The 144,179-nt window shown below is 37.6% G+C and overlaps 4 protein-coding genes and 1 pseudogene across 6 annotated transcripts; 3 read left to right on the plus strand and 2 right to left on the minus strand.

The window, feature by feature from the left end:
• Positions 1-26,160: 26,160 nt before the first annotated feature.
• Samd13 (sterile alpha motif domain containing 13) lies at positions 26,161-75,215 on the plus strand. 3 transcript variants are annotated; one of them, XM_027935198.3, is made up of 4 exons: positions 26,161-26,223; positions 30,859-30,943; positions 58,531-58,642; positions 74,046-75,215. In XM_027935198.3, the coding sequence occupies exons 2-4, from the start codon at positions 30,891-30,893 to the stop codon at positions 74,187-74,189; spliced, it is 309 nt and encodes a 102-aa protein (XP_027790999.1). In that variant the 5' UTR covers positions 26,161-26,223; positions 30,859-30,890; the 3' UTR covers positions 74,190-75,215. The 3 variants fall into 3 exon arrangements, with proteins under 3 accessions (XP_027790999.1, XP_034492408.1, XP_071474857.1); XM_071618756.1 differs by lacking the exon at positions 26,161-26,223 and adding an exon at positions 29,283-29,396; XM_034636517.2 differs by lacking the exon at positions 30,859-30,943 and having other exon boundaries at positions 26,167-26,223.
• Positions 34,695-37,354, minus strand: LOC114092627 (elongation factor 1-beta-like; annotated as a pseudogene).
• LOC139707326 (dnaJ homolog subfamily B member 6-like) lies at positions 69,246-69,887 on the plus strand. Its single transcript, XM_071618529.1, has one exon. It carries the CDS (start codon positions 69,246-69,248, stop codon positions 69,885-69,887), a length of 642 nt encoding a protein of 213 aa, XP_071474630.1.
• Positions 75,216-90,159: 14,944 nt separating the features above from the next.
• On the minus strand, positions 90,160-111,303 carry LOC114092556 (uricase). Its single transcript, XM_027935102.1, has 8 exons — positions 111,189-111,303; positions 108,120-108,373; positions 106,306-106,422; positions 106,129-106,207; positions 95,815-96,001; positions 94,234-94,357; positions 92,267-92,350; positions 90,160-90,234 (listed from the first exon to the last, which is right to left on the minus strand). The coding sequence occupies exons 1-8, from the start codon at positions 111,301-111,303 to the stop codon at positions 90,160-90,162; spliced, it is 1,035 nt and encodes a 344-aa protein (XP_027790903.1).
• A 10,335-nt stretch (positions 111,304-121,638) lies between these two features.
• Positions 121,639-134,477, plus strand: Dnase2b (deoxyribonuclease 2 beta). The gene is made up of 6 exons (XM_027935267.2): positions 121,639-121,751; positions 123,621-123,798; positions 127,222-127,303; positions 130,527-130,688; positions 131,957-132,154; positions 134,137-134,477. The coding sequence occupies exons 1-6, from the start codon at positions 121,639-121,641 to the stop codon at positions 134,475-134,477; spliced, it is 1,074 nt and encodes a 357-aa protein (XP_027791068.1).
• The last annotated feature ends 9,702 nt before the right edge of the window (positions 134,478-144,179 follow it).

The raw sequence follows: 144,179 nt of genomic DNA on the forward strand, positions 1-144,179 counted from the left end.
TTATACCTGGAGTAAGAATGTTGGCAGTCACCTCCGTGTGGCTAAGGAGTAGATCTTTCTTTCCTGAAGTGCAAAGCTTAAAAGAGGCATGAAAATGTGAGCAGAGTCCAATAAAGAAATACAAATACATGTAAAGTAGTGGGATCATGTAAGTGGCATCTCAACATGTGGTCAGTAGCATCTGATCACACTGAGGGTGTGTCCACTTCACTCCTACCTCACTGGGAGACCCTGAAAAAGCCACACTCCTCAGTTTCCTCACCTGCAGACTCAAGTGGTTGATGAAGATTCGTTCCAGTATTACATTCAACAAATATTTACTGAGTATCTACTACATTATAGGTTAAGTTGTAGATGGTGGGAGCACAGCTTTAAACAAAACTTGCCCTTATGGATTCTAGAGGGGAAGTTTTATTATAAACAAAATAAATTAGAAAAATAAACAGCATGTATGGTGACAAGTTCTACAAAGAAAAACAAAATTGAGAGAGGAATCAGTGAATACATAAATTGAAGTGAGTGAGGAATTTGGTCTTTAGTGGAGTTTCCAGAAAGTCTTCATTGAGTAGATGAAGTCAGAATAAAATCTGGGAAGATGAAGGAGCACTCAATAATTGGGAGGAATTTTTCAAGACTGAAAACAGCAGGTATAAAACCCCTGAGTCAAGAGAACACACTGTATGTTTGTATGCTTGAGGAATAGCAAGAAAGCAAAGACAGAAGTGAACGGCTGGGGTATAGCTCAATGGTGGAATGCTTGCCTAGCATGTGTGTGTGTGTGTGTGTGTGTGTGTGTGTGTGTGTGTGTGTCCCCAGCAAAGAGAGAGACAAGAGAGGAGAAAAGAGGAGAAGTGAAGAGAGGAGAGGAGAGGGGAGGAAAGGAGAGGAGAAAAGAGAAAAGAATAGAAGCAAGAAGGAAACAAGAGAGACGGTCAGAAGAGGTTTTAGGAAGGGACTAGATATTATAGACCAGCTCTGACCAATAGGAATATAATTCATGCTACAAATATGAATGACATATGTAATTTAAAATTTTCTAGTTTTCAGAAAAGCAAAAAGGTGGCATAGATTTAATAGCATTTCATTTATCCAAAATATTATAATTTCAATATACAATTGATACAAAACAGTTAACAAGCTATTTAACATTCTTATTTTCAAACTACGCCTTTAAAATCCAGTGTGTATTTTACATCTCAATTCTGGTTTACTACATTTCAAATGATCTATTCCACATGGCCAGTGATTACCACTTGGACAGTATAAGGGTAGAGCTGTATGGACTTTTGTAAGACCTTTGGCTTTTATTGTGGAGGAAACAGAGCGTTAGGGGGTTTTGAGCAAAGGAGTGACATAACCTATAACCTGTACGAAAGAACCACTCTGGTACTGTGTTGAGATAGACTACAGGGTGAGGCAAGAAGTAGAGCAAGTGGGGAGCTATGGAGATGCAGCTAAAAGGTGGCAGAGGCCCCAACCCCAGAGCAGCAGTGGAGATGGGAGAGGTGGCTGAATTGAGAGCATATTTGGAAGGTGGAGCCAACAATGTTTCCAGAGAGGAAGAAGGGACATCCAGAATGAAGCCAATGGAAAAACATGGGTGGTTTCTCAGGTTTTAATCACTTGGTTACAGCACTTAACACAATTAAATTTAAGGAAGAGAAACCTCAAGTACAGAAACCCTAAGGCAAGAATGAGCCAGATCTGTTGAGGACAAACACGGAGACCAGTGTAGCCATACCAGTGGCAGGAGATGAGTGAGGTTAGAGTTGGAAGATGGGTTAAAGGAACCAGACTACTCTTTGTACAACTGCAGGGAACATTGAGGATGATGAATACCCTCACCAACAAAGCTATGTTATTGATTGTGGTTAAAAAATAAGCTTCAGACTCTTCTAGGCAAGATACCGGTTAAAACAAAGCCAGATACTGTTTAAAACACCAAAACAGATTTTATTCAGTAACTACGGAAGGTGAGGGAGAGGCCTTTAATTGATCCCGATTTGCACAGAGGTGACTGGGTGTTTAAAAGGGAGATTGGAGTAACAGGGAGGGGCTGGGTGAGTGCTCAGTAGGATCCAGGAAGAGAAAAATTATAGTGTCCCTCAATGTAAATATGATTAAGACAACTGTGCCTGCCATTTGGCAATTACTGAAGTTAGAATTCTCTCCTCCCACAGGTGGAGGGACAGGTCCTTCCTGGTGATTAAATTTCAAAGGAATGGCTTTCAGTTCCTTGAGACACACAATCCTGAGCTGTAAGAGATACATGTCTATCTTGAAGAAACAGAGGAAGAATAGGCAATTGCTGACCCTTTACAGCAAATGCTCTAAGGAAGCAAGATTAGGGCTGAGCATTTTCAGACAAGAACTCAAAAGGGGTCTGGGATCTTTCCAGGGATGAGGCTCAGGCTGCTTGCTGGAAGCCATGCTAAAGTACGGTCCAGTCTCTAACACAGGGGCTTGAATGACATGTTCTTGCTGAGTGTTTGCATTTCTCAACAAAACAAACTATTTCTGTGTGGGTTTTTGTGTGGGTTTTTGTTTTTACTTCCACAAATTCCATTTATCTAATAAATGTAGAAGGTGTAGACAATTTGAGAAACAGAGTTAGTCTGAATTGTTCTAACATAAGAAAGTTGTACTGACGCACATAATCTGCCACAAAAATAAGGAAAAAGCTTTAGGATTCTTTATTTGCAAGGGTTTCTTTCCTTAGTTTTGAATTAATACTTGATTTTATTTTCCTTTAAGAAGGAATTCCCCAAATTGTAAAAGATTCAGGAGTAATAAAACCTAGAAGTCCCTTTATGTAGGAAGAACACATTTTAAACCTATCCTAAGAATAAAATTGACTGACGTAAATAAAAATATGGGAGAGGCTTTGCCACACCTTTGTGTTAAGCACCTGACTGGAGCTAGTCATCTCTGCAGCAGGAAAAGGAACCAACACCCCCCCAGCTGCTGCTCTTTAGAAAAGTGAAGTTCAACAAAGAGGATTGTACCAGTAGATTTATATGTTTGTCCTTCCCAACCTGGCTGCTCATAAAATCAGGTGTTGACTTTTTTTTTTAATTGACTTTATTTTTTAGAGCAAATTTTAGATTTATAGTAAAATTGAGTTAAAACAGAGATTTCCTGTAAATTCTCTGCCCTCAAATATGCATGTTCAATATCCCCCACCAGAATGGTATGACTGTTACAGCTGATTAAAAGCACATTAACGAAAGTTAGAGTTTACATTAGGGTCACACTTGGTGTTGTAATTTCTATGGGTTTGGACAAATTCATAATGACATGGATCCATTACTATGGTATCATACTAAGTAGTTTGTATGATACTGCCTTGAAATCCTCTGTACTCCATCTATTCATTCCTCTCTGCCTCCTAAACCCTGGCAACCCCTGATCTTTTAAGATTTTTCTGTAGTTTTCCTTTCCCAGAGTGTCACATAGTTGGGTGATTCAGTGTGCAGCCTTTTCAGATTGGCCTCTTTCACTTAGTAATATGCATGGAAATTTCCTCCATGTCTTTTTGTGGCTTGATAACTCATTTATTTTTAGCACTGAATGATATCCTATTGTCTGGCTGTATCACAGTTTATTTATCTGCTCACCTTCTGAAGAATATCCTGGTTGTTTCAAAGTCTGGGCGATTTTGAATAAAGCTGCTAGAAACATCCATGTACATATTTTTGTGATGACATAAGTTTTCAACTCCTTTGGGTAAATGCCAGGGAAGTGTGATTGCAGAATTGTATTATAAGTATGTTTACCAAGCTGTCTTCCAAGTGGCAGTACTGTTTTGCATTCCCACCAGCAATGAATGAGAGTTCATGTTGCTCCACATTTTTGTTACCATTTGTTGCTAGTGTTCCAGATTTTGGCCATTCTAATATATGTAATAAAGGTATCTTATTGTTGTTTTAATTCACATTTCTCTGATAATAAATTCTATTTTAATCTTTGATCTATTTATATGTTATTATTATTATTTTATTTTTATCAATACTAACCTGTCTTGCTTGCTGTAGTTTTAGAGTAAGTCTCTTCATATGTTTATTTGTCATCTCTGTATCTTACTAAGTGAATGTTTGTTGGGTCTTGGGCCAACATTTTAATTGGGTTGTTTGTTTCCTTGTTGAATTTTAAGAATTCTTCGGATAATAGTACATTATAAGATGTATCTTTTGTAAATAGTTTCTCAGTCTCTGAGATACCTTTTCATTCTAATTGTCTTTTGCAGAAAAAAAGTTTTAATTTTAACAAAGTCCACATTATCAATTCTTTATTTCATGCTTATGAAGTTGAACCTAAAAAAAAAAAAACCATAACCATACACAAAGTCATCTGGATTTTCTCCTACATTATCCTCTAGGAGTTTTGTGGTTTTATGTTTTAAATTGAGTTCTGTGATCCATGGCAAGTTCAGTTTTTAGAAAGGAATAGGTCTCTGTCTAGATTTTTTTTTCATGTGGATGTCCAGTTTTTCCAGGATCATTTGTTGAAAAGATTATCTTCACTCATTGTTCTGCCTTTGTTCCTTTGTCAAAGATCAGTTGATTATATTTATGTAGACCTGATCCTGGGCATTCTATTTTAATCCTTTGATCTATTTATATGTTATGTTGTTTTTTTTTAACCAATACCACCCTGTCTTGCTTGCTGTAGTTTTAGAGTAAGTCTTGAAGCCAAGCAGTGTCATTCTTTCAAATTTGTTATTATCCCTAAATATTATGTTGGCTATTGTAGGTCTTTGGCTTGTGGATTTAAACTTTACAATCAGTTTGTTGATATCCTCAAATAGTGTAATAGCATGTTGAAATTTGTATTTGTATTAGGAACAGAACCAACAGGAGCATATATGTGTATATATGACATAAATAGAGATATAGAGTCATATATACACATATATGCTACATGCTATATCTATATCTATGTCATATATATATATGAATGATTATAAAAAGGGGATTTATGCCAGGCGCGGTGGCACATGCCTGTAATCCCAGCTGCTTGGGAGGTCGAGGCAGGAGAAGCACGAGTTCAAAACCAACCTCAGCAAAAGCGAGGCACTGAGCAACTCAGTGAGACCCTGTCTCTAACTAAAATACAAAAGAGTGCTGGGGATGTGGCTCAATCATTGAGTGCCCCTGAGTTTAATCCCTGGTACCTTCCAGCAAAATAAAAAGAGGATTTATGAAGTTGGCTTACATAACCAGAAGTTGGATAGGTCCACAAAGGCTGTCTGCAGGCTGGATAATAGGGGAACCAGCAGCTGCTCAGTTCCAGAAGCTGCAGCTGCAGAGCAAGAGGGATCAATGATGCAGCCCTGGTCCCAGACAAAAGGCCTGAAAACTCCCTGGAGAGTCACTGGGCATAATTCACTTTGGAAGAGTGAAGGAGTTGTATCTCATGTCCTCAAGTGATTGCAGCAGCAATCAAAAACCTGTTCAAGAAGAGTCAAGCTTGTCACTGTTGCTGATTCCTTATTCTTCCAATTTTTTGTTCCATCCAAGCCTCAACCTATTGAATGGTGCTGCCCACACTTAGAGTGAGTCTCTGTTTCAGTTTGCTGTCCCACATGACAATCATTCTAGAAACACCTTCCTTGAGACACCCAGAAGCCTCTTAATCTTAGGTACCTCATCATCCAATCAATTTAACAGTTCAGATTAGCCATCACAGAATTTTATTTGGAATTGCACTGAATATACAGATCAAGCTTTGAAGAGCTGACGTTATGACAATATTGATTCTTCCTATCCATGAACTTGGAATATATATTTATTTAGTTAGTTCTTTGATTTCTCTTATAATATTCTTATAGTTTTTCTCATAGATCTTATGCTTATTTTGTTGCATTTAAACTTAAGTATCCATTTTTCTGAGTGCTAATAAATATGGCATTGTATTTTTAATTTCAAATTCCACTTCTTAATTGATGGCATATAGGAAAGCAATCGAATTTGTATGTTAACCTTGTATCCTGAAACTTTGCTACAACTACTTATTAGTTACATTTTTGACAATTCATTCAAAATTGTTGCATAAGTAATCATGTCATCTGAAAACATATTAAAATTTTTATTATTTCCTTCCCAGTCTGTATGTCTTTTTATTTCCTTTTTTGTCTTATGGCATTATCTAGGACTTTTCACACAGTTGAAAAACCATAGAGAGGGAAAATCTTGCCTCATTCCTGATCTTTTGGGAAACCTCTGAGTTTATCACCATTAAATATAATGTTAGTTGTAAGTTTTGTAGATATCCTTTATTAAAATTGAAGAAACTTCCTTATATTTCTAGCTTATTAAGAATTTTTATCACGAATGGGTGATAAATTTTGTCAAATTCTTTTAGATCCACATCTATTGATAAAATCGTGTGATTTTTCTTCTTTAGTCAGTTGATATAATGGATTACATTAATTAATCATTGAATTAACCTTTCATTCCTGGAATAAATCTCACTTAGTCTTGGTATATAATTCTTTTTATACAATGTTGGCCTAATTTTGCTAATATTTTGTTGAGAATTTTCCTCCTATAGGAGATATTTGTGTGTGATTTTTCTTGTCCTGCAATGTCTTTTTCTGGTTTTAGTACTAGAGTAATACTGGCCAGATTAAATTAGGTTTGGAAATATTCTCTGTGCTTTATCCTCTTAGAAGAAATTAGTAGAGAAATGGGTCCAATTTCTTTCATAACTATTTAGCAGAATATGACAGTAAACTCATCTTGGCCTTGTGCTTTCTATTTTGGTAGATTTTTCATTATTGAATTAGGTAGAAGGGAGTGAAGGGAGGGGAAGTGTATGAGGTAGAAAGGATAGTAGAATGAATCTGACATTATTACACTATGTACATATATGACTATATGACCTGTGTGGTTTTACATAATGTACTATCAGAAGAATGAGAAATTATACTCCATTTATGTATGCTGTGTCAAAATGCATCCTACTGTATATGTATAACTAATTAGAACAAATTAAAAAATGTAAAAAAAAAAATCTTAAATGAGCCAGGCATGGTGGTGCATGTCCATTATCCCAGCAGCTCAGGAGGCTGAGGCAGGAGGATTGTGAGTTCAATGCCAGCCTTAGCAACAGTGAGGATCTAAGCAACTCAGTGAGACCCTGTCTCTAAATAAAATACAAAATTGGGCTGGGGATATGGCTCAGTGGTCAAGTGCCCCTGAGTTCAACCCCCAGAGACCTCCCCAAAACAATTCATAAATAGATATAGACCTACTCAGATTTCTTTTCTTGAGTGAGTTTTTAACACATTATGTCTTTCAAGGAATTGATCAGTTTCATCTAGATTATCAAATTTATTTGATAGGTATAGGTTTGTTAATAGTAATTATTTGTTAACCTTTTAATTATTAAGGATTTGCAGTGATGTGTCTCTCATTTCTGAAAGTAATGATTTGTGTCCTCTTTATCATTATTATTATTTTTTTGTAATTAGCTTGATCAGAAATTTATTGATTTAACAATCCTTTAAAAGAATCAGCATTTAGTTTGGCTGATTTTCTCTATTAACTTCTGTTTTTAATTTCATTGATTTCTTCTTTAACTTGTTATTTTTTTCTTTATCTTATTTTGGGCTTAAAGTGTTCTTTTTTCTAGTTTTATAACTGGAAGCTTATACAGGATTGACTTTTAATTTTTTCTTCTCTTTAAACATATGCATTCAATGTTATGCAAGTTCCCGTGGTTCTTCTCAAAAGAGTTTTCATTTTATAGCCTTGAGCCTTTGATGATTCTTGAGATGCCTTACATCTTCACTATTTTCTCTGCACAAAATACTTAGCTTCTCTTTAGTGGCAGTAATCTCTTCAACTTCTTTGGGCCCAATATACACGTGCTTCTTCTCTGGCCAAACTACAGTTTTTTTTTCAAATCTTACCACTTTGCTTTCTGGGCTTCTGGTAAACTTGGCTAAAAACTGCCAACAAAACCCATGCCACCACTTGAATATTGTGCTCCTTTCAAATTTCCTCTGCTAGATTAATTAGTACATCACCTTTAAATTTGACTTCACACAAAGTCCCAGTACATGGGCAAATTGTAGATAAATTATTTGCAAGAATGTAACAGAAATGGCCTCTATTCCAATTCCCAAACCAGTCTCAGTTCCTTTCTGAAACCTCATGAGCACATGAGAGAAGGGCTGTGTCTTCCATCCCTACCATGACATCCACTAAAGATGGGATCCAAATTGGAGATTGCTCCCTAAGACTGTAGGCTAACTAAATCTCCACATGTACATTTCTTGCCCTTTGTAATTTCCCTGCCTCTTCTCCTTTAAAATTTCTGCCATTTTTTTTTTTTTAGGGATTCCAGAGACAGAAATTTTGAAACAATTGAATTTCTTCTATCTTCTTCAAATCTGACTTTGAATAAAACCTATTTTCCTACAAAGAAACAAACAATAACAACAAAGACAAAACCTCATAAGCACAATCTTTTCTATCCACATTGCTATAGGCATTCTGATTCTCTGAGATTTCCATCAGAATCACCCATTAAGCTCTGCTTACACATTCTCAGGCTTCCCTAGTCTACCTGTCCAAATTTTTCAAAACTTCTTACACAGCCTAGTTCCAAAGGCTTCTGAACCACATGGTCTGGTTAGTCACAGCAGTAACCTCACTTCTCGGTACAAATCTGTGTGTTAGTCAGCTTTTCCCTGCTGTGATCAAAATACTTGACTTAGAGGAGGAAAACTTATTTGGGCTCATATTTCAGAGGTTCAGTCCATGTCTGGCCAGCCCCATTGTTCTGGGGCTGAGGTGAGGCAGAATATCATGGCAGAAGGGCATGATGAAGGAAAGATGATCAACTTGTGACAGATAGGAAGCAGAAAGAGAATAGAAGGAGCCAGAACAAAATATACAATCCCCAAAGTGTGTTGCCTGTAGCTTATTTCCTCAAGCTGTGCCATACCTGCCTATAGTGGCCACCCAATAATCCATTCAAATTATCAATCTATCAAATGAATTGATTCACTACTCAGGTTATAGATCTTATAATAGTTTCACCTCTCTTATTAATACGTGAGCTTTTTAGAGGGACCCCTATATTCAAACCATTACACCCTCTAAACACTGCTTTCACTGCATCTTACAAAAGTTGACATTGTGTTTTCATTCTCAGTCAGTTCAGAATATAGTGTTTAAAGTTATTCTTGAGATGACCTGTTTATTATCAATAATACTCATGTGTTATTCATAACTTTTTTTCTGCTACATTTTAATGATTGAGTTCTAATTTAATTTCCTTGTGGTTGAGAACAGAAATTTATGATTTCCTTTAAATTTGTTAAGGTGTTTTTGGTGGCTCAGGATATGATCTATCTTGGTAAATGTCTCATGTAAGCTTGAGAAAAATGTATATTCTGCTGTGATTGGATAAAGTGGTCTATAAATGTCCATTATATCCAGTTGATGGGAGGTGGTATTGAGTTCAACTATGTCCTTACTGGTTTTTTTTCCTGCTAATTCTGCCTATTTCTGATAGGGGATATTGAAATTTCCAGCTATAGTATTGGGTTCATCCATTTCTCCTTGCAGCTCCATTGGTTTTTGCCTCAGGTATTATGATGATATGTGGTTAGGGTTGTTATGTCTTCATTATATAATGTCCCTTTTATCCCTATTATTTTCTCTTGCTGTAAATTCTGCTTTGTCTAAAATTAACATAGCTGCTTCCAATTTTTTTGGATTAATATTAGCATGGTATATCTTTTTATGTCCATTTATTTAATTTTTATTTATACAATGTACATGTGTCTTCATAGTTAATGTTGGATTCATGTAAACAACATATAATTAGGTTTTGTTTTTGATTCACTCTGGAAATCTTTGCCTTTTAATTGGTACACTTAAATCACTGATGTTCAAAATACTTATTGAAGGAGTTGGATTAATATTTACCATAGTTATTATTATTTTCTGTTTATTTCCTTTGTTCTTTTTTCCCTATTTTTGTCTCCCACTCTTTTTATGTCTTTGTTGTTTAAATGGGATATTTTATAGGATGTCATTTTCTATACTTTCTTAGAATATTAGTTGAGTTACTTTCTTTTTAACCTGGTGATTGCACTACAGTTTGCAATATGCATTTATAATTAATTCAAGTTCACTTTCAAATAACACTATGCCACTTAATTGGAAGTGCAAGAACCTTAAAAAACAAAATAATCTTAATTCCTTTTTCTTATGCTTATATCATTGCTATTATTCATTCCATTTATACACAAGAATACATGAGTATGTGCCCATATAATCAAATCAATTGTTGTTATTATTTTGAACAAATGTTATCTGCTAGTTCAATAAAGAACAGAAAAAATAAATTTTATCTTTATTTATTCCTTTTCTGATATTCTTATTTTCTTTACATATATTCAGGTGTTTTGCTTTTCCATTACTGCAACCAAAAGGCCCAACATGAACAATTTTAGAGGAAAAGTTTATTTAGGGGAATCACAGTTTCAGAGGTCTCAGTCGATAGATGGTCAACTCTTGCTCTGGGCTGGAAGGGAGACAGAACATCACAGCAGAAGAGTGGGGTAGAGGAAAGAGGCTCAGGACATAGTGCCAGGAAGCAGAGAGAATGAGCTCTGTTCAACCAGGACAAAAGGTGAACCCCAAAGACACACCCTCAGAGACCCGTCCCTATCAGTGGCTTAACCCACTGATTAGATTAAACTCTTATAACCTAATCATCTCACCTCTAAACTTTATTTAATTGTCTCACACATGAGTTTTTGGGGGACACCTAATACCTAAATCATAGCACCAGTTTCTGACCTATGTTATTTTTCTTCTTTCTAAAGAAGTTTTTAAAATATTTCTTTCAAGGAATGACTACTGGCAACAATTTTCCTCCATTTTTGTTTCTCTGGGAAAGTCTCTATTTCTGTTTCACTTTTGAAAGATAATTTCACAGGATACAAAATTTTAGGTGGATTTTTTTCTCTTAACTTTTCTCTTAACTGTTAAAATATGTCATTCCACTCTCACCCAGCTTGCATGCTTTTTGTAGAGAAATTGGATATAATTCTTATATCTCTGTATAGTTAAATTCCTTTGGTTTTTTTTCAGGAATTTTTTCATCTAACTTTGATTTTCTGTGATTTGATAATATTTCTAGGTATGTTTTTCTGGCATTTATCAGCCTAGTATTATCTTAAATCCCCAAGGCCAGGCATAGGCAAGAGGAGATGGATCTTGAGATGCTGCCCTCAAGGTGGCCTTTGACATGTTACATGAGCTAGTGCTCTCTCTCTCTCTCTCTCTCTTTCCTTTTCTCTCTCTCTCTCTCTGTCTCTCTTTTAGAAATACTGCCTTTTGTACCTATACAAAAGTAATTAAAGTAATTGGTAACTTTGTTTCCTGGACTTCTGATTTCCACACCTGACATGATTCTGGTTGGATAACAGGAAGAAACTGGGGAAAGTAAGCCCCAAACACTTCCTAGTATGACTAGTATGATAGAGTTGCAGTTAGACTGGTGAAGAAATTAGTTTAGGGTTATATAACCAGTATACTGTTAAGTCTGGAATCATGTAAGAGAAGATATCAGCAGGAGTGACCCTTCATGTTCCTATCACATGGAATAAGTTTGCTTTCTTCTAGAAAAGGAGACTAATCATATCAGTGCTGGGAAATTGAAAAACATTCCCCACAGTACCACAGGGTACCTGGACCCAGTTCTTTCCAAGGACAGTCCCACTTCTCTTCTCCCCAGTCTTATGAACCAGTAAGTTCTGTTTTTAGCCTGAGATATTGTGAGTTGAGTTGTTTTAACTTGCACCAGAACATTGTAAGTAATAATAGTATTCTGTGAGTATTAAAAGAAAACAATATACAACCATAGAAAATGTTCACAATGATTATTAAATGAAAAAAGGTCAGTTGCAGAATAGACCGTTAGTAGTAATACATGATATATATTATTTATATTGCATACATACTATATATGTATGCAATATATATCACATATATTTTATACATATTTTATATGTACACAAAATATACTATATGTAGTATATTTTGTGTGATTTTTATTTTATGTCATTTCATTTCCTCTGACTTCACTTTTAGTAAATGCCTAGAGAATAACTGAAAGAATATCACCACACTGTTAGCAGGAGATGGGGCTGGGAAATTATCCCAGTTCTGGACTATTTACTGATGAGGAGGAAGTAGTATTTTCATAATAAAAACACTAACTATAAAAAAAGGAAGAAAAGAAAATTAGTCACTGTATGTGTCAGATACCTGCCTACTCCCACCTCCCTGATTTTCTTGTCAGAGAGTAAAGGGAATCAGAGGCAGAAAACAGAATAGGATCCATTGTTGAGCCAACCAACACTATATTGACTGAGATGGTAAGTCAGTGAGAAACATACTTATGTACAAATGAAAGAATTTGTATCATGGTAAACTAAATGCCCAAAGCCTAAACATTTAGTAAAATTCTGAAAACAGCTTAAAAGCAATAGTGTTTGAACATCATGGTTTGGGAGTGGTGGGATGAGAGGTGCAAAATCCTACTCAGGGCTTCTCTACAGAGGAGAATGGAGGTGTGGTGCTCAGAACAACTTGCAGCATTACCACTTTCAGTTCAATGGGTTGCAGAAAACCTCCATTAAACTGTCACTTAAAAGGAAGCTATTAAAGGAAAGGGGCTCCTGGAGAGGGGAAAAGTGGTCAGCAAGTCATGGCAAGTTAAAAAGACTAACACAGAGGCAGACCATCACTCTCTAACTTCCAACTTCTGGGAGTTAATTAAAAAAATTAAATTTCTTGGTGATAACTTGCAAATTTAAATTTTTGCAAAATATTGGCATGTAGCAAGCAATCCAAGATGGGCTTATTGTTAAAATGGACTGAGTCAGAGACAATATGAGGTTCAGGTTCAGACATGAACTAAAAGGCAGGCAGTGTACACACATTGGCCCCAAGACCAAACCCCCACATCAATCTCTTTGGTCATAGCTGCACACAGAGATAACAAATCACTATCTTCCCATCTGAGGAACTAAGATAAAAATTGCATGACAACTATAGTTCTTCTACCAAGAAAATTTGTACCAACAAGCATCTGGCCCTTTCTGTCCTCTCTGTTGATCCAAAGCTTCTAGTGACAAAATCTTCTTCCTCTCAGAAAACCCACCTGCCATAATAATCACCTCTGGAAATGTGTAGCTCTCCTACCCTTCACAGCTGTTGGAGGGATAGGCAAAACTCAAGGATAAGTCTACTTGTTATGACTTCAAATTTGGCCTTTTTCCCTTTTCTTTAAAACTAGGATTTATTTCAACTCAAGTCATCCATCCATCCCTGTCTGTCTGACCAGGAGAGTATCATTCACTGTTTCAGGCTGGGGAGACAGAGTCAAAGACATAATAGAGCCAGTTGTGAATGTGATACTGCCATTGTGATGATATGACCATGGATACATTATCTCACTCTCTGAGTCTCAACTTCAAAATGCAGCTCAAAATAACTATCTTTTGGAGCTGTGTTGGAAATCAGAAGTAATATAATGTAAACTGCCAAAAAATTGCTCAATACATATCATTTATTGCTATTATTAAAAACTACCAGAGGAGAAGACAGTTGAGAACACTGAAGTTTATAGTGTAGTGTAGTTAGTGCCATAAAAGAAGAAAGCATGCAGTACTGTAGAAGAAGACAAGGTTTTTAAATCAATACTGAAGGAAGGTATAAAATAAAGATTCAGAATTTTGAAGGATGCATAGGAGTTACCTAAATGAAGAAAGTAGGCAGGACATTTCTGAGTAACAGAAAACAATGTCTACTAAGGAGTGGAGGTGTGAAGTCATTATGCTTGGTTTTGGAAGAAGGTCCATAAAGATGGTAGTAAAGAAGGAGTCTTGGGGTCTGGATGGACGTGACACTAAAGGCATGATTAGAGACCAGAATATGAAGAGACTTGCTGCAGTCTGGCTGGGCACAAATCACGAGCCACTGAAGCAGGAACAAACTTTATTTCTGAACTCCACACACACACTCCCCGGGAATTCTCGCAAACGCCACGCGGCTCATCCAGGAACCAGCAACCAGAAATATCCCCACTCTGGCACTTCCCCAACCTATGGGAACTCTCCGGGAATCCCCGCGAGAGCTCAACTGGAACTCAACGGGAACTCCGAAAGAACTCGCTGGCGTCACCTCTCAACCACTACTTCTGGCAAAAATGCCATGCGTCATCCCAACTCGGCTGTGGCCCTCAACAGAGACGGAATCTGAAGAAGACTGGATCTGAATCTTAATGTTTAGGAAAAGCATAGAAATTTTTTTTTAAAAAAGGAGGGGTATGATCAGATTTGCAGGAGGGATAAATTGAATTAATGGCAAATACTTAAACGTCTGCTGACATTGTGAATTCCACACCTCATTTGAAGACGGATTTTCTAGCAACTATGTCAAAAGAATCTGCATTTTAAACCAGGGCCTCAGTATAAATCTTATTTATAGTACAGTTGGAGAGCAATTGAGTTTCCGTGTAGGGTGACACACAAGAGCTTAAGCTCTGGACTCAGACTCTATTCGGAGCAAAGACTGCTCCTTCCTAGCTATTTCCTACCTGTATGATCTTAGGCAGGATTTTTAATCACTGAAGACGAATTCCATTTGACCATCTGTAAAATAACAACAGTAATAGTAGCACCTGTATCAACAAGTTGTTATGAGGACTGTATGTGGTTAGAAGAGATCCTGGACAGAGCAAGCACTCATTACTGTTGACCAGTCTGGAGTAGGGGAGTTGGTGCCAGAAAGGCTGTTGGACCTGAAACACTGTCCAGATGACCATTTTCATTGACTTCTTGGCTTTGACTCTATGAGCAGGAATCAGCTGTCAGTTAAACCACATGGGCTCATAGGAATTCCCAGTTACCAAAATTAACAAAAAATTTCATTTTTAGTACCTGCATGAATATTAAAAGGCCTCAGTTCTGTTAATTATTTAAAACACCATGACAAAGCTATATTCTGGTCACACCTAGTTTTCTTCTTCTTTTTTATTTTTCTCTCTTGAAAAAAATATGAAATATTTGTTACCTTCAAAATGATGTATACTATACACATGCATGTTACATAACATAACGAAATGCACCCAGTGAAGTCATTGTTCCAGAGCACTACCAATGTCTTGGAGATCCCTGTGTTCCACTCCCCAATCTGCCATCCCTGTCTTCTCCACCAGAGGCAACTATCAGGTGAACTGTGTTTTCATCCTTTCTTTTGTTTCATTCACATGATATCATTATGTATCTTTAAGCAAAACATTTTACTTTTAATTTTTGAACTCCATATAAATGATATTCCAACATATTTGTCACTTGCTTTTGCATTCAATAGCATGTTGATGTATATGCCTGTGGAGTCTTGCCTGTGTCTCCTATTGCCATCATGCAAGAGTTTCACTAGAACACTATATTAATTTCCTATTTCTTTCATACAAATTCCTATAAACTTGGTAAGTCAGTGGTTTAAAACAACACAAATGTACTATCTTATAGTTCTGCAGGTGTAGCAGTCTGAGGTGGGTCTCACTGCACTAAATTCAAAGAGTCTGTAGGGTTATGTTCCTTTCTAGAAACTCTAAGGGAGGATCTATTTTCTGGCCCTTTCTACATTTTACAGAGGGCATGCATTCCTTGGCTCATGGTCCCCTTCCATTTTCAAGGCTAGTAATGGCTGATCTAACCTGTCTCATAAAGTCATCTCTGGTTCTGGGTTTTCTGCCTTCTTCTTCAACTTTGAGATCCTTGGGGTTACTTGGCCCACTTGTATAATCTAGGATAATCACTTTATCTTTAAAAATCAACTCATTAACAACCTCAACTCCACCTGCAAACTTCATTCTCCTTTGCTACACAACCCAACGTATTCTGAAGATCAACATGTGGTCATCTTTTGGAGGAGAGAATTATTTTGTCTATCACAGATTTAAACCTATGAGGGAATTGCTGAATAATAGAGTATGAAAATCTTTAACTTTACTTGATAATGACAAATTATTTTCCAAAGTAATCACAACAATTCACATTCACTCCAGCAAAATAAACTCTGCATTAAAATCATGAATTCTACAGTAGAAGGAAGAGCAATTGGAGACAGACTCAGTGACAGGAGACAGACATACTAACCAAACGGCACAGGGTGCCAAATGGGTTTACTTAAAGTCCAGGGTGTTTTACTGTGGACCAGAATCAGTCATCTAGGGATTAGTACAGAATGTCTGCCCTCATGTTTTCTCCAGTAATAGCACATACATAAAGATTTTCTTTTAGTTCTTTCCATGCGGAGATTTTTATTCCCAGAGGCAAGTTCCTTATATCCTAAAGTATAAACAATTTGAAATAATAATACAATTAAGAATATTGAACGACTAAAAAAAAGAATATTGAGAGATGACTTCTCCTATTCACACATTTAACATAATTAAATATATAAAAATATATTGCCAAGCACAGTGTTGTATGCCTGTAATCCCAGCAGCTTGGGAGGCTAAAGCAGGAGGATTGTGAATTCAAAGCAAACCTCAGCAATGGTGAGGCACTAGCAACTCAGTGAGACCCTGTCTCTAAATAATACACAAAATAGGGCTGGGAATGTGACTCAGTGGTTGAGTGCCCCTTAGTTCAATCCCCAGTACCAAACAACACCAACAATATATATATACACATACACACACATACACACACACACACACACTTATACAGAAATCATGCTTTAAATGCATGAATAAATCTAAAACTAAAATGTATATGATTGCGAAATTAAAAAGGAAATGAAAATTTCAGGGAAGAGAAAGGGGCTATAAAAATGTCTATCTACTGCAAAATTCATGATTTTAACTCAGAGAGTTTATAATTATTTCTAACTCTGAGACCCACCCCCTCCTTTCCCTATCTCTAGACTGCTGCTGTGTTTTGGAGAATGTCCAGAAGTTTGACCTTTGGATTGGGGGATGAGACTGTACACACTTTTGTTTTTTAATACCATCTGTCTGGGAATAAAAATCTCTGGAAAGAAAGAAAGGAAGGAAGGAAGGAAGGGAGGAAGATAGTTTTTGGAAAATCTGTATGTATGTACCATCATGATAGAAAACATGAAGGGAGGTATTATGTACCACAATGGTGTGGTTTTCAATGATTGGAGGTAGTTTCAACAGAGAATTCAATCTAGATTTCCTCACTACCATAATTCTGGATTATCAAGTATCCTAAAATTCTTCTGCCTTTCTAATTGCCTTGTGGCTGATAATCATATATCATTCCAATTCTTACAGAAAAGTGTAGGAATCACTAATTTGTAAAGGTTATAGACCATATCATTTCAGCAATGTTTATTTATTTCATGTGATAAAACAGATCCTGCACTGTTACAACAACAACTCTGAATTTATTTTAAAATATACAGTTGATTCTTCCCCACAAGGTGTAATGGCTAGCATTCTAAGTGCTACAATGTTCACAGAGATGTCAATCTTACCAATATTTGCAAATGTTAATTGAAAGCATATGGAGCTATTCTTAATTCCACACATGAAACGTTTAGTTTCTTATGAAACTTTCTGTTGTCCAACACACACCAAGAATATTGGTGAAACATTATTGGATGAAATGAACCTATCTTACTTTCCTAAAGCTGCTATGAAAAAGGACCAAAGACTGAGTGCCTAAAAAGTTAGATGTTTGTTTATTTCCCCACAGTCTATAATCAGGTGTTAGCAGGGCCACACCTCCTTTGAAGTGTCCAGGAGAGGTTCTATCCTTGGCTTATCCAGCTTCATGTAGCTCCTGAAGCTCCTTCGGTTTGTGCCTGGATAGTGGAATAGGGTCCCCATACTCCAGAATGATCTCATCTTAACTAATTACATCTGCAGTGACCCAATTTCCAAATAAGATCACATTCTGAAGTAATAGGGGTTAAGACATAATTCAACCCATAACATGATCTATTCCTCCAAAGACATTTAATTTTCCCAGTAGGCTTGGAACACACATATTAGAAACACAGGAATTGACTTTCTCTGAACTGTGCTTTGATGCCATGTTTTTAGTTTTCACTAAGCAATGCTGTAAGAAGTAGCTTAACAAGTGTCACTACTGCATTTACTAACCAAAATCATTAAGAACACTGCTCCATTTGATTATTTTCCCCAGAACTAAGAGCTACAAATTTGTTTTCCCTGAATAACTGATAGGTTGAAATGAAAATCATATATTTAATTGTATGATTTTTCTTGCTTTGATTTCCAGGAAGTTTAAGCATTCAGCCAAAAGTTAATTGTAATGATTTTGTAGGGTTCTATAGCTACCAATCTGCATTCTTTCTACATCTCCGGTTTTAATATTTGATTTTCATTCTGATGTTGAATAGTTTTTAAATTGCTTCTTATATTATTATAAGTCACTTCTTATATTATTATAAGTCCATATACTTTGTGAAAAAAATAGATTAAATAAGTAGAAAGAAAAAGTGAATTTCTGATTCTTTCTTCCTCATTCCAAGGAAATTTTCCACTTGCGCCAGATTATTCATCACTGAATGACCAATCCAACTTGATGAGCCCTCAACATTAGTTCTCCATATTACATTTTAAATGGGTGATCATACTGTACACAGGTGAACAGAGAGGGTGAGAAAATCACTTACTTTATTTTTCAAAAAAATCTTTTAATTCTTTTTAGATATAAATGAGAGTAGAGTGTATTTTGATATATTACATATATGTGGAGTGAAATTTCCCATTTTTGTGGTTGTACATGATGTGAAGTTTCACTGGTCAGGTATTCATACATGAACATAGGAAAGTTATGTCTGCTTCATTCTACTGTCTTTCCTCTCCCATTCCCACTCCCTTCCCTTCATCCCCCTTTGTCTAATTGAATAAACTTCTATTCTCCCCATCCCATTGTGTGTTAACATCCACATATAAGAGGGAATATTTGGCCTTTGGTTTTTGGGGATTGACATATTTCACTTAGCATGATATTCTCCAGTTCCATCCATTTACCGGCAAAGACATAATTTCATTCTTTTTTATGGCTGAGTAACAATAGTCCATTGTGTATATACACCACAGATTCTTATCCATTCATCTGTTGAAGAGCAATAGGTCTAAGTTGGTTACATAGCTTAGCTATTGTTGAACTGAGCTGCTATAAACATAGGATGTGGCTGCATCACTATAGTACGCTGATTTTAAGTTCTTTGGGCATATACCCAGGAATGGGATAACTGGATCAAATGGTGCTTCCATTCCAAGTTTTCTGAGGAGACTCCATACTGCTTTTCAAAGTGGTTGCATCAATCTACAGTCCCACCAGCAAATGAATAAAGTGAATGGCTTACATTCACTTTATTCTTGAGCAAATCAACTAGATTTTGCTGATGTCCCTCAAAGATTAAAAAGAAAAAAGTTGTAAAAAGTAGCCCGTGATCCACACAATAGTAAAAATAAAAGATATCTAGAAAAGCAGAGGAAAAAAACAAGAAGAAATTAAACCATTGAAAACCACATTAAAAGCACCAAGGAGAACTTAAAAACTAAACAAACAAAAAAACAACAACCCCCCCCCCCCGCAAAAAAAAAAACAAAAAAAACTGGATGGATGGAGAGCAAGCCATTAAAAAAAGAAATCAGGGTTGTGATTGTGGCTCAGTGGTAGAGCGCTTGTCCAGCATGTGTGAGGCACCTGGTTTGATCATCAACACCACATAAAAATAAATAAATAAAGGTATTGTATCCATCTACAATTTTAAAAGGAACTGAAGAAAAGAAATCATATAGAATTTAGTGGAAAATGATACAGAATGATCAGAAAGAAGATAAAAGATGTGGACCACAGACAAAAGAGAGCAACCATGTGAATGACTCTGATCTTTGAAGATGTGAATGAATTAATGGGAATAAAAGAAATTTGCATGATAGAAGAATTTATGAAATAAGAAGGTCTTAAATCTGCATTTTGAAAGAGCTCATCACATTCCAAGAAACTTTAATAAAAGATTTTTTTTCTAAAAGTTTAAGAATTTAGAAAAAATTAAAAGAATCCTAGGATCATTTAGGCAGAGGGGAAAGGTCATAGTCATAAACAAATCAGACATGTTTCAAGCAATGTTGAATGCTAGAAAGAAATGGAACAATGGCTAATGAATACTGAAGGGGAAAAACTTTCCATACCTAGTCTAACCACCTTTCCTGTGTAATCCGAAGAAATTCTCAAATATGTAAGTATTCAAGAAACATAGCATTTATGCACTAATTAAAAATCTATCAGGAAAAAAAAAATCAAGACAATGAACAGATGAGTAACAATAATGAATTTATAAGTTCATTGAACTTGAATTCATGAAGCACAAAGATTGAACCATGAGCTTTCAATCTGTTTATGATAAAATTATATTTAAATAATTGGCATTTGTCATAAAATTAGATATAATTGGTAAGGCTTAAAAGAAAAATTATACAATATAAAAAATAATATTTTGATGATCGTGGACTGCAATAAGAATCATATATGCTCCCTAAACTGAGAGGTGGAGAAAAAAGCATTTCATTCTAAAGTTAATTGAGAAATATTAATGTAAAGATATCATTTAAAGCAGACTTTAAAACTTCTAAGCTGCCACTGTGACAGGCAGCCATTTTTAAAAATGGCTCCCAGTGGTTCCCACCTCCTGCTATTACTCATAGCCTAGTGTATAGGCCCAACCTAATAATTTGTCCCTAACAAAAACAATGTGGCTAAAGTGATGAGATTTCACTTCTAAAATTAGGCTATGCAAGACTACAACTCTTGTCTTGCTTATATTCTAACTCTTCTCACATATTTGTTTTGATAAAGTTAGAAGTCACGTTGTGAGCTACCTATGGAGAGGCAAGAGTGGCAAGAAACGGAGGCCCTTAAACAATCCTCAAGGAACTAAATCCTGTCAGCAAACATAAGTAACTCTCCCCAAGTCGAGCCTTCAGCTGAAGCTGGGGTCCTTTTCAACACCTTGATTGCAGTCATGAATTAGAGATTCAGGTAAGACACACATAAGCCCGGTTGCCCAAGATAATAAATGTGGTTTTGTTTTTGTTTGTTTTTAACAGATTTTGGGGTAGTTTGTTGCACAGCAATAGATAACTAATGTCAATTTTCTCCTTGATCAAAATCTATCCATGTTCCTCTAAGTCCTCTTCTTGATGAACCCTCAACTTTAGCCTATAAAGAATTCAATAAATACTAATATTGTTTAAGACCACATCCCTAGGTTGACTCTAGACCCCCTTAAAGTGCCTGCCTGAGAATGCTCAAAGCTGCCAAAAGTACTTACTGTTTGTTTTAGCCAGCATCAAACAATAGACCCCTGCATACCTTTTCTCAGAGCATTTGCTGAAAAGGGCTTGCAACTCTGTGTCCTTCCTCTTTCTCTTTGAGATGCTCACATAAATCTCAGGAGAGTCTATCTCAAGACATTCCTTTGAAATGTAACCCTGAGGAGGGACAGGGACTCCTGGTCTGCCTTTGTGGGAGGAGAAAAGCCCAACCTTTATCAATGCCAGCTACCAGTCACAACTGAACTTAACACCTTATGTTGATAAGCCTCTGTAATTTCATTTCTCTGATCTACAGAGACCCCACTTGTCCCCTTCCCTATTTCTACTTTTAGCCCAGTCATCCCTATACAAGTTGAGATTGAGTTCAATTCATTCTGGATTTGTTTCCCAATTACAATAGTTATTACTGATTAAAATCTATATTTATCTCTTTAATAGGGTCTAACTTTGTTTATCTTTCACACAAATGCACAAAAGATAAAAACAAAAAGAAAAGAAAGAAAATCATAGGTCAGAAAACAAAAAAAGTAATAAAGATTTTAAAAAGAAATAGACATGACCAAGATTAAACATAACTATCTAATTAAAATGGTTTCAAATGGGATAGAATAGACTCTTTTAAATGCACCAAATGGGACAAAGAGAATCACTTTATAATGACAAAAGGTACAATTTGCACTGAAGTTATTACTACTATGACTCTCCATGTACAAAATAATGTAACATTAAAATACAGGAAGCAAATCTTCAAAAAACAAGAGAAAATTTTAGAGAAATATTGGGGTACTTTGATAAATTTCTTTTGATACTTAAAAAAATCAAGACAAAAAATACATAGATATAGGGCTGGGGCTGGGGTAGTAGCTCAGTGGTAGAGCACTTGCCTTGCATGCGCGAGGCACTAGGTTTGATACTTAGCACCACATAAAAATAAATGAAATAAAATAAAGATTGTATCCATCTTCAACTAAAAAAAATTAAAAATACATAGATATGAGGGCCAAAAATACCATGGTCAAAATATTGGTGTAGAATACTTTATAATAAGTGCTCAATAAATTTTATTTATTGTTTAAATTTTAAAGCCTGTGAAGAAAATAATACTAATATCTTAGATGCCCATATAATATTTCCAAAAGAAGAAATCACAAGCACAGAATAAACACTTAGGTGTTATTTGAGGAATGCATTTAGTGGGAATATTTACTTTCAATTATTAATTTCTGAGGGTTTTCATTTTTTAACCACATATTTTTTTTTCATAATGCATTAACAAAAATTTTTAATATTCCACTCTTTTATCTCTTCAGAATTTTCCTGAATTATTCTGTTCTTTCTTATACGAGGAGGAACTGTATTGCTTTCCTTCCAAGGTTAAACAGTTCGTAGATTCTTCTCCAGAATGTTACTATATCTACTACCCCTCTGTTCTGAATTTTCTTATCTCTGCTCCTAAGGGCTTCTTCACTTCACTTTTTAGTTGTCTCCTGCTCCCAATCCCAGAGTAGCCCTTCACTTTAAAGGCCCAGCCAGCTTCCTCCAAAGCTTCTTTGCCAAAATTCTCCATTTGTTAAATTCTCAAAATTTCTCCATTTCCACAATTACAAATCTACCTCTGCCAGCATTAGACATACACCTTATGGAATAATCATTATTTATGACCCAGCTGTAAGTAATTACCAGCTTTCCCCAATCTTCAACTCCATCAGGTAGGGCCAAGTTCATCAAAGAGATCCAAGGCAGAGGCAGGGATGACCATGCCATCTGATCCAGTGTGCTTCTCTCCTGGCAGGAGTCATGAGCGAGTGTTGCCCCTGGGACTGAGTTCTCCCTTCCTTGGGCCTTCAACATTCCAACATGGATAAGGAATCCATTTGATTTTTAGACTTCTTCATATCTATCCACAGTTAGGGAGCCCAAACATCCATACTTCCCACTCACAGCCTCCCTGCCCCCATTTTATTTCTTGATTCTCCTTGGACTGATTTCATCAACTCCTTTATCCCTGTTTATGTAAGTCAACACAAGAAATTCGAGACTCCCAGGTCATTCCCAAAATCTCATTCCCAGAAGGCCTCACACATTCTTTAGGTTGTCTCCATCTTCTATCCTTTTCCAACCCCTAAAACTCTTTCTCTGTACACTCAGAGATTCTTAATTTCTCCTCCCACATGCAATCAATCATTTTTCTTTGTTATCTCTGGTTGAAGCCACTATTATTTCTTGCCTGGATCATTGAAAAAAACTTCTTGCTTAGTCTGTTTCCACCATCAATCCCTATAATGTATCATTGAGAAACTAGCCAATATAATCTTTTACAAATATGCCTAACCATGTCACTCATCTGCTTAAAACCGCAGCTGCCATTTCACTCAGAGAGAAAGCCAAAGTCCTTGCAATACCTACAAATCTAACATCAGGGGCTGATTCTCCCAGTCCCTCCAATCCAGCCACATTGGCATATTTTCTGTGTCTTCGCTCAGAAATCCACAAGGCCAGTGTGCAAGATACTGGGGAGTACAGAAGGTAGGGGGTGTTGGGAAAAGTTGGTCAATGAGTGCTAAGTTACCATTACCATTAGGTAGGAGAAATAAGTGCCAGTGAAATAGTCAGATGTTTGTATCCATTTATAGAATCACAAAAAAAAAAAAAAAGGACAGACACAAAAGGAACTATATCAGTCATTCGAATTCCATGAATATTGCCATTCATCTTACTGCATTTCAGGAAAAATCAATACATACTATAACTGTGTGAAAAACATTTATATATATAGATTCTAGGCTCAGATACTTATAAACAGGTTTTCACCTAAATGAATGACCAGTGGGGCAGTCAGGTCTTCCAGGCAATGAAAGATGCCTAGAATTTTTGGCCCCACCAATTCTATTTCAGTTGACCATTCCCCAATCACTAGGAAAAGCCAAATCACTCTAGTGAATTTCCAAAACGACCCCTACAGACAGTTCTATTTAAACAGTCTCTCGATCCACATACCCAGTGGCTACTTTCTGTTGTCAAATAGCCTTTGACCTGTTGGCACACTCCTCACCTCTCCTTCCTCCTCGGCTCCCCTGTCACTGTCCCCTGCAACATTCCCTTTCTGTTTTCACCAGTTCCAGCTTGGCAGCTCTGTCCAATTCCTCTCCTCTCCCTACCCACCCCTGCTATCCTTCCTTTTTTTTTCTACATAGGCTCTTAAAAACTACCTCTACTAAATAAATGGCTCTCAAAGTATCATTTCTACATGTAGTATCTAAGCCCACATTTCCAACTGCTATTTGGTCATTCACATACAGAAATCCTCAAGTTAAACACATCCAAAATCAAACTAGTCATCTTCCTCCAAAATCAGTTATTCCACTGGTTGTACCTATTTGTGTGAGTGGCAGCATCATCCAATTCACGCAATCTAGAAATGGCAAGCATCTTTGATTCCTGTTCCTCAGACCCCAAAATCAGCTGATTCCACTGCCCTGTTCTTTTTCCCTTCAAAGTGTCTCATAGCTGCTTCCTTTCTGTCACAGTAGGTCAAGATATCACTATCTGTAGCTTAGAGTATTGTCAAGCCTCCTAACTGGCACTTCCACTGCAATCTGTCTTTTGATACTCCCACGAGCAGTTTCTGTAGATAATAATAGTAGCCAGTACTAACCGAATACTCATGAAATGCCAGGCACTATTCTAACTGCTTCCTGTCTTCTTTAATCTGCCCAATCACATCACAAAATAGGGATTATTTTTACTTAAACTTTAAAGATCAGGCAAAAGTGGTTTGTAGAGGTTAAATAACTCAGGTCACAGAATTAACTCAGAAGTGACAACATCAGGATTCAAGTTCTCTTTGGCTTCTAAATGTTTGTGCTTTTCTTTCTGATACAACTTTTTCATATTGCCTCTAGCCTGCTTGCAATCTTCTGTTGTGTATTCCTATACAACTGCCTTTTCCTTCCCCTTGTATTCTTCCAATCCATGGGTGCTTCTTTTATTTCCTTATTTACTAAGGATTATTATTATTATTCATTAGCTATTGCAAGAAAATCCTTCACAACAGGCCCCTTTTCTTTCATTGTATCCATTACATCTATCCCCAGCCCTCCTTCTCCCCACCCTCTCTTCCCAGCTGCTAAGAGAAGGGCTAGAGAAGGAAATGAATAGTATGGGTTGGTTCCAACTCCACAGGTGTGGATACACAAAACTTTCTGCAACTTTACTTTTTCTCTAACTAAATTCCAGTATTGCTTTATGGTTCTAACATAATGAAACGCTGAAGTAAAAGTGCTTTGTAAAGAGTGCTGTTGAGCGTTCTACAAATGCAAGGTGCAATTACTCACCCTCCCTTTGCATGTCCAGGGCTTCAACTGAGTTATTTTGTGAGCAACTGAATAGGTGTTTCAAGCAAAGACTGGAAGGGGCGAATGGAGAGTAGAGCCCTAAATAATATTGACCCTGGAAATCTCTAGTTATTATTACTGCCAAAGTCCAGCTTAAACTTCAGCAGGGTTATCATGAGCAAGTAAAACAGGAAGCAAATGGGATTACCTGAAAGCCTCCACTTTAAAAATCTCTCTAGAATGCTCCCCCTGACCTCAGCACTCTGGAAGTTTTAAGTTTCTGCAAGCGTCTTCCCTCACATTCACAGGGCCCCTACCAGGGCCCTTCCCTCTGGGCTCTGCACTCCGCTTCCCCGCGCCCACATCTCTCGGACCCCCGCCGGCCCACGGTGGACTACAACTCCCGGCGTGCCGCGCGCGTCCGGCCGGCTGCCTGGGGCTCGGCGCGTGGCGGCCGCCGAGCTCTGCGCGGGGCAAACCTCCCGGCGCGGCAGTGCGGGAGGTAAGTGATGGGCACGTGCGGCGAGGGCCTGGGAACGCGCCGGCCCTCTCCCCTCTCCAGGATAAAAAGAAGCAAAGATCACCACACTGGTGAAAAAAGGAAAAAAAAAAAAAAAAAGCGCCCCGCCCTCCCTCGTGTCTTCTGTGTGTCCAGCGCTCCGGCAGCTTGTTGCACTCACGGGCGTGGACTCTTGTCACTCTGTCCTGGAGTGGAATTGGGGGCAGAAGCGTGTCCAGTTCCGCGGAGAACCGGGGCGAGCCGGGGGCTGCGGGACCGAGCTTGCAGGACAGGACAGGGTGGAGGCACAGCTCGCGCCACACCCCCAAACCCCTTTTCCAAAACGGGCTCCACCGGGGAGTCCCCAGACCAAAGACCTGGCATGTTTCTCTTTGAAAGTTTCAGCCAGAAACTTTCCACTCTCTTTGGAACGTGCCACACGAGTCGTTTTACTCTCTGCTGGAGGCGCAGGTCCAAGAGGCTGTGTCCTGTCCCCACACCCACTGCCCCTTCTCCAGGATATGCTTCCTTTTCCCTTGAGAAGCCCTTGGGACTCTAGAGCTCACCCTTGTCCTTGGCTACTTCGTGGGGGAGATCCAGGACAGGGGCCCTGGCGGGTGGCTTCTTGAATACATAGCTGGCTTTCCATTAGGAGTCTGTACTGCCTGGGGGATGAGTGCGGATCAATAAAAGAAGCCAACCGAGTCACAAGTCCCCCCACCCCCGTTTGAATGTACTTCCAAATGGGCTCATATTTTCTGCTTCAAATTCCTGATGCCAGGACCTCCAAAGTTATTTTAGCACATCGTATAATGTGCTGAATCCTTATTTGTTTGCCCCCCCCCCCCCCCATACACAAACATACACTACATACCATGAGTTCTATATCCACACATAGGACACATCACAAACACATATAACACACAATATTTACCGCAGTACACACATCATACAAACACACTATGTACCTTCAGATCATTCTTGTCATTAGAGAAAAGGGTTAATGTCAAACAGTTTGCCCGGGCATGTGAGGAGGGAGTGGGTGAGTACTAGTGTATTTATATTCATAAATGTTAGTTTATTACCAAAGTTAGAAACTCACTGGTAAGTGAAACCTCCTGTTGTCATAGTTTAGAATGCCTCTGTGGCTCACTTTTTTATCAAATAGGACTGATTTCTAACAGCGCTTTCTGAAACCTAACACTTTGTTTAACTAGCAAACTTTTGAACACAGCAGGCAAGGCGGGAGGGGATGTCCTTTTCTATATGTAGGGGAAAAAAATGCTTGGAAAAGCTTCACAGAATCTTTCCTCCTGTGAGTGTATATAAGGTTTGGGTGTAACTACATTTTATTTGCCTCTTTTCCTTCAGGAGTGGTGAGCCAAGTATACTTTTGTTCTCAGCAGTGCTGTCAGGATACCCTCCTTGTGGCTTCACTGCTTAACAGGACTCAAAGTTCAGTTCTCCTCCTTCGATTTAGTTGGAAAATGGTTCAGGAATTTCAGATCAAGTTCAAAAGCATTATGGAATCTTTGTCGAAAGCTCTTTATCTTCATTAGAGTACATGATTTTGAACAGCAGTGGTGACACATCCACCAAAAAAAAAAAAGATACTAAAAATATTTGAACACTTAAAATTGGTCCCTATTTCATGATTGTTTGCTTTTGCAAGAGGGCAATGGAAAAGACGGGTGAAGAGAGTACTAAAAGTATTTCTCAGCAGTGGTCTTTCAGGAAATTGAAGATTTGTAATCTCATTCCCAGAATAAGTAAGGGAAAAAATTTTTGACTTTGCAATTCAGGTTCTAAATTTAGATCATAGTTACTGATCTCCTAATGCCCCTTAAAGATTACTAAAGAAATTGGAGGCAGGCCACTTTCTTCTCAATTCTGCCTGAAGTCTAAACAACATCACAGTAGCAGATATTTTTTTCCAGAATAATTCTGGGAGTTGTGTGTGTGTTCTGAAAGGTTTTGTGCCTATTTTGACCTAAAAGTATCCAAATGTTGATTGGTGTTTATTTCAATGAAGAAGTAATCATGTATGTTTTCTATATGTGTAAAGAACAGTTTTTGTGATTCCCCCTCCCCCACCCCTATACACACAGAAGTGTTTCCCAATTAAACCAAGGAACTGTGACTGACCAAGGAAACTTATATGGAATGTTTTTACCTAGCCTCTCTAGTCTACCTCCCAATTCCTAAATTGGGATTTAGGATGATAGTGGGAGAGACTATGTATTTGGGAGTTGGCAATATATTTTCTTATTTTTATATGACTCATACACAGTACCAGGTTCTCATGGGTTGTAAATGTTGTTTGCATTTGTTGGATTATGCTTTTTATGTAACTGGGATAAATGAAATCAAACCTCACAGAACTAGTTGTTTTCCTTTTGTAGAATAAGGCTTTGTTTCTGTTTGAGTTTTTGTTGGTTTCACTGGATAGGATGAATGCCAAAATAAAAGAATGTGGGTGTTTTCAGGAGATCTGGTCATCTATTTTCCATCCTCTGTGAAATATGCTACTTCCTGCATAATGAAGGAAAGGGATTTGCTACTGGGCAGTACGTTCCTCATTCTCACAAAGAGATTACTTAAAAGCCAGCTCTAGGAACTTTGTCCACATTTCTCTATTAGGAAAAACGAGTAAGGCAGGACTACAGCTTCTGATTGTTCCCTGAGTAGAGCCTGTAAGCCATGGGCTCATCTTATTTTTCCCACAGGGGAGAAAAAGAAATAGTTTTGAAACATGGCATTCAATCTCAGAACAACAGTAAAGACAGTTAGCAACAGTGAAGGGGTGGGAGAAAATGAAGAGACCTATTAAGACAGCTTGTTTTTCTTAGTACAAGACAGGTGCAGGGAAAATTCTGCCGGTTTTGGACCCATGATTCATCCACTTCCACTAATTGTGCTGAAGGTAGTTAGCCAAAGTGAACAGGCACACTGTAGCTTTAAAAAGTCAGCCATGAACCAGAAGGCAGTTGGTGCAGCTTGTGTGTGATTCCTAACGTCATGTTGGCTGAGAGCCAGCCTGGTTTTATTTCACTGTGTCAAATTGTACCTCCTTATTGAATTCCTTTGCCAGCCTACTTTGTGAAAGAAAACATTGGGGTTTCTTTGGCTGTTCTTGATAAGCCTATAAAAATATGATATGTTTTAGTTGCTTATAGGTAGGTTTTCTTTTTACTCTTCCACCAAAAAAAAAAAAAAAAAAAATAGGAAAGAAAGAAAATAATAGTAATAAGACAATGTAGTGTGATGTTGCAGAGTATCATTGTGAGTGTTTTGTTTTGTTTTGTTTCTGAGATGCTTAGAAAATGGTGAATGTGTAACAGTTTCCAACTGAAGTGAAATCCTTCTGGTAGCTTGGAGCAGCAGCACTGCTTCCTGCCTACTCTGTGCCGGTGTGGTGTGGGGATGTATGCTGATAGCTATGTGTAGATTAAATGTTGGTTTTCTTGGCAGAGATCTAAGTGGTTTAGCACCTGGAAGTTTGTGTGTGTGTGTGTGTGTGTGTGTGTGTGTGTGTGTTTCAGGAGTGAAGATCATCCCACACTTAACGGTGCTATTTGTTAATCATCTACTTCTCTAACAGTGATAAAAATCTTGTGAATATACTAAGTGATGCACTTGCCATGTCAGAGTAATCCCTGGAGAAGGAGTGCCGAAGTATAAAGTGATTTGAAAGGAAATGTATTTAATTGATGGCTTCAGCTGAATAAGAACAAACCACGTTTCCGGGATTAGTTTTTCTGTTTTATTTTGTTTCTGGGTTTTGGGGTTTTTGTTTTGTTTTGTTTTTCTTTGAAGCAGTTTTGTTCCTAGCTTTTTCATCGTGTTAATTGCCTATTTAATTGTGGAGGGTTTTCATTTTTTCACAGTCCTCATCCTACAAACAAAAAGAGTGGTGGATGTTACTATATCTTCTTAAATGTTTTGGTGATTTTATATAAATTGAATGAGCTGCCTACCCTCGCTTACACACACACACACACACACACACCAGCACCACCTTTCTGTACTAAGGACGATCTGGCATTTTTTTTTTGTGAGCTTCCTGCTTTACTAACAGCATGGTCATCTCCTAGACTGGTTTTTGAGGCTTTCGTTGAGAATATGTGAGGTAGGGGGATACTTGCTGACAAAAGCTGTAAGTGCGCTCCTGCATTACAATGAAAAAAATCTGGGAGCAGAGGGAGTGGACAAAAAAAGAAAAAGCAATAAAAGAAATCACAGTCTGTGGTGGGAGGGGGCAGGAAAAGGGGGATTTTTTTTTTCCTCCACTTCGACTCATTTATGAGTTGCAATATCTTAAGTGAAAGCTTGGCACCCAGAGGAAGCTGTGCCAGGTCACACAGCACTTGTTTTGAACGAGGATTCAATTTCATTTGCAAATGCTTATTGTCAAGGCTGGGAGTGCCAGTACAGATGAAAGCACCCCAATTCATCTGTCTCCTTCAGTTGTTTAGGTTTAATCACATCTATCCAATCGCTCAGGGAACTAGAGATTTAAACAAACATACGTGAACTGGTGTGAAGCTGTAAAAAGGAACCATTATGTCTGATTCAGAATATATATTCTTCTCTCACCTTCTCAGAATTAAACACAAGCTTTTCTCCCTTATTGATTAGTTGCTGAAGTAAAGAAACCCTGCAGCCTTCCCATGCTATCTGTTGACATGGAAAACAAGGAAAATGGCTCTGTCGGTGTAAAAAAGTAAGTGAAGCTGGCTTCTGAGTTCTGCTTCTGCAAACAACGGAGGGACTTGGTTTCTATTTTTACAGGTCTTGCTAATTGACTACAGTACACATTTGGGGGGTTGTCTCGGTTTGTCTACACTGGCCACCAGCCTTCTTGGTCTCTTACCCAACTTCAGTTGCCTTTTTCTGTATTGCATTTCCAAGGTAGGCATGACTCAGATATCAAAATGGGCACAGATCAGTGTAGCAGGCTATGGAACCAGGAAGATTGAGGATTTCAGCCCTGTATTCCCTAGAAACAAAAACAAAATAAACATAGACTCTGCCTTCCAAGTCTATAGGCTACTAGGATAGGGGCAGAAAATGGAGTTTGATTCTTTTTTCTTCTTCCTTTTTTTTTTAAAAAAATAAATAACCTCCAACTCTCAAAACTGAGAACTGTAGTTAAAGAAGAGAAACGCTTCAGTCAGACTACTAAGTTTAACAACTTCTCTGCCCTGATTTTTAAAACTGTTCCTTGAATGTGAAATATCTCAGTGCCTACCATGGTGTTCTATTTTAATATCTATTCCCACATTTGAAACTAATGATTATATTTATTGTGTAAGGGTTAAATGCTTGATTTTTTTAATTAAGAAAATTCAATTGTATTATATAGCATTATATTCTAAATCAGGACAAAGCTAATTCACAAGATATCAGTGAGTATACTAAAACTGTATATTCATATTTAAGAGTTGTATTGAAGCTTGATTACAAAGAGAAAATAAATTCTGAGACAGTGTTATCTATTTGGTTTAAAATTGTCAATTTGAATATTGGAAGAAACTAATTAAATGTAATCCATAGAAACAGTGATATCTAAATTAGGAGACAGTGTGCTATGTTTATGAATAGAAGCATATTTTGCTTCACAGCAAAATTACATTAAAATTAACTTAATAAAATCTGCTTCTAAAATTCTCATGTAATTTATATATTAATGCCACACTGCCATGCTTACTCCCATTCTTAAAGTTGAACATAGAGAGATGGAGGAGGAATGAAAGAAATGGATCCTTCTTTATGAGGTAGATGATTGCTATCCAGTGGTAGTTGTAGCAGTCATGGAAATATTCTGTGCTTGTGATGGCCAAAATGGTAGCCACTATATATTGCAGTTAAGAACTTGAAAGGGGACTAGTGTTAACTGATATACTGAGCTCTAAATTGTGCCTAATTTTAATAAATTTAAGCTAATAACTTTATTGAAATATAACAAATTACATGTGCTTAAAATATAAAATTTGGTGTGTTTTGACATTTGCCTATACCTGTGAAACCACTGCCACAGTTATGATAATGAATGTATCCTTTATCCCCAGTTACCTTATAACCCTTTATAATCTCACCTTCTCTTTTCTGCCCTTGTATCCCCGGGCTACCATTGAATTGCTGTCACTACAAATTAGTTTGATTTTTCTAGAAATTTGTATATATGTATATATTGTCTGGTGTCTCACTGGGCATAATTCATTTGTGATTTATACATGTTATCACTTAGTTCATTACTTTTACTAATATTTCATTGTTTGGATATAAAACAGATTAATAACTGTCCATCTATATGATGATAGATATTTGAGTTGTTTCCATTTTTTTTAGATGTTACAAATTAAGCTGCTTTGATCTAGTATAGGTCTATTCTGTGGACATATGCTTTCATTTATCTTCCATGGAAGAGGAATGGTATTGGGTAGGTTATGATAGGTGTGTATTTAATTTTTAACAAACTGACAGATTATTTTTCAAACTGGTTGTTCCATACACATTCCTACAGCAGACTGTGAGTACATAAGTTGTCCTATGTCCTTGTGAACTTGGTATGACCAATCTTTTTCATATTAGACATTATATTTGGTATAGGTTTAACTTTTATTTCCCTAGTGACAAATGATGTGGAGCCTGTTTTCATGTGCTTATTTGAATTTTGTGTATCTTCTTAGTTGTAGTATTATTCAGATATTTTTTCCTCTTTTATTGGTTTATTATTTTTTCATATTTGTTGCATAGAAGGTTTTTATATAATGCTAATACAAGTTCTTCATCATATATAAGATTTGAAAATATTTTCTCCTAGCATGTGGCTTGTCTTTTTATTCTCTCTACAATGTTCTTGAAAGTGCAAACATTTTTTTAGTTCTGACAAAGTCCTATTTATCAATTTTTCCTTTTATGGATTATACTTTTCATGTCATATTTAAGAAATCTTTGCCTAAACAGAGTCTCAATGATTTTCTCCATTTTCTTATAAAAGTTTTCTATAGTTTTAGGGTTTAGGGTTTAGGGCTATGGCTTTTGGGGGGTGGGGGGTAAACAGGGATTGAACTCAGGGGCACTAGACCGCTGAGCCACATCCCCAGCCCTACTTTGTATTTTATTTAGAGACAGGGTCTCACTGAGTTGCATAGCACCTTGCGTTACTGAGGCTGGCTTTGAACTCTGCTCCAAGTTGCTTAATGCCTTACTAAATTGCTGAGGCTGTCTTTGAACTTGTGATCTTCCTGTCTCAGCTTCCAGAGCTGCTGGGGTTACAGATGTAGGCCACCATGCCCAGCAGGACTGTGATTTTTGAGTCTGTCTTTTTGAGTTAATTTTTTTGTGAAATATGAAATAAGAATTGAAGTTTTTTTGTTGGTGATAGTAGCTGTTTTTTTGCCTGTGGATATCCAAATTTTCCAGCACCGTTCGTTCAATGCTCCTTCAACTTTATTGAAAAATAATCAATCATACATGCATGGGTCTATTTCTAGACTCTCTATTCTATTCTGTTGCTTTTCACACACACACACACACACACACACACACACACACACACCAATGCAACACTGCTTTGATGACTATAGCTTTGATAACTGTAGTCTGAAATCAAGTAGTGTTAAGCCACTTAACTTTGTTGTTCTTTTTCAAGATTGTTTGGCTCTTTACATTTCCATGGTAATTATAATTTTTTTTCAGTGTGTCTTGTATTCATTTGATAAGATTCTATTTCTTTGCATTTAAGTTTACTAACCTTTTCTTTAAAATTTTTCAACTCAACTCAGCACCATGTACAGCCAGAGGAATGAGAAGTTGTGCTCCATTTGGGTACGATGTGTCAAAATGCATTCTACTGTCATGTATAAACTAATCACAACAAATAATAAATAAATAAATAGTGTTAATATCACCAGATCAGAGCTAATATATAAGGACAAATTATATGTGATAGCAGAATACATAATGAAGAAACAATTTGAAATAACTATGAAATAAGTACACTTCTAAAATCTTATCAGATGAGTATGAACAAGTTGAAGGACACTGTCAAAAGATTCTGTAGAAGAAACAGATTATGCTTTTATATTGGAAGGCAGGATCCTATCAGTAGAATATTACACCAGATTAATTTGTAGATTTATCATATAAGCACTTAAAATCCACCAAATAATTTTTGAACTTTGACATGATTATTCTACTCATAAGAAAGTATCATAAAAATCATTATCACTTAATTCTTTCAAGTATGCTTAAATTCTTCTAGATTAACAGCAGAATAAATGGAGTCTGTTACTTTGTTTAGAGGCATAATTTACAATTAAATTAAACTATTCAGATATGCTTGCTGGCTTGTGCACTTTGCTAGATCATATATAAACCAGTAAGAAAAGAGTTAATTCTCTCTTAAATTAATTTTATATGTATGTGTGTATAAAGATTTCACTATCAGTTATCTTTGAATGTGCATTTTAATCATCTGGTTTCTGCCTTAGTCTATTTGAAATTTGATAGTGTCCATAAAGTATAGCAACCTAAAACATCAAAAAAGTTTTTTTCATCTCTTGTTAATCAGACTCCATGTTTTTGTTGTTTGTTTGTTTTGTTTTTTGGTACCAAGGATTGAATTCAGGAGCACTCAATCACTGAGCCATATCCCCAGCCCAATTTTGTATTTTATTAGAGACAGGGTCTCACTGAGTTGCTTAGCACCTCGCCAGTGCTGAGGCTGGCTTTGAACTTGCGATCCTCTTGTCTCAGCCTCCGAAGCTGCTGGGATTATAGTCGTGCACCATAGTGCCTGGTTCCCAGGAATTTTTCATTTCAGACAGTATAGATATTACCTCTAAAAGTTAGACTTGGTCTTTTTCAAAGATTTATTCCATATCTCTACTTAGTATTTTCGGTCTTTTCTCTAGCTTCATGAACATATAGAATATAGCCATAATAACTGTTTCTATGTCCCTATCTATTAATTTTATCATTTAGATGATTTCTCAATTTAGTTTACTGAATTTTCTTCCCATTGTGGATTGTATTTTCATACTTCTTTGCATGTATGGTTATTTTTTATGGAAATCTAGACTATATAATTGTGCCTTGTTGGATGGTGGATGTTTTTTATATTCTTATAAATATACTAGGATTTTTGTTTTGGTTTGGTTTTTGTTTGTCTTGGGATGCTTTTTTTGATGTGTCCTTATCTGGTTTTGGTATGAGTGTAATATTAGCTTCATAAAATGAGTTTCCCTTTCTATTTCATGGAATAATTTGAGGAGTATTAACAATTGTTCTTTAAACTTTTGGTAGAATTCAGCTGAGAATTCATCTGGTCATGGACTTTTCTTTGTTGAAAGACTTTTTATTATTGCTTCTATCTCATTGCTAGTTATTGATCTGTCTAGTGTATCTATGTCTGTTGATCTAGTTTTGGCAGATCATATTTGTCTAGCAGTGTATCCATTTCTTCTAGGTTTTCTAATTTAATGGAGTCTGAATTTTCAAAATAGTCCCTAATGACCTGCTGAATACCTGTGATGTCTGTGGTGATTTCTCCTTTTTCGTCTCTAATTTTATTAAGTTGGTGCTCTCTCTCTGTGTCTCTCTCTCTCTCTCTCTCTCTCTCCTCTCTCCTCTCTCCTCTCTCTGGTTAGTTTGGCTAAGTCTTTTTTATCTTTTCAAAGAACCAACTCTTTGTTTATTGGTACTTTCTATTGTTTTTTGTATTCTCAATTTCATTGATTTCAGCTCTGATATTAATTCTTCCTTTCTACTGATTTTGGAATTGGTTGGATCTTCTCTTTTGAAGCGCTATGAGATACAAAATTGGGTTGTTGGTGATCTTTTTGATTTTCTTATGTAGGCACTCATAGTTATAAACTTTCCCCTTAGAACTGCCTTTATATCATTCCAAAAGTTCTGGTATGTTGTACCACTATTCTCATTTGAGTCTAAGAATTTTTAAATTTCTTCCTTAATTTTTTCTTTCAACTATTCATCATTCAAAACTATTGTTCAATCTCTATGTGTTTATATAGTTTACATAGGGTTTTGTCATGTTGATATCTAATTTTATTCCATTATGATCTAATAAGATGCAAGGAATTACATCATTTTTTTTGTACTTGCTAAGAGTTGCTTTGTGGCCCAGAATATAGTCTATTTTTCAGAAGGTTTCATGAGCCACAGAGAAGAAAGTGTATTCAGCTGTTGTTAAGTTCATTTTATTTATAGTATTTCTCAGGTCCAAAGAGTTTCATGTCTGCTTGACTTATCTAATGATGAGAGAGGTGTGTTTAAATCACCCAGTATTATTATACTGGAGTCTTCGATTCAAGTAGTGTCTCTTTTGTGTAATTATTTGCACCAATTTTTGAAGCATAAATATTTATTATTGTTTTATCTTCTTGTTGGATTGTTCCTTTATCAGTGTGAAGTGACCTTCTTTGTCTCTCTCCATGATTTTGGTTTGAAGTCTGCTTTGTCAGACATGAGAATAGCTACTCCTGCTTGTTTGGGGATTCCTTTGCATTGTATGTCAATTTTCATCCTATAGCTGTCTTTGCCTGTAAGGTGCATCTCTTCCAAACAACATACACTTAGGTCTTGTTTTTTAATGTCTTATTTTTTAATGTTTTTATATTCGACTCATCATCCCAAGGTTTCACATCTAGTAAGATGGAAGACATGGTGAAAAGTGCAGGTTTTTTGGCTTTCTTTGACTCATACTGTGCAAGGCATTCCTCCCTTAGCCTCTTTGCTTCTTCACTTTCCTCCTCATCAGATCCAAAGAGATGTATGTCATTATCATCTTTGCTCTCTGTAGCTCCACTCCCTGTGGTATCTTCCACCTTGGCAGGGCCATACTTGCCCAAAGCTTTCTTCACTCCAGGAAGGCTGGCCTTTTCCTTTTCATAAGACTTGATGTGATTATACCAACTTGTAAAAATCAGTTGATGTGATTATACCAACATTGGGCATGGCACAAGTCTGCAGGTGGTCGGCCAGAGACTGATTCAGATACTGCCACATCTGCTTGTAATGGCTCATACCCCTCTATGTAGCTCTTGTCCACCACGTAATCATTGAGTATCTGAAAGCCGGCTGGGCTTTCTAGGTCTCAGAAACCCATGGCCTCGTCTGTTACTGGTAGCTGGATAGCAGTGGAGGAAAGAGCTCCTTTTCAATTTTGAAGGAGAACTTTGCTGGATATAGCAATCTTGGTTGGCAGTTATTTTCTTTCAGTACTTGGAACATATCATTCCAAATGCTTCTGGCTTTTAGAGTTTGCACTGAAAAATTGGAAGCAATTCTGACAGGTTTGCCTTTAAATGTGACCTTACATTTTTCTCTTGAGGTTTTAAAAATTTTATCCTTGTTCTTCATGTTAAGCATCTTAATTATAATGTGTTGTGGAGAGATTCTTTTTTGATCTTGTTTATTTGGAATTCTGAATGTCTTCTGTATCTGGATATCCATCTCATTGTCATGGTTTGGAAATTTTTTTGTTATTATTTCCCTGAAGAGGTTATGAATTTCATTAGCCTGCATCTCACAACCCTCCTTAATTCCAGTGATTCATAAATTGGTCTCTTACTATGTTTCCAGAGTTCTTGTATATTCTGATCATAGTTACTTATTTTCTTTTCTTAAGTGCTTTCTGAATGTTTAAGTCTAGCCAGTTTGTCTTCTAGTTCTGAGATTCTTTGTTTAGTGTAGTCTATTAGAGAGACTTTCAAGTAAACATTTTATTTGATTTATTATGTCTTTCATTTCCAAGATTTCCATTTGTTTCTTTTTCAATATTTCTAACTCCTTATTTAATTTCTCATTCATATTCTATACTGACTTCCTTAATTCATTCACTTGTTTTTCTGTGTTCTCTTGGAATTCATTGATTGTTTTTATAATGATTCTTTTGAATTCTTTAGCTGATATTTCATCTACTTCAGTATCTTTTGGGTCAGTTGCTGGTGATTATGAACTTTAGGAGGTTTTGTGTTACTTTGGTTTTTTCCCCATATTTTCTATATTCCTTTGTTGGGTTTATGCATCTGTTGGGAGGTATTTATTTTCTGCTATTATGTGGGGGCCTTTTTAGGGCATGGTCTTTACTTGACAAAGTGTCCTAGAGTAATCTAGATAAAGATACCCGAGTAGTTGTGGTATCCACAGTCTTTGCATTAATTCTGTTTTTCCTGTAGCAGTGGATGTCTGTAAGTGGGCCCATGCAGCCTTCCCCTTATCTGTTTCTACTTGGGGCCTGGTTGTTAGTTGGGGTTTTGTCTTCAATTCTTTGTACTAAGGTATAGCTGAAGATTGAGTGTCATCAATTTGTATGGGGAGCAAGTTACACTCTGTTTCTTGGAAGAGTTTAGTTCAACACAGAGTCTCTACCCTGTAAACTTGTAGTGTTTTTGTTGGTTCCAAGCACCTCCCAGAACAGGGCAAAACAAACAATAGCAACAACAGATGCAAATAACATATAGCATTAAAATAAATACCCATTTACTATTGTGACATGTGTGACATTAATTACCACAAAAAACATGAGTGGCAGGGTCAGAAATTGTCACCAGTAAAAAACAATAACCATGAACTAGATCCTAGGTTTTATAGGAAATAGTAGGTGTCACCTATATCATCCACAGCAGTAATAATTGCATCAGCATTAATGGTGGAGCCAGGAATTATATGGAACAATTTGTTCTTAAAGTTGGTAAAACTACAGCTAATGAAGAGAAAAGAAAATGTGCTAGCAAGGTAGAAAAGAGTTTACAATTTCAAAAAGAGAACATAGAGAATGCAGAAGAGCTGTAGCAGGAAGGAGGAGAAAAATAGGAGAAACAAAGCAAAGGGAGAGAGAAAGAGCACAACAGCAGAATTGACTGTTAGTGGGAGAAAAAAGACAGAAAGAAAAACAAGAGAAACAAACAAATGAAAACATTACAGAACAAAACCAAACTATACAAGCCCCAAAACCCTCAAAAGACAAGGCAAGAAAAATAAGTACATTAAAAAGGCTCAATGAGAAAAAAATAAACAAACATGTGTATGCATATATGTCCCTGGACCAATCACCACCACAGGAATGCACACATGCACACATATGAACACACACAAAGAAATAAAAATATAAAGATTTTTAATGAAAAATGACAGAACAGTCTCCACTGAGGTGTTCAAAATAGTTGACAAGAATGGATGGTCACTGTCTATGCCCTACTGTCTTTCTTTGCAGTTCTTCTTGAGCTGTGTACTCAGAAAAAGAGCAGGGACTGGGGTTGCTAACCCCTTCCTCTTTCTTTGTTGCTTTCTGAGTTGTCAGTTGGAATGGTCTAAGACTGAAGCTGTTTGAAATAAGTCTCAGTTTCCTTTATCAACAGTATGAGGTAGGATGGAGTGGGAAGTACTATTAGTTGGAGTTTTGTCTGCAGAGACCAGATGGGGTGCCCTCCCAGGATGGGGCTGCTGCAGAGATCAATGGGAGGAGTTCCAGCTTCTGGGGAATCAGGCCTCAGAGGCTTTGTTGGTGTCTGCTCTGAAGAGATTAGATCAACACATCCCTAGGGCCTGGCAGTTGCCAATCTTGGTTGGGGGTCAGGATCTCAGGAGCATCCCAAGAATTCTTCTCATGGGGCAGGGGAGCCAGTCCTCCACACACTCTGCTGTTCAGGTACACAGCATTCTCAGGTTTAATCCCTGAATGTTTCCACACCTGCCTGATCAGATTCCCAACCCACATCAACTGGTCACTTGAGTTACCAGACTCAAAGGAGAAAGGATTTAGGCTTTCCTTTGCTTTTCTGACTCAAATCCTCTGGGTAAATCTTCTCTGTGCCTGATATACTTACTTTCTGCTAGGTGCACACTAGGCCACAAAGTAGGCACTTGCTGGGACAGTATGGCAGTGTTTGCTGTCCCATAGGAGCAGCTGCAGCATGGTCACCTGTTGTGAGCCAGCCATGGCTGTGTGTGTGAGCTATGCACATTTGAGCTTATGAGGGGACTGGACTGACTTTGCTCTGACTGGGCTGTGCAATGTATGTGTCCTTTTCTCTCACTCTGCCTATGATCCCCATGCAGCACCTGAGATGAGTGTGGCTTTTCATGATGTTAGTCAAACTGTTGACCAAGACATCACCAAGCAAGACTTTACCCTCCGAACCCGACTCCTTGTTTTCTTGTAATATTACCCCTCTGCCTTATTTGGGTAGAATGTTTTGTCAAACAGCTCTCCCTAGTAAACACCAGGCTTCAGATATTTTCTGTGTTTGTGTGATTTTTTTTTGTTGCCAGCCCAATTCACCCGGAGTGACCCTGATCCAGTCGCGTGTTGTGACAGTCACCTCAAGATGGCTCCCGCCTCAGCTCTCCGTGGCCAGTTGGGAAAAAGAGCACATTTCAAGCACCCATGCACAGTGCAGCCTCTGGATGTGCTGAGTTTGGGTTTCTTTTCTGGTTTCAGGTTTTTCCATACCAAATCTGTTCCTCTCTGTGCTCTCCCTCCCTCTGTGGTGAACCAGCGCCACTGCAGCTGCTGCAACTGGCTTGGTTCCAATGTACTCTTTCTTCTTTTTTAACATACTCACATTCTGAATCTCAAAGATATTCTGAATGTCCAATATTGAATTTTAGTGAAATCCATTTCACCCACCTCAATGAGTAGCAGCGAGTCAGTGAACAACTGGGAATGCTTGTCTATTTTGAATCCCCCCTTATCCTAAATTTTCTAAATACATTGATTAGTAGATTTATAGTATAACTCCAGTTGGACCTAAAAATTTCTTTGGACATACTTGACAATACTTGACCTGCATTTATATTTCATAAAATTTAGAGTTGAAAAAGTAGAATCACATCCCCAACTAATTTTCTAAATATACTTAAAGTTTTGCAAAAACTGAACCAAGTACCAAAATATAATTTTCTTGTCATATTTGCATTCACATTGACACAACTGATTTATCTTGATTTAACTTCAAAGCTTAAGTGTATTTGTCCCAAAACTACGTCTGTCCAAGTTAAATAAGTTTATTAATGCACATGTCAACTTAATATTATTATCATTGAATTCAGAGGTATATATGAATTGATAAGCAACTATAAGTTTATCAGTGTCAATAAACCATTGTTTAATTTTTTTCTTGAAGCTTGTTCATGTTAGAAGAATGTTTAAAGTCATTATTTTATTATATTCTGTAAAGTTGCAATTTCAAAACATAAAAACTTTGTACTTATTTAGTTAGGTCAAAATCAATTTTCCTTCTTGTATCTTCAAATTTAGCTCATTTGTATGCAGTGCAATATCAACAAAGAAACAAATTACTCTTCCATTTTTGTCTTTAATTCTTGAATATTTAGATAGCATTCTTATCATTTTAATCAAATATTTAATTTGTTTCACCAGTACTACAAATATTTGTAAAACTCTTCCAGAACTTAACCATTAAGCCCTGGCAAATAATATAGATTGTTAAATTTATTATCTTCTGTTTCTTTTAACAGTTTCATTACTGGTATTGAGCAATACTATTGGCAAATATGTGCCGAACAATTTAATAATGGTATCTATAACACTATTCAAGAGTTCACTTCAGAAAATTGAACATAGGTATTATACAGTGGAATGAAACAATAAAGTAAACATTGATCTCTTGTTTCACAATTACAGTAAGCCTAGGTGTTTTTTTTTAACCTAACATGGAGCACCATCCATTGCCTTATAATTTAATTTGTTCATATATAGATGAAATTCTTGTGGCAGAAGCAAATGATTTAAAAGTACCTAAATCATGAGTTCAATTTTTCAGATTGTAAATTGCCATTTCTTCATAATGTTAGAAGTCTTTTGAGATAAAACATGTCTCAGGTATTAACTTGGCAGCATCTTTTATATTATAGTTTTACCTAAAGCTAAAGAAAAACACTTGTGGTTTTTCAAGTTTTAATCAGTTGGTCTTGGATTCTGTTTCTAGAAGACCTTGTATTCTTTTGACAATGATTTGATGGTTTGTTTGGAAAATCTTTCACTTTTCTGAAGTACCTTTTTAGGCTTTTCTTATAATATTTTAACAGAACCAAAATAACCATATGTCCATTGGGATAAAAAATGTGGGTTTTTTTTTGTTTGTTTTGTTTTTAAACAAGATTCCCATCCATTTCTACTAAATGAAGTTATAAGCTCCTATTTTGTTTTAGATCTCTTTAAAGTGTTTTCTTGGATGTTTAATGTTTATTTCAGGTGATTGCTTTTATTAATTCTTTTTTTGATTTTTGAGAAGAAACTTATCAAATTCACTCTTTTTGATAAAATGTCTCGTAATAATATTCATTTCATATTTTTACCATTTATTGTACACAATGAACAACATTTGCTCATCTTGTTCTAAGAAATTATAACTTCTTCAAAATATTGTGAACATACCTTATTCCAGGCCCCTTTTTCCTTTATTGTCCCAGTATTAGTTTCTGCATCTTCTCTCAATTACACCTCTTTTTAAAATGTGTCTCTTTATTTTTAATTAAAATATTTAATTATGTAATAATGAAAACAATTACACATCTATCAATTTAATTACCAATTACAGCACAGAAGGGAATCTTCATAACTCATACTGTCTGCAAATACTCAACCAACACATTACAATGTTAGATGGATGCATAGGAAAGAGTCATTTGAAGTGAAACAGTCTATTGACACAAACCACTAGATGGGTGATTTGTATATGTGTAGTACTAGGAAGGACACACACCTGATGTGTGAACTTTAATTCGGCAACAGCATCCTGTGGGATGGCGTTGTTAAAATGAAATGTAGGTGGAGCAAAACAATGAAATTGTGTTAACAGACATATTTTGTACCACTTCCAAGTTTTTAATTATATGTAAATTAAATTAAAAATTTAGTTTTCCTGTCAAATGTTAAATGCTCAACAACATGTTACTAGTGGCTATTGAAAGATACAAGTGTATATTCAAGAGAAGTTCTTACATATGTGCACTAAGGGAAGGTTGACTAAACATGAGATTGAGGAAGATGATTATCCCAGGTGGCAAGAATAGGGTTGGGCACCTGAACCACAGATAAATATAGTTATTGCCATAATTCTAGCTTTTATTTTAGATCTTTCAAACAAAAGCTGAATGAAGAAACTGTAGAACTCAATAAAACAATAACTTGGACTTAACTGACATATATAGAATATTTCATCGATCAATGAGTGAATACACTATCTTCTCAGCAGCACGTGGATCCTTCCCTAAAATAGACCATATATTATGCCACAAAGCAACTCTTGGCAAATACAAAAGTAGAGATACTACCCTGCATTCTATCAGATCATAATGGAATGAAATTAGAAATCAATGATAAAATAAAAAATAAAAGCTATTCCAACAACTGGAGACTAAATAATATGCTATTAAATGAACAATGGATTGCAAAAGATATCAAAGAAGAGATTTTAAAATTCTTAGAGGTAAATGAAAACACTGATACAACATATCAAAATCTCTGGGACACTATGAAGGCAGTACTAAGTGGAAAGTTCATTGCATGGAGTTCATTCCTTAAAAGAAGAAAAAGCCAACAAATAAATGACCTAACATTACATCTCAAAGCCCCCCAAAAAGAAGAAAAAATCAACACCAAAGTTGTAGAAGATAGGAAATAGTTAAAATCAGAGCTGAAATGAAATGAAACAAAAGAAACAGTTGAAAAAATTGTCAAAACAAAAAGCTAATTCTTTGAAAAAAATAAATAAAATTGATAAACCTTTAGCCATGCTTATGAAGAGGAGAGAGAAAACTCAATTACTAACATCTGTGATGAAAAAGGAAATATCACAAAGGACACTACAGAAGATAATTAGAAATTATTTTGAAAATTTGTACTCCAATAAAATAGAAAATACCAAAGGCATCGACAAATTTCTAGAGTCACATGATTTGCCCAAATGAAACCAGGATGACATACACAGTTAAAATAGAATAATTTCAAGCAATGAAATAGAAGCCACCATCAGAAGCCTACCAACCAAGAAAAGTCCAGGACCAGATGAATACACAGCTGAGTTCTACAAGACTTTTAAAGATGAACTAATACCAATACTACTCAAATTATTTCATGAAATAGAAAAAGAGGGAACACTTCCAAACTCATTCTATGAGACCAATATCACCCTGATTCCAAAACCAGGCAAAGACACATCAAAGAAAGAAAACTTCAGACCAAATATCTCTAATGAACATAGATGCAAAAATTCTCAATAAAATTCTGGCAAATCAAATACAAAAGCATATCAAAAAGATGGTGCACCACAATCAAGTGGGATTCATCCGAGGGATGCAGGGTTGGTTCAGCATACAGAAATCAATAAATGTAATTCATCAAATCAATAGACTCAAAGATAAGAATCAAATGATCTTTATGCATCTAATAGAAGAAAAAGGCTCAAATCTTCATCATGTCAGATTAGCCCCCGACTTCTTTAATAAGACTCTTATAGTACAAGAAGTAAAATCAATAATCAATAAATGGGATGGATTCAAATTCAAAACCTTCTTCTCAGCAAAAGATAATAGGGATAATAGGCACTTATCTCAACATTATAGAAGTTATCTATGCTAAGCCACAGACCAACATCATTATAAATGGAGAAAAATTGAAAGCATTCCCTCTAAAAACTGGAACAAGGCAGGGATGCCCTCTTTGACCACTTCTATTTAACATAGGTCTTGAAATACTAGCCATAGCAATTAGACAGATGAAAGAAATTAAAGGGATACAGATAGGAAAAGAAGAACTCAAATTAGCACTATTTGCTGATGACATGATTCTATACGTAGAAGACCCAAAAAATTCCACCAGAAAACTTCTACAACTAGTGAATGAATTCAGCAAAGTAGCAGGATATAAAATCAACACTCATAAATCAAAGGCATTTCTGTATATAAGTGACAAATCCTCTGAATGAGAAACAAGGAAAACTACCCTATTTACAATAGCCTCAAAAAAAGTAAAATACTTGGGAATCAACCTAACGAAACAGGTGAAAGTCCTCTACAACAAAAACTACAGAGCGTTAAAAAAATAAATTAAAGAAGATAGATCTTAGAAGATGGAAAGATCTCTCTTGTTCTTGGATAGGCAGAATTAACATTGTCAAAATGCCATACTACCAAAAGCACTATACAAATTTAATGCAATTCCAATCAAAATCCCAATGACATTCCTTATAGAAATAGAAAAAGCAGTCACGAAATTCATCTGGAAAAATAAGAGACCCAGAATAGCTAAAGCAATCCTTAACAAGAAGAGTGAAGCAAGTGGCATCACTATACCAGACCTTAAACTGTACTACAGTGTAAATGGATTTTTTTGCAGGTAAATGGATGTAGTTGGAGAATATAATGCTAAGTGAAGTAAGTCAATCCCAAAAAAACAACAGTAACAAAAATGGCATGGTATGGGCACCAAAATAGACATGTAGACCAATGGTACAGAATAGAGGACACAGAGACAAACCCACATAAATACAATTATATTAGACAAAGGTGCCAAAAACATATAGTGGAGGAAATATAGCCTCTTCAACAAATGGTGCTGGAAAAACTGGAAATCCATATGGAACAAAATGAAATTAAACCCCTATCTCTCACCATGCACAAAACTCAACTCGAAGTGGATCAAGGACCTAGGAATTAAATCAGAGACCCTGCATCTAATAGAAGAAAAAGGCCCAAATCTCCATCATGTCGGATTAGGCCTCGACTTCTTTTTAATAAGACTCCTATAGTACAAGAAGTAAAATTAATAATCAATAAATGGGATGGATTCAAATTCAAAACCTTCTTCTCAGCAAAAGAAACAATCATTGAAGTGAATAGAGAGCCTACATAATGGGAGCAAATTTTTACCACTTGCACATCACATAGAGCACTAATCTCTAGGGTATATAAAGAACTCAAAAGTCTTAACACCCAAAAAAAAAAAATAATCCAATCAATAAATGGGCCAAGAAAGTGAACAGACATTTCTCAGAAGATGATATACAATCTACCAACAAATATATGAAAAAATGTTCAACATCTCTAGCAGTTAGAGAAATGCAAGTCAAAACTACTCTGAGATTTCATCTCACTCCAGTCAGACTGGCAGCTGTTAAGAATACAAACAACAATAAGTGTTGGTGAGGATGTGGGGAAAAGGGCACACTCTTACATTGCTGGTGGGACTGCAAATTGGTGCAGCCAATATGGAAAGCAGTATGGAGATTCCTGGGAAAACTGGGAATTTGACCCAGCTGTCCCTCTCCTTGGTCTATAACCAAAAGACTTAAAAACAGCATACTACAGGGACACAGCCACATCAATATTTATAGCAGCACAATATATAATAGCTAAATTGTGGATCCAATCTAGATACCCTTCAGTAGATGAACTGATACAGAAAAAAAAAAAAATATATATATATATATATATATATATATATATATATATACATACATACATACACACACACAATGGAATATTACTCAGCATTAAAAGAGAATAAAATCATGGCATTTGCAGGTAAATGGATGTAGTTGGAGAATATAATGCTAAGTGAAGTAAGTCAATCCCAAAAAAACAAATGCTGAATGGCTTCTCTGATACAAGGATGCTGATTCATAATGGATGGGGCGGGGAGCATTGGAAGAATATACGGAACTTTAATTAGGGCACAAGGGAGGGAGGGGAGAAGGGGAATGAGTGTAAGAAAGACAGTGGAATGAGATGGACATCATTACCCTAAGTACATACATAAAAAAATGAATGGTGTGATTCTACTTTGTGTTCAGCCAGAGACATGAAAATTTTTGCTCTATTTGTGTTAATATGAATTGAATTGCATTCTGCTGTCATATATAACTAACAAGAGTAAATCAAATTTTTTAAAAAAATTAAAAATTGAGTAAATTATTTCATGGGGTTTTGGTTGTTTTCCTGGAAGGCTGCTCTGGCTCCTCAGGGAGAAAGGAATGGGAAACTGAAGTAGTAAATGTGTGCCTGATCACTGCTTCAGCTTTTGTTTACGTACTCTTAAACCTGTTCTCCAGCAGCATCACATTAATCAGCAGTCCTTGAATGTATGTTCTTTGAAAGCAATGAAGAGTTTTTATCCAGCTTATTAGCTAGTTCCCGGTGCTTTCTTTCCATCATGCCAACTTTTGTCTGTTCCTAACCACGAGCTGCCCTGACTCTGTCTGACTGCAGTTACATAATGATTCCTGGTATACTCTTCTCAGGCAGTGGCAATCTGCTGTGGAGGGTGATCATGATGCTAAGAAGCCTTATACTAAAAGCAAAGGAAAGTAGAATAAAACTCTCAACACATAATAAATAGCTAAATAGAAAGTAAAGAAACAAATTGAAGCCAATATTCAAACTTGAAAAGTGATCTTTTTAATCAGGATATGATGTTGTGACCCTTCTGCAGATACATAGTAGAATAAGTTAGAATGTGCTATGACTCCTTCCTTCACCTTCCCTCCCTCCCTCCCTCCCTCCCTTCCTTCCTTCTTTCATTTCTTTCCAAAAAATCTTAATATAGAATTCACCCTCTTAAAATTGCAAGTGTATTATACAGTACTGTTATGTTTAGCCACAGTGTTGTATAGCAGATCTCTAGAACTTACTCATCTTGTACAACTAAAGTTTTATGCCAGTTGATTAGCAATAGCCTGATGCTAATCAGAGGTAGAGCCTCCGAACTCTGTCAGCCACTATTGTATTATTTGCCTCATTAAGTTTGATTATTTTAGATATTTCATTTAATTAGAATCATGTAGAATTTGTCTTTCTATGGTTAGCTTATTTCAGTAGCATAATTTCCTCAAGGTTCTTCCACGTTGCCACAAATGAAAATATTTTCCTTTTTTTTTTTTTTTAGGCATTCATGCAATAATGGGCATTTCAGTTGTTTACACATATTGGCTCTTGTTAATGGTGCTGACGTGAACATGGGAGTGTTAATATCTCTTTGAGATCTCAATTTCAATACTTTGAGATAACACCCAGAAATTGAATTGCTGAATCATATGGTAGTTCTATTTTTAATTTGTTGAAGAACCAACATATTATTTTCCATAGCAGATGTACCATTTTTGCATTCCCACAAACAGAATTCAAGGGTTCCAATTTATCCTCATTTTGCCAGCATTTGTCATTGTTGTTTTGATAGGAGCATCCTAAGTAGTGTGAAATGATATCTCATTGTGGCTTTCCTGATGATTGGTGTCACTGAGCCTTCTTTCATATACCTGTTGGTCATTTGTGTCTTCTTTGAAGAGATATATATATATATTCAAGTCCTTAGACTATTTTCCAATAGAGTTATTAGGTATTTTTTGCTATTGAGGAGATCCTTACATATTTTGAATATATCAGAAATATGGTTTGATAATTTCTTTCCCATTCCACAGGCTACCCTCTTAGTCTATTGATTGTTTACTTTGCTGTGCAGAAAGCTTTTAGTTTGGTGTAGTCCCACTTGTCTATTTTTGCTTTTGTTGCCTGTGTTTTGGTCATCTTGTCCACAAAATCTCACGAAGAACAATGTGAGATTTTTGATATGTGATATTTTTGAGACTTTTGAGATTTTTGATAATTGATATGCACTTTAGGGTAAGATAATTTCATTATTTTGCATATCAATGTCCAGTTTTCCCAGTGACATTTGTTGAACACAGTGTCCTTTTCCCATTGTGTTTCATGGCACTCATGTTAAAGATTATTTGACCATATGTGTGTGGATTTATTTCTAGGTTTTCTGTTCTGTGACATTGAGCTATGTGCCCATTTTCTTTCTTTTTTGGTGCTAATGCACTCTGCCACTGAGCTACACCCCCAGTTCACCCTGGTCTATATGACTATCTTTATGCCAGTACCATGCTGCTTAAATATACTGAAGCTTTGTAATGTGCTTTGAAACCAAAAGTTTGATGCCTCCAGCTTTGTTCCTTTTCAAGATAATTTTGACTGTTTAAGGTCTACTTTGGTTCTAGGTGAACCAATTATTTTTAATTTTAATTTCTATAAGAAATGTTATGGAGATGTTGGTAGGAATTGCATTGAATCCATAGATTTCTTTGGGTACTTAGACATTTGAGCAATATTAAGTGCTCCAATCTATAAACATCAGATCTGTTTCTGTTTGTGTCTTCTTTAATTTCTTTCATCAATGTTTGATGATTTTCAATGGGTCACTTCCTCAATTGCTTAAAACATTGCTAAATATTCTGTGCTTTTTTGATACTATCATAAATGGAATTGTTTTTATAATTTTATTTTCAGATAATTCATTACCACCGTATAGAAATACAACTGATTTTATATGCTGATTTGTATACTGCAATTTTACTAAAATGAATTAGTTGTAACAATTTTTCTGTGAAAAGTTTAGGATTTTATATGCATAAAATCATATCAGCTGTAAATGGGAACATTTCTTTCTTTCTAATTTGGATGCTTTTATTTCTTTTTCTTGCCTTTTTGCAAGAGGTAGTACTTGCAGTGCTGTGGCTCCCGGTGGGATTTTCAGCACTATGTTGAATAGAAGTGGCAAGGATGGCATCCTTGCCTTGTTACTGAAATTCATGGAAAGGCTTTCAGTTTTCACCATTGAATATGGTGTTAGCTATAGTATTTTAATATATGGTCTTTACTGAGTTGAAGTAACTTATTCCTAGTTTGTTGAGAGTTTTTATTGTGAAAGAGTATCAAATTTTTTTGAGATGTTTGTACATCTTTTTGGAGTTCATTAAAATTTGATACATGTATAGCCATATGATAATTAAATCAGAGTAATAAGCACTTCCATCTCTACAAATGTGAATCATTTTGTGTGTTTGGAATTTCAAACTCTTCTAGTCATTTTGAAATATACCATGGATTTTTTAACAAGTAATTACCCCTACTGTGCTATAAAATATCCAAACAAACTCTCGCTGTGTTTTAGTGTCCCTAATTTCTTTCCATTCTCCCCTACTCCCATCCCTTCCCAGTCTCCAGTGACCACTATTATACTCCATTTTTTGTAGGATTGACTTTTAGTTTCCACAAATGAGTGAAAACATTATTCAACATGATGTGGTATTTTTATTTCTGTGTCTGGCTTTTTTCACTTACATAATAATTTCTAGTTCCATTCTTTTTATGGCTGAGTAATATTCCATTGTGTCTATATACCATATTTTCTTTATTCATCCATTGATGGAGAGGAAACCATCCTCCAGGTTGATTCCCTATCTTAGCTTCTGTGAATAGTGCTGTAATACCATGGGAATGCAAGAATCTCTTGTGTATAATAATTTCATTTAAAAGGTGTTGAATTTTATCAAACACTTTCTGTATCAAGAGGATCATGAAATTTTTATTTTTCATTCTGTTAATGTGGAGCATCATAGTGATTAATTTTTTTATGTTGAACTGTTCTTGTATCCCAGAAATAAACCCCACTTGGTTATGGTGCATTATTCTTTTAAGGTGCTGTTGAATTTGATTTTTTTTCCGAAGATTTTTTCTTCTGTTATCAAGGATATTGACCTATAATATTCTTTTCTCATTGAATCTTTTAAAAAAAACTTTGTTATTTTTAGATATATATGACAGTGAAGTATATTTTGACATATTTATACAAGCATGGGCTATATCTTATTCTAATTAGGATCCCAGTCTTGTGGTTGTATATGATATGGAGATTCATCTTTTTCTGACTTTGGTATCAGGGTAAAGATGGCTTCATAAAATGAGTATTCCCTCTCCATTTGATTAGACAAAGGAGGATGAAGGGAAGGGAGGGAGGATGGGATTTGGAAAGACAGCAGAATGAATCAGATAACAACCTTCCTGTGTTCATATATGAATATATGACCAGTGAAACTCCACATCATCTACAACCACAAGAATGGGATCCTAATTAGAATAAGCTATACTCCATGTATGTGTAATGTGTCAAAATACACTCTACTTTCATGCATATCTAAAAATAACAATTTTTTTAAAAAGAGGCATCTAAAAAAAAAAAAAAGGATATCTTGGTGGCTTCCAGGTTTGGGCAATTGTGAATAAAGTTGCTATAAACATAAAAAAAAATTAAAAAAAATATTCCCTTCTTTTTAGCTTCTTGGAAGTATTTGAGAAGATTGGAATGAACTCTTCCTTAAATGATAAAATTCTCCAGTGAAACCAGATGGTTATGGGCTTTTCTTTGCTGGAAGGTTTTTCGGTTACTGACACAATCTCCTTACTAGTTACATCTGCTCCTATTTTTTATTTCTTCATAATTAAGTCTTGATATGTTGTATGTTCCTAGTAATTTATCCATGTTTTCTAGTTTACCCAATTTCTTGGCTTATAATTGCTTATGGTAGTCTCTTATGATACTTCTCATTTCTGTAACATCCGTTGTAATATCTTTTTTCCATTTTTGTTTTGTTTATTTGAATCTTTTCTCTCCTTAGTCTACTAAAGGTGTGTCACTTTGGCTTATGTCTTCAAGAGCCAACTCTTAGAATCATTGTGTTTTTTTCTATTGTTTTTCCATTCTCTATTTAATTTATTTCCCCTCAAATCTTTATTATTTCTTTCCTTCTGCTAATTCCCTTGGTATATAAAGTTAGGTTGTTTATTTGAGCTTTTCTTTTTTAAGATGGGCATTTATGATTATAAACATCTCTTAGTACTAGTATTAATTGTACACCTGCCCTAAGTTTTGATATGTTGTGTTTTCATTTTCACCTATCTCAGTTTCTAATTTATTTTTTGATCTCTTATTTGATCCATTAGTTGTTTTAGAGTGTGTCACTTAAGTCCCACAAATTCATATTTGTGAATTTCCAGATTTTCTTGTTCCGATTTCTAGGGGCTATTTTCCATTGTGGTCAAAAAGATAGCTGGTATGATTATAGTTTTCTTAAATTTGTTAAGACTTGTTTTGTGACTAACATGAACTCTTTCCTGGAGAATGTTACATGCATGTTTGATAAGAATTGTGTTCTGCTGTTTGTGGGATGAATGTTTTGCAGGGGGCTGTTAGGTCCATTTGTTCTACAGTGCATTCCAGTCCACTGTTTCTGTGTTGAATGATTTATTGAATGTAGATAATAATTAGAAGTTAATAATGATACTTATAGCTGGTACAGTTTTGTTTTTTTTCTTAGAGAAGCTAAAATAAACATGTTAATACTTTATTGCTATCTGTTCATTCTGATATATGACTTTGTGATAATATATCCTTATTATTAATATTAGGCAGTTTCTAGGCCTAATATTAATAATAAGGATATGAAATATCCACGTTTGTATTTGGCATGAATTTTATCCAGTAATAAACACTAGAAATTCATTAAGTCCTCTTCAAAGAAGTATCTTTATTTATATTAGTTGAAGATTTTATTTATGCTAGAAGTTAACAGGTAAGAAAAAAGGCTGTTTATAGGATACTTATTTTCAGAAAGATGAGATGGGGTAATGGGGAGAGGTATTCAAGTACAGAATGCTATGTGACTTCAGAGAAAAGCCAGCAGCCAAGGGAAGATACCTATCATAGAAGGAAGAAATGATACAAGAAGCTTCCCCTCTTGTCCCCAGCTCCTGCTTCTGGTGTTGGGGCTGATTCATAGCTCCAGAGCCTCTGGTCCACCCACTTAGCATGGTCTAACTCACACTGCCATGTTACCTTCCCATCTTCCTCTGTCATCTATTCACTCTGTTCTCTAATTTTTGGAACAAACATGACTCTCTTCATGTCACATCTGATTTGAGATTATCCTTTTCATTAGGCTATGAGTTTACAATGCTTATTAAGGAGCTGGCTCATTATAACAGATTAAAATTTGTCTATCAATGTTTGGAGTAAAATATTAATTGCAGGTATTTGGAAGGGAACATTTAAATGGTAAACCTTTTTAAAAATGAGTAGGATTGTAATACCTCAAAGTTTAACAGAAAGAATTGAAGTGACACAAGCAAAGCCATGGACAGGGGGAAGTCTAGGCTATTGCCCAGTTGCATTTTAGTACAAATTAGAAAGCTACTTTTGAATCAGGACTCTGAATGCTAAACTCAAGAATTTAAAAGATATAGAAGTCTTGATGAATTCTTTGCTTTTCCAGTGCTTTCATCATTTCATCATACTGTAGTCAACTCCTATTTGCCTGAATATTTTTAAATGAAAAATGTCCTCTCAAGAGCCTTTGACTCATCCTTTCTCTTTTTGGACCTGCGTTTTAGCCAAATCCCTGCCTGTTATTATGAAGGGAGAGGAGAAGAAGAATAGAGGAGAAAACTAAGCTCATTTAGTTGCTTCATTCTTAGATATGTTAGAGGCAAAGGGATCGATATTAATTTATTAGAATCAGAATTAAATTGCTTTTAGCCAAAGGCTGTTTTAAGATATGGGCAAAGAGCAGGGTAATTTAATTTTAAAATAAGGTATAAAGATTAAGGCAGTACAGAATTAGAGTGCATTTTTTAAGTATAAAAATAAGTAACATTCAAAATTGTAAAAAAAAAGAATAAAATGCCAAAAATATCACCATAATATGTTAACCAATGTTTAAAGTATTTTTTCCTCTGAAGTTTGAAATAGAAATGCAGTGAAATAGAAATGCAGTAAATGAATATAATAGTTATAAAATCACATGTGGATTCTGTTTATCTAGAGTACCTTTTTAGCCTGACTAACCTTCAGAATCTATAATATCATAAGCACCATAAAATACACATGTGCTAGATTTAGAGAAAATTTCAACTATTTCCTACCTGCCTTCATGTAAAGGGAAATGGAGACATTTAAGTGTTGCTGATTATGATATGCCCATGTGAAAAAGTCTTCAATTAATCTGTATTATATCTGCCAAATGGTTATTTATGGCATTTCTGTCCCCATGATCGCATCTCTCTAGCTCTCTTTCAAAGTGAGGTGATTGTTTAATTAAAGGATAATCACTTCCTAGTGTGAATTATTCACACATGATAGAATTTTGTCAGCGCATGATGTACCTAACCATATGCACAAAGGCTAAAAGGTGACTGGGTTAAATGGAAACATTTATTTGATTAAGAGAGGGAATTAAAGACAAATTATGTCCTTCATTTCTTGCTAATTTTTATAATAAGGCAAAATATATATTTTATAAAAATTCCAATGCCTGGAAAAATACTCAGGATTTATTATCTTAATACGTATTATTTTCTAAGAAACACTTTGCTATGATGATAGCAAATAATAAATACCCAATGACAATGGAACTTTCCTATCTGCTGTCTCATTTTATCAGTGCAAAATTAGCAGCCACAATGGAGCCACCAACTGGGAGGTGTTTTAAAAAGTGCTATTTAAATTGCTTCTGGAGTCTGATATGCACACATTATAAGAAAGGATATAGAGAGAATGGACCACTTATAAAGGAATAAGGTTAAGAGTCTTGGCTATAAATATCAATCCTTGAAGAGAGACTTTGCCTTCCCTGAAGAAATAAGTGTCACTTTAATCTATCCCCCAAAATGTTCCCATGCCAGATATTATTTGGCTTTGGCTTTGACTACCCCCAGCCTCCACCTCACCACCACCTTCATGCTACATTCCATCTTTAGTAGTTCCTTAAAACCATCACTAAAACCCCTGGAAGGGCTCAACGAAATCATCCATCTTGCTTTTTCATCAGCAGTGTAGAAGCTGTGATATGCACCTGAGTGCACGTGCCTCAGCAAATCCTCCATCCCAGCTCAGGGTGTGTTTGGAGCCATAGGTGTTCTTTTAAATCGTCATAGAGAATCTTCAAGTGTTCAATTCGGACAAAACTAATATGCCCCCCATTGCATGTGTCTTCAGTTGCACTTTATTCACCTCTCAATGCTAGTATTTCTTAGGGTCAGCTGTTCCAACTGCTTTCCCTCCCGAGATTGCCAGCTCCTCGAGGGCAGGAACTATACATTCTTGGTCCTTGTAACCCTGCATCTAACACAGTACTCAGCAGACTATGGGCATTCAGTAAGTAGTTGTTGAATCAGTAAAGAAGTACAATGGGAAAAGGATAGGTTGGAGCCAAGCATGTCTAGAATTCAATCCTGGCTTTATCTTATTATACACTTTGGGTGAGTTTCTTACCCTTTCTGAGCTTTTCTGGAGAGCATTTCATAAATTGTAAGTGCTTTCTGGTTGTTAGTTCATTTAATGTAACGGTATTTCTGCTATATATAAATTATGTACCAGTCAGTTCTGTGCGAGGTGCTGGGAAACTACAAGAAGATAGGATTTTCTTCTCAGGAAATGAATTATTTAATGTCCTTTTTTTCCTAAATTACTGTGATTTGGGGGTCATCAGACTTGATCTTATGTAGAATAATCATGAAATGTATTGATCGGTTTCTAGCCCTTATTTCTTCCTAGTAGACTCCCTCACCTTATAAGTGTGAGAGTTCTCAGTTTCACGTCACTCCTATTCTTCATGGTCATCAGTTTTATGAAGTCCTTATTATCTGTGGTATTGTTGGTACTTATGATATTTCAGAATTATGAAAGTGGTGATGTTACAACAGAATAAGAATCAGGAAAGCCTCTCATCCTAAAATCACAATGTAACATACTTTGTTATTACAATTGATAACTATTCTTTATAAGGAAAGGTGACTAATTGAAGTCATCCATAGGGAAAGTGAATTCAGGTACTTTTCAGTCACTTGAAAGTGTGTCCAGTGAGACTCTGCTCACTTCCAGAAGTGAGATGATTAGAAAACTTAAAAGAATTGCTAGAACAAAGAACTCCTGCCCAGACATTTCTTCAAACGCACCTTCAACAAAACAGAAAAATAAAATGGTACCTTGAAGAGGGTCCCTGGTGTCAGCTCATGATTGCTTATGTTCTTAGAATGACGGAAAATCCCAGCACATAAATACTTAAAAAGAAAACATTTAGCATTGATTTTAAAAGTACATAATTAATGTTTGACAACATTAGGGTGAAAGTAGGTTTTTTTCCAAATGTATGTTGCCTATTAAATACTAGGAAATAATGTTTATACACACATATGGGTGCATGGATACACAGCACACAGTGCTTAGAGATTCACAATCTCTGAACTCAAAAAGAAAAACACCTCCAACTAGTAAGCATTGGCTTTAAATGTTTTAAAATTTAGTGCTGTTGAGAGATGAGCAATCACATGTGCCATTAATCAGTTTCTCCCTTTTCTTATAAAGAGTAGAAGTTGGTTTAAATTTTTTTAATCAATTATTTCAGCTTCTTGCTATGACCAAAACATTTTGCTATGAATGAGATAGTTAGACCCTTACCTTTTAGATGTCTGAAGATCTTTAGTAGTCCTCCCAAGTTTGGGTAATTTCACTTCTATTCAAAGTAACATGAATATTTTCAAATTTCACTAAATGTTAAACTTCACTAAGTTTAATTTGAAGCCTAGTTTTCTGCTCATCCTCTCAATGTTTCAATCAACATCTAAATTTCTGTCCCCCAAATGTGTATTTCTGGCTCACTTATTTCTTTGAGCTCCAGATTCAGTGTGTCCAACCAAACCTAGGGATGCCATTTTGGTGAAGGTACCAACTTCCGTTCAGTTCCATAACACTTATATCCCTTTCCTTCTCTATGTCTAGTCCACCACTGAGTTATACAAATCTTATTCATTAGATATCTTTTAAATCCACATTCTTATCTTCGTTTCTATAGCCACCACTCTAGTCTGGGTCACCATGATCTCTGGCTTGGATGAATGCAGCAGAGTTTTCATCTGAACCGTTTGTTCCTCTCTGGCTCCTCTCCAATACCTTCTTTTTTCAAAATATGAATCCGGTCAGGTCACCCCCTTTCTGTGAGGCCATTCAACAACTTCCCATTGCTCTTAGCAAAAATCCATAAGCCTCAGTGTGATCTGCATGGTTTGCCTTGGTTATATGTATTCCTGCTACAGAGCCTGGAAGGATCTTCACCTGACTTCATAACCTCACAGTTAACTTCTGGCTGCCTTTTGGGCCTTACCTCAAAGGAAACTTCCACAGGAAAGTCTGTTATAGCACAGTGCATCTGTCCTTACAGCATTTTGCCTAACTTGCAGCTGTATGTTTACCTGTATGGTTATTGATTAATATTCCTCTATGGGACTATAAGGTTTGTAAGCATAAGCACTATGTGGGTTTATCTTCCTAGTGTGTTCCTAACTTAGAGAGGTGGGGGCCATTGTCCTGAATGACTTCCTAAGCCCACTTACACTGTTTGGAATTTATCCTTGGATAAGATGATTATCAGATAGATATTCCTGAAACATAGAAATGAGGCAGAGTTATAGCAATTGCAGCTCATTGCCATTCTTACTCTATTTTACTTCTGTCCCTCCTTTCTAAATTCAATGAGAAGGGTTACTATGGAATCTCTCAGGCAGATGTTCGACTGTCACCTGTTTATTCATTTGAACAATATTGATTGAGTTCCTAAGTACACACTTGACTCTAGGAATAATAAAATGAGAAATGATTCAATCTAAAATGTGTATCTCTAGCCCACAGGCCCACTCTGGTAGGAGAGACTGTCCAATTAACAGAGAATATGATCTAGTATAGAAGATATTGCAATGAGAGTTTGAATGGAGTTCTAGAACTCAGAGGAGAGTGTAACTAAAATAATTACCTGGCAGTGCCAGAAAATAGGGAAGAGGTGAACTTTGAGCTAGTAGGAATGGTAGGAATTTGTCAGGTAGAGACAGGAGAGGAGGCATTAAAATGGGCTGGGACAGAATGTGAGAGGGCGGGGTCTATGAAAGAGCGTGACCATTTAGAATAGTTTTATCCCTGGATGTGCAGGGATGGGGAGAAGGAAGGTGGCAGGAGATGGGAAGAGAGGTATGTTGGAGTCACATTGCAAAATGAATATTGTAGTGTAAAGTACAGAATGAATATCCAGCTACAGGTCACTAAAAGTCACTGGACCACTCTCAATGTCTTTGATTTAAAAAAAAAACAAAACAGTATGTGAGGAAAAATTTATATTAAAGGTTCAATAGTTTATTGTGAAAGCAGTGACTGAGCCAGTAAGAGTAGTGATCATCTGACACCAAGAAATGGAAAATGATCACAGCCCTTCTGGAGGGTGTAGGGTGGGGACTGGGCTCTGTCTGGTCCTCTGAGAGAAGAGAAGGACAAGGTCCCAGCAAGCTGGCCCAGTCCAGCACTGGGAGAAAAAGCAGTGAGCCTGGCCTTACTTGTATGTACCCAGTGCCCTGACAACTGTCTGGGTTTGTGTCCTGCAGTTCCATGGAAAATGGAAGACCACCTGATCCTGCCGACTGGGCTGTGATGGATGTTGTCAATTATTTCCGAACAGCAGGATTTGAGGAGCAAGCTACTGCTTTTCAGGAACAGGTAAGTCACTCTTGATGAATACAGTTATCTCCCCTCCCCACAGTGGACAGAGGGAGTGATGAGGAAGAGGACCAAAGGAGCAGTAAAGGGACAGTGAGGCTTTAAGAAGCTGAGGCGGAAGGAGGCTGAAAGTGAGAGGCGATGATTCCTTTCCTTCAGAGGAAAACCCAAGGCTGAGATAATGTGGCAGCTGCAGAGAGGAGGGCTAAACCTTGTTGTATCTGCATCTTCTGAAAGCCTGATCAGGCTCAGCAGAGGGAATCTACCCTCCAGACAAACACTAGAAATCAGAAAATTGAAAAGAGAGAGAGGAGCGAGAGATCTGACCAAGAGACATGCAGCACATTTTACTCCTAGCCTCAACACCCCCTCCACACCCCAGCCTCCTGTAGAGTCAAATAGTGCAGGATTCTGTAGGGATGTTGTGAGGATGAAAAGACAAGATATGTAAATTGCCTAAGAGGTTCTGGCACAGTGTTGATGCTCAGAAATGTTAATTCCTTTCTTTCAGCTCCAGGATTGGTGTTAGAGAGAGGAATGGAGGAACAGGCATCTCTTAGAATAGTCTGGGTGACTCATGACTCCACTTTGTGGGCTGAGCCAGCTCTATAGGGATGGTCCTCCTAGAGGTTTGACCATGAGGAAGTAAATTGGAGAACACTTCATGGTGCACCCAGGCCAGTTCTAAGGAAACACAGTTCCTATTTCTCTAGCAAAAAAGGCTGCAGTTTTCTAGGCAGTAACTACTTTTCTAGTATTATAGTATAGTTGGGAAAATTACACACTGAAGAATATGTCTACCTGCTTCTTTTGCATCCCTTTAGCATTGCTCATTCTCTCAAGCTATTTGTTGTATGGCCTGAATTTAGATAAAGTAACATTGCTAATATCATACACTTCAATCTCTTTAACTAGGGTTGCCTTCAAACCTGATCCTTCTACATATGTATTTTTTTACTAGTTTGGAAATTTGACAAAATAGAAGTTTAAATTGCTTTACACCCACCAGAAGAACTAAAATTAGAAAGACTGAGAATGCCAAATTTTCATGAGGATGTGTAGCAACCAGAACTCTCCTACATGCATCTACCCCATGACCTAGCAATTCCACTCTTGGATATTTACCCAAGAGAAATGAAAACATACATCTATAAAAAGGATTGTAAAAAAATTTTACTTAGCATCTTTTTCATAATTCTCAAATATTAGAAGACTCAAAAAAATGAATGTACAAACTGTGGTATATTCATACAATGGAATACTACCCAGTGACAAAAAGGAACAAATTACTGATACATCCAACAGTTTGGGTCAATGTCAAAAACCTGACACTGAAAGAAGTGTTACACAGCATGCTGAGTGGGTTAATTTAAATTAAGTTTCAGAACAGGAATACAATAGTAGAAAAAAAATAAGTGTTTGCCTCTAATTGAAGACAAGAATGGTGAAGTGGAGAGTGACTGGGAAGGTCTATGAGGGAACTTTCTGGGTGGTGGTGATGCTGTATATTTTGATAAGGGTTTGTATTACAGGCATGTGCTGTGGTCACTGCGTATGCACTGACATATGTGAATGGATCATATCTGTATTACACAGCATGTACATTTACCTTAAAAGTAAAAAAAAAAATTTAAAAATAGTAGGCAATGGTATGAAAAGTGGCAAGTATACTGATACATACAGTTTCCCTTGAAAAGCATAAAAATATGGATTGACAGTAAAATAAAGGGATGACTACATGGATAGATGTATGAAAACGTAAGTATAGAAAATAATAATTGTAGAATTTAGGCGGTATGGATATAGGTGTTCAATATAAAATGCTGAAAATTTTTCTTTATGTTTAAAAATCTTTATAATGAAATTCTGGTGAAAATCACAATTCAGGTTAAAAAGTGAAAGTTGATCAGCTTTAACAAATTTTAGTTTGTTGTTTAATGGTATAATATCCTTTATGTCATTGCAGTTGAGTAGCTCTCTTCTAAAATTAAATTTAAATAATATTATAAAAGATTAGCAGTGACAACAAAAAATATTTAGCTAAAAGGTCTCTTGGTCAGATTCCCAAATGCCCAAAAGCCTTTTCAGGCTGGGATTTTGCTCAGACTCCTCTGAGGCAGACATCCCAGACTGGCAGACAGTGTGCTCTCTGGGCCTTGCAGATTCTGTGCATGATCTCAGAAATGGATCTGGCTAGCTCTGAGCTTGGCTTAGAAACATGCCCTTTCTCCCAAGGATGACCTCATTTTGGCACCAGGTACACTAGGACACAAAAAGAAACATTTCATTCAGAATCATTCAAGGGGTGAATGGATATCACCTTGCTTCTGTGTTGAGGTTACCCACTCAGGAGCCTGAGAAATGAATTTTCAGAATACAAGACAAGCATGCATGTCCAGAAGCTCAAATTCCTTCATTCTCATAGAAAGGTCGTGGAATGGGTGAAGAGTCTTGAATTATTCTCTGGAAGCAATCCATATCTTTCTCCTGCTCTGAAATTTTCACTACTTTCCCTCTTCCCATTAAGGAAACAGAGGGAAAGGAGGGTCTTCCGGCAATGGACTCACCAAACACATCCCGACAGGAAGACTGCAGTCCACCTCCAACCTGAATGCATGATCCTTCCAGATAGATGTCTAGGTACAGCAGCTGGGAAACCATAAAAACAGCCATATCCTACAGTCCCTCAGGGAAGGCTTTGCCTTGACATTTGACCCAAATGGAGCAGGGATAGAGGGCAGCCACTAAGCCATATTTGAAAAGTGGAGTTACAGAAAGCACAATATAGTTGCCAGTGATATGGGGCGCTAATTGTTTCATGGCAGTTTCTTATGGAATTAATGTTTGTGTACCCCAAAATGCATATATGGTTGACCTAACTTCCATGTGATGGTATGTGGAGGTGGGGCATTCGGGAGGTTAAAAGGTCTCGATGAGGTCATAAGGGTAGAGCACCATGATAGGAATAGTGCTCTTCTGAGAAAAGCAGAAGAGCTTATTCTCTCTCTTTTCACCATGTAAAGATACAATAAAAAGGTGAAAGACTGTCTGCAAGCCAGGAAGAGAGCCATCACCAAGAACCCAACCATGCTGGCAACCCTGATCTTGGACTTCCAGCCTCCAGAACTGTGGGAAATAAATTTCTGTTGTTTATGCCATCTAGTCTATGCTATCTCGATATAGCATCCCATACTAACCAAGATACTGACACTGATGTCAAACATGTCCACTGTTAAGTGAGCTGACTTTCAGGAGAGAATCTCTTAATGATATAGCTTCACAGATATTATTAGATACTATGTTGCTATAACAACCACACTCAGATATGGCTTTCTAGCAGTGTGTCCCTTTGGAAGATATGAGGCTGTTGAGCAAGATTTGTCTGAAGGACATGGATGGTGTCCCCAGTTACTATGGTATAGGCTGGCAGCTAGATTCAGCTGGTGATCTTTCCCTATCTTCCTTTTCCCTGTCTAGGCATCCAGCTACCACATTACAATTATGTCTATTAATTTTCCTTCTTTGGCACAATTATCTCTATCAAATTTTCTGGCAAACTTTGTTTGAACCTTATGTATACACAACAGTTACAAGCCAAAAGAATTATCAAGAGGGAAAGCATAAGTTCCTGCTTAACTCACCATTGATGACCCAGTGTCAATAATATTTGTGTTTTAAGCTATATTATTGTTTTGTCTAGTCCCCTTTTATAACTAGTAATGTTGTTCCCCCTTGGGTTGGTTTGTGGCCAACCCAAGGGCTGCAGTTGTTCACCATGTGGGGACTCTGGCCTACTAGGCTCACTAACATAGTGCCCCAAAGGGTTCACTGGCCCATAACAGCAGGAGGCAGCAGGAGCCCTTCCCAGAGAAGGCAATGATACCAGTATGGTCAGCACCATCTCTCTTTCTCATGGACAGTGTGGTACAGTAGCTGTTTTCCCAAGTGTCTTCTGGCAGACAGACTTTTCTGAAGGGGAAAAAAGGCATGAAGGGAGTCAGGATTCATGGATTACTTTCTTCCAATTGCCTGAGGAGTTTGCCTTTCTAGGATCCAAAGTTTTATAAAGTGCATGTTGAGATAAATAGATGGAACATTGCTCAAGCTTCTGCTTTAAGAGTCAAAGGTGTAATCTTGGAATTGGTTCTTATGAAGCATGCTTCCAATGCACAGCATAAGACACAAAACCTACTTGAGACACAGTAGAGTTTTTGTGAACAGATCTTAAAAATTTGGTATTTGCTCATGGGTATGGGTCATCTAGTTTTCAATAAACAAGGCTACCTCAGGAATTCTACTTTCCTAAAAGCTTTGGGGAAAGACCATTTTGACTAATCTCATCCAAAAGCATCTCCACCTTCCTCAGAGAGGAAATTTAGGATAAGATTTACTTTGTCAAATTTTGAAAGCTAAATGAGCAAATTTCTCTGGCATAAAGCCATTTACATTGACAGTGCTTTTAGTTACCAGATGAGGAATTGTAGCATTCTAGTATAATCACCATTTAAATTGAACCTAACTGCAAGTCACAAAAACAATTCTCCCCACTGTAGTGTCAGTTTATTTCTATGCCTCAATCCATCTGACTCACATACTCAGCATATATGTGAAGATGGAAGATAGAGATCTGTCATTCAGTCACTGTCATATGGTTCAGATTGTTAAATATCTTGTACTTACCAGTGAATGACATCAGTGATCCTATTTCTAGAACAATCTGTGTCTCTGAGATCATTTTATTCTCAGAATATCATAACAAAATAATATGCAACTGAAGGTGACAAATTAATTTAACCCTATTGAACCCTCACTTTCCTCAACCCACATGGGTAAGAACAGATTTTACTCTGAAATGCCCAATGAGTGTTTAGGTTGTTCATGTGAAACACTAAGATTGATTGGGGTTTCCTTACAGTGGCTTATTGCTAACTTTAAATAAATTTCTGAAGTCATTGACTTAATAAGGAGAAATAAAATTTCTTATTATTATAAATTGCCAAGTAACACTAAGCACCTCAAAATAGAGTAGTTAAGTAGTAAGCCAATCAGAACAACCCTGAGCAATGTGTCCTAGGTCATACCCAGATTGAATTCAACTGTAGTGACTCTAAATGGATATTTCTAATTATACCAGAGACAGAGCCAAGTTGTTTGTAGGGCCTTAAGTTTATAGGATTCTAAGAGCCCTGTAATTAATTTGAAAAATAAATTACAAAATTTCAAATTAAAAATTATTAAACTTGAGCTTCATTAGCTTCATGATAAATCTAGCTCTGAATTAGACCAATTAAAACCTTACACATTGGGGAAAACTCTAATAGCTTTATCAGCATTTAATAATGCCAGTACTGAAGATATTCAAGGGGAGGGGGTGCAGATACAGGGGATTGAACTCAGAGGCACTCAACAACTGAGCCACATTTCCAGCCCTATTTTGTATTTTATTTAGAGACAGGGTCTTACTGAGTTGCTTAATGCCTCACTTCTTCTAAGGCTGGCTTTGAACCCCCAATCCTCCTGTCTCAGCCTCCCAAGCCCCTGGGATTACAGATGTATGCCACTGTGCCTAACTCAAGGTGCTTTGATGCCTGGCATTTCTTAACAACTGAAGGCTACCGAAATGCTTAAAATATTTTTATAGCATGATGAACAGGGAATGTGGAGATTCAAACTCCACTGATGTGCCCTTCCAGCCCATAAATATTTAGAAAAAAGTTAAAGTAGCAAGCAGATTGGTAGTGCCAACAGTTAGAAAGTAGCTAAGAGAGTTGAAAACAAAATGGATAAGGAAAGAGCCTTTTGAATTTTTTATTGAAATAGAATAGATTCCTATAAACTAAACTACCCAAGTGGTTGTTCAAATCATTCATTTGAAATTAGAACAGCTATAATACATAGTAAGACAGCCAGGTGTGTGGTGCTTTTTTCACTTGTTCACTTGTTTTCATAGTTGCTATAGTTTTTGTAATAGTCATTAAAATAGATACAAAACTATTAAAGTAAAATAATGCTCATTGTTACTCTGAGCACTATTTTACTTTAATAAAATCATTAAAGATATGGGAACCATATGAGGGACACACAGAAGATTCTAGCAGAGATAGAACCAGATACAAAGGCAGGGAGACCTGAAACAACAGGTTTTATTTTGAGAACTCCAAGTGAGTTGCAGTAGTAGCCATGGGACAGAGAATGTCATGGATAGGACTGAAAATAAGCAGTGCAGATAACAGAGTTTGGATTGCCTAACACAAAACTACCTGAGAAGCTTCAGTAAATCACTGAGGATATTAAGTGGGGAGTTATGTGCTGAGACTTTCGTTTTTTAAAGATTCGTAGAGTGGCTCAAGGACAAGGAAGGAACCTGAAGGCAGGAAAAAGGCTGAATGGTCCCATTAGGATTCAAAAGAGAAAAAAATGTTAGAAAGTACAGTCATGCTTCACTTGATGATGGAGATAAGTTCTGAGCAATACCTCATTAGCCAGTCTCATCATTATGCGAACATGATAGAATATACTTACACAAAGTAAGATGGCTATGATCACTAGGATCACTAGGCAGTGTAACTAAATACAATCTTATGGGAACTAAATCATGTATGCAGTATGTTGACCAAAATGTTGTGTGGCTGTTTGGGGAAGAAGGTTAAAAACTTTTTGTTAATCTGGCTAATGGAGAGTGAAAAGCTGTCAAGTCTCATTCTCTGCGGTAGCTACAGAACTGAGCTGGGTGCCACAGGTGGGAGAAGGAGGAGGCATGGATGACTGCCAAGTCTCCAGATTGGGTGGTTGTAAAGTGGTGAGGTTAACCTGAATATTTGTGATGGTAAGTTCTTAAAGGGAAGATAGAATGGGGCATGTTAAGTTCAATGGGTCTGTAGGATATTTAAGTGAAGCTATCTATCAGATAGCTGAGAGGAAGAGTGAAGCCTAGATACAGAAATATGAGAGTCATTGTCAGCCACAGGAGGAGAGTAAAGGCGAAAGGCACTTGTGAGGGGAAAAGGGCCAAGGACAGCACCTGAGGACTGCCACAGTTTTCATTGTTAGGAGAGAAAAGGTGAAGAAGCAACTGAGAAAGAACTTTCAGGGAAGTGGGAAGAGAATCAGTAAAGAAAGGTTTTTGTAGAAACCTCTGAAGGGGACAGTTCCAAGAAAAATGAAACAATCAAGTTCAAAATATATCCAAAAAGTCAAGTACAGTGGGTCTGGGAGCGATAGTGAAGTTTGCAGTGGAATTCCAAGAAGCTGGTGGGAGGAGTGCAGAGGACCCATCCCTTCCAGTGGAGAAGTGGGTGGAATGCAGATGAGTGAAGGAGAGGCAGGGGCCTTGGGGTCCTGTGGGTGTGAGAGCTCTTTTCCAAGAGTAGAGACATCCAGACTTATTTCCATGTAGGAAAGTAGCCAAAAGAATTGGGCAGGTTAAAATTACAGAAAATTGAGGACAGTTAAATGAAGCAAACCTCCTGAGGCTATGGAAAGGGATGAGATCAAAAGAGTATGAGGAGCAAAAATATAGAGAAATTGGAACCTTTGTACTTTGCTGGTGGGACTATAAAATGATGCAGCCACTTTGGAAAACAGTTTGGCAGTTCTTCAAAAATTTAAACAGAATTACTGTATGATTCAGCAATTCCACCCAAAATAATTTAAAAGAAGGGCTCAAGTACTTGCACTTGTGCCATTGCAACATTATTTACAATAATCAAAGGTGACCATGAACAAATAAGTAAGCAAAATGTGGTATGTGCTTAAAATGGAATATTATTCAACCATAAAATGGTATGGAGTTCTGATATATGCTATAAAAGGGTGAAATTTGAAAACATTATGTGAAGTTAAATAAGCCAGACAAATATTATAAAATTCCACTTATATGAAATATCTAAAAGAGGCAAATTCTTAGAGACACAAACTAATTACAGGTATCAGGAGCTACTGGGAGGAAAGAGTTATTGATTAGTGGTTATAGAGTTTCTGATTGGGGTAATGAAAAAAGCTAAAAAAGAGATAGTGGTGATGACTATACAACATAATAAATGTTAATAAATGCTCCTGTATACTTAGAAATGGTTAACATGGTATATTTCATGTTATACTTATTTTACTGCTATAAAATTTTTTTGTAGGTAATGCCAGCCATAATATACATGATGAGTTAATTTGATCAATAAAATATTCAAATATTTTATTTTAAAAAAGAATATGAAGGAATTAGTACTAATCAAAACAGTATCTTTCTCTGAGTTGGGAGCATAGGTGAAGATGTTTACAGATCTAAGATTGCCCTTGTATAATGATTACTTTTATGTGTCAACTTCACTGGGCTAAGGAATGCCCAGATGGCTTTTCTGTGAGGGTGTTTATGGAGGTGATTAGCATTTGAACCAGTAAAAAGACTAAATAAAGAAGACTTATCCTGTAAGTGTGGGTGGGCACATCCAATCTGATCGGCCACCACTATGCAAAAATGTGGAGGAAGGGAGAATTCACTCCATTTGACCATGGACATTCATCTTCTCTTGCCCTTAGATGCTAAGACATTGATGCTACTTCTCAGGCCTTCAGATTCTTTCCAGAACTTATACAATTACCCCAACCCTTTCTCTCCAACCATTGTTTCCCAGTTTGCAGCTTGGTTATATCTAACCAGTATCCTTTCAGTTCTGTTTATCTGGAGGACCTTGACTAGTGCTTCTTGTCTTCAGAGACATTAAGGGAGTTCCTGACAGCCTCTTCTACTGTTGTTGTTTTGTTTTGCTTTTACTACACATAAAGCACTCTCCTTAGAGTGGTGAGGGATAGGTAGGGGTTTAATAAGGAATTAGAGGAGATAGTAAAGATTAAGAATGGATACCAAGTGGAAAGGGAAAGAGAGATGACAAAGGATAAATAAAATAACTGTTGATATGTCATACTGACAGCAGAGAGTTGCAAACTGCAAGTATATATAGTGTTTTCTCTTAATGGTTTTTTATATTTATGTGCTTTGCTTTTGGGGTTTTTGGGTTTTATTTGTTTTGCTGCCCCTAGTGTAGAATTTAGAGGGACTGGTTTACTGGACTCCACCTGGATGGGGTATTTGTGGTGTAATCAGGAATATTTTAGAGGGTAGTAGAAGAATTGTCCCCATGTTGAATCATGGGGCTGATGCAAACAAAAGTAAGAAGGGACTCATAACCCTGGAGACAGGGAGGTTGAAATGAAAAGATGGGTTTCATGAGAGTGAGAAGGCAGGGGGAAGCAGTGGGACAGGATGTTGGACATTTAGTGTTGCAAAGGTAGGACTTTTCTTGATGTTATATTAGGAGTAGATTCTAAAAATGAAGGTAAAATTGTTAAAATAGTTGGTGTATCAGAACAGGCCAAGATGTCACAAGTAGATAAAACATGTTTAATGGTGTAACTCTAATAGAAGTTTATTTCTTGCTCATATAAATAATCCAAGGCAGTCAGTAGAGATGTTCTGCTTCACCGTAACTCAAAGAACCAAGCTACTGGAGGATCTCTCATCTTTAACTGGCAGTTTTCAAGATCATCTGTGCACTAACACCAGTTAATGTGAGGAAGAAGAACAAGGAGGAGCCTGTATAGGTGGTTTTATGGTCCAGGCCTGAAAGAGATGTGCTTCAAATCATCACATTTCATTGGCCAGAACTTAGTCAGGCCTCACACCAAGAAACAAACAAGTCTGGGAAATGTGAAGTTGTGTGCCCTGTAAAAAGAACAACCAGCAGCTCCTGCTACATTAGGGTTCTAAAGCCAATTTTTAAATAAGCATTTACCATTTGATGCTGCTACTTACATCCAGAGGTAAATTACAAAAAGGCTCACTTTAACAGTTCAACCAAAAAAGCATTATTTAATATATGCGAAGTGTTCACATCCAATTCTACTCCCTCAATCTTTTTTTATATCTACCTAGATTAGTCTTGTGACCCAGTTCTTCATTTGATAGAGTTTTATTCTTTTTTCCTTCCTGAGAAATGTGTACAAGATTTTAAAAATATAATGCAGCCCCCTTTTCACCCACTCTGTGCTAGCAGTAAATATTAAAAATAAGTGTGACACCCATGAAGTCATTGAAGACATTGGCCCCTCAGTGAGCCAACATAGACATTGAGTTGATTTCAGTGTAAGACCCATCTGCCTTGTAACTGTTTCTTTAACAAATGAGGTAAAGACTTTGGAGCCACACAAATAGTTTCTCTCTGCTAACAAGCCACTCTGTGCTTATTGGGGGGAGTGTATGTTTACTTTTAAATAACATAGAGCCTCCCCAATATGTGTATTATCTATCTTAAATTTCCCACCAATAGAAAAGCAGCACAGTACAGCATCAGTGCGAGTTGCTGGCTTAGAATTCTGAGCTCATAGTCACCCACTATGGTGAACTGTGGAGGCCAGGGGGAGAGGGTGGGACATTCAGAGGATCCCTACACCCCAGAGACGTTTCTCCCCAGAAGATTTCATCCCAAGAACTATGTTAAAATAGTCAAAGGTGTAAACTTGAATAGTCCACCACCTTCCTTTCCAAAATTATATGGAAATTCTTCGGGAAATGAATCCAGGGTTTTGGTGGGGAAAGACTGTTTGAAGAACCATGGTGAATTATTACAGAGTATTAGGGGTGCCTCCCAATGCTTCCTCCTCTGAAATCAAGAAGGCTTATCACCAGTTGGCTCTGCGGGTACACCCAGACAAGAATCTAGAGGACAAGGAGGCTGCTGCCGAGAGATTCAAAGAAGTGGCAGAGGCCTATGAGGTCTTGTCTGATCCCAGGAAACACAGTGACTATGACAGGTCCAGAGAGAACTGCTTCCCAAAGGAAATCAAAAGAGACAGCAGATATAAGGAACACCTGGTGGAAGAACCGCGCTTTGAGAGGCCACGCCATGTCTTTGAGAATGACTCTGAAGATGAACACCACTTCTCAGACTATTTTTCTCTTGGCCACAATGATAGGGCTAGGAGATTTCACTCCTCTCTCTTTGATGTGACCCCCATATTGGACACAGGATTTTCCACTTTTGTATCTGTGGGCTCCAGATCGAATCCCTTTACCTCTGAGACATTTGTACCCTTTGTAAGCAGTGGAATGGGAAACTTCAAACTGGTTACCACTTGCAGCCAGATGGTGAATGGTAAGAGAGTTGTTACACGGAAAGTTGTAGAACATGTGAGGAGAGAGACTGAAGTGGAAAAAGAAAGATTTTTTCACCAGATTCCTCAACCTCATTGGTAAGGAATTGCTATTGTTTTCTGTAATGAGGAATGTCATATGAGGCTGGTGTATCATATGAAGCTTATCAAAGACAGACTTAAAATCTGAGCATGTGCTAAACTAGAATGGACAGAGGTCAGCTTAGTCCAAACCTCTCATTTCATAGGAAGGAGGTAACAGATCAGATGTTGATACAAAAAAACTAGTAAGCAGCACAGTTGCACTCTAGCCCAGACTTCTGGTTCTTTCCCTTCGCACTATCAGAGACAGTACAAACCACTACCACACATGAGGCTTCTGAGTCAGCTGCAGGGCCCTCCTTCACAAACCCCATCATCTTTTATCTTTTCTTCAACATTTTGCCTCCTCTACCTTGCTGTCCGCCAGTCACCTTTCTCGACAGCTGTTCTTTTTCTTTCCTATCCTCTCTCTTTGCTTCTTCTCTTCCAACCTCAGCTTTCTTCCTATGCATGTTTGAGGACCATATCACACTCAGCTCAATTCAAAGAGTTTTCTAGGGATAGGTTGATTCTGGTAGAGAAAAAGAGTGAAAAGTAAGTGGGTTAAGCTTTTTATGTGCTTTTTTCTTAGTTTTAATATCTCAGCTGTGTCTGGAATTCTACTTCACATGTGTTATCTCAGAAATCCATTCCACAGCGAAATTAAGTATCTGCTTTCCCCCCATCAGGTAGATAAGGAAATGAGGCTTGGAGTGATTAAGTAACATGTTCCAGGCCCCACCTAATAAGCAGTAAAATAGGATTCTACTCTAAAGCACATTCTTATCTACTGCTCTATAACTACTCATTTATTTTAAAATCTGGGGTCTCATCCTAACTGGAAATTTAAATCTTTCATCTCTAAACCTTACTTCAATGCATGAGTACTATGCAAGCATTTTTAATTTTATGGCCTAACAGGAACTTGAATGTCACTTTCACTTGAAGACAGAATCGCCGTAACAAGTGTCTCTGAAACTAACAAATGAGAATCTATTAACACAGGAATCTAAAGATATGAATTATATTTTTGTTTTTGTATGTACATGCAAAATCTTGGGATCTTTTTCCCCCGCCCACATCCTTTCAGTTGGAGTTGGTTGCACTTCAGCCCCTTCCATTTGTATTAATGACCATATTTTGATCCATAGGAATTGTTCTTTATGGAAAATTACTGATGGAGTCTGCACTAGAATCTCTGTCTTCCAATTTCCAGTGCCGAGCTCATTCCAGTATACCATGATGATTGGCAAAATTTAGATTTAATTTGCAATCATAATCATTTTTAGGAGTTATATAACAAATTATCAGTTTTCTTAAAGAACTTTCTTATGTGTGCAATTTTTATTAGAAAAATATTTTGTGTAGTTTTTGAGCATTTTAATTGCAATAAATTTTCTGAACTTGAACGGGAATATGCCTGCTTCCCTCTGGCAAAGGGCCCATACTTGAAGACAGGAAGCAAAAGATAGATTTGGATTCAGAACACAGCTCATTTCTTTCAAAGCCCATACATCTCTACTTAGGACTCACTGAGAGCCTCCTACGTGACAGGCACTGTGTTAGGCACTTTAAATCAATCATTTCTAATCACCAGAGTGTTATTCAGGGTTTTATTTTCATTCTGTGAGTGAGGAAACTGAGGCTCAGGGAAGATTCAGGCCCACAGTAAGTTGCAGAGACAGGCTTCAGACTGTGGTTTGCCCACTAGGAAGCTTACATTTCCATTATGCTATATTCCACCCTCATTCATCTGAGCTGCATAGTCATGGATTAAGAAGGGAGATTTTTTCATATGGATGAATTAACAGTATACATTTCAACTTTTTAATAATAACGTCTCCAGATGGAGCTTCCTTCTACCAGCTCTGGTTTGAGGTGAACTGCAGTGTATTTTCTGAAAAAAAGGATAATCAAGTTGGAGCATAAAACATGATTTTCCATTTTATGTTAAGTAAAATTCAAATTTCAGCAATTTTCACAGACAAACTTGGTTTTGACAGAAATGCTGAGCAGTAGAAGGACTTTTTTTAATCAGAAAAGATTTTTTTAAAAATTCACTTTGTTAGTAAAGGAAGTTTTCTTCTTGTATAGAAGTAAAGAAATTTCCTCTTTCCTGAAGCCTGTTTAAAATATGTAGAAGGTTATGTATAAGCAATCACCATCAATGAAAAGATGGAGAGCAGGAAGGGTTTCTCCAGGTCAGTGTTCATTAGTGCCCAGGACAGACTTTGCAGGAACCTGTGACTCAGGTTCCTGAGGCCTCACCATGTCTTCAGGTTGGCCACTGTGATTTCCAGGCACCAGGAGTTCCTCTACAGGTAACACCAGGGCCAGAGAGGAAATAATAAGTTTTTCCAGATGTGGAAAGAGAATGAGATGGACAGAGGGATAGAGGGAAGAAGAAGGATGTAAAGTCAAATAAGAGGCACCAGAGAAAAAAAACCACTTCTCAATAGTATGAGAAACTGAAAGACAGTAAATTCCTTCTTAAACTTACAGAATTCACTAATGGAAAGGGAGAGTGAGAGAGAAAGAGCTTAATCATGAGAGTCAGTTCCTATGTCCTTAGTGATTTTCCACTTTTGCCATAGCAAGCAATTTTTTTTAATGTGGTAGTGTTTTGAATAGTTGTATCTCACAAATTAATGCATGACATTTTGTCTACTAATAGCTAACAAAATAAATGTTTCCAAACTCAAAAACACTGTAGACCAGCTAGGAGTTCCCTATTCAGTTCTAGTTCGTGCTAGGCAGTTGACAAGTAAAATGAGGACCACAGTCCTGAAGAGCATGGTTCAAGGGAGAACAGCATGCACTTCTGTCACTCCTGGCTCAGGGTATGTGCTCAAGAGCATTCTCATGGATACCTGTCAGAAACCCCGGGTTCCCACATCACCCCATGAGAAGAAAGAGAAGAAAGGGGGTCTTGCCTGAGGTCACAGAGTGGGTTTTCCTACAGCTCCCTAACCTGGAGCTGTTACTCCTACACTCTTAAGCATCCAAAGCACATTTCTTCACTCCCTGGCAAGGTACACAAAAGGGTTGGGAGGAGTGGCTTCCCTGAGGTAGGTAAAAACGGAGTCACAGTTTCATATAGTGCTGTTGCATAATGTGTCCCCTCGTGTTCCCTTGTCTGTTGATCCAGGTAAGTACAGGAGTAAGTGAGTATGTAAAATCATAAACAAAAATACCAAGACAGCCAGTCCACCTTCTGACCCCACCTTGTTAAGAATCAACTCAGATTCTTAACAGTTTAAGGTTTCTACAGTAAACAACAACAAATATAAGATGGCAGTCAGAAGTCTCAATGTTTCCTTTCTAGAATTTTCCAGACACTTTCTATGCTTAGGGCTTTTAGACACTTTTCTATGCTACCTCTTTGGTAAGAAGGCCATTTTAATTTTACCCCAAAGCTTCATAGTCTCCAGAATGACTGGAGTGGAGTGCACCTAACTGCGTACTTCAGGATGGGAGGAACAGACTCAGCAGAACAGGGCTGATTTTCAGCTGGCAGGACATCACCCCTCACTATATTATTTGGAATCCTGAGGATCTATTGAGTTGGAGTGTGGTAGAAACCCTCAGAATGGAGAGGTTGGTTTTAGGGTAAAAAAGAATGATTCTTTTAATGGGTAGAAACAACCTCCTAGAAGATGTCATTTTACCAGTGCTCATTGTTGAAATGGACAAGATTCCCAGAGACAGCCAAGACTTTAGACCCCATTGGGCCATTTAGATAATATATAATTAATTCTCAGTGTCAAGAGGATCAGAAGGAGGTTATTAAAAGAACATCAGCTTTGTCTGTAAGTAAGAGTTCAAATGCCATACCACCCTTTCCTAACTTCCAAAAGTAACATCTTTGGTCCTTAAGGGGACATGCTGTAAACTTGCCATGAAGTGTGTGTTTTGCCATGAGTTTTTAAGATGTAAAATTTGTTATGTAATCTTGAAAACAAGATCAGCTATAGATTGTGTTTAATCCCAAAATAAAAGTGATGGATGAAAAAATAAAAATAGAAGATCCTATGATTTTTGCATTTGGCACTGCTAAAAAAAGCAATGTTGCTAGCTTGGGGACAACTGGTATGACTTTTGTGTTTGAGCTTCCTTTGTTCTTCATTATCCTTGAACTTTTAGACTTACATATTGGTTTTATCCTCTGCTTCCATTGTAGGAAATTGATGGAAAATCCCTGCTATTGATGACAAGGAATGATGTGCTGACAGGACTTCAGTTAAAATTGGGGCCTGCTCTGAAAATCTATGAATATCACGTAAAACCTCTGCAGACTAAGCACTTGAAGAATAGCTCTTCCTAGTGCAGTCATTTGGGGTCTTAGACCTCAAAAAATACACAGTGACATAATTTGGTTTCATGTAATGAAACTTTGTAAACAGAATACATACATGTGTATATGTAAAGAATTTCAATCAAATGAAACGTTATCCTATTGGATAGACTAGGCAATCCATCGGCTGGCCTGAATCCAGCCAGGAGGAGCAGGGACAAGGTATACACAGATGGTTTTCCTTATGGAGTTTGTCAAGTAGAATGATCTTTGATACTGTTAGATACCCCTCCCCACAAAGGTTTTTGAAATCATAAGGATTTTCTTCTCCATTTCTTCATGGATTGCTTTCCCCAAATTCCTTAAAAAATATTTTAATGGAATAAGCATCTTTGGGTTATAGACTTAGAGTAAAAGCACACGTACTTGGGGAGGGGAAAAAAATAGAAAGGGATCACTTGTCTCCCTTGAACTCCTCTGCTCTGTAGAGCTGGTATTACTTGGATGGATTTGCCAACACCCTTTTTTATAGAGGGTCCTCCACTTGACCTTATTAAGGTTTCACTGGGATTTGCTACATGCGATGTTTGAAGTGAGGTGCATCTTGGCCCCTTTGGGAGCAGAGTCACAGCTCTGAATAGAGAAACTCTGTTGTGTAGTGGGGACATCCATCCGTATTCGGCTAGCTGTCATATGGGTAATGGTATTTTCTGCATAGATTTGCTTATATTGATTCTTTATTTAGAAAGCTTTTTTTTTTTTTTACTTTATGGTTAGTATTTATAATAATTTGTTTCTGGAAAAAAATTGCCAAGAGTTATAGATAAAAGCCTTGTTATTAGTACAGAATATTTTTATATATATTCCTTCATGATGCTGGAATATTTTTTTAATTGTCTGATTCTTTATTTGATTCCTGGTTTGAGTACTTGTCCTACAAAATTGAAAAAGTGGGCTTGCTACATCTCTGTTCAAAGAGACACTGTCCAATCCCTGTGTGTCAATGCCTTGTTGAATTGGTGCTTTGTGGTTGCAATAAAGCATTGCTTCAGTTTATTTCTAGTGTATCCTTTGATTTCTTTTGTCTGGTTACTTCTTTAGGGATTAAAGATTAAAGTCTCTTCAAAAGCATAGAATGAAAATTAAGCCTTAAAAATGCTTAGCTATAAAAAAATACATGGATCTATAAGTGAATTTGTCTTTTTTATAAACTGAATCATCCAAGTAGATCTCATTCCTTCTCTTACCCACCCCCAACAATCAATTTTAGCTATCAAAATTAACCAAAGATTTTTTTTATTTGCCTTCCAGAGTCATGATTATTTTCTTTAAATATTTTTTTTAGTTGTCAATGGACCTTTATTTTATTTATTTATTTATGGTGCTAAGGATCGAACCCAGTGCTTCACACATGCTAGGCAAGTGCTGTACCACTGAGCCACAACCCCAGCCCTGATTATTTTCTTTAATTCTGAAAAAGCAATAGACTTTCTCTCCAGGCAGAATTTCATATTCCCACATATAAAATCTTTACAGAGAATTGATGGACTCTCTGGATTTTAGAGCATCATAATTCAATGTCCTGTAGAAATAATTTCTCCAAAGAACAAAAAAAATCAGAAGGTGAGAATAAAAAGACATAAGAAATAGTATAGATAGTGAGTGGGTTCAAAAAGGCAGGCAGCCATTATGAAGTCAAACAACAACAAGTGCTGGCGAGGATGTGGGGAAAAGGGTACACTTGTATATTGCTGGTGGGACTGCAAATTGGTGCAGCCAATTTGGAAAGCAGTATGGAGATTTCTTGGAAAGCTGGGAATGGAACCACCATTTGACCCAGCTATTCCCCTTCTCGGTCTATTCCCTAAAGACCTAAAAAGAGAATGCTACAGGGACACTGCTACATCGATGTTCATAGCAGCACAATTCACAATAGCAAGACTGTGGAACCAACCTAGATGCCCTTCAATAGACGAATGGATAAAAAAAAAATGTGGCATTTATACACAATGGAGTATTACTCTGCATTAAAAAATGACAAAATCATAGAATTTGCAGGGAAATGGATGGCATTAGAGCAGATTATGCTAAGTGAAGCTAGCCAATCCCTAAAAAACAAATGCCAAATGTCTTCTTTGATATAAGGAGAGTAACTAAGAACAGAGTAGGGACGAAGAGCAGGAGAAGAAGATTAACATTAAACAGGGATGAGAGGTGGGAGGGAATGGGGGAGAGAAGGGAAATTGCATGGAAATGGAAGGAGACCCTCAGGGTTATACAAAATTACATACAAGAGGAAGTGAGGGGAAAGGGAAAAATAATACAAGGGGGAGAAATGAATGACAGTAGAGGGGATAGAGAGAGAAGAGAGGAGGGGGGATAGTAGAGGATAGGAAAGGCAGCAGAATACAACAGACACTAGTATGGCAATATGTAAATCAATGGATGTGTAACTGATGTGATTCTGCAATCTGTATACGGGGTAAAAATGGGAGTTCATAACCCACTTGAATCAAAGTGTGAAATATGATATATCAAGAACTATGTAATGTTTTGAACAACCAACAATAAAAATTTTAAAAAAGGCACTCCAAATTACTCCAATTAGGAAGTTTATGAAGTGTCTGAAACTTAAGTAACACTTTGTTTTGAACTGTAAATGGGAAAAGTTGTTACAAAAGAAACATTATCTATCCCCAGATTCCCATAGTCTTCCCAAGGCAGCAAACACAGAACAAATCAAAGGCACAGTACAGTCAGGTGCTGTGAGAAGTGACAGGCACAAAAGAGGACAGCAGCAACTTCTGAAGACCAAGTAAGAGGACAAGGAGAAGGAGGCTGGAATGAAGGACTTGATTCATACTTTTATAAAAGGAGTTTCCCATGGTAAAGTGATGATGATATTTGACCTCTCTCTAACTCAAAAAGCAAACAGGAGGAATGGCCAAGTCCTGCTTCTGTGCATCTCCCTGCTACCTTTATATTAGTTTGCAATAGCTCTGGCTGTAAGTAATCAATCAGCTTTGTCTGTAAGTAAGTCAGAGTTCAAATGCCATACCACCCTTTCCTAACTTCCAAAAGTGTAGCATCTTTGGCCCTTAAGGGGACATGCTGTGAACTTGCCATGTAGTATATGTGTATCCCCACTAGGTAATGTAAATAAGATAGATGTCATCTTCTCTCTTATATAAATGTTCAGATAGGGGTATCAAAGATGGTATGGACCTCTATGATATTAGGAACACAGGCTTCTGCTGACTGCTCCATTCATGCATTAACATCCATTCCCAGAATTATTCCGCAAACCAAAATGAATGCTTCAGCCATAGACATTGTCACATGAATTCCAACCAAGAGTAAGAAGGGGGAAAAAACAGATCTTCTTTGTTTAAGGGCACTTCCAAGAAATCATACAAACCACTTCTTCCTTTCTTACTTACCAGAATTCAATCTCATTGCCATACTTGAGCTATAAGGGAAGCTTGAAATATTTCTTTATTTCTTTAACTTGGAAACCATTGACTCAACTAAAATTCCAAGTTTCTTTATTTTGGTCTTAAACTGAAATAAATGTGGTCTAAACCAGCCTCTGTACATGAGTGATAAAATTTGGCCCCAAGCAGTCTTCATATATAGTAAACTACAACCTAGCTTGATATACAAGCAAATTACAACCTAACCCGAGTATATACCATTGTAACTAAGCAACCAAGGCTCAGTCAATTACAGCAGCCAACCTCTCAGCCAGTCCCAAACTGAAGTTTGCCAAATTATGCCCAAATAAGGTAAATACCAAATTCCATTAATTGGATAATCTGTATGCCATTTCCTGTCTTTTTATGAGTTCACCACATTGTAAGAAGACGCATTCTAAGCCATTTTTGGTCTGTAATGTTACCCAGTTCTGAAAACTTTTTCTTGTGCCAGCAAACTTTAATAAATGTAACAGGTCTCAGTTTTTCCCTTTTAACACTGTAGATAAGGGACAAGGGATATTTAGGAACAAATCAGAGTTATCACTGTCAGTGGACTACTAAGCACTCAGAGCACATAATGCTGAAAGTGCGTCTTAAACTATTTTTCTCCAGCTTAAACATGGGTTCCATTAACTCAAACTTCAGACCTGGATTTCTCTCTCTGTTTTTGTTGGAGGGGAAAAGGGAAATAATTGAAAAGCAACAGAAAAGTGTAAAATCGTTGCTCAGCCTCATGACAGCTTTTAGTGTAAAATCAGCAAATTAAAGATTGTCTGCCTTTCTTACACTCGGGATAAAGGCCTACAGCAGGCAGCCTGAGAGCCTTGGCAATGAGGAAGGTGCTTCCATCCCCCTCTATCCAGGGCAAGAGCAGTGTAATCAAGACAGGCCACAGAGAGAAGCTTGAGATTCTGCAGGTAGGCAGCCTTTGTCTCCAGATGGCTGTGAAAGCAAGTTGCATGATTCCTTTTCAGATCACATTGGATTTCTATTAATGTGATCTTGTCTGCAACTGGTAGCAAATACATGTGCTGCATGGGGAAGCACTTCATGAATGTGAGTGGAAAAGAGCATACCCGGATGCCAGTATATATTATGGCAAAGGTTTATGTGAGAACTGATTAATGTTGAATTTGATTATTATTAACCCAAGAGGCAGACAGAATTTCAGAACCAGAGGGATTTTAAAAAATACCTGCTCCTACACTTTTTCCCTCCCTACGCTACATTTGAACTTTGGATTCTGACCCTATGTATGAAATCTAATGAGCTGATTTAAAAGCTAAGCCACAAACTGGCCACTCTTCAGTAGAATCTAAACCAACAACATGTTTTCCTTTGGCCGATGCAGTATGTGTGTGCTTTCTACTCGACATTCACACACTTCTAAGGAAACTGAAACTTCCATTTAATGAGTTAGTATCTTCCATTCTCTAATGCTCACAACCAGCAACTTAATACTTTTATAGTAACTGTCAGCACTCTAAAGACATTTAAGTTTTAGAAACTCCCCTTCCCCTGCCCAATCTAAAGCAAAAAACACAGAGAGCATCCTCAGAGTAAGTTAATCCAGGAACTGGAGATCGCAAGTAGATTTAATTGAAATGAGCTGGCTTATTGCATCAAAATGTATAACAGATTTGAGCATCATTCATGGTATTTAGTGGACATGATGATGAATGTGAAGCAAAAGAGGCCAATCGGTGGTAGTGTCTTCATTCTATTCTCAACAAATATCCTACATGAATATAGAATTTTGTCCCTTTGAAATTAGCATATCCTGTCAGGGACACACATTGTCCTTTGATTGTATTAGTGACATATATCTTTAGGGAATTTAATTTGCAGAAATCTAATGACCCAGAGTTGCCCAATCACTCCCATATTTGGAAGCCAAATGCAAAAAGTACTTACTGGTGGTGATTCATCTGCCTTTGACAATCCTTGCAAATGGGATCTGCAGGGGTCAGGTCTGGGCCCAGAGCCATTAAGTGTTTTCGGTAATGATTTGGAGGATGAAGTTAAATGTTCAAAGAGCTGACTGCTGCAGGACAGATACGCCTCTTAGGAGAAAACTTGTTAATTCTGCTTCTAAACCAGGAACAGAAGCCACGGGAAGGAGAGGGGAGCGCATTGGGTGCATTAATGAACAGCTCATTAGTCTCCTGCTATAGCTCCATAGGCAATTAAGTAGTCTGGGTACCATTTCTGGCCCATAGTGGCAGCATTAAGTAGAGAGAAAGAGATTGCAATGGTCCTATCCAGGTTCATTTTGTGACTGTGGCTATTGTGTGTTTTAGAATCACTTGGAGGTAGTGAGCCTGGAGGGAGAGTGGTGTGCAGCCTAGCACTGGTGCCCAGCAGTGGAAGGTTGTGCATGTGAAGTGAGAAGAGTTTTGGGCTTCCCCCAAGCAGGCAGTGAAGCTGATGGGTCTTCACCTCAGTTAGGGCATGGTAGTCCTGTCTGCAGTTGTCTTTAAAGAGAAACCAGGAAAGCTGGGGATGTTAAGGCCATCTCCAAATAGAAAAACAGGCCCCCTTCCTTCAAATCAGAATACAGAGAGCCTCCTTAGTTCCTGAATTAACTTTATCATAGCAGAGGAGGAGGTAAGGTCGGTGAGTACAGGTTAAAATAATACTGAACATACCTACTACCTGTTGGGGACGCTGTGGCAAAGGCAGCCAGATCTCCATGGAATCAGAAGAGAGGAAAGGTGCAGTGAGATGGTTTGTGCTATCACCCAGACACCACCCAAGGGGCATCCCTAGTCACCAGCATTAGAGACCATAAGCTTTCAGACAAGAGAGGTGAAACAACTACTGCCAGTCTGGCCACTGGGGCCTCTGGCTCTGACATCTGTAGGCAATATCTATGGCAAAGTATTCCAAGTTAAATGTCTTCTTTCTGAATCAAAGGCAGCAGAGTCATTCAGTAAATTGTGTTTCATATCCATTTTCAGTGGGTTACATTGCTATTTTTATATGCAGGGAAATAACTACTTGAAAATGGTACTATAGAACTCATCAGATTATAAACATAATTTGAGAAAGTCAGGGAAACTCTTCAAGCAGTAGCAGCTCCTGCCTTTAAGAATCAGTGCTGAGTGGCATTCTCTCTTTCCCACCTGAACACAGTGACTCGGGAGGCTGACACCACATGCAGAGGTGAGAACACTGGGCTCGTGCCATGGAGACCTGAGCTGGAATGCAGCCCCACCACAGACCTGACATAGGAACCCGGTTAAGTTGTGTGGCTCCTGTTCACCTCCAGGACTTCTTCTATTCTTTATGCAGATACAGAGACAAGGCAGATCACTACTAGCCCAATAAAAATATCATGTGAACCACAGACATTTATATTTAAAATTTTCTAGTAGTCACAGTAAAAAAAAAAAAGAAAGAAAGAAAGAGCCCAGCAGCACTGTAGCTGAGGCAGGAGGATTGCAAGTTTGAGGCCAGCCTCAGCAATTTAGCAAGACCCTAAGCTACTTAAAAAAGGGCTGGACAGCTGGGCACCGTGGCACATACCAGTACTCTCACTGTCACAGGAGGCTGAGGCAGGTTTTGGTAAGAACCTGTCTCAAAATAAAATGTTAAAAAAAAAAAAAAGACTAGGGATGTGGCTCAGTGGTTCAGCACCCCTGGGTTCAATCCCTGCTACCAAAAAAAAAAGGCGGGGGTGGTCGGGTGGTGCAGGGGGCTGGGGATGTAGCTCAGTAGTAAAGTACCTCTGAGTTCAATCCCTAGTGCTAAAATAAAAGAAAGAGGATCAGAAGAAATCTTTCTGACAATATTGTTTTATGCCCACATATAAAAAATATTATAATTTTAATATAAAATCAATGTAAAAAAATGTTAATGATAGACTTCACAATTTCTTTTAAAATTTATCTTTGAAACCCAGTCTGTATTTTATACCTATAGCACATGTCAATCAGGACAGCATAGCTCAAGTGTATCACTTAGGATTAATTTCAGCTGAAAACAAAGATAACAGAAGATAGAACTCCTTGAATTGTATATATGAGGTCTGAAGGTAAGCAGTCCAGAGTTGGGATGCCTGCTCCATCAAGGTTGGGTCCCAGCCTTCTCAATGAGTTGCTCTGTTGCCCTCAATACATAGCTTCCTATGTGGCTCAGTGAATCCATCTAAGAACTATGTATGGACCAAACTGGCATCGCACCCAGTGAATAGGAAAATCTGGTGTCAGGGAACTTCCAGTGGCAATCCTACTGGTAAAGACAGCCCAGATACATGTGAATTTCTATTCAGCCCTGCCAGGTCCTACACAACACAGGAGAGAGAATGACCACCTGTAGCCACACAGCCTCTTAGAGATGGGTGTAGCCTGCCAAAATGCCAATCAACCTATTGACTCCAGACATCATGAAATAAGAATCTGTCCCTGAAACTTTATCTCTGCCTTTGATGTATCCCCTTAAATAAAACCACCGGAGCCATTTTATAATTGTTCAGGTCCAGTTTCTGTGTGGGATGGACCTATCAGGTGCTTCAGGCTTCTGAAAACTATAATTCTGAACTTTGTCTTATTTCTTCACTAATTATTTCAGGCTTTATTTCCTCAAGTGGCTTATTCCCTCCTGAACAGGAAAAATTACTCTGGCAAGGCATTGACCACCTTGTGGTAGCTCAGGATGGCACCCTGAACTTCAGTTATCATAGCTATATTCCAACCAAGAAGAGGTAGAGAAGCACACTTCCTATGACAGCATTTCCACTAACATCCCTTTAACAAGAACTTAGTCATTTGGTGACACTTAGCTGCAAGGAGATTGGGAGCTTTTTTATTTCAGGCAGCCCAATGTCCAGATGAACAAGGGCAGGAGAATGCATATACTGAAAAAGCTGACAGTCTTTCTATAATGCCAACCTCATAAAGCTGGTAGGGAATTGAATGAGAGTGCATGGTACAGTCACTGCTATTACATAAAAAGAGCAATAAAGTATAGTTTTAAACCATCTCATTCGCAATATCTAAAAAAAAATGCTTGGAAATCAATCTAACACAAGAGGTGAAGGAACTCCACATTGAAAACTATAGAAAACTAAAGAAAGAAATAGAGAAAAGCCTTAGAAAATGGAAAGACCTCCCATGTTCTTGCATAGGCAGAATTAATATTATCAAAATGGCTATACTATCAAAAGCACTACAGATTCAAGGCAATTCCCATCAAAATTCCAATGACATTCTTCATAGACATAGAAAAAGCAGTCATGAAATTCATCTGGAAAAATAAGAGGCCCAGAATAGCTAAAGCAATCCTTAGCAAGAAAAGCAAAATAGGAGGCATCACAATCCAGACATTAAATTATACTACAGAGCTGTAGTAACAAAAATAGCATGGTATTGACATCACAACAGGCAAGAAGACCAATGGAACAGAATAGAAGACACAGACAAACCCACAAAAATACAGTTGTCTCATACTAGACAAAGTTGCCAAATATATATATATATTGCAGAAAAGATAATCTCTTCAACAAAGGGTGCTGGGAAAACTGGAAATACATACATAGCGAAATGAAATTTAACTCCTCTCTCTCACCCTGCACAAAATTCAAAGTGAATCAAAGACCTAGGAATTAGAACAGAAAACCTGCACATATTAGAAGAAAATGTATGCACAACACTCCAACATATGCTCAGAAACTGACTTCCTTAACAAAACTCCTGAAGTGCAAGAAGTAAAATAAAAAATAAATAGGGTGGTATTAAATCAAAAACCTTCTTCAGAGCAAAGGAAACAAGAATGTGAAGAGGGAACCTACAAAATGGGAGAAAATCTTTGCCAACCGCACCTCAGAACATTAATTTCTAGGATATATAAAGAACTCAAAAAACTTAACACCACAAAAACAACCAACTAATCAAAAAATAGGCAAAGGAACCGAACAGACACTTCACAGAAGAAGAAATATAAATGGTCAACAAATATTTGAAAACATCTCTAGAAATTAGAGAAATGCAAATTGAAAGTACACTAAGATTTCATCTCACTATAGTTCAGAATGGCAATTATCAAGAATATTAATAAAAATAAATGTTGATGAGGATGTGGGGGGAAAGGTACACTAATACATTACTGGTGGGATTGCAAATTGGTACAATCACTATGGAAAAGAGGTATGGAGATTCCTCAAAAAACTAAGACTGGAACCACCATTTGACCCAGCTATCCTACTCAGTTTATATACAAAAGACTTAAAATCAGCATACTACAGTGATACAGCCACATCAATGTTTATAGCAGCCCAATTCACAATAGCTAAGCTATGGAACCAAACTATGTGCCCTTTAATGGATGGACCTGGAGACTATCATGCTAAGTGAAATAAACCAGTCCCCAAAACCAAAGGTCGAATGTTTTCACTAATTTGGGGAAGCTAACAACAAAGGAGGAGAGGGAAAGAATAGATATTCAGTAGATGAGACAAAGGGGAATGAAGGGAAGGGAGAAGGAATGGGAAAAGGGAAGACAGTGGAATGAACCTAAAATAATTTTCTTGTGTACTTATATGAATACACCAAGTAGAATAAGATATATTCCATGCTTGTATAATTTTATCAAAATGAATTCTAATGTCAGGTATAACTAAAAAGAAACACTAAAAATGTGGCTTTAATTTGGTCAACCTATGCTATGTGCATGTATGGATATAGCACAATTCACTCTAATTTTATATGTTACTATAATGCACAATTTTAAAATAAATAAAAATAAACCAACAAATAGAAGGAAAACCACTAGAGTAGAGGAAGGGGGTTGGGGGACAAGGAAAAGAAAGTATCAGGGATTGAAATGAAGAAAACTATCTTATATGTTTCTATGAATATATCAAAATGAACTCCACAGTTATGTATAATTATAATGCACTAATTAATATCAAATTTTAAATGTTTATTACTATGATCTCATCCCACTTCAAGTCTGGTGTAGTCACAAATTAACAAGTGTATGCTGAACCCAGACACTGCTTATTTGATGCATGCTCATATTGCTAAAAATAAAATAGTACTGATTTCTTAGGTCCTTCACTATCAGGTAGTTCTAGGAATGGAACCACCATTTGACCCAACTATCCTACTCAGTTTATATACAAAAGACTTAAAATCAGCATACTATTTTATCTTCATAAAGGCACAAAAATCAAATTAAAATAAAATTTTAAAAAACCTTGCTCTATTTAAGCCCCTAAAAAATTGTTATGCTGAGTTAAAATAAATATGCTGAAAAAAATACATGTAAGTTTTTATTGGCCCCTAAAGACCTAAAGAAGTTAGTTTGAGGCACTGGTGAATTCTAAATGAACATTCAACGGTATTCAAAGTGGTTTTGTGAAACTAAGGAAGGGAAGATTGTGATACCTTTGTGATTTGAATGAAGATGGGTATGGGTCAATAACAGACAGCAAAAAAAAAAATTTAAGTTTTTAGCAAAGTCTGAGTGGAGTTGCATTCATTAATTTAAGGTTGACAGGCAGTTAGGCAGTCTGCTTAATTATCTATTTGGGCCGATTTCTATAATGAATTTTTAATGCTGAGGTGATTTCTCCCAGCCACCAGAGTGTAGATTGTTCATACACCTTCTGTGTGGTGAGTATGTAGTACGTAGAGTAAATTAACACAGGCTTAATCCATACATAGTTAAGAAGGAAAACTGGTGCTATGAATCCACAGTGGAGGAGGAAGGGCGTTCCAGAGTAGGGGTCAGAAGACCTGGGTTCTAGTCTCCAGTCTGCTGCTGACTTAGCTACTGAACAATCAGTAGTGAAGAGACAGGTAACTTGCACATGTCTCTTCATTTCTCCTCTTCAGTTGCCACCTATCTAAAATAAAACAACTAGATGTTTATTTCAACTAGATGTTTATGATTTTTCTAAGAATGCAATGATCTGAGTTATATGTGTCACTGCTCCCGTTCACCATTCAGTTAAAACTTACAACGTTGTCATATGCTGCCATCTCATCCCCCCCACCCCCCAATAAAAAGGTGTACGATTTTGGTCTAATTATGGTTCTCTGCAGTGTGCTAGGAACAGGTCCATAGCCACTCTATTCTCAATACTGTCTCAATAGCCTCCAACACCCTTCCAGAATTTCTGAGAAGGGAGTCTGAGCATGTGAAAACATGAGAGGCCACTTTGCTGTAAGGAAGGGAAAAAAAATGAAAGCAAAGACTGAAAAAAACTGAGTTTGAAACCTTTGGAAGCAGATGTGTATGGTTAGGAAACTCAAAATCCATGTCTTTAGAAACAAGCTAAGTTCAAGAGCAGAGGCAGAAGTTAGGTTTTGCAAAGGCTCCTACAAAGGTGAACTCAAACAGCTCAGAGTCTGAAGGAATGGCAATCTTCTTTCTCTGGACAAAGCATGAAAAAGTTAGAAAAAAAGTTCAGATTTCTGCAGTTAAAACCTACAGATGATTGAAAAAGATAAATTCTGCTTCAGCGATAAATAAGTAAAACATGTCTCAAAAGATTTATTTCTAAGGGAGAGAAAAATTGGCTTCTAAACATAAAGAATGGTATGAACTTAAGCCTGACTCTAAAAAGGAAAGGAATGGGGCCAGGTGCCCTGGCGCACACCTGTAATCCCAGCCGCTCAGGAACCTGAGGCAGGAGGATTGCAAGTTAAAAGCCAGCCTAAGCAATTTAGTGAGACCCTAAGCAACTTAGTGATATCCTGTCACAAAATAAAAAATAAAAAGGGATGTGGCTCAGAAGTTAAGTGCCCCTGGGTTCAATCCCTGTTACAAAATAAAAAAGAAAGAAAGTAATGGTCTCTATTCTCTGAGACTGTTGCTATGAACAGTTATGGAATGAGATCATGAAAGATATGGGATGAGAGCATATGGAACAAGCCTCCAGATTCTTGGCTGCCAAAATCACGAGCCCCAAATAAAAGCCTGTGTTTTTCTCAGATACCATGCAAAGTACATGACCTTGGAATTGTGACCTTCGAATCACCTGCATTACTCTTCCATGGTGAGATGGGGTTGGGAGAAGGAGAGTGGACAGTGTTGAGAAAGCAGCTCTGCCTCCCAGGAAATTTGATCAGAATCCCTGTAGATTTCTGGAGCAAAATTACCAAGGGTTGGATACAAATTACCTTATAAATGCTTACAGTTCAGGCCTGCCAGAGCCAAAAGGAGCAGGTAAAACCCAAAGCTCGTTTTCAGCTCATAGTTTAAAACTCTAACCACAAAAAACATTCACACACCAAAAAAAAAAAAAACCTGGTTTTTGACAGTTTGACAGAGACAGGCATTCCCTCCACATATATGGGACATCTATAACTCATCTGTAATCTATTGTAGTAAGTATAGTAAGAGTTCAGGAGAAGCAAAATTGCATATATGTATGAAATAGGCCATAATTTCTAAGGATTATGCTCAAATATAGGCTTCTTTTCTGATAATAAAAAAATAGTGTTTATAAAACTTACTTGAACAAGGAAATGTCAAATAAGAGAGACCTAATTCAGTTTTTGGTTGTTTGTGGTTTTTTTTTTAGGAAAAGTCATGCTAGACTCTTTCCTCTAGAACAGAATTATCAAATTAGCAGAGGAATAAAATGTACCAGCCATTTGGCCATGAAAGTTACATGATGTAGAAGCACATTTTGCAACATGAGTATTCAATGCAGCCCAAACTGGCCTTATCAAATCATTTCATCTTTCTTATCCTATGTTCTTTCCAAGCAAGCCCTAGCTTGTGAATGGCCCCCAGCATCTGGTAGGGTTTACTGCTTTGAAGGTCACCCACCTCTTGCCTGACCCACAGAGGCCAATGATGACTTCCTATTTGAGTATAGTAACAATGAAAAGAAAACAGGATATTTATTATATTCAACAAACACACAGAAATTTCTGTGTTTGTCACTGATACTACCATAGCTTTTTTACAAATACTATCCCATTTAATCCTCAAAAGACCTGTGGAGTATTCCGACCTGTGGACTTCTATTTTCACCTCCACTTCACAGATGAGGAAACCTCATATATATATAGGAAAAGCTGGAGTCAGGACTTAGTGAGTTTGTGTGATTAACTGCTACACTACTGGATGAGTGCTTCTAAAGGTCCATGTGTTACATGCTTGGTCCCCAGGGTGGTGCTATTAGGAGGTGATGAAACCTTTGAGAGATAAGCCCTAAGGGGAGATTCTTAGATCACTGGAGGCATACTCTTTAAAGGATTGTGGGACCTGGGTTTCTTCCTCTTCTTTCTTGTTTCCTGACTATGATATGAGTGGTTTTGCTCCTTCAGGTGCTCCCACCATGATGTGCAAGACCATGGTCTTGCAAGAGGCCCAAAGCAAAGGGCCACCTGATCTTGGACTGGAGCCTCTAGAACCATAAGCCAAAATAAACCTTTTGGTTTTTAAGTTAATTGCTTCATGTATTTTGCTATAGTAATGGAAAGTTAACTAATAAAACCATACTACCTGTAGTATGCTGATTTTAAGTCATTTGGGTATAAACCGAGGAGTGGGATAGCTGGATCAAATGATCATTCCATTCCAAGTTTTCTGAGGAATCTCCATACTGCTTTCCAGAGTGGTTGCACCGATTTGCAATCCCAGCAATGTATGAGTGGACTTTTCCCCCTACATCTCCACCAACATTTATTGTTGCTTATATGCTTGGTAATTGCCATTCTCACTGGAGATGAAATCTCAGTGTAGTTTTAATTTGCATTTCTCTAATTGCTAGAGACGTTGAACATTTTTTCATATTTTACATTTTTTCATTTGATCATTTGTATTTCTTCTTCTCTGACATGTCTGTTCAGAGCTTAAAATTAGCACATTACAGTGACACAACCACATCAGTGTTTATAGTAGCTCAATTCACAATAGCCAATCTATGGAACCAACCTAGGTGCCCTTCAACAGATGAGTGGATAAGGAAAATGTGGTATATATACATGATGGGATATCACTCAGCCTTAAAGAAGAATGAAATTATGGCATTTGCTAGTAAATGGATGGAGATAGAGAATATAATGCTAAGTGAAATAAGCCAATCTTTGATATAGAGATGCTACACAATAAGCATGGGGTAGTGGCTAGGGAAGAATAGAGGTACTTTGGATTCCACAGAGGGGAGTGAAGGGAGGGGAGGGGGTAAGGGGGTAGCAAAGTTAGTAGGATGAATCGACATTTTGACCCCATATGCATATGATTACAAGACCAGTATAATTCTACATCATGTACAATCAGATACAGAGTATCAATGCTCTGATGATGAAAGCAATAAATGTTAATATTTGGAAGATTCAGAAAAGTACATGGTGAAAATTAAAAGTCCACTCATAATCTCATCAAGAAATCATCTCTGCTGATATATATATATATATATATATATATATATATATATATACACACACACACACACACACACACACACACTCCATTTTTCTATATCTATATACATTCATCCATGTACTGACTAAACATTTATTAAATATGGCTCTTTGTGTCAAAGGGATGCTTATTCAAAAAAAAACCTTATACTTATTTTAACATCTGAATGTGTATTAAGTATTCTCTAAGGATTGTAAAAGTAACAAAATCGGTACATTAAGAGGGAAGTGAAAGGAGGGGAAGGCAGGGGATGTGGGGATAACAAAGTAGAATGAAACAGAAATTATTACCTTAGTATATATGTGACTGTATGACCAATATGATTCTATAATATGTATACTCAGAAAAATGAGAAATTATATCCCATCTATGTATGATATATCAAAGTATGTAAGTGCATTCCACTATCATGTATAACTAATTAAAACAAATAAAAAATTTAGGGACTGGGGATGTGGCTCAAGTGGTAGAGCGCTCACCTAGCATGTGTGAGGAACTGGGTTCGATTCTCAGCACCACGTAAAAATAAAATAAAGATATTGTGACCACCTAAAAACTAAAAAAAAATAAAATAAATATCCAAAAAATTTTAAAAAGATCATAAAACCACTCAGAATAGAAATAAACTACCAATGATTCCTATGCTAAAGAATTTGTAAAAATTCAAATATTCAGTTAATTGGAGTCCCAATGATGATATTTTTCAATATGCTTTTATTATATTTTCTGCATTCCCCAGAAGCATTGCTACAATGAAAACAATATTTGCTTCTTCAATTCATGCTCAAATTAATTGATGTGGCACCTCCATTAATTCATAATTATTTCATTAATGAATTGATTCTAAATCTCCAAGACAGGAAGGCACAAGACCACCAAAAAGAAATATTGGTTTGTGATTGTTCTAATACTGCTCAGTGTTTTTAAAGTAAATTTTATCCACAAAGCATGTTATTATTACTAATAAGGTAATCCACAAAATGCCTTGCTGAGTCAAGTATCAGAAAAGTACAGAAGGAAAGTGAATAATCAATGTACTACATTGGAAAGTTGGGTGGCTAAATGACTCACACACTACAATCTGCAGCATCGCAAATGAAGTAGTTTCTCAACTGAGAATGGATTCCTATACCACAAGGTCACAGCCTTGAAGACAGCTTCCTCTTGACTGTACCAGTAATTTTACCATATGGATTATCTAATGGCAGCAAGACCTGTAGGGAAAAAAAAAAAAAAAACAGAAACACACACATGGTAACTTCAGAGACATCAAAATAGCCCTTTCCTTTCTATGAATTTTAAATCAACAACAAAAACAATTTGTTAAACAGTAAAATGCCCTACAGTAAAGTCACTTCAAGCATGGTATTGCTTTATTTTTTTCTGGCCTTAGTTGAGAGATGAGTCAGTTTCCCAGAAAATTAAAGAGGTTTTTTTTTTTTTTTAAAATTTGTAATCACTGGGATATAAATGCTTCTAAAATGCATTATATGTCCCTGCTTTTAAGTAGAGTATAGTTAATACAATTTGACCTTTTCTTGATGACTCACTTTGCATATCGATCATGATCCAATGCTACAATCCAGCCATGCCCTCGAGAGCATCTGAGGTCCACAGGACTGCCAGCACAGTGCTAAGGGCTCCAGGCAGCTCTGATTTCTGAGTTCCTTTATCTTCTCACCCTGTCATTTGTCACTTTTCTTTGCTGTTCGTGTGCCTCAACTTCCTGCTTCTTGTGTGTTGCCTCCACTCTGTACACACCAGAGTGACGGTCTGAGAGTGGCTCCAGTCATCCCCAAGGTACAGTGACAACTCCTTCAGCCATTCATATGCCTTTATACAAAGACTTGACCCAAGTAAATTGGATTTTTCGGCCTCCAGAAACCCAGCTGGGATTTAGAAGGGGGTTGTGAGTCTGACTTCTCAGAGGGAGGGCATCTGAGACCTCAGCCTACAAGTAAGCCCTTAGAAGGATCAGTGCAGGGCTGAGGCTCAGGAGCACCAAAGAAACCCTCCTCTCTTTGCCTGGGATCCTGAGCTAAACTCTAGTCATGATACCTGATGCTTTTTCTGACTGAGCCCATTTGCTTTGCCTCTGGTGGATATGACCAAGATTCCTCTCAGATCTCCCTCCGGCCCTTTAGCAGATAATCATTGGAATAACACTTTAAATCCTAATTAATGAAATTCTGGAAATCATCTTCCGTTCTTTCCTCTGAGGCAAATATTTTTGCCTTTCCTTTTAGTAGAACAAACAATGCAAGGAACTAAAGTTGCCCTCCCCTACAATAGCAGGCTTGAGATCACCTCTACACACACCTAAGTGTGACCTTTGTTTTTCAATGTCATCCTCCAGCATCCACCTGCAGCTGGTTAGCAGGCCCAGAATGTGGGCCCTTCTGGAAACCCTTTTATTAATCTTTGTCTACCAAGAAATATGAGTCTACAGCAGCAGAGCCATGCCAATAGATGGCCCCTTTCCTTTTTCACTCTCTACCATATACTAAAAGAAATGACCCAAAATGCTATCTTCAGACTAACACAGTGGAGAAATTCTACCATTTTGAAAGTGGCCGATGGGGGAGAGACAGTTCTAATCTCCCAGGAACTGACCACACAGACCACCAGTCAGGACATCGGGTTGCCTAGTCAGACACACTGAGTGGTTTAACCTTCTGCCACAGCTGAAAACACGTCAGGGCCAGTGCATTTTTCCAAGACAAAACTTTCCTTTCAATAGATGAGTTTCCTCATCTTGCCTCCTGTAATTGCAACTAGAAACACAAATACGCTTTCATCTTTCCTGGGTGTATTGTGTGCTACTGAATTGACTACTTAATCAAAAGGTAGAGATGATGAAAGAAAATGAAAATAGAATCTTTTCTTCTCATCATTGCCTCGTGATGGAGGAATAATGAAGCGGCGACCTTGTGTGGCACTTTTCCGAGAAGCAGATCTCGGAGCTGTTTCCTTGGGCACACTCTGTTCCTTCTTTGTCTCTTCCTCTCTGCAACTTCCCGCCCTCCCCTGTAATCACTGGTCCACTTCTGGGGTACTTCAGCCTCAGGCATTGAAAGTCCCATAGTCTAAGAGGGCTCTAATCAGTGGCAACTATAAATATTCCCCAAAGCAGCAGCTGTTAGAGTTTTAGTCAGTGATATTATCATCTCAAATTTACAAAGAGGCATTAAGGTGGGGGGAGGGGATAGCAGAAATGTGCTTTAAATATTTTTAAACTTCTCTTACCTCTTCCTTGTTGATCAGGCCCATTTTGGTCATGTCTATGTTAAAGTAGTGAATATTTGGCAAGCTGATTTCCATGTCTTCTATCTGGAATCCACAATAGCACGCATCACATTGGGCAACTGTGAGTCTCACACTCTCTGTCACTCCACTCCCCTCAGCCCCCACTAGACCTCGAGACACCCTCTGGTGTTCCACTACTGCCCAACTCTGTTCTCTCTGGCTAGTCCTATTATTAGATGGTGGCCCATTTCTCTCCCCTCAGTATACAAAACCTGCTTCTCTGAAAAAATAAGTGCTCCTCAAGTTAGAAACCTAGGAGAACTGTTCAGCATCCAACTGGCCTCCAGGAAGAGACCAGTCAACATCCTAAACTCCTCCTCATTCCATTCCCTCCTCTCCAAGCCTGTCCCCACACGTATAAAGAATTAAAAGTTATAAATCAAGCTTAAAAATGTTAAGTGAAATATGTCTATCCTAACCTGACAAATATACTTTCATGTAAGGCTAGGTTTTAATGTCAATCCTCTCGTGCTTTGGCGTGTCATTTCAAAACATACTACATGGAAAGAGCCAACTCTGCTCTTGACCCACTCCACCCTTTTTCTTGGACTTGTGTGGGCAGATACTCCAGATCACATGCCAAGTCCCATCAATACCTCCTGCAAACATCTGCCCCATTGTCCACTCTCAGGTCCAACTGTGGACACACCAATAGCACCATGTGCCCTCTGGAGATTGGTCTCTAGAAAAGATTTTCTCAGGTTCTGGAAGGAATTTGGGCAGGAAGTTTGGGGGGCTGTGTGAGCCCCTGCAGAGTTTGTTGCCTTGGGTCCACCAACTCTTTATCCAATAGAAGGAGGCATAGCCAGAGGAAGGTCTGAAGGGGTTCTCTGAAGTGCTGACCCGTGGCACAAGACCCTCTTGTCCAGGTCTAAGGAGTGTACTTCTCCTTTCCAACTCCATCATGGCTGGGCCCAGGCTCTCCTTGCATATTTCTGCAACAGCATCCCAACAGGTCCCCTTGCCTGAGGCCCCATCATCCTTTTAGTTCATCATACTGCTGGCATAGTATTCTTTCTAGAGTGCAAATCAGGCCACACCGCACCTGCCTTAAACTCTTCAGTGGCTCCTAAGGGCTCTCAGGATAAGGTAAAGGCTATATAAATAAGTCTACAAAGGCCCTCTTGATTAGTTTCTGTCATATATGTAGAAGGAAGGACTCACATGGAAGGATTTTCAGTTCTAGTACTTCATATATTGTTAACTCTTAGTAGTAAATAATAATATTATGTTGTTACCGCCATACCTACTCTGCTTCCTCACCCTAGCATAGAAGCCCAAATTACCCCTACTTGTCCCTAAAGACTGAGCACACACACATCTCCCTCTGGAAAATCTGGCTATCCCTGTCTCCAATGCCTGAGTTAAATGCTTTCTCTGTATTTCCATCATTATCTACCTTTCTATTGTATTGTTTATTTACAAATTTTCTTTGTTCACTGAATTATCCACTTTTGGGGGGTAGGATATTGTCTAATTAATCTTTGTATCCTTTGTGTACTGCCAGAGGCATAATAACCAATAACATCAAATAAATAGATGGATGATAGAATGAATCCCTTTACAACTATCTTTCATTCTCTGGAACCACTAAAACATAGAAGCTCCATCTAATTATCTCATCAAGGCATTGAAGTGTCCTGAATGACTTAAATAAGTGGCAGGTTGAAAAGATTCAAAGCATTTTCAACAAAACTAAAGAACTATATCAGTGGCCTGTGTTTTTAGGCTGAGCAGATTTTTCCATTTTTGCTCTCTTCTCACTTGCTATAACAAGCTTTTGAACAACAACAGATGTCATTTTTCATGTGTCTTCCACTTTCCTATTTTAACTCTCAACTCTTTCTCAGAGCTGACAGGAGACACAAGTTCTCTAAATCCTCAGAATGGCAAGTGACAAAACATACCTCGGGAATCCGGCTCAGCGTGAGCACCTGGATATCATAGAGGGTCTTCTGGACGGAGGGTGAGTACTCGCCTTTGTCATAAGGCCCAGAAAATTTCTCCAGGATGATGTCTCGAACAATGTCCCTGAAACACAGGGAAGGAGACTCTCAGGGAACCACATTTTAAGAACACATTATTAAACTAAGGAGTGACATTTCTGTCCCCCGGAAAGCAATTGTATTGATGGTTTTATAAGAGATTATTCTCCCATAATGTCAAAAAACAAAACAAAACTCACTTCCCATTTCCCTACAGACATACAAACGCGTATACACACACCACTCAGCAAACACTGAATGTACCAGGCTGTCTTCATGGATTAGCACCAGGGCCTAATGGACTTTTTAAAGTAAATCTCTCACCATGTTTGAAGAACCAGTGAAGCGAACACCCAAACACTCTAACCCTCTCACAGCCCTGATAGGCTGGTTCCTTGACTGTTGCCTTTGGAGTTTTACTCCCTGCCAATCTTCAGCTTAAGCATTTTATGGACATTGTCATTGACTTCTTAATGTAGCTGAAGCAGGCACTACTATTCTCCCCAATTTAGAGATGATGAATCTGAGTGCAAAAGTTTGTGATCTACTCTGAGTGTTTGTCTCAAGTGAAAGACCCAGAACACTGCCCTGACTTTGGCATGTTTAATCTCATGCTCTTTTCAACATCAATATAGCAGGCTCCTGCTGCCTAGAGGAGCCTGAAATTAAAAAGGGAAAACAGAAGACTGAGAGGAAGTTCTCCTCAAGCATTTTAAAACCTATCACATAATTAAAAAAAAAAAAAAACAGAGAAAAACTATACCAGTGGGAGGAAACTACGTGGGGGAGGAGCAGATTCCGGCTCATCCTAGGGTAGAAATTTCTAACAATTAGAGCTTCAGTGAAGAAATAAGATATCTAGTTAAAAAGCAAGCCCAGGGAGTTCAGCAGCCTAATTATTCCTTGTCAAAGATATTATAATAATCATCATACCTTTACCTTTTTAAAGAATTTGCCATTTACAGAGCACTTCTCTGAATATCCTATTATTTTGCATTTAGCCTAGGTTGACCAATTGTCCCAGTTTGCCCAGGATCAAAGGGTTGCCTGGGACATGGGAATTTCAGTGTTGAAACCAGGAAAGTCCCTGGCAAACTGGGAAAGGTTGGTCACCCTGGTTCAGCCATGTCAGCATCACTGTGAGGCACTGAGGCTAGATATCATCTCCATGTGATGCAGTGTTTCTTAAAGTCCAGCAGCGTCAGCATCACCTGGGAGTTTATAACCAAGGCAAATTCTCAGTCTCCCCCGCAAGACCTGCAGAATCAGAAGCAGTGGGGGTAGGCCTAGTGATCTTTATTTTAACAAGCCTTCAGGTGATTCTGATGCACTCTAGAGAGCCTCTGATTTAAGCAAAATAAAGAAGGGTTTTCGGAACAATGGGGAGATTGAGTTGAATAGCCTCTAAATTTTCCATTTATATCTAAGACTCTGAATTCTAGGCCCCTGGGAAAAGGGCAGATACCACCTGCCTGCACTTCACATCCTAACACTCAGTCATACCAAGTAGCTTCAAAGTCCACGTGTCTGCTCTGGTGATAGCGCCACTTGCAGTACACTTGGGTGGCAAAGCATCTGTCCTTCACCTCAGGAAGGGTGGTGAACTGGTCTTTCAGGAATCCTTCAAATCCAGACTGGGTTGTTTTCAAGATCTTGAGGTCTTTGATTCCAGAATGAATGATTGGAGATCCTATTTCAAATAGAGAGGTAAGAGAAGATGAAGTCATAAACAGAACATTGCCTTCTTACTGACATCTAGCACCGTGGACCCGGGCCAGTAAAATGTGGCACACTGTGTTTGCACAAAGAACTACATCTTCTGCTCATGTTTTCCATCTTCCTGTCTCCTCAAATTGATAAGGTTGTTATGCTTTTCCTTATATCTGGATTCCATGAATCCCTGCTTCTCCTGCTTTAAGAAAACTGAAAGTCTGAGAATAAACCCTCATATGGTGTTGAAAGCCACAGAAATAAATTCTCAGCTATACACAAGGTGCTAGATGTCAGTAAGAAGGCAATGTTCTGTTTATGACTTCATCTTCTCTTACCTCTCTATTTGAAATAGGATCTCCAGTCATTCATTACAGAATCAAAGACCTCAAATTACTCTACAAGTTTTAAGCTCCATCTCATTTGATGAAAAATCATGCTGAAATAAAATAATAAGCTCCTCAAGAGCAGATCTTCTCTCTACTACTGTAACCCCTTTATGGGGGTGGGTAGCCCTCATGTTGACTATCTACAGTGGCTGGTGACTTTGAACACCACTAGATCCTAGTGACGTCTCAGTACCCCTGTGGTTATTAGCTCAGCAAATCTAGACAACTTCATGAATGGGTAGCAGCGTGGGCCTGGCTGAGCCTAAATTTAAACTGGGAAGATGAGGCTGTGATTCACAGGCATGGATCTGCCTAAATTGTATCCACATAGACTTTTTATTTATTTATTTATTTGGATGATGGAGAAGACTTTAGTTTTTTGGCTGAAGTTTGTTCATGGGTACCTCGGGGAGACAGGGGAGAGTTGAAAAAATGGAGGGGATGATATGGCTCCCCCATATTAACTGTCCTCTCATAAGGTGATAAGGCAGGTAGAGGGGTAACAGGCATAATCCAAGGAAACCCTTTACTTGTGTGCCAAGAAGTTACAGCTCAGGGCCCAGGTGACAGGTGGGACACAGAATTAGGGAGAGGAGTGTTCCCTTTCTCTTTCTATATGGAACCCACAAAAGCTCCAGCAGTTTAGTGGAGCCTGAAGAGAACAGGGAGAGGTAGCAATTGACCCAATGGGTGCAAACTTCTTCCTCAGCACACATGAGACAAAGATCCCTTTGAGGCTACCAGAAGGTGAGAGAGTTTGACTGCACAAGTCTAGCAGTTTAACAGTGAGGAAGCCATAAGACTAGGAAAATTCAGGGATCAACATCATCATGACCTTTTTTGTATGCACAGACTGGTGAGGACAGTGGACAATGCACTCAGAGAAGTCCCAATAGCAAAGTGCCACACCAGAATTATTAAGTCCATCTCCTTTCAGTCTCTAATTTGGTCCTGAAAAATACATGTCCCTCTTGACCTGTTTAGCCTAAAAATTAAAGGCCAGAGGTCTCAGGTATCACTACTACATGGTCTTAGTTGAAGACAAGGAATGTAACTCGATTCTCAATTTAAAGAAACCAAAGGTAGAATGTTCTCTCTGATATGTGAATGGTAACAAGGGAGGATTGGGAGGGGAAGTGTAGAAGTTCATTGGATTAGACAAAGGGGAATGGAAGGAAGGGAGGAGGGATGGAAATAGGGGGGAATGAAGCAGTTATAACTTTCCTACGCTCATATATGAATTCACGTCCAAGGACGTTCTTAAGCATCCATTGGTTCATATCACCTTTGTGGATTTAATCACTGCAGTTCCCTGAGGAGGTGTGGGTTTCAGAGATAGGTAAACAATGACATATTTTGATATTTTTAGTGCTCTATGGGTGCACCTACCAGAAAGCACAATGACCAGAAATTAGTGGTAGATCTGCTGATTAAATATGTTCTGATTAAATAAACTGTTCTGTGCAGAGTGTTCCAGGATAATGTGGTATAACATAAAATGATAATCGTTTCACTTTCTGAAGTTCTCATTGGGAGCTACATCTGAAGAAAGATCAAGAGAAGGATAGCAATGCTTCAACGCTTTCAGTTGGCTGGGTTTATCAGACCTAAATGTATAATGACATGGTCCCACAGAATGCGTATTTTAAATGCGGTGAATCTAAATATCAAACCCAAGAGAATTGAAGAAGTCATCAATAGTTATTTGTTCAATAAATGAGTGTAGCAAGATTGATAAAATAAGAGTTTCACAGCTTAGTCTTTTTCTCTTCTAGACAGTTTACTTCCCTCAATTTTTCCCTGTTTCTCTTCCTGATTCCTTTCAACTCTCACACACCATGTAGAAAGGGGAGAGGAGAGGAGGATCAATATTGGCTGAAAATGTCCTGTCTGTAGTTATCATGCCTTTGGCTGTTGCCTTTTTCAGTCTTTATCTTACTTAATCCTCAGAAGTTTAGAAAGTAGGTATTTTTATGCAGGTGATTTTTATTCATCTGCCCATAATCACACGGCTAGAAGCTGGCAGAGGTGGAGTTTAAATTCAGCACCACATATGAGATTCCATGCTTTTCTGCCCCCTTTTTATATCACTCTCCATCTGTGCAATGTTTTCTCTTCCCTTTAACTCTTTTTCCCCATTTCTGTACTGTAAGAGGCCTTTCCAAGAGATGAAAAGGTGACTGCCTCTCGTTTTCCTGTATTCTTTGAGGGCCTCTGGTCCCAGCCTGAAAATACAATTTTTGTTGATCTGAAATGGAGATTGAAGCATCAGTTTTAAAAATGGCTTCTATCTTGGAAATGCTCTTATTCCTTAAAAATTTCTGTCTTCAGGGCTGGGGATATAGCTCAGTAAGCAGGGTGCTTGTCTCGCATGCACAAGGCCCTGGGTTCAATTCCCAGCACTACAAAATAATAATAATAATAATAATAATAATAATAATAATAATAATTTGTCTTTAGCATTTGTAAATAAATAGAATCTACCTCTAGTAGTAAATCCTCCTAGAAAAAAAATCCTATAAGAATGAAACATAGGTTTGCAATTGAGAGTGGAGTTAAAACAAGTAGTAGAAACCATGGGATGGGAATAAAAAGGTGAACAATAACCAAAGATAATCTTAACCTGCATCATCTTTTCCAATATAGCTGGCCTTGATTGTCTGCATCTGGTAAGCCAATTAGACTTTGGCTTGTCCAGTGGGCTTATTCATAGAAGGATTCCTGAATGCAGCATTGCAAAGTGGTTGTGGATTCTGCAGCTTTGGGACTCAGATTTCCCTAAATTCAAATCTCAGTTTTTTCCTGATTCTTCAACCTCCCATTTTATGAGCACTATAACCTTGAAGAAATTACCTAACCTCTTTCTACCTTATTTTTCTCACCTGTAAAATGGAGATGACAATCATACCTGTTCCCTGGAGTCGATACAATGCATATGAAGGGCTTAATAGATAGCTGCATATAGAAGGTACTCTGTAAGTCATTGCGGTGATTTTGCCAAAATTGACTTTTCCAACTATCAATGTTTCCCATGCTTTTCAAAAGCCTCACTGGGTTCTGAAAACTACTTCTCCTGTGCCATCCAGTCCACTGCCAGCCCTGAGATGAGATTTATTGATATCAGAGGAGTGTCAGTCTCCCTAGGCCACTTTAAAATGATCTACTCTTTTTTCACTGGAGTCTGAAAATGGAGAAAACGGTTGCATTTGTAGTGTGTTTTGGCAACAGTTTCCCACAGCATAAAATATCTCGTGTTCCCCCAAACAATTAACTGTTGCCACAAGTTTTGGCAGAGCACAAACCATCTCCTCTGGTGCTTCCATCGTTTCATGAACAACAACAACAAAAAAACTATTCTCTTCAAAGTTAAAAGAATTTTTTTTCTTGGCACACATTAGACAAACTGGATGAAATCAGAGAGCTTATTTTATCTCCTCTGTTTGGCAGTGCCCCAGCTTCCAAAACACTGGTAGGGACCTGAGGCTTTCAAATTCATGGGGCCATCAACTAAAAATATGATGCCTCACACGCACTCCAAGAGATTCCAATTTAGACTAACAAGAAGTAATTCAACCAAGAAGACTGTCCTTTTCTAGGTTACTTCCTGTGAAACCACTTAATCAGCTTTTCTGTCCTCCTTTCTGCCATGGTTATGGAGTAATGCTAAAGGAAGATTTTTCACATTTTACTTTGCTAGAACATAATCTTTTCTAGCTCTTAGTGTCCTCCTACACACTTAACAGACTGCAGTTTATCTCTTAGAGAAGCATACATCTACCCTTTAGCTCTCTAAGGGAAAGAACTCACAGCAAATTAATAGAAAATAAGCCCAATCCTTTACCTACGCATCAGGTGTCACAAAGCACAAAGCTTTACTGAGCCAAGAAAAAAAAAACTGTCATGAAGAGGATAATTGCTTCCACATTTAACACCTCCAAAAAGGACACAAATAGCTAAAAGGAGGATATTTTAAAACTATATAAATCATTCTACTAGAATATTTCAAACTTGTAAAGTGCTAGAAAAAAAGTGAAGATCAATTAAATTGCATTTGCCTTTGAGAGTCCATTTAGCTCATGCAACGTGCATGAAAGCCCCTTCCCTGTGATTCTGTATGGGGAGAGATGACATCACCTGGATGGGAAGAAGTCAGGCTTTGGTACAACTAAGAAATGATTAAGGTGATTGTAAGACCTTGGTCTGCCAAGAACTTTTCTCATGGAGAAACTGAAGACCTTGCATCTTGATACCAGAAAGACATCAACAGGCTCCTTGGCAGAGTCCATCTTCACCCTGGTTCTCCCCTCCCCACCTGTCAAACTGTCACCTCTTAAATCTGTTCTCCTCCTGGACTTTGATTTCATCAGCCCCCTGCCATAACACCATCCCTTCACATCAATTAACCGTGTGTTGCTATTTTTTTTTCTTTACTACTAGAAGACAGTATCTCTTACTTGAGATCTCTACTCCATCTTCCATTTCTCTATTTAGCTATGCTTTAGCTGAATTTTTATAATTAGTGTCAGAATAGGAGAAATGTGATGCATAAAGAATTGTGAAGTCTAACACAAACAGTGCAGAGGTTTCGGGCTGATTAAGTTCATTAGTGACTCAACCACCCCAGTGATGTCAAGGCTCAGCTAAGCTTGTAGTTCAACAGAGACGCTGCGAGAAAGTCAAAGATCCAGATTCTGTATGATACCTCACCCAACAAACTGCATCACATCTGCAGAGCCTAGCTCCCCTCTCAAGATTGGGGAAAGTCACCAACACAAGAGCAGTCCTCAGCTGTTCAGGTCAACAAATTTCTTCCTCTCGTCAAGAGTTACTCAATGAACCACAAGACTTTGGAATACCTAAAAATACAGCTCATTGACATGGCTTTCAAGATTCCCTAGGAGGAAATAATGTAATGAGAGGCTTAGAGCAATTTCCAGGGCCTAAAATGGCCCCAAGAGACTCAGTAGGCTTTCTATAACTATTTGATCGTTGATAGATAGCAGTGAACCCATTCTATCAGAAGAAGCCCAGTGACATATCCTACTGGGAAAAAAAATTCTTTTAGGAGTTGAATAGTGGAATGAGTGACTAAGTGCAGTGCATGTGTTTGAGGGGGAAGAATTCTCATGATCTAGTCAGCCCCCCATAAAAGACACTATTCAGGTTTGTAACAGCAGCCTTCACAATTGGAGTTGATGTGTGTGTGTGTGTGTGTGTGTGTGTGTGTGTTTAAGATGATGATTATTTTCTTCTGTTAAACCCACACAAGGGCATTTCTTATGACAATGCTTGTAATATTGACTCATGGTCACAATTCCTGCAGTTTTAGCTCTCAGATAATAAGCAAATTAAGAATTAAACTTGGCTATCAAAAAAAATATATCCCTACTCTCCAAAGAGGGACGTGTACAAACATTTTCCTTGTATCACAACCCCGAAAGACACACACATTCACATACTTGTGCACACGTGTACCTGTGTACACTTAGGGCAAAAGATGCCTCCTCCCATACCCTGATCCCTGCCAGCCCTACATGACCTCAGAGGAGGGCTAGGCTCTAGATGATTCAATCTGGAGCCTTTGGAACAATAGGCCATAGTGACCTCAGTCCCCAGAAACTCTGTAGCTTTCTGCAGGAAGAAAAGGTTTAACCTGATTGCCCTGGTTAGGTTTTCCATTCTATAATAGCCAAGTTATTAGAATTCAGGTAGATACTAATTCCAGGTAATTCTGGAAAAAAAGAAGCTTTTTTTTTTAATGGTCAGCAGGTCATTGGCCATTTCACTTCAACCTAGATAGCTGTGCTAGAAGTATTTTTGTAAAAGTCACCAATGATATCTATTTGCTAATAGCAGAGTTTTTTAGTTTGTTTGTTTGAGTCCTCTTTTAACTTCTTAACTTCCAAACTTCTTAACCCTCCTGTGGCAGAGACGTAATTGTTTCCTCTTCTTCCTGGGCACAGCAGACTGCATTTTGCTGCCTCTCTTGCAATCAGAGTGATTATGTGACCCTCCCCAGTAAAAGTGCTCTGTGCCACTGTGTCATTTCAGGCCTGGTGCTGATGGAAGAAAAAGGAAGGTTTTGCCCCTTCCTTTTTCTCCTCCAATATCTCTCCCTCTCTTAGTTGCCCAGCATAGGAATCAACTCCCAAGTAACCCCAAAAAGTAAAGACTAAAAATATAAAGTTGTCATTAGCCTTGATTTCTGAATAACTTCATGGAGCAGAGCTCCCACAAACGAACACTGAACTTGACTTATACAAAAAGAAGCTTCTTGTGATGGGCTATTACATACAGACCAATTTGTTATGCCTTCTGTCACCTCAAAATCTATCCCTAATTTCTTGAATCATATTTTTTCCTTCTGCTTTCATGACATCATTGCCCCATACCTCCCCTTTGACCATTCTCCTGTCTCACTCTTTGAGAAATTTCCACCAGGCTCTCATCTTTCCTCTTCTCATCTAATGTGCTTTTCTGGAAAGATCTCCTTTCCTATGTTTGATCTATCAGTGTGCTGATGGTCCCCAAATATTTCTCTATCCCATACTCTGAAACTCACCACCCTCCCCCATAAACATCCTCCTTATCTATATCATTAGTTGATTCCTCAGTCCTCTCCCTTTGGGGGCTACTTTATTTCCACCTTCCCTCCAACCTCCCAGCCCTACCCAAACACTGAGACCCAATGGTTACCACTGCACACATCTTCACACGATGCCCACAGCAACCTCTGAATCTTTCCGTCTCTACTTCTACTGCCTTCGTTCAGACCCCGTCACATCTTCATCTCTCCAAATGTCTTACTGCTGCCTCCTTCTCCAGGAGCCTTGTTCACCAGACTTTGGTCAGAGTTCCTGAACAAAAGTGCAGACATGCAGGCACCCTCACTCACTCACCTGACCCTTAAAGATTCCTGTGGTTCTCCGTTGTCATACTAAGCAATAATTATGGCTGCTATCTAAGCAGAGCTTCCTGTGTGCCAGGCACTGTACTAAGTGCTCTAATAAAATTAATTTAATACTTGTCTCATTCATTTCTCTGGACAATTATAGAATAGGCACTGACATCCTCATGTTGCAAATAAAAACTCACTTAAATTGTATAACTCACTTGTTCCTGACCACAAAATTATTAGCTAGTAGAGCTCAAAGAATTCATTCTGACCCCAAGATCTCTGGGCTTAACCATTGTTGGGGGGAAAATGCCCTGGACTTACACTAAATTTGTTAATACAGCCCATAAAACCCTTCAGAGTCCAATCTGGGCCAACTTCTTCATCCTCATCTCCACCTCTTCCATTCTAGGAACCAGACCCACTGAATCTGTTCCTCGTCCTTAAATGTTTTGTCTTTTCAACAATCAAATATTTGCCTAACTCAGTGCTCTGCCTGAGGCTGATGCTCAAAACATTTCAATTTCCTTCTTCTACTCCTTTGTGAATCCTACATGTATGTGTCCCATTTCTTCTCCCTATATGCCCCTTTCTCCATGCCCAGCATGTTCTGAATTATTTTTCAAAAGTCATTTGGAATATTTCTTCTCCCTTGTCAGACTTCCAGGCTTTCCGGGGCAGAGTTATTTTCTTGTGCTTTTTGTTCCCTTATCATTCCTTCAATCCCTTGGTTGTGGTGTTTAGTCCCTCATATTGCAGTGAATCTGTTCATAGATCTGGCTCCCATCATCTCCTGTAAACTTACTAGGGTCAGGGAGAACATCAGCAATACTCATCTCTTTATCTACAGTCCCTTGTGTATGTAATAAGTGTCTAAAATCTAATGGTTGAATGAATGATACAGGAATGAATGACATAAACTCTTTACATAAACATTTCATAAATTTTTTTTTAATTTTTTAATCAGCTGTCCTGAAGTCTAATTCTATTCCCTGCTGTTATTTTATATAACTGAAAATGAAATGAGGACTGTGCTCAGTGTCCTGAACATCTTTGAAAACCAGTTGAGAGATATATTGATCCATAAAGTAGCCACCACCCACATGTGGCTATTAAGCACTTGAAATATGATGAGTATGAGTTAAGATGTGCTATAAATATAAAATATACACAGGATTTCAAAGACTTAATTGTTTTGTTTTGTTTTTGAGACTGGGTCTTAGCTAAGTTGCTTAGGGCCTCACTAACTAGCTGAGGCTAGCTTTGAACTTGTGATTTTCCTACCTCAGCCTCCTAAGCCACTGAGATAACACTTAATATTTTTTTAAAGAATGTAAAAAATTTCATTTGTTATTTTTACATTTATTGCATAAAGATATTTTTGATATTTTGGGTCAAATGAAATATATCATCAAATTTAATTTTTCTCATTTTTTTTTCTAGTGTGATTACTAGAAAAATTTTAAATTATGTATGTTATTTGAAGTCTATTTCAGTTAGACAGAGCTGGTTCAGAGTTTCTGTTTTATGAGGGTAGTCACTGTGGTTTGGGTAGGAAAACACTGGCTTAACAGTCAAGAAAAGTTTCTTTTCTCTCCTCCTAAGGCAAGAAAGAAGGAAGGAAAGAAGGAAGATAAAGAGGAAGAAAAAGAGGAGGAGTAGAAGGTAGGAGGGACAGAAGTTATTGCCATTTTAACTAAAAACATAGAGAGTTATATGATGCAACTTCACATTTAGAGGATAAAAATCATTTCTTTCAACTTGATACAGCTGTTCAATCTTTCATGTAACCATAACTAAACACTGAGAAGGCCCTACCTAAATCTAGACTCTGAATTGTGTTAAAAATATTAAATGATAGCTGGTATACCAGAACTTTCTAAAAGGGGCATTATCCAACACAACTCAGAATGAAGAGAGACCTTTCATTTTATTGACCTTATAGTATTTCAGACATTTCTCAGATGCCATCTCAAATTCATACTGAGGATGGCTAGAGAAGAATGATAAAGAGACATAGACCAAAAGGAAAGGGAATTTCAGGAAAAATGTTCAGAGTCTATACTATGAATTTATGATGATCATTGAAGCTTACTTTTTTAATTGGGATAGAGACATTTCTTCCACCTTTGGCTCCATGGTCTCAGAAGTCGTCTTGTCTGAATCATAGTGGATTATTTAACTCTGCTCTGACATCCTCAAAAAATTAGTAGAATATGGATTTGGGGATTTTAATATTTGCTCCACTTAATTATCAGTACTCATTAGGTCTGTATTGTGATAATGTCTGTATTGTGATATTGTGATAATGTTAATTTATAAATCTCTTGGTAACTAGAATTATATAATGGTTATTGTTTTTTAAATAAGATTCATTATTATCAGCAGTTTATTATGCAAATAAAGTGTCAAGAAAACCTAACCGTTATTTAGTAACTATTTCCTATAGAAATTACTGTAATTATAGCATGATATGGTTCAAAAAAATATTGATGAGAAAATTCAGAGATTTGGGTTTTTGTCAGTTTGGACCTTTTTTCCCCCCTGCCTCACCTCAAAATTGGATAACAAAAATCATCTGCCTCACTCAACCTCCAGATTGTGATACAAAATTAATTGTTCCACTTTTATATTTTCAAGCAAAAGTAGATAATTCTTTAATGTAATCCAAAGTCACAATGTTCATTCCCATTTCAGATTTAAAATCCTTAAATATTCTCTACAGCTTTTATACATGTTAATAAACAGAATTGTTTAGACGTCAAAAAAACAAACATGCTATTGCCTTCACAGAATTAAAACAGAAAAAAAATGGTTTCTTACCGCTCCTCATCTGTTCAACCTCACAGAAGTGTGTTCCAGTGGGAGTGTGAATAAATGCATGAATATGTTTAACTCCATTCTGAAAATTAGGGAAAATTTTGGTTTCAATAAAATTTTAGCATATATAACAAAGCCAATCTCTTTAATTAAATCAGGACCATAAATGACTGAGATGACCTTTTCAAAACGTTTCCAAGGGATCTCTTCCACGTAGACATGAGCTCGGAGGACATGGTTAAAAGAAGAAAGGAAATGCTCACAGATATTCAAAGCAAAGTTTTCTATGGTTTTGATCTGTAAAAAGAAACAAAATTTAGTGATCACAAATACTTTCCCAATTTAAAAATATTTTTAAAAATATTCATTGAGCTTGATCCTGGTCAATTGCTTTATAGAATAAAAGGAATAGAATTAGAAAGACAAACTGATCCTTATACCAAGTTCTCATTGGATCTCCCAAGTGTTCATAGATTACCATCCCCAGCTGAGAGTCCAACCTGTTTTTTAAAGAAACCTGTCTTTCAGGAGAGGATATAGCAGTGGATGAGCAAAAAGGTACTTGTCATTCAGATTGTTCTCATAGTAAGCTCAATTATCACCTACACCAATCACAGTACCCTCCATAACACTGCAACTGGGTCTGCTGGTTCCCCATGGAAAAATATTAATGAAGAAATATCTCACCTGCCTTGCCTTGAAAATGGGTCTTCTGTTGATAATCCCCAGCTTTGCCCTCCCAGAAACTGTTCACCGTGTTCTCACAAATTCTCTATATTAATCTCCAGACAATATTTTAAAGTGCTAGCATGGTCTGTGAATTACTAATAGCTTTATATATAATTAAAGTTGTCTATTTGAAGGTTTCCCCAACATAGTTCTGTTTTGTATTTGTCCCAGCATGATTATTAATAGCATCCTATTTCACATTCAAAAGTATCTTGGTTTAGATAAGAAATTATATGGTCACTCCATCTCTAATAAATAAACTTAAATTGCTTTAACATTCAGGTCCATTCCTTCACTTTTCTCCAGAACAGAAAATACAGGAAACTCTGGTAGCTGGCCCTTTTCCATATCAGAGTACAGGCCTATATTCTAATTTTTTTTAAGAGCAATTTCTTTTTCCACAGCCTTTTCCTTTTGCTGGGCCATTATGATTTGCAAGAGAAAGGTTCAGAGTGGAAATAGGCTTTATAGAAATTACATTGCAATTAGTATGTTCATTTAATGTGTTATGGATATAGATTTCATGCAAAAAATGAAAAAAAATAAGTTTTGAGTCTATATTTCTTGCCTTTTAGACTTCTTGGCAAATCAATACTTATTTAGAATTGCCCACCAGCACAGCTCCATTCATATTTGAAGAAACTGGAAGTGGAAGTATGAAAGTATCATGTTCTATCAGATCTAGGTCACTCTTGAAGAGTACAATTAACCACCACTTATGGAAAGTAAGTGGTAAGGGAGTAAGCTAGGAAGGCATTAAAATCTGGAAAGTAGATTTCAACAATAAAAAAGGAATGTATCTCATTTTCAAGATGTTCTTCCGGGTAACAAGAAGAGAAATGTTACCTTCTACTATAAATTCACATTATTCTAAAAGAAACAATAAATGATAGGGCTCAAAGAGAGAGATGACAAAGTGTGTTAAATTGCATTCTAAAATCCTCCCAGGATTCTGATTTCCCTGTAATTAGCAATAATATGTTCATTTGTTCTATAGGATTATTAGTCTAAAAGATTGAAAAAGAGAGAATAAAGAGGAGAAAGAAAGAAAGAAAGAAAGAAAGAAAAAGCAAATATAAGTGTTTTTTTTTTTTTTTTGCAAGACTAAGAATCTTGTGGTAGAAAGAAAAACTTTAAAAATGGCTTAAATGTCAAAAAAATAGGTGAAAAAGTAATGAAAACTTTAAAAATCAAGCAACACCCCCAAACTATCTTACAGTGAATTCTCCATTACATTGACAGCACCTATGAAGAAAGATGCCTACCCCTTTGAACTTTGCTATGACATGAACTGTGTTCTTGATGGTGTCTGTAGGAATGATGTCTGAATTGTCTCCATACAGGTAATCCTTTTTGGAACTCAGAGTAAGTTGCACTGAAGTCACCACCTCTTTAATGCTGTGATATTTTCCATCTCTTTGAATGTGGAGAACTTTTACCATATCCTTCCCATAGCCCGTTCGCACAAACTCCACTTCATCGTTCTGTAATGAAAACATAATCATCTTATTGAAGAAGGCTAAATGAAAACAAAAAGTCAACTGAAATTTCTTTAAGTTTTAATTTTTTATTTGTTCTAAATAGTTATACATGACAGTAGAATGCATTTTGATACATCATACATAAATGGAGCATACCTTCACATTCTTCTGATTGTACATGATGTAGAATTACATTGGTCATGTATGCACATAGGATCATAATGTCCAATTCATTCTATTATCCTTCCTACTCCCACACCCCTTTCTCCCTTCACTCTCCTCTGCTGAATCCAAAGTACCTCTATTCTTCCTTATCCCACCCCACTTATTGTAAATTAGCATCCGCATATTGGAGAAAACATTCAGCCTTTGGTTCTTTGAGATTGGCTTATTTCACTTAGCATGACATTCTCCAGCTCTATCCATTTACCAGCAAATGCCATAATTTCATTCTTCTTTAAGGCTTAGTAATATTCCATTGTGTATATATACCACATTTTCTTTATCCCTTCATCTGAAGGGCACCTAGGTGGTTCTGTAGTTTAGCTATGGTAAACTGAGCTGCTATAAATACTGATGTGGCCGTGTCACTGTAGTATGCTGATTTTAAGTCCTTTGGGTATAAATCGAGGAGTGGGATAGCCAAGTTTAACTTGGTTCCATTCTAAGTTTTCTGAAGAATCTCCATATGGTTAAGCTTTAATTTTATCATTCAATTATAAAAGATCCAGAGTAGTTATGAAAGCAATATCACATCCTATCTTTGAGGAAGAATGGGAACTTCTATAGAAAAAAAAATCCCAAAAGAAAGTTTAATATATCAGATTACCCTGAAGACAGACAGGTAGATGATCTTCCTAGTGATAATGATAAGTAGTAAAAAAAAAAAAAAATTAAAATCCTGAGTCAAAACTATGCTAATTTGCTCTGTATAGTTAATTCCTACTAATCTAATCCTTTTAACAGATCTGTGCGCTAATATTTTTGGTTTACAAAGGGAGAAACTGAGGTTCAAAGAGATTTAACATCTTCCTCTAGTTCAGTAAATGACAGTTAGGATTCACACTCAAGTTTGTTGACTCCAAACTATAAAGTGACCACTATGTAAATTGCCTTCTGTCTCTAAAATTTCTTGGCTATGTTAACTGGAACTAATCCTGGGCCCTTTTATATAGAAAGTGATATTCTGGAGAAAATGCCCTGTGATCAATAGAAACAATTTGAAAATCGCCTTTTCTATTTGCTGCCAGGAAGGAGAAGAATAATTGGTGACAGGGTCCAGATTACCTTCAGGAGTGCAGAGCCAGAGCCACCTGGCTGCAGAGAGAACTATGCTTTTAGCAAAGAGACATAATAAAAGCCTGGTGATTCATTAGGACGCTAGTCTGAAGCTGGAGCTTTAGTTCATCTCCATTGGCAGAATCCACAAGACTTGTCACTGGCTTTACTGGTGTTTGAAAGGAGGGAACAGAGAGAGAGGAGAGAGAGAGAGAAACCTATTTCATTTAGCATGGAAATTGAACATCAAAATGGTAATGAGAGTGACAGAAATGAATATAAACAGAAAACAGCACCCAGTGGGAGTCTGGGCAGGAAGACAAGGAACCTCACTGAAATAGCACAATTAAGATGCTCAGATACACAATGGGTCACCTAAAAAAAATTGTTTTTCTTAAAAAAATTATGAGTTCCTCTGAGGGAAACAGAAATTATTACTATTCCCTTAATCAAACTGTGGCATGAAAGGCTGTTTCAAATTTTGGGGATGGAACTGGATGAAGCAGGCTCTTGTGAGTCTTATAACACACTGGCAGTGGAAGTGAGGTGGCTGGATTTGGTCCTTCTCAGCCAGGAAACTGAAGGGAAACTCTTGGAAAGGCCCCTCCAAGGCCTCGAATCCAACCTTCAGGAAACTTGCAATCAAGAAAAGGGTAGATAAGGAACCCGACAGCATATCTGAGAGATTGTAATAAGAATTTTAATACCGACAGGGAAGGAGAAACTCTTGTGTAATTATAATGGCTTTGGTATCAGACCAGTTCCAAATTCTGCTCACCACTTATAGCTTGGTGGCTTGTGACAAGTGATTTAATGTCTCTGAGCCTTCGTGTTCCCATTTGCATCAATAAAGATAACCACCTCTACCTGTAGGCTGCTGGTGAATAAGGGTTTGACTCTGTTCTGAGCAGCAACATTGACCATGTCAGGCCCACCTGTGGAAGCCACAGCAGCCAAGGCACATTGGTCAGGGGCACCAATTTGGAGGAGGAAAGCACTGCTGGCAGCAGTAGGAGGAAGACTCTGTCATGTCTTGATCCAGAAGGTGTTCTACCTGGGGGAAAAGGCACTTGGCTGCTTGGAGCCCCTAAATGGCATGAACTGGGATCCAGAGTCAAAGATCTCTGAAATCAGTATTGTCTCCGACATTCAGCAGGACTCAGCACAATGTAGTCTTCAGTCCCATCCCCTGCAGTGAATATCCAAGCGCTGTGGTAGACAAGCTTGTAAAGTGGTATCTATGTGACGCAGAGAGATTACATGACAGCCACCCTTCAGATCCACACCTCTACAGCTTCCTACCTGTTCACACCCTGCTTCAGACTCTACTTCAGCAATCCTGTGCTAATTGTGGTGCCTAGGCTGGGCAAGCTTCCTCTGCCTGTTGGCCTTTGAATTTGCTATTCCCTTTTTCTAGAACATTCTTTCTTTTTCTTGCTACCCAACCACCAACCTCTTCGCCTGCCTCATTTCTTCTAGTTGAAGTTCAGATGTCAGATAACACTTCCTCCAGGTATTCTGACCCAGTCCTTCAAGTCTGGAGTAGGTACCTCTTTTTATGTGCTCTCAAAATACTTGTTATTGCCTTAGAATCTTTGTCAAATTGTACTGCAATTGCCTTTTCATGTGCCTGATTCATTCCAAAACAGTAAACTATGAAAGCAGGAACAAGTTCTTTCTTGGTCACCATGGCAACGCCAACACTCAGCACAGTGCCTGGAACATAAATAGGTGCTTGATAAATGTGTCATGAATGAATGGATGTTGCTGCTAACCACCTCCGCTGCTTGTGTGATGACACAGAATAGTCAACAAAAATACACAAAAGATTTCAATACAGGAAGAGCTGCTTCAGCCAGGACCCCATCAGGAACTTCCTCTTCCTGAGAAAGTGAAGATAAGAACTGTGCCTTCTGATTACCACAGACTGAACAGAGAGCAGAGACCCAGGAAGGACAGAAATGAGTGCACAGGGAGTCCATGAAGCAAGGTGTTCCCATTGCTAAGTGCAAGGCAGCCATCCCAGGCCAGAGATCATTTGAGACCAGGGAGAGGTCAGCACTTCTTAGCAAAATCCTGATGAAGCTAAGAAAAACTGGGACTAGAGAAAAGCTTGAGTAAGCAAGTTTACTGAGCAATGAGTCAAAATAAAATGGACCTAAACATCTGAGCCTGGAGCAGGATGGAACAAGTCCAGGATGGAACACCCCAAAAAGTCTCTCAGCAAGATTTGACAATAGATCATGGATTGGACCAGCACGAGGCTGAGAGGATGGGCTTTGGGCTTTGAAGTCAGGAAGCCCATATGGAATTCTTGTTCTGACACCTATTAACTCTGAATAGAAGCAAATTTCTCCATCTATAAAAAGGGAGTAATAGTAGTGTCCACCTCTTGGGATTGAAGTGAGGAGTACAGGAGAAAAACATAAAGCTGTAGGGAAAAAAAAGATAAGTGCTCAATAAATTTTATAATTATCACTGATAAATAATAATTGTATGTCCAATTTTACATTAAAGGATCTTTCTAGTTACTTGTAGAGATAAGTAGAGTATATGCCAAACCAAACCAAAGCTGGGGTAGGTAAAATCAAATGGCTGCCACTTCTACCTATCTACACTCAGGTATAGTGGCCTTATTTAAAGTTTCATGATCACTGATACTCATACCTTTGGTTGTCCTTCCTCAGCCCTCAGTGTGTGGTTTGAGGAAACCAACTTACAAAATGAAATTCAAGGGCTGGTGGGTAGCTCGGTGCTAGAGCTCTTGCCTAGCATGCATAAGGTCCTGGGTTCAATCTCAGGAGGAAAAAAAAAAAGGAAACTCAATTTCCTAGAGTAATGCTCTGCACAAAATGTCAGCAGGAATAAATCTTTTATCTGTCTCTACACAAGAAGAATCTCCTCTCCTACGCATATCTTAAAATATAAAGGGATAGAGAGTTACACTTGTCTACAAAGTAATGGTGGAGGGACCTCAAGGGTTTGAAATGACACCAATTTTCATTTCTGCAATGAGATCATTAGCATTTGCTTGTGGGGAGTGGCTCTGAATGACCACACTTTCCAGTCCTGAAGCACCAAGCTCTGACCAATCACTAGATTTCATAGTGACTTGGGTGTTGTCTGAGCTCGGATACCCCTAGGGTCGGAGGAGCTGTCACAGAACCCAAAGAAGAAGGTATTTCTCTGTCTCTGTGTGATTATTTCATGCCAACCCAGTTCACCTGGAATGACCTGGGATGTTTGTCATGGGACACGACATTTGCTTATCTCTCAGCCATGTTTACAGTGATGAGATTGTCATGACAGGTCAAGGGGTTTTTAGCCTGGGGTCTGTTAACTTCCAGAAGGCCCAGAAGATGGATTTGGGGTGGAAGTATGTCCTCTATGAAGTTGTCACTAAAACTACGCATTTGCAGGGCACAGGATGGATTTTTCTGGGGAATGCACGTGTATATTTCATTAGGTTCCAAAGGAGTTCATGACTCATAAAAGTTTAAGAAACATTGCTCTGTGTAAGGTGGGTCCAAATTATGGGAACACTTTGGTCAACTTGCCATCCTGCCAACCGGCCACGAGATAGCACAAAGGAGGTGACTTGAGCATTCTTGGTGTACAGCCTCCTGGATGCAGTGAAGCAGTATTGTAAGAAGAGAGTAAAAGAGTATGTGAGCCCTGGTGTCAGACGACCTGCACCACCCGTTAGCTATGTGGTCCTGTGAAAATTATTTAATCCTTTGATTCCTTCCCTTTTTGATCTGAAAAATAGGATAATGTAGTACCTATTACCAATAGTTGTGAGGTTGAAAGTAAGTACTTAGAACAGTGACTAGCATTTAGTAAGTGTCACTAAATGTTAGCTATCATCATTATCTGGCCTGCCAATTTGACAAGAAGTAGTGGTTGGAACATTTCGATATCAATTCCATCACTAAATTTAGGGAGACAGCCTTATTTCTTTTGATCAACAGGACTGACAATATCATACCACACAGGTGCATGTTGTTTTGTTATAGTGGTATGATACTGACAAAACCAATACCTGACAATATAAATCATATTTTGAATCATATTACAGTGTACAACTATAATTCCAATGACTCGGGAGGCTGAGGCAGGAAGATTTCAAATTTGAAGCCAGACGGGGCAATTTATTTTGAGACCCTGTCTCAAAATAAAAACAAAAAAGGGCTGGGGATACAGCTCAGTAGTAGAGCATCCCTGGGTTCAATGCCCAGTACAGGGGAGGAAAATCATATTTTGAATGAATCCCACTTGTTTATACACACTGGGGGCCAATATTTATCTAGAGCGGGTGCTCTTCTCTCCTGTGCACCATGCTTTCTAGCCTTTTTGCATTTGTCCAGGCTTCCTTTTAACAGTAATGTTCACACACTCATACTCACATGTAACAGATTCTCAAATGAATTTCCTCATTCTCTAGTTGAGAACCAAGACAGAAAGAAGTATGTTTCTCCAGCCATCAGCTGGGATTTGACTTCAAGTCTGAGATTTTAACCACCCATCAGTACCACTGCCTGGAAGGTGCTCTCTCCAGGCCTTGTAGCTCATCTCACATTGGACTCCTCTGTAAAGCATGTCTCTTGTCTTTTTCCTTACAGCACACTGTGGTGAACAGGCACTAGCTATCGAGGTCAATTTCTTCCTCTATTATCTATGTGCGTGTCTTTGTATTGCCAATGCAATGATCTGAAGGCACCATCAAGTCATCTATATTCCTTACCGCACTTGATAGTGCTTTGTAAATTGTCACAGACTATTTGACCAAGGAACAAGCTCCCTCAGTTTGCACAGTATTTCAGAAAATTTAAGTCATTTTTATTTTAGTAGGGAAAACATTTTTATTCCAGTATTAAGTCACTCCATGAATCCTGCTTTAGGTTCATATTTTCAAGTTACAGGATGAAGTGGAGGGTAGAAGGAGACCAACCTACACTAGTCTATATTTACCCTATAAGAACTCTTACAGAGAAAAGAAACAAGATCTGCTTATGTCACTTGTGTGTTTAAATTAGTCTAAGAGAATAAAAACGCTTGTGAAACCACCCATGAGCCTTTTTATATAACTTAATATTTTGTCAGAAGTAGTGATATTATGACACAATTTCCAACTATTTTAACCTCTTATACAAACTCATTTATTTTTTGCAAAGAATTCTTTCATTTTAGTGGCTTCTCTTAGCTGTGGTGTTATGTTTTTGATTCCAGTATGCCATGTTCCAACCATTGAATTTCTCTGTTCTGCTGGCAGAGGAAAATACTTCAGTTAAGGTTGTTGTTAATTTTATCTCTTTCCAATACTTTTTTTTTTTTGAGAGAGAGAGAGAGAGAGAGAGAGAGAGAGAGAGAATTTTTTAATATTTATTTTTCAGTTTTTGGTGGACACAACATCTTTATTTTATTTTATGTGGTGCTGAGGATCGAACCCAGTGCCCCGCGCATGCCAGGCGAGCGCGTTACCGCTTGAGCCACATCCCCAGCCCCTCTTTCCAATATTTAAAAATGAATTTTGTTCTGTTGTGTGTGTGTGTATTCATCAAGCATGTGTTCATATAAGTAGATTTTAATTAGAGGGAAAGTATTGGAAAAATATTAGTCCAGATAAGGAGAAACATTCATAAATTTAAATTTTAAAGTGACTAGAATCTTCTCTCAAATCTTAGAAGAGTCTCTGTAAGGATCATCTCCATAATAGAGAGAGATACAAAAATGTTAGTTATTTTGGACCCATCACACATGTATAAATATCACAATTCAGTTGCAATGTGCTAGAATAGAAGGAAGAATTGTGCATGGAGATGGCCTCTTTATCTTTGGAATGTGCTGGAGAGGTTCTTCTAATTCTCTGCCTAGGTTTCTTCTTTGCTTAACTGTGTTCTTGGGCATTTGTGAACAAAAAGACTTCAGAGAAACATGCTGAACTAATATGAGAAAAAGGAGTATTTGTTGCAATCTCAATATCATTTTGGTGGATCTTAATTGCATAATAATGTTAAGGACAATAACAGTGAGTAATAATCTTAGAGGCAGCTGGTATTTTTATTTTAATTTTTTGGCTGCCTGGAATCTACTAAATGTTAGATGGGAAAATGTTGATATCCAATTAAAAAAAAATGACATGTCGCTTTAACCTGTAGAATGATTTATTGTTATTGGGAGGAATGTGTATTATGTTTAAAATGCAACTCTAAAGGGATTTGTCAAGTAGATGTTTCAAGAGCAGTATAATAATGCATCTGCATAATTATGGTAGAAAGGATAACCTATTACCTAAAAAAAGACTCCAATTAGGTACTCAGTTGTGTTAATTCTTCTAACTATTGCTAAGGAAGTGAAACTCATCACCAAATGCCAAGAGAGATGCTAATTCTCCTGCCAACTTCTCCACTGAACCAACAGGTTTAGGGCAGGGACCCTGAAGAGGCCCCCAGAAGCTTCTAGAAGAGGGGCAGGAAACTCCAACTCAAGGAATTGATGAAGACTTCCAGAAATGTGTTTAGAAGACAATTTTACTGAAAGGCCTATATTCAAAGATGTTTATTTCTAAATGTACAGTCCTGAAATTAAAAATAACAGCAGCAACCATATATTGAGGGTTTGATATATGTAAGAAAATGTGCACATATTATTTCCTCTAATCCTTTATGAGAGCCCTGTGAAGTCAGTATTATTATCCAAGCTTGACAAAGGAAGACACTAGGGCTAGGTAACATCCCAGGTCACAAAGATACTAGGTAATAGAGGCCGGATGAGAGCCCAGTCCCTGGGCCTCCAAGTGACATGTTCTTTCCCCGTGGAACACAGTCCCTACACCCACTTTGATCCGCTTGACGAATGCTGCTAGAATCACACTCATTAAAAAAAAAAGAAAAGAAAAGAAAAGAAAATATGCTGATCCCAACAGAAGGAGAGAATTAATCATTCTACCAGATACTTGCATCTATATACCATTTTTCCCATTTAATCTCCCACCCACTGGAACCTACATTGTTTTATCTATTCCTCACAACAACTCTGTGAGTTGGTTAAGAAAAAAATCCCTGTTTTAAAATAAAGCAGTGCAGAGATGTTAAATGAGTTGCCCAGTGTCACACAGGGACACAGGGACAGGCAGACTGGCATAGCAGAGAGTGCTGTAGACTAAAATAAACACTATCATAGGCAGAAACTCATCAACACAAGACATGCCCCTGCCCAAACCATCCCTTTTGCTAGCACTATAGTCATGTTTTTGTGATTGCAAGGGAGGCTGAGCTCAGGTGGATTCTGTGTTTATGTGAGTTGTGTTTGTGCTGTCAGCAGGAGGAAAATGGAGAGGTTCAGCCCTCTGGGATGAAAGTCCAGCTTCAAGCCTTTGTTAACAGAATCTTCTCCCAAATCTTAGAAGAGTCTCTGTAAGGATAATCTCTACCCCTCCATAATAGAGAGCGATACAAAAATGCTAGTTATTTTGGACCCATCACATATGTATAAATATCACAATTTATACATATGTGAATAAATAAATAAATTCAGCAGCCTGACTCCTAACTCCTGGTTGAGTTGAACAACTGACTTTCATCTGGGAAAAAAAAAACACTGAAATTTATTTGATTTATTTGAGGTTATTTAAAACTGTTTTAAATCTATCTGCAAGGAAAAGGAAATTACTTTGTCCTGGAAGAGACAGAAACAAAGTGGGAAGGAACCAGCATTCAGTGCCACCAGTTATATGCCAGGCAGGAGCATTTCACTGAGCCTGTGGGCTCCCTATGAAGGTAGAAAACAGGAGGCCTATCTTTAGCAAAGGAAGTTGAAGCTCAGTGCAATCAGAAATCACATACGTGGCTGCCTGGTCCTCACAGCTATCGCTGCCTCCCTGATTTATAAACAGCAGAATTAAATTATTTATAATGGGTTTTGCCTACTACATATCTGTATTTGTTTATTTCTATGATCCCATTTAATTCATTCTAAATTCCACATCTCTCCAGATAGAAGTCTCTGAAACCTTTCTCATCCAATACCTCATGTAAGAGGCACTGTGGTAGGTCTGGAGATGCAAGAGCAGGCAAGGCAGACACCAGGCTGCCCTCATTGAGCCAGTGAAGAACAGGTAGTTAATATTTTAGCCCTCTCAGACTGTAGGGCCTCTGTTTCAACAACTCAGCTCTGTCATTATAACCTAAAGGTAGCTACCTATAATACATAACTGAGTGGGTGTGGCCATCTTCCAATGAAACTTTATTTTAAAAGTAAGCTGTGGCTCACAAGAGTGTTCTGACCACTACTATCTAAAGGAAGATGCAGGGGGTAAAAACACAAAACTAACTAGGAACACATTTTATTAGTTATTCTAATTGAGAGAGTACAGTGAGCTTTGGGGATATACTGCAAGGACACATAAGTTGGATTGGGGGAGATCAAGATGGCTTCCAGGAAGAATGGGCATTCTCAGGGCAACCAAGAGGAGGCTAGCGATGGACTAAATACAATTTTCCAGTCATCATTCCCTCTTCTTGGTTGTGTTCTTTAAATTACGTTTCTCATGGACAATTCCTTTTTCTACACTTTCTTATCTCTATTTATCAAAATAATTTAAGTCCTCCCCACTTCCTCCTAACATAAGTGCATCAATTTTTTCCTTCAGTATGTTACATTGTAGATTTCACTTGGTCCACCAACAGTCTTGTGAAAGTCTGGCAAAAGAAAACTGAACTTAAACAGATAAATTTTATGATATGTACATCAATCATACTTCAAAAGCCAAAATAAACAAACAAGTGAATAAATAAATAAATTCTGCAGCCTGACTTCTAACTCCTGGAAGTCCTTACAGGATGATTGTACTTTGATGAAGCCAGCATAGACTAGGGACTAGAAAAACCCAACTTTATCTTAATCTCAAAAACAAAACAAAACAAAACAAAAACACCAACTTTCACAGATAAAGTTTCAAGGACCATGAATTTACAGCCCCAAATCAAAAGTACACACAATAGTAAAGTATTGTGAGAGAGAGTTGCAGAAATAACAACAAAATCTGACCTGCAAACACTTCAGATATTGGAATTAAATACAAAATATAAAATAATATATTCAATATTTTGATAGAAATAAAAAAGATTGAGTACATGATCAAGAAGCAAGAGACCATAAAAAAGACAAGTAAATCTAGAAAAAACAAAAACCAATAAAACCTCTAGAAATGCATTAAGAATGGCTTAATAAACAGATTAAACACAACTCAAAAAAACATTATTTGGGTCGGGCATGGTGGCGCACGCCTATAATCCCAGTGGCTCAGGAGGCTGAAGCAGGAGGATTGCAAATTCAAAGCCAGACTCTGCAAAAGTAACGTGCTAAGCAACTAAGTGAGACCCTGTCTCTAAATAAAATATAAAATAGGGCTGGGATGTGGCTTAGTGGTTGAGTGCCCCTGAGTTTAATCCCCAGTACCCCTCCCCCAAAAAATATTATTTGGAAGAGATAAGTTAAGCAATGGATTAATGTTCCTGAATAGAGAATTAGAGAACTAGAAGATGGCTCCCAATAAGGAATCAAAGACTAATTCAGTCATACAAGGAGCTAAAGCAGATAGAAGAGACATGGAATGTATTAGAAAGATGTGATGAAGCAAAAGTGGAAGATGCACTATTTGAAGAGATCGACACAGGAATTTTCCATATTGGATGAGTAAATGCAAACCTTCACCTATGAAATCAGAACCTGTTACAAAGTGAAGATTCTTTCTTTTTGGCCATACGGAGCCAAGTTCCAGCTAAAGCATTTTATATTACTTTAGAAGTGACTGAGTTGTGAAGGAGCCATGGTCTTCATACTTTTATACTACTTGGACTTCAAAAGCAGGGAATATTGTGAAAAATATTCTTTCCTGTTCACATTTTCTTCATTCACCAAATTCAGGAGTTTCTCTCCATACCACTACTTTGCTATTTTTAGTAAAAAATGGGGACACACTGGAATCTAGGATTCAGGTCTTGTTGAAATCCCTGGAGACCCTCAGTGTCTATGGTATTCAACAGTCACAACTATAAAAGGAAGGTTGTTGACTGACAACCAGCATGTCTGAGTCAGAAAAAGCAGGAGATGACACTTTATTGAAAATGGCAGCTGAAAGAAACCAAATTAATAGTGTCTTTCCAGATCTTTAAATAAAATTGGATTTATCAAATAGCATCCTAACACAGATTTTCCACATTGTACTTTGTGAGACAGTAATAATAACCTTAGCTAACATTTAAGTATCATTTACTATTACCAGGCACTGTGCCAAGCATGTAATGAGGGAAAAAAGCAGGAATTGTGTATATGCTATTCAACTACTTCAACGTAGTCTTTAGCCTACATACTGAAAATAAGTTGCTTATATTTTCTGAATATATTAATTAACATCTTATACCTGGGTGCTCACCATTGTAATTTTTGCAAGATAAAATAAACAAATAAACTCAATTTCACTCCACTTTCACAGAAAATTTATCTTTATGCCATATTTTTTTACTATTCTTTGGAGTTATTGAAATCATTTTTTCTGCACACAGCAGAAACCTGCATAAAATGAGACAATATCCATGGAGAAATGGTAAGAAAAATGTTTCTTGGTTTAGCCAATTTTGTCTGCTCCATGCAGAAGGCTGTTAGTCTACCAGAAATGGTACAGCTGGGCCATTGTTGAGACGGGTGCACCAGCCTCAACAACAAGCTCATTAAAAATATCTATTTCTCAGCCCAACTGGAAGGATTCTGACTCAGCGGATTGAAGATTAGGTTCAGAATTCTGCCCTTTTTGCAGATACTGCACATAATGTGGGTCAGTAGCTCAGCATGTTCCTCAAAAAATTGTCTTAGGAGAAGTAGATCCATAAGACCTCCCTTTCCTAAGAACTCTGAGAACCTCCAACAGTGCCCATTGGACCACAAAAGCAGCCTAATTTGCAAGGGAATTGTTTGATCTGGATCCTCTAAATGACTCTGATCTGGATCCATAATCAGAGAGACAGATTAGAGCCACTGTGACTTCCAGGACTGACATTAACTGGCTATTTACTATGACAGCATCTTTAATAATTGATTCAAGAGCACCATGCATTTAAAGAAATTCTTTTCAGATGTCTATTCATTCCTTCTTTCTTCCCAAAATAGATGAGTCTCACCTTTTTAGAGTCGTTATGGTAATGGGTCATTTTCCCTTGGCCTTCAAGTTCAGATGTAGTTTCAAGAATGAGAAAGAATAGTTTGGACAAAACCAGTGTTTGTAAGATTTTTTATTTAATCTGAAGAATAGGCGGTCAATATGTTTGCCTGATTGCATAGTAGTCAATTAGACAGCAAAGCCTCTTTAAAGCAAAGCACCACACTGAGTGGCCAAAACCAGGGAGGTGGAGAAGATATGTCAACACTCAGTGAAATTCAGCAAACTGAATATGCTCGCTCTTTGGAGCAATCTTTTAAAGTGATATCTAGCAATTATTTTCTTAAGATAGAGATTATAATAAGCAACAAATCCTAATTATTATTAAGGTAATGTTTTTTGTCATTTCTGTTTAACGTATGAAGCTTATACATTTGCTCTCATATCAGAGTGGGAAAAACATGAGAATGTTAATTCAACATCTGCTGATCAAAATGAAGTTCCCTGCCCACCGAACTTTATATACATAATGTTCACTTTAAATATATGTATGTATACACACACACACACACACACACACATATATATATATATATCCCCTTTATTGTCTCTCTAGAACTTTTTGATGACTTTGCAAACTCATCAACAATTCGGCACAAAAGCATCCAGAGTCACGCTGGGATGTTGTGACAGAATCACACGAGTACATGGGATTCATCCCATTCTGAAAATGCCTGAGCAGCAAAGAGCAGAGGTAAATGGAATCAAATGTCAGAGTCAGCGCAGCCTGATAGAGACTTGAAACTCAGACTCCACCATCTATGGGGAAAGTTTCCTGCTGTGGCATGGAATAAACACGACAGAAAGAAAATGACAGCGAGACTTCTAAGAACAACCCTTGCTTTGCTCTCCCTTGGCTTCTTTGGGGTCCTGAAGGCATCAACAATATCATGCAGAAATGAAGAAGGTGAAGCCGTGGATTGGTAGGTAAAAGAAATGAAAGGATGGGTGTATGCAAATAGAAAGCCAAAGTATAGGAGGCAGACTGATTGGCTGTGATGTTCCTAAGGAGAACTTTCTCCTCACTCTCTTCCTTTAAAAAGAAAAGCATTTAAAATGTGCTAGTGGGCTAAATACCCACACAGCTTTTAAGCTGGAGATCCTGGAATGAGAGCTGAGCAGCCCCTCTGGACTAATTCAGTGCTCTCAGCAGGGCGAGCTGGTCATTGCAGAAGTGGGATTGAGATGACAACTTCTGTCAATTGGCAATTTCTTTAATTACACGTGGCTTTTCCTAACAGAAACCTTTTATATTGACACAGGAGATAAAGCAGAAGATTCCTTTTCTGAAATTGGAGTATGTTTCTCCTTATGAGGACAAGGAGGATTTGGTTCTACACAGCCCTCTTTGGTTAACCTTGCTTTGTTTGGCAACTGTTGGGGTGGGTGGAAGGTCATTGACCTCTTGTACAGTGTCAAAAGAGACACAACATAAAATAGTTGGATTCTCCTAAAGCTTTGGTCACTTCTTCATTCTTTAGTCAGGGTGTTTAGGTTTGCCATTATGGATGACATCAAACTTTGTGTAACTTCAGGCTAGAGAACATAGATAAACTCCATTAGGAGCTCCTCCTAGGCCCTGTGCTGAGTTTTGAAGATAGAGTATAAACAAAACATAGTTCCTTCCTTTAAGGAGTTCACAGATAAAGGCATAGGTAGGGTATTGGGTAGCATAGAGCCTAAAGGGCTTCTTTGAAGAAGTACATTTTTTTTTCTTTTGTTGTGTTTTGGTTTGGTTTTGGTACTAGGGATTGAACTCAGAAGTGCTTAACCACGGAGCCACATCTTCAGTCTTATTTATTTATTTATTGAGACAGGGTCCACTAAGTTGCTGAGACTGGCTTTGAACTTGCAATCTTCTTGCCTTACCCTCCCAAGCCACTGGGATTATAGGTGTACACCACCATGCCTGGTGAAGAAGACACCAGCTGTTTTAAGAACAGTCATGAGTAGCTAGAAAAAATAGGGCTGTGCATGGGCATTTCTGGCCAATAAAGGAGCAATGAGGTAATACAGAAGCAGGAAGCAACATGGATTTTGATTATCACAATTTGGGGGGCCTAACAGGTAGAAGCGAGGGATTCTACAATGCACGGGACAACCCCCACAATAAAGAATGGTCTGGCTCAAAACCTAAATAGAACACTAAGAAACTCTGGGATAGATGATCTAAGACTGCCTGAGTGGTATGTGGGCCCTACCACCTGTCCTCCCTGTGGGATACCCAAAGGACATATACAACAAGAAACAATAGAAAAGGAAAAGAAGAGCTTACATAATTAGTCTTGGGCCCAAATCCTCCATGCAAGACATTTGGATAAAATGAGCTGAAGAATGAGAATTGGGCCGGGGTCTCAAAGGAATCTCCAGCTGCCCTGAAAGCCAACTTCCAAATCTCATACCCAGCCAGCTGCAAAGAGATGAGAATGCCAAGCACTTGTAGCAGAAGAGAACCCAAGACTTCTCCAGTGCAGGCCTGGGCCTTGGTCTTTTCCCTACTGCAGTCATAAGCACTGTGCAAACATCAGAGAGAGCCTCTCTCAATGTGCAGGGACTTTCATTTCAAGGACTCCATCCACTAGGCCAGCTATTGTCTTAGAATATATCTGATCAGATTCATATTTTCTTCCCTGAGGAGGAGCAAAGGAAAAGGTGGAGATCTTGAGCAAATCCCTTTCCTTAGGGGCTTTCTGTGAAACATAAGCAAGAGATATATTTAAGTATTTGATACAGATTGCAACCAGGAAATCCATCAATAAGTCATAGTAATTCATAAATATTTCCTTCATTAGGTTTATCTTTTATAAATTACCCAAAAGGCAAGACAAGGAAACTGGAGAGACTGGGCTAGAGTACCTATACCTAGACTCCACAATCAGAAGCTGGAGGAGGAGTGAGCAGTTAATGAATACCACTGAGAGTGCATTGGGAAGGACATTACAACAGCTATATGAAGCATATGCCTCCAAGGTATGTTATAGTTAATCATTTATTTGAATCACAGAAAATGCATAAAACACAATTCAAAGCTTCCAAAAGCAGGTGTGAAGATTTTTTCCCTACTTACACATCTAAACCCCAATCCCAGTAGTTAAAAATAGACTAGCCCATAACTACTCCAGAACAACTAAATGAACCAACCTGACCAAGGCCTTGGGAAATAAGTCATCATATGCGACAGCTATGCCAAATTGCTGGTTCATTTGGTACCATGTCCAATGGTATCAAACTAATTGCTCATTAAAGTCTCTGGCTGCCAAAACCTCTGCCAAAACCTCAGTGCTTGCTATCTCATCCATTAAATAGAAGCAGGAAGAAGAGCCCTCTCTACTACAAGGTAATATAGATCTGTGATCAATATGCCATGAGTTATGGGTTGTTCATGCCATGGTGCTGATAAGCAGCAACAATCCAAGTAAAGGGTTCCACTGGTTCTTCCAATTAATTATTTTCAAGATGGCAGGCTGACAGCTAAGATTTAAGTTTCAAGGTCCTAGAACTTGCCTAAATGGAGACTAAATCTACTGTTTGGACTTTATCAGGCAATGAGCTAGCCAGTCAAAGATATAGGTAAGCAGGCCTGCTGGTTCAGTGTGGGCAGCCTCCCAGTATTCCAGGCTCCATCTGTTGCACAGCAATTGCTTTCCAACAAGGGTGACAAGTAAAATCAAGCAATAATTAACATCCAATTACACTCACGTATGCATTTCCTAACAATAACTGTAATATGCCAGACTCTGTGCTGGGCTTTTACATATGGCAAGTAATTTAATGCTCACTACAAGACTGCTTTCGCCTCTAGCACTACTGCATGTGTGGGTCTGAATATTTACTCAGAATGAGCAGGGAGCTGTCACTGTTTGAAGTAATACTCATTTTATTCACCTGCCATTAAAAGCAATCTTCGGAGAGAAATCTCAAAGTTAATACCACTTCGTAGGCCGTTTGAGTACATGTGATGTGCCAACCACAGTTCTAGGTGTTTTAAAAAATTATTTAACCTCAACAACAACTCTGTTTTGAATAAATAGATGGTTACACAAAGTGTAAACTGCCTGCAGCTGCTTTTGCTTTCCAAGGTTGAGGACAGGGACCAGGAGCTTAAGCCATTAGAGACAAAACAAATGCCTACATTGTTCCTTTTCCCATCACAGGAATTGCTGGGGCAGGGAAGAGGAAAAGTAACATTGTCAAGCCTGTCATTCATCTTTGTTGGAGTAGTTGGCACTTAGTTTGGCAGAATCCAATAATGGTCTTAGGAGGTACAAAGGCAGGCCTAGAGCCTAGGAAGGGAAAAAGAACTAAACTGCTTTGCAAAAAAAAATAGTGGAAGGACGCAAGGATTTAAAAAGTGTGAGAAACATGGAGAATGCATAGGACATTGTGGCATAAAAAAAACCATTCAATGTCTCCTACCTTCAGTGAAACCTGTTCATGCACAATGCCTTGAATGATTGGTTTTGAGAAGAAAATGACAGGAAAGGGGCGGGTTTCCATGTCTGACTGGCACAGAGCAATAGCAGTGGATGATAGCTAGGTAAGATTGAGTATACTTTGGAAGCTGGAACTATGTGTCAGAAGTGACTATGAGAACATAACTTTCCTGTCCCCTGACCTGGAACCGAACTCTAACAGAGAGTGGAATGCAAGATCGAACCAAATAATTTTAAATCTCAAATGTCAAGGGTAATCAAAGCCAATAACGGGATTACATTTGGAATTTTTTCCATTCTTTTGCTTTTGCAAATAAGAACCTTCCAGATGCCACAATAACACTGATCAAACTGTATTGCAGTTGCCTGTGCTTTCCTAAAGTGATTCCCTGCTAGTCTAGGGTCAGAGATGTTCAACATCCAGTAATCAAAACCATACTCTATATATGTATTAAAAGAATAAAACTGGGGGCTGGAGCTGGGGCTCAGTGGTAGAGAATTTGCCTAGCATGCGTGAGGCAGTGGGTTCGATTCTCAGCACCACATATAAAGAAAGAAAGAAAGAAAGAAAGAAAGAAAGTCCATTGACAACTAAGAAAATATTAAAAAATAATAAAACTGTCCAAAGAAATACACCGTGTTTACCTATTCTTAAGTCTATGATCTTTCCTGTTATAAATAGCCTTTCTTCCCACCACAGCTACAACTTATTTAACCTTAGCTGGCTGTTACACTCCTGGTTAGAATGAGAAATTTTATCTACTATAAAAATACAGTTTCACACCATATCCTCCCAGAGTCCCTCACATTGCACCCCAAAAGGCACACAAATGGCCTCATTACTACATTCACTGTCAGCTCATAAAACAACTGCCAGAGATCTCCAGAGAACAGAATGGTACAAATGACATTCTGTAGCTATGGTTGATTATGGAAAATGATGGTAAGAAAATATCTCACTTTCTGGATTTGCCTAAGTACAGTAGCCAAGAATGCTTCCCATGTTGCACATTTTAAAAATGTTTTTAGATTCCTTAAAATAATTAAATAACTACAAGAGACTCAGTATTGACTCCTTTCTTATGAAAGAAAAGAAAGGGCATTTTAAAGGAGATGAATTGGCTTCTCCTGCTTTTATTATTATGTCACTGAGATTTTTTTCAATATCAACATTATTGGCTTCAATAAAATTCACCGACACAAATGGAATGGAACCACACAGAACAATAATAAGCAAACTTAAAGGTGATGAAGAGACACTATCAAAATAGTAGCTTTATTTTGATTCAGAGATTTGGCTAACTTAAGAATTGTCTCATATTTTGCCATACAGAGGAAATCCAATATCACACATTAAATTTCACCACTCTCTTGAAGCAGGGAAATAACAAGTTAGAAAGGTGAAGTGACACTGAGAAATGGATTGAAGAAAAAAGCCTCCTGTATCAGAGAAGAAGGGGAGCAGATAATGAGGAATCCTGATTAAATACAAAGCTATGACCAGGCAGTGAAGCACAAAGGAGACAGAGGAAATCAGATCCTGACAGCCTGTTCTGCACTGTGCCTATAATACCAATGGGGGGAAAAAAAACACAGGTGTAATCCTTGGCTGGTTGTTCCTCCTTCATTTCCTGAACAAATAATTCAGCACTCCTTTATCATACACTGCTTCCTTAATAAGAATCTGATTCCAAAACAACCAAGAGAAATAGGAATATACCCTCACATGCAGATCATAATGCACAGCACCCCTGTCATGTGAGTCAAAACCACGCATAGTTCAGAATGGACTCCACCCCCAGTCTTACATGCCACAGAATTCATATTGATTCGAGAGCTGCCTATTAAGAGAATGGATGACTTCTCATGTGTATTAACAAAAGCTTTGTATTGTAGGTTGACTAGCTGGTAGAAATATTGTGAGCATTTATGCCATTATAACCCTAATATATTCCTGCAGGGTAACAGCACGGCCTATCTAATATACAATGATGGAGTCCCTACATCTGTGAATTACGACAGAAAATATGGACACACCAAAGGTATTGTGAAACAGCTCTTGATTTCTCTTTCCTATTAGAAATTGACATTTTCTTAAACCTTTCATCGTGAATGCACTCACATTCCATATTAAATAGATAACCTTTGTTTTTAATGGTTTATTTTGATAAATTGAAATGTATGATTTCCATATAACAGGTTATAATTATATAATTTGACTTGGCAGTACCCTTTTTGGGAATATAACTTTATTTCTCTCTCTCTCTCTCTCTCTCTCTCTCTCTCTCTCTCTATATATATATATATATATATATATATATATATATATAAACATATATGTTAAGATATATATATATATATATATATGTTTTAGAGCAAAAATCCAAGTGCTGACCACTGGGAATACCAGTTAGTGTATAACTATACATGTATTTATATACACATCTATATCTCTATATTTATACATACATACCCCAAGAAGTCTATATTATGTGTGTGGGGGTAATATGTGTACACACACACACACTTTGTAGTTAGGTATATTAAGTATAATACATATCAAGTAAAATTCACTCTTTATAATATATAGTTCCATTAGAAATAAACATTTTTGAAAAAAGTATTTTTAGTTTTTACATCACAGTAATTTTTGACATATTTTGTTACATATTGCTAATATACATAGTAATTTGAAAGGTATTTTGTCATCTTTTATTACAAACAAATGAACAAATGAAATTTCAAATCTACTCTGTTATTGCCTTAAAATTTGTGTTATAGTTGACTCAGAAGGCTGAGGTAAGAGAATCACAAGTTCCAGGCCAGCCTCAGCAACTTAGTGAAACCCTGCCTCAAAATAAGAAATAATAAAGGGACTAAGGATGTAGCTCAATGGTAAAGTGGCCTTGGGTTAAATCCCCAGTGTCAGAGAAACAAACGAACAAAAACATATGTCTTTATGATGCAGTCAAATGGACATAATTGTATTGTTACAATTTTAATTAATAGTTGGGTTTTTCAAAACAATCCTTTTAAAATTTCATATTGCTGCATAATAATTATGCATAATAATGGGATTCATTATGATATATTCATATACATATGTAACATAACCTGGTCAATTTAACCCTTAGTACGTCCCTTGTCTCTCCCTTCCTCCCTCACCGCATCCCCCTCCTCTATCCCACTGGTCTCCCTTCTGTATTTATGAGATCCCTTTTTCTTTTCCCCTTTTTTTCTCTGGCTCCCACATATGAGAGAACACATATGCCCCTTGACTTTCTGAGTCTAGCTTATTTTACTTACTATGATGTTCTCCAGTTCCATCTATTTTCCTACCAATAACATGATTTTGATCTTCTTTATAGCTATGGAAAGCTCCATTGGGTATATATACCTCACTTATCTATTGATGGACACCTAGGTTGGTCTCATAATTTTGTTATTATATACAGTGATTTTTGTTTTAGTGACTTTTGTTACTCTTCTATTGATGAACAATACATATACATTTTTATAGAAAAATTCAAAGTGCAAGTAAACAAAAAAAAATCTGTAATCCTAATACCCATTAGATAAACAGACTTAATCCTTTCTAAAATGCTTATTTTAAACCATTTCATAAAGCTATCATAATGACTACTTTTAAAAATATGTCATGAATAACTAGCTATGACAATATTCTTCAGAAGGTTACAAACTCAAATACCCTCAGGGAGCAGGCAGATAATATTAGCAAGTGTAATGGGCTGAACCAAGAGATATATATACAAACTAAAGGGTGCAATTATTTCTCACCTTGCAGGTTTTTTTAGGAAATGTTGAAAATTAGTATTTTTTGGAAATTCCCTAAAGGTTTTAAATGTTGGCAATGACTTGAATGTTTAAAAAATACATTGCAAGCCTAATAAAATATATCCTCAGTCTGTATCTGGTCCATGGACTGCTAATTTGCAATGTCTGGTTAAGGATATAATTTGTAGTGGTTTTCAAAGTTCATGAACATCGAAAGCTCTTAATTTTGTCAAGTTGCCCTCCTGAAGGCCCTATTTACATGGAACCCAACAATTTTTATAACACACCACATTCTCCAACTTCTCCTCCAGCAACTTTTGTCATTTCTACTCCACCTTATTAGTTGCTGCAAGGGTTTGGAGAAAAAGAAAATGAGGTTTAATGTTAAGTTTTGAGGCAAGGAATTCTCTTTGCCATCAGATACCCTAACATTTGTGGCATTCATACTAGGAGGTTGAGATTCCAGCAAAACAGCACATTTATCTGGGCAGAGGGGAGTACTTGAAGGCCATCCAGCTCTGTTAGGCAACAGAACTGTCAACATGGTTCACCAAAACGTAAGTATTGATTTTATTTTTCCTCCCGAAGAGCAAGGGTATGCTTTGTTTTCTTAACCCAGGGTGATTTACCACTGAGCCACATCCCCTTTTTTATTTTTTGAGACAGGATCTCCTCACTAAGTTTTTGAGACTGGCCTCAAACTCTCAATCCTCCTGTTTCAGCCTCCCAAGTATCTGGGATTACAGGCATGTACTACTGTACCTAGCCAAAAGCAAACTTTTTAAAGGTATACTCTTTAAAAAAGAAATAATTAGCAGGCATTTGGTTTCCACTCTAGTAAGGAAAACATGAATAAATTCATATTATTAAGCTCTAGAAACTTTTACTAAACATAATTAATAAGAATAGTATGGCTTGCTTTTTATTACTTTTTTAACCTCTTTTATTGTGTCTGTTGAGGTGGGTGACTCTTCTCCAATAAATGAGCATTAGTTTCTTAAAACAAAGTACTACAATTACATTTCTTCATTTAATATTGTCTCCTTAACCTCTGTTTGTTAGCAGGCTTTTGAAAAAAAAAAAAAAGTTAGCTGCTTAGCAGTAAAGACTCTATCTGAAGCTTGCCAGGTGATTATATAGTTTAACAAGGTCAAACTCCAATTTAGCAAATTTGCATTCTGCCAAAACAAATTTTCCGTGTAGTTCAACATGAAATTCCTCTTAACTCTTCACAGAACGGCTGCCCTTGCCTCCCTTTATTGGTAGCTTATCATCAGTAATGATGCATTGTGATGTGTATCTAACTTGCTTCTGACATCCTTAAAAAATGAACATGATCCTTGTGATTATTAACCTAATAAAACATTAAACTAAAGCATAAACAGGAATAAATGTTGCATCTTTGAACCCTACTTTAAAAGGAAGTGTTTTTTTTTTCTAATTTATCTGTATTAAATGTATCTTGGGTAGGTTTATTGCTGTGGAACAGAATCCAGGGGTTCTGGCTGATTCATTCTATTCCCCGGTTTCCTCCAATTCCTCAAGAAGGCTATGATTATCCATCCACTGGGAGACGAAACGGACAAAGTGGCATCTGTGTAACTTTTAAGTACAACCAGTATGAAGCAATAGGTAATACCAGAATGTGTGAAAGGAGATAGCAATGTTGGAGAAGGAACTGAGAAATGTATTAATAAACGTGTCACTTCGTTTATTAATCTGTTCATAGACCCTCTGATACCTGTGTTCTAATACTGCCTCTGCAATACTAAAGCTTACTGGTCCTCAGTTCCTGGTCTACCAATGACATCAGGGGCAGTAGTTTTAAATGAATTCAGGGATTCATTTAAATGAATTGCATGGCACTGGGGACCATGACAAGTTGGGGTATTGACTTTCCCCTGGAAGCTTCAAAGGCCTCAGAGCCAACATATTGTGGCTCTTTAGGAAATACAGGCCCACAGATTATAAATTTCTCCTGAGGAACCAGAAACCTAGGGTATGTGGTATATGTGTGTGAAAGAGAAAGAGAGATCCTGATTTTCAAATATGGGTTCAATCTTATTTTTTAAAAAAGAAAGAAAGAAAACTTTGCAGACCAAATGTTTCCTGTACCCTGCCAACATGACACATCTGAGCCAGATAAACTTCTTTTAAGATCTCAAGCTCAAATAGCCAAAAATACTTACGTTTGGCAAACTATGGTGTGGGAGGAGAAAAAGTAGGAACACTGCTTTTACCAATCACTTTTTACTGAGAAAGCGGCTAAACAGCAATGAAGATCATCTTTGCCTTCAGATACAGGTTTAGAAAATGTTTCCCATCAAATTTCTATCTTATTATAAGGATCACTGAGCCTTTCACCTAAGTCACATCCTAATCTAGCTAGCATCATGTGGTGAATAGAGAACTAAACATTGTAGATACAGGATGTACACACTGATGAATTAATTATTCTGGAAACAAGGTGTTCTCTACTTTTTGTATATGTATATATAGGAGAAAAAGCATATGGCCTTCAAGGCCAGATTATCTGAGTTTGAATATTAACTTCATCAGTTACAATTTCTATAACCATGTACATTTGACATAAAGGCTCAGTTAATTTATATATAAGATGAGGATAATGATAACAACAGAACTTACCTACTAATAAGTTTGCTCTGAGGATGAGAAGAGTAAAATGATATAAAACTCATGGCACAATGTCTGGAAAGTATGAAGTGCTCAATAGGTGCCAGTTACTGTGAACAAAAGCCATTTGAAGGCCATTGCTTCAAAAGGGGGAATGCCTATGTATGGGGTTTTTTTGTTTGTTTGTTTGTCTACAACAATATCTATAATCTCCATATGCCTTTGTGTCTAAGTTTTCAACTTCTCTTTGCTGTTTCTTGATTCAGATTCTCAGCTCTTGATCTGCAACCCAAATGTCTATAGCTGTTCCATCCCGGTCACCTTTCACAGGGATCTTGTCCACATGCCCCAGCTGTGTGCCAGGTCGAGCTCATCAAAGATTCCTGGCCGGCACCTCGTCACTCTTCAGTCATCCCAAGGACAAAACTTCCTCCATTTTGCAAAATCGGATTCTTTTCTTGGTGGTATGAAAGACCATCATCAAATGATATGCTGTGTAACTCTGCTGTTGGACTCACTATGGATTACCTAGAGAAAACAATTTGATTATGCAGGGAGAAAAGAAGGAGAAAGAAAAAAAAAGAAGAAGGAAAGGGAAAAGGAAGTTAAGGGTCAATTTAAACATATTCCTGTATCACTTCAATAGCAGAATTGCTGGTACAGACCCCAGAGCTATCTCACAACCATACAGCCAGGGGCCAGTGAAAATTCAGTCTCCCTTTGAACACATCTCTCCTTCTTCCATCCCCTAAGCAGTTATTTTGAGTCTTCCTTATTGTCAAGTTTTTTACACTACTGAGCCCCTTTACCCATAAAGACAACAAAGTTCACTAGGGAAAAACCACTTCAGTATCACACCCTAGCCTCCCAACATTTTTACCAGTCTTCATTTCTTTTTAGCACATTTTCTCCCATCCCAACAGAAGCATTTATATCCCCTATCCTCTGGAACACATTGTAGCCTCAACATACCTTGATTTGTCCCCTTCATCTGTTTTGCCTCTTCTACTTCAAGGCTCCCACTCAGGTTCTTTACATACAAACATACTGGAAACCCTCCCTCAATTCAAAATTTCCCACATCTCTCTTTTTTGCTTTTTCTCCTACATATCTTTGAAAATCCTCATCAGAGCCTTTACTTACTCAAAGCTCTCTCTCACTGTAGTCTTTCTTCTGCCTATAGATACCAATCACCACCCCACCCCCACCCCACCTGCCACAGTGGCTGCCCTAGGTGATCTGACTTCTTACTTTAGTTCTTACCAGGCCCATGCCAAATGGTGTATTCCCCTCACTGACTTCCTTGATTATTTGCTTCCTTCCTTCTTTTATAGATTGCATACGATGTATAGAATGCCTATTTGCCAAGCCCTATGTCAGGCACTAGAGATGCAAAAATTAACAGGATAGAAATAGTCTCTGCAAATTTGGCACTTTCTGAAACACTTCCTGAAACACTTCACTGGTATTGGGAGTGAGTGTACATCTCTTGGTCTTCCTTCCACTTCTTTTAGATGTCTTCTGCCACATCGTCCTCCTCTGACTACTCCATAGGTGATGAAATGGCCAGGTGGTCCTCTGTCCTTCCATATCTCAGTCTACATTCTATGCTAGGCATTTCTGGCAAGTCCTCACGTGACTCCCAGTCTAGATTTCCACCCAGACCTCTGTACCAAGTGAGATATTCAATAGTCAGTGGGACAATTCTACCTGGAGGTGGTACAACCACACCAAATAAAGATGCCAAGCTCATCATTCATTCCCCCACAGACTCACTCATTGTCTGGCATTCTGCACAGTCACCTAGGCTTCCTTGATGCCTTCTTTTTCTTAACTACTCTATCAAACCCACCATCAGTTCCAGGTCCTTAATAACTTTCACAATTACCTGATCCTCTGCCACCACCATAGTCCATGCCTGTGTTTACTGTTGTAGTTATTATGACAATCTTACATTTTTCCTATCTCCTTTCTAACCCACTCTTCCCAAGTCATCCTGCACACAGCCTCTCAATTGATATCTATCATCATAAATCAGTTTTTATTAATTCTCCATTAACATTCTTTAAAAATTCCCCTTTTTGTTCAGGAAAATTCAAACATATTATCATGGCTTATAAGGATCCCTAGAACTGGCCTCTGATTACTTCTCTAGCCTTATTCTTTCCAAAGATCTTTCAGGGCAAGAACACATATTGCTCCCTTGTTTGTGTGAAACAAGACATTGGCAGATATCAACCTCATTATAGTAATGAAGATAGCATATATTTGCATGCCACTTCAGGATTTAGAAAAATTTTCCCATCCACTGTCTCAATTATATTATTACTGTTGTGCTTATGACATCCACCTATCAGAGGTGAGTGATGATATCCCTTCCTGAGGGTATTTTCAGAATTTTTTCTAAGTGTAAATGTCAATCTCTCTCTTTCCTTCCGAACCCCAGACATCTTTGCAGCCTGGATGGCTCAACGGTTGAAGACACACTTGCTAACAGAAACCTGGCAGCGAAAGAGACAACAGCTTCCTTCAAACTGCTCCCTTCCTTACCATGTCTACAATATCAAAGCCATTAAGATATCTCGACAATCTTATTTCAGTTCTTACCAGGACCATGCCAAATGGTGTATTTCCCAAAAAGGCACCAAAAACCGCTGGACATGTATTGGAGACCTAAATAGGAGCCCATACCAAGCCTTCAGAAGTGGAGGATTCATTTGTACCCAGAATCGACATATTTACCAAGCATTTCAAAGATTAGTTTTGTATTATGAGGACTGTAACTAACTCAGTGAAAGAATACCTGTGCTATCATTGAAAACATCTATAATGAATCTTGCATGAGAGCCATTATTTAAATATTTGAAGCCTATAAGTATGTTCAACATATCATCAAATAAAACATGCCTTTCCAATGTTTACGATTTTATGTTCTAGTTAATGGTTATTTATATACTGTGTATCTTTGGTGTAATAAACAAAATCATATGCATAATTAAAATGGGAACAGAGTGAATGAAAGAAAGAGTACTAGTGAACTCTAGTTTCTTATGAATTGACTGGTTATCTTTTAGATTAAATTTCATCTCTTTTACAAAGACTTTCTCATCTTCTTACCTATCTTTTTTTTTCCAGAAAACTGCTCTCTCCCTGTACTTTCACACTATTTGGTTATATTCTTCCTAAAGTTCTTTCTCACTGGTTTATGGTTGAGTCTTCTTACCTGTTATACTTGCAAGTGCTACTTACTAAATGTATGATGTTGGTCCACTCACTTGAATTCTGTAAACCCTGAATTTTTAATCTATACAAGGGAGATAATATCTAGGTATATTTAAGCACCTAAGACCAAACCTGGCACATAGCTAGCACTTGAAAATATGGTGGTATTTGAAATTGAATCTCACCCACCCAGAAAAATAGGACAAAAAAAGAAGTTTTAGAAATGAGTAATATTTGTCAAAAAAAATTTAAGTCAATATAAGAGAAAAATCAGTATAAATACAACCTATCAGCTTATAGAAATATAACAAAGAAACAAGAATCAAAACTAACAATCTTAAGTTTTTTCTGGACTCTTATCACTAAACAGAACTATTATATAAATGAATAATAATGATTCTATAAGAACTAGTTGCTTAATAAAGTTTGAGTTATAGGTCCCAAGTTCAAGACCCTTACCATATAATGAAAGCAATCACAACAACAATTACTAGCACTTACTGAGCATTTACCATACAGTGAGCACTCAACCCACATTTTCTTATTTGATCTTCATAACAATTATGTGCATTAGAAAATGTTATTATGCCCATTGTACTGACAAGGAAACTGAAGCCTACAGAATTTCAGTTACTTGTCTAGGATCATAGTGGTATATTTGACCTCTGAGGCTATGCCTTTAATTTCTATTCTAAGAGACAATAAAAGGCAATAAGACAATAAAGGAAAATATCCGTCCTGAGAGCTCAATACCAAAATTCATGGGATTAAATGGTTTGATGATAAGTAGAGAAAAAGTTGTTTTTCTTCCTATCTGTTGCAAATATAAGCTATGGGTATGGTAGGTATGGTGCATTCTATCTGGAGAACTTACACGTTTAAATATGAAGAGGGCTGAAAAAATATTTTGGCCTCTCAGCATATGAATATAAATAATCCCAATGAAATAGGATTATTAGGGGGAAATCAAACAGAACAAGACGAGAACATTAAAGATGAAGAGGATCAAAACTTGATCCAATAGAAAGACAAATGAAGAGTAAAAATACAGCAAAAGTGAAGAAATTCTGTTGTACTAAAAATATACAATAGGATATAGCCTCCTCCCCCAAAAGATAAATCCGATTTTCTAGAATTGTGACTCTACCCCAAGTTCATTAAAAGAATCTAAAGGCAAAACAATCAAAATCATATTCCATAGAAGAAAGAGTGTAGGAATGTGACAGGAAGAAGAAAAAAAGAAAGATGCTGGCCTACTAGGTGCATACATGAAAGACATGGTTCCTTCTGAAGGGAAAAAGGGGAGTGGCTAGACCTTCCTTGGAGGGAAGAAAAAATGCTGGAAAGAAATTGAATAGCCCTGTTAATTCAACGATACCATACACTGACTCTGGGAGGAAGAAATTTATCTTGGTGTTGGTAATTCCCTGAGATGGGACTTAAACAGCCATAATAAACCAAAGAGAATGAGCAGTGCTCTTTCTCAAGCATATTCCCAGGACTGTCACTCAACCATACTGATTCCTGTAAGAAGAACTGGGTAATATCTTTAGGGAATGACATCATTGAAAGGGAAGCTAAAACACTTCAGAATATAGTGGATGTTTTCATCGATTACTTCTGGGAGAAAGAGGAAGTTGTGGCCTATATTAGTGAATGAAATTTAAGTTCTAAACTATGGTTTTAAAAGCTAGAAGAAAAGACCCACATCGAAGTTGGGAGCGTATCTTATTTTAAAAGTACTGTAAGATGGTGTTTGGGTAGAAGCTACTTAACATGTGAAGAAAAGAAATTAAAAACAGAAATAGACCTGTGGCAATGGAGGAAGGCAGTTCTAACATGAAAATACCAAATAATTTCTTCTCTACCATCACATCCTTCTAGTAAAGGCATTCCCCACTTTCTGTTGATATCAAGTGACACTTTCCTCTCCAGCTCCAAATGACTGGACAAAGAGTGGGCTTGGGACACAAAAGAAAATAAACCATAGGCCAAGCTAAGGCAACTGGATTTGGGAGAGAGCTTAAACAAAGAGTACCAAGACTGAATTTTGGGGTTTGGGCACTGGATCTGGAAGGTCATGTGCATTGGAGCTAAGATCGTAATTTTCTGCCATGTACAAGTGAAAATAAAACATACTGGGACTGGGGTTGTGGCTCAGTGGTAGAGCACTCACCTTGTATGCCTGAGGCACTGGGTTTGATTCTCAGCACCACATAAAAAAATAAAATAAAATAAAGATATTGTGTCCACCTAAAACTACAAAATAAGTATTAAAAAAAAGAAATAGAACATACTGGATGGCAGAGGCTAGAGAATGGTGAAGATACACTGCAAGAAGCACAGGTTCACAGGGAGAGTGCTACCAATTCCCAACTGGTCAGATTCAGTTGAGTTCCTTATGGAGCCAGAAATTCTCTCTGGTCACAAACTCTACAATAATATACCCCTATATTTTTTAATTAAACGTCTCAGATTTAGCTTCCACTGGCTTAAGTAGATTAATGCTTATCACAAGCAGAAGCTCCCTGTCTAAATCAAAAAAAAAAAAAAAAACAAGAATGACAGTGTGAGTGTGGTGCCAAGTCATTTTATTTGAAATAATAATTGAAACACAGTCATGAACAATCTTCATAGGCTCAGAATCTCAGGTGTTTTACATACCAAAATGGAATATGGATTATAGAGAAAATAAAGTTGAGAATATGAGACAGGATGGAAAAAATATGCTTTCACAGAAGCAGTAGGAAGAAATAGGTGGGATGGAATAAGAAAGAATAATGATGGGACTTCAAATATTCAAACATTTGTTTAGGGTCTCATTCATCTAAAAAATTTCGTTTTCTATTTTTTATTGGTTGTTCAAAACATTACAAAACTCTTGACATATCATATTTCATACATTAGATTCAAGTGGGTTATGAACTCCCATTTTTACCCCAAATACAGATTGCAGAATCATATCAGTTACACATCCACATTTTTACATAATGCCCTATTAGTAACTGTTGTATTCTACTACCTTTCCTATTCTCTACTATCCCCCCTCCCCTCCCCTCCCATCTTCTCTCTCTACCCCATCTATTGTAATTCATTTCTCTCCTTGTTTTTTTCCCATTCCCCTCATAACCTCTTATATGTAATTTTGTATAACAATGAGGGTCTCCTTCCATTTCCATGCAATTTCCCTTTTCTCTACCTTTCCCTCTCACCTCATGTCTCTGTTTAATGTTAATCTTTTCCTCCTGCTCTTCCTCCCTGCTCTGTTCTTAGTTGCTCTCATTATATCAAAGAAGACATTTGGCATTTGTTTTTTAGGGATTGGCTAGCTTCACTTAGCATAATCTGCTCTAATGCCATCCATTTCCCTGCAAATTCCATGATTTTGTCATTTTTTTAGTGCTGCGTAATACTCCATTGTGTATAAATGCCACATTTTTTTTTATCCATTCGTCTATTGAAGGGCATCTGGGTTGGTTCCACAGTCTAGCTATTGTGAATTGTGCTGCTATGAACATCGATGTGGCAGTATCCCTGTAGTACGCTCTTTTAAGGTCTTCAGGGAATAGTCCGAGAAGGGCAATAGCTGGGTCAAATGGTGGTTCCATTCCCAGCTTTCCCAGGAATCTCCATACTGCTTTCCAAATTGGCCGCACCAATTTGCAGTCCCACCAGCAATGCACAAGAGTACCCTTTTCCCCACATCCTCGCCAGCACTTGTTGTTGTTTGACTTCATAATGGCTGCCAATCTTACTGGAGTGAGATGATATCTTAGGGTGGTTTTGATTTGCATTTCTCTGACTGCTAGAGATGGTGAGCATTTTTTCATGTACTTGTTGATTGATTGTATGTCCTCCTCTGAGAAGTGTCTGTTCAGGTCCTTGGCCCATTTGTTGATTGGGTTATTTGTTATCTTATTGTCTAATTTTTTGAGTTCTTTGTATACTCTGGATATTAGGGCTCTATCTGAAGTGTGAGGAGTAAAGATTTGTTCCCATGATGTAGGTTCCCTATTTACCTCTCTTATTGTTTCTCTTGCTGAGAAAAAACTTTTTAGTTTAAGTAAGTCCCATTTGTTGATTTTTGTTATTAACTCTTGTGCTATGGGTGTCCTATTAAGGAATTTGGAGCCTGACCCCACAATATGTAGATCGGAGCCAACTTTTTCTTCTATCAGACGCAGAGTCTCTGATTTGATATCAAGCTCCTTGATCCATTTTGAGTTAACTTTTGTGCATGGCGAGAGGAGGGGATTTAGTTTCATTTTGTTGCATATGGATTTCCAGTTTTCCCAGCACCATTTGTTGAAGATGCTATCCTTCCTCCATTGCATGCTTTTAGCCCCTTTATCAAATATAAGACAGTTGTAACTTTGTGGATTAGTCTCTGTGTCCTCTATTCTGTACCATTGGTCCACCTGCCTGTTTTGGTACCAGTACCATGCTGTTTTTGTTACTATTGCTCTGTAGTATAGTTTGAAATCTGGTATCGCTATACCGCCTGATTCACACTTCCTGCTTAGAGTTGCTTTTGCTATTCTAGGTCTTTTATTTTTCCATATGAATTTCATGATTGCTTTATCTTTTTCTACAAGAAATGCCATTGGGATTTTGATTGGCATTGCATTAAATCTATAGAGAACTTTTGGTAATATCGCCATTTTGATGATGTTAGTTCTGCCTATCCATGAACAGGGTATATTTTTTCATCTTCTGAGATCTTCTTCTATTTCTCTCTTTAGGGTTCTGTAGCTTTCATTGTATAAATCTTTCACCTCTTTTGTTAGGTTGATTCCCAAGTATTTTTTTTTTTTTGAGGATATTGTGAATGGGGTATTTTTCCTCATTTCCGTTTCAGAAGTTTTGTCGCTGATATACAGAAATGCCTTTGATTTATGCGTGTTGATTTTATATCCTGCCACTTTGCTGAATTCATTTATTAGTTCTAGTAGTTTTTTTGTAGACCCTTTTGGGTCTTCTAGGTATAGAATCATGTCATCTGAAAATAGTGATAATTTAAGTTCTTCTTTTCCTATTTTTATGCCTTTAATTTCTTTCTTCTGTCTAATTGCTCTGGCCAGTGTTTCGAGAACTATGTTGAACAGAAGTGGTGAGAGAGGGCATCCCTGTCTTGTTCCAGATTTTAGAGGGAATGCCTTCAATTTTTCTCCATTCAGAATGATGCTAGCCTGAGGCTTAGCATAGATAGCTTTTACAATGTTGAGGTAAATTCCTGTTATCCCTAGTTTTTCTAATGGTTTGAACATAAAGGGATGCTGTACTTTGTCGAATGCTTTTTCTGCGTCTATCGAGATGATCATATGGTTCTTATCTTTAAGTCTATTGATGTGGTGAATAACATTTATTGATTTCCTTATATTGAACCATCCTTGCATCCCAGTGATGAATCCTACTTGATCATGGTGCACAATTTTTTTGATGTGTTTTTGTATCCGATTCGCCAGGATTTTATTGAGGATTTTTGCATCTAGGTTCATTAGAGATATTGGTCTGTAGTTTTCTTTCTTTGAGGTGTCTTTGTGTGGTTTCGGAATCAGGGTGATGTTGGCCTCATAGAATGAATTTAGAAGAGCTCCCTCTTTTTCTATTTCCTGAAATAACTTGAAAAGTATTGGTATTAATTCTTCTTTAAAGGTTTTGTAAAACTCTGCTGTATACCCATCCGGTCCTGGGCTTTTCTTGGTTGGTAGTCTTTTGATTGCTTCTTCTATTTCATCCATTGATATTGGTCTGTTCAAATTGTGTGTATCCTCCTGACTCAGTCTGGGCAAATTATATGACTTAAGAAATTTATCAATGTCTTCACTATCTTCTATTTTATTGGAATATAGGTTTTCAAAATAATTCCTAATTATCTTCTGTATTTCTGTAATATCTGTTGTGAAATTTTTCATCCCGTATGTTAGTAATTTGAGTTCTCTCTCTTCTTCTCTTCGTTAGCATGGCTAAGGGTCTGTCGATCTTATTTATTTTTTCGAAGAACCAACGTTTAGTTTTGTCAATTTTTTCAATAGTTTCTTTTGTTTCCATTTTGTTGATTTCCACTCTGATTTTAATTATTTCTTGCCTTCTGCTACATTTGCTGTTGTTTTGCTCTTCCTTTTCTAGGGCTTTGAGATGAAGTGTGAGCTCATTTATTTGTTGGTTTTTTCTTTTTTTGAGGAATGACCTCCAGGTGATGAATTTCCCTCTTAAAACTGCTTTCATTGTGTCCCATAGATTCCAATATGTTGTGTCTGTATTTTCATTTATCTCTAAGAATTTTTTGATTTCCTCCTTTATGTCTTCTGTAACCCATTGATCATTCAGTAACATATTGTTCATTTTCCATGTGATGTAGAATATTTCCTTCCTTCTTTTATCATTGATTTCCAGTTTCATTCCATTATGATCAGATAAAATGCATGGTATTATCTCCACCCCTTTATATTTACTGAGGGTTGCCCTATGGCATAATATATGGTCTATTTTTGAGAAGGATCCATGTGCTGCTGAGAAAAAAGTATATCCACTTGATGATGGTTGATATAGTGTATATATGTCAGTTAAGTCTAGGTTATTGATTGTGATATTGAGTTCCATAGTTTCTTTATTCAACTTTTGTTTGGAGGATCTGTCCAATGGTGAGAGAGGTATGTTGAAGTCACCCATAATTATTGTGTTGTGGTCTATTTGATTCTTGAACTTGAGGAGAATTTGTTTTATGAACATCGCAGCACCATTATTTGGTGCATAAATATTGATAATTGTTATGTCTTGTTGGTGAATGGTTCCTTTTAACAGTATATAATGTCCTTCCTTATCCTTTTTGATTAACTTAGTCTTGAAGTCGATTTTATTCGATATGAGGATGGCCACCCCTGCTTGCTTACGAGGACCGTGTGCGTGGTATATTTTTTCCCAACCTTTCACCTTCAGCCTGTGTATGTCTTTTCCAATCAGATGTGTCTCCTGGAGGCAGCATATTGTTGGATTTGTTTTTTTAATCCATATTACCAGCCTATGTCGCTTTATTGGAGAGTTTAGGCCATTAACCTTTAGAGTTACTATTGATAGATGGTTTGTACTTCCAGCCATGTTTGATTATTTATCTTTTTTTTTAATTTAGTTTGTTTCTCCATGATTAGCTTTCCCCCCGCCCTCTGTCTTTACTGAGGCACTTCCCACTGATGGTTTTGGTTATTGTTTTTCATTTCTTCCTCATGTAGTGTTATGCTCAAGATGCTTTGCAATGCTGGTTTTCTGGCTGCAAATTCTTTTTTTTTTTTTAAAGAGAGAGTGAGAGAGGGAGAGAGAGACAAAGAATTTTAATATTCATTTTTTTTAGTTATCGGCGGACACAACATCTTTGTATGTGGTGCTGAGGATCGAACCCGGGCGGCTTGCATGCCAGGCAAGCACGCTACCGCTTGAGCCACATCCCAGCCCAAATTCTTTTAACTTTTATTTATCGTGAAAGATTTTTATTTCGTTGTCTTACCTGAAGCTTAATTTTGCTGGATACAAAATTCTTGGTTGGCATCCATTGTCTTTCAGTGTTTGAAATATGTTGTTCCAGGATCTTCTCGCTTTCAGCATCTGTGATGAAAAATCCGTTGTTAACCTTATTGGTTTACCCCTGAATGTAATCTGCCTCCTTTCTCTTGTAGCTTTTAATATTTTCTTTTTGTTCTGTATATTGGATATCTTCATAACAATGTGTCTTGGTGTTGGTCTACTGTGATTTTGTATGCTCGGTGTCCTGTATGCATCTACAATTTGTATATCCATTTCCTTTTTTATTTCTGGAAAGTTTTCTATAATTATTTCATTCAGCAGGTTGCTTATTCCCTTGGTTTGAACCTCTATACCTTCCTCTATCCCAATGACTCTTAAGTTTGGTTTTTTTATGTTATCCCATATCTCTTGGATGTTTTTCTCGTGATTTTATACCAGCCTTTCTGAGTTGGCTAGACTCTTTTCAAGATGATATATTTTGTCTTCTTTATCTGATGTTCTTTCTTCTACTTGCTCCACTCTGTTAGTGAAACTCTCCTTTGAGTTTTTAATTTGGTTTATTGTTTCCTTCATTTCTAGAATTAATGTTTGATTTTTTTATAATCTCTATCTCCTGATATAGATGCTTAATTTCTTCTTTTATCTGCTTATGTAATTCATTTTTAACGTGTTCTTTCACTGTTTGAATTTGCTGTCTCATATCCTCTTTAAGGTTCCATTCCATCTGTCTAAGGTAATCCTTGAGTTATTTATTTGACAATTTTTCTGATGCCTCTAGGTCCTGCTGAATAATTAGGCTGTCCTGCATTGTTTGTACTCCTTTTCTTCCTTGCTTTTTCATGCTGCTCATGTTACTTCTTGTTCTGTTTGACTGCTGAGTTACTGTTTACTCCTATAAATTTATTTGATGCTTGGGAGGAAAGGTATTAGAAGGGAAGAGAAGAAGTTACTAAAGAGAATGAGAGTAAGCAGGTAGAATTCAAGGAAGGGGGAATAAGGAAATTGAAAAGAAATGAAAAGACAAAAGAAAAAAATAGAAAATAAAAAAAGAAAAAAAATTAAAAAAAATAAAATTAAAATTAAAAAAATAATTAAGAAAAATTTAAAAAAAATTTTAAAAACAACAAAAAAATGAAAATGAAAAAAAAAAACCCAAATTAAAAAAAATAATAATAAATGCAGTCTTAGAGTTTGATTAACTTCTCTTCTAGTAGGTGGAGCTGTTCCCACCGGGCCAAGCTTCTCCTCTCAATATGCAGGAACCAATCACTGTGCAGCAGCTCCTCCTCCCAGACTGGGCGGATCTCCAATCCTGATTGCCTAGGGCCTTCTCTTGTATCTAGTCACTTCCCCACTTTTCCTCAAGCCAGGCCCCGCTCACTGGTGACACTCACCACAATACTGGCTACACGCCAGGTCTACTGCTCTCGGGAGCCCTATTTTCATGAACGACTGGGCACACTCTCCCTGTTTGCCATTCCCTCAGACCCTAAGTTTGTAGAGCTTGGGGCTGAGAACCCTCAGCGAATTTTGCTTGCCCTCCAGTAGCCACGCCCCCAGTAGCTGGTGCAAGAGACCTCAGTTGTCAGCACTGGTGGGAGCGGTAGCCGGGAGTTCCACACCGCGAGTCCCGCGCCACTCCTGATTCCCTCGGTGTGGCTATCGTGCTCACGGGAGAGCTGGGAGGGGCCCTTACGGGAGAGCTGGGAGGGGCCCTTAAGGTTTCCCTGCTGTGTGGAGAGGGAAGGC

The sequence above is a fragment of the Marmota flaviventris genome, chromosome 10 (genome assembly GCF_047511675.1).
Source record: "Marmota flaviventris isolate mMarFla1 chromosome 10, mMarFla1.hap1, whole genome shotgun sequence".
NCBI lineage: Eukaryota > Metazoa > Chordata > Mammalia > Rodentia > Sciuridae > Marmota > Marmota flaviventris.

Excerpts from the sequence above, each read along its gene's own strand:
- Samd13 (XM_027935198.3), top strand. The coding sequence starts at position 30,891 with ATGCTATCTGTTGACATGGAAAACAAGGAAAATGGCTCTGTCGGTGTA. Across the intron at positions 30,944-58,530 it reads GGCTCTGTCGGTGTAAAAAA|TTCCATGGAAAATGGAAGAC; the intron begins GTAAGTGAAGCT and ends TGTGTCCTGCAG. Across the intron at positions 58,643-74,045 it reads CTACTGCTTTTCAGGAACAG|GAAATTGATGGAAAATCCCT; the intron begins GTAAGTCACTCT and ends CTTCCATTGTAG.
- LOC139707326 (XM_071618529.1), top strand. The coding sequence starts at position 69,246 with ATGGTGAATTATTACAGAGTATTAGGGGTGCCTCCCAATGCTTCCTCC.
- LOC114092556 (XM_027935102.1), bottom strand. The coding sequence starts at position 111,303 with ATGGTGACCAAGAAAGAACTTGTTCCTGCTTTCATAGTTTACTGTTTT. Across the intron at positions 108,374-111,188 it reads AGATTCTAAGGCAATAACAA|CCTTCTTCAATAAGATGATT; the intron begins GTATTTTGAGAG and ends GTTTTCATTTAG. Across the intron at positions 92,351-94,233 it reads CGCTGAGCCGGATTCCCGAG|ATAGAAGACATGGAAATCAG; the intron begins GTATGTTTTGTC and ends TGTGGATTCCAG.
- Dnase2b (XM_027935267.2), top strand. The coding sequence starts at position 121,639 with ATGACAGCGAGACTTCTAAGAACAACCCTTGCTTTGCTCTCCCTTGGC. Across the intron at positions 121,752-123,620 it reads GAAGGTGAAGCCGTGGATTG|GTTTATCTTTTATAAATTAC; the intron begins GTAGGTAAAAGA and ends TTCCTTCATTAG. Across the intron at positions 132,155-134,136 it reads ATCGGATTCTTTTCTTGGTG|ACATCTTTGCAGCCTGGATG; the intron begins GTATGAAAGACC and ends TCCGAACCCCAG.